This window comes from Eurosta solidaginis, chromosome 4 (genome assembly GCF_040869045.1).
Source record: "Eurosta solidaginis isolate ZX-2024a chromosome 4, ASM4086904v1, whole genome shotgun sequence".
In the NCBI taxonomy this organism is placed as follows: Eukaryota; Metazoa; Arthropoda; class Insecta; order Diptera; family Tephritidae; genus Eurosta; species Eurosta solidaginis.
In genome coordinates, this window is record NC_090322.1 from 122,115,947 (window position 1) to 122,260,125 (window position 144,179).

The 144,179-nt window shown below is 38.2% G+C and overlaps 1 protein-coding gene across 1 annotated transcript; it reads right to left on the reverse strand.

The window, feature by feature from the left end:
- Positions 1-23,821: 23,821 nt before the first annotated feature.
- Positions 23,822-96,261, reverse strand: Dop2R (dopamine D2-like receptor). The gene is made up of 8 exons (XM_067779569.1): positions 95,197-96,261; positions 58,764-58,876; positions 43,971-44,223; positions 43,493-43,803; positions 34,901-35,134; positions 27,048-27,182; positions 26,528-26,628; positions 23,822-24,033 (listed from the first exon to the last, which is right to left on the reverse strand). Exons 1-8 carry the CDS (start codon positions 96,259-96,261, stop codon positions 23,822-23,824), a joined length of 2,424 nt encoding a protein of 807 aa, XP_067635670.1.
- Positions 96,262-144,179: the final 47,918 nt, after the last annotated feature.

Sequence of the window (144,179 nt, forward strand, 5' to 3'; positions counted from 1 at the left end):
AGCTGTCAGAGTAGCCATTACGTTTATTATTGTCATTATTGAAAAATCATAAATCATCGTCGAGAATTTGTTTGCTTAAAATTTTCTTACCAAAATTTTTCTTTCGAGTGCAACTCATAAAAAAAAAAATCCTTCGCTACACAAACCCTACGATAATCGCGGTTTTCATACACCATAAATTTGTTTGTTACCCGCGTTTCAAACGAGTTGAAATCCCTCTATGAGAATCTCGCCAACTAAAGTGCCCTGGCCATACGAAATTTGTGATAATCGCGCATACTTGTTCCGAGCATTAAAGAGAGTGCAGCAATTCAGCCAGAACCTTAAAGTGTTTGGAAATTGAAGGCTGTCCAGGCGTTATCAATATCTTCAAACGATATTATTAATTAGCGGTTGAGTGGCAAGCTACGCTTTGTACTGAAGCTATAAAATCACCATCATAATTTTTGTTCCGGTTGGCTGTAAATTCTATTTAATAATTTATACAAATAGTTGTACGCACTAAACTCTGTGAACAGTGATTATTATTTTGCTAACATTAAAGCTTGAAGTATTTAAAGATTACGCACTGTGAAAAGTTATTCGTCTGACATAAACCGACTGCAGTGGAACTTACAGCAAAAGGCACCACCATCACCAATCGAGGCTTTCACCAAGCGGCGATCATTCAAGCCGCCAAAAATAAAGATATATATATATATATATATATGTAAATCAAAAGAGTTTGATTTGTGAATAAAAATGTTTATATAATGAAAATTATATGTATATTGTACAGTAAAGTAATTCAGTTCAATTTTAAGTAGAATAATATTTAAGACAAATTCAGAGTCAAATTATAGATTTAAGAAGTTTTGTAAAATACGGCTGATACTGCTGATGTTCGGCTGACCACTTATCTCTTATGACTGACTGTTTCGTTATTCGTTCTCTCTCCCTCTTCTCATGTTTTACGACGTAGGGTTGCCTTCTCACAGTGCATGCATTGGGATGCCAGATTACACTTGGCCATCCTGTTCGTCATCTGTCTCAGATGACTCCTCTACACCATCGTCATCATCGCTTTCATTAATACAACTCCAAAGCTTTATGTTGTCAGCGCTTGTTGATGTTTTGTTAGGACCAATAAATTCTGCTGCTTTTTGTACATCGTATCTGCCGTTTCGCTTTACTTTCGTTATCTCGTAAGGTCCGGCATACTTCCTACCCAACTTTTGCCCCGTCTTAAATTGCGTGACCTTAATGATTACTAAGTCATGCAATTGGTATCCGTGATGCCCTTTACGTTTCTTGTCGAATTGTTGCTTATATTTTTCTTGCGCCTTTTCGATTTGATATCTTGCTTCTTGCCTTATTTTGTTACGCTCATCTTGTAAACTCGATACCAGTTCATCTTTCAATATTTGCATCAGTTCGAGATCACATTCATTGCGCATTTTTACACCAAACATTACTTCGAAAGGACTGAGCTTTGTTGACGAATGAATGTGCAAATTTATAGCTTTCTGCACCTGCGATGTGTATTTATACCATTTCGAGGGTTCTGCGGCTGAAATTTTTGACAAAACCGATAGTATGACTCTATTCGTCCTTTCGATTTGCCCATTTCCCCTCGGCACTGCTGCTGTTGATTCTATGTGTTCGATTTTGTTCTTGGAACAAAAATCTTTAAATAAATTTGACGTAAAAGCTGTGCCTTTGTCACTGATAATGCGTAATGGATTACCAAATAAAGTGACCCAATCCTCCATGTGCTTGACAACTTCCTGCGCATCTGTTGACTTCGTTGGGTATATCCACGTATACTTGGAAAACCCATCCACTATAGCCAAAATATATTTATAGTTCTTTGCCGTTGGATCTAGTGTACCTAAGTGATCGATGTGAAGTGTGGAAAGTGGAGTATCGCCCTTGTCGATGCAGTGTAAAAAGTCTTCCTGCTTGCCCAACTTTCTGTTACGTGTAATACATTCAACACAATTTGCGATGTATTAATTCACTTTCTTCTCTAAGTGTGATATGTAATAATCCTGCCTTATCCGGTGCATCGTCTTTTGCGTACCCATGTGTCCGAAGCAGTGAGCTTTTGCAATAACCTCTTTCTCCATGAGTTTAGGCACCACCAACAAATGTTGTCCTTCAACTTGCTTGTATACTAAATTATTTCTTATTTGATAGTCTTTATACTGATGGTGTTTCAGAATTTCCGCAACTGCTGTTAAATGTTCATCTTTCTGCTGTGCTCGGCGTATTTGTGCGTGAATCTCTGACACTACCAGCATGACACGATGTTCTATTTTATAGTTGAAGTCTTGAAGATACATCAACCACTGTACAACCTCACGTGGAACATCTTTCTTCTTCGTGGTGTGTTTAAAAGCTGAACAATCAGTAACCAGATCAAATTCTATACCCATTAAGTAATGACGTAGTTTTTTCGTTGCTAGATAGGCTGCCTTTACTTCTAAAAGGTAACCATGCAATTTTTCCTCTTGCTGCGATGTCTTCTTGCTCCAGTAAAACACTGGGTGCCACCCATTTTCGTGTTGTTGTAGCAATGTGGCCCCAAAGCCATATTTTGATGCGTCAACGTGCAACTGTGTGTTTAAGTCTTGACGAAAAATTTTAAGTACTGGCTCTTCCAAGAGCTGATTTTAATTTCTCGAAAGCTTGTATCTGTTCATTCCCAATTTTAAACTCAGCCTCTTTTTTCAACAACGATGTCAACGGTCTAGCGATTACAGCATAGTTATGAACAAATTTACGAAAATAACCCGTCAATCCGAGAAATGCCTGAACACCTCTAATGTTTTTTGGCAAAGGAAATTTCTTCACAGCTTTTACTTTCTCTTGATTTGGCCAGACCCGCCCGTCTTCTATCTCGTGACCCAAAAGAGTTACTCTTTGTTTTAAAAATTGACATTTTGTCCAGTTGATTTCTAAACCAAACTGCTCAGCTTGCCGCAGAACGCGATCCATATTTTCTAAACACTGCTCTGCCGTGTTTCCAAACACTACGATATCATCTATGTAGATTTCCATGATGCCTTCGCTTATCAGTTGCTGAAAAATATGATTTACATAACGTACAAAGACTGCCGGGGAGTTACAAAAGCCGAACGGTGCTTTATTAAATTCAAAAAGACCCTCTTTCGTTGTAAACGCTATATATTTTCGGCTTTGTTCTTCAACCTCAACGTGGAAAAACCCGTTATTAAGGTCCATGACTGAAAAATATCTGGCACTCTGCATCTTTTCGATCACCTCCTCTACTACTGGTACTGGAAATCTATCTTTAAGGACAAGAGAATTCAGCTTGCGAAAGTCTACGCAAAGCCTGTAGCTACCGTCTTTCTTTTTGGCCAGTACAACTTTACTTGCAACATCAGAGCATGACTCCCTAACAATCTCCTGACGCAGCCATTCGTCTACTTGCTTTCTTATAAATTCTCGTTCACTCGCTGAAACCCGACTGGGGTTTTCACGAAAGCTGATTGTACTTTCATTGGGTATAATACATAGTTTTATAGGAGAACCTTTTGGATTACTCACCGGCTTATAATTTTTTATCAACTTCATAACAGCTGCATTGTATTTTTGATCTACATTTATTTCTACTTCATTACAAGCTACGTTAAAAATATTGTAACCAGCTTCGCGTTCCTCTGGTTTTTCGTCTAACCGTGAAAACTTGAAGTTGCCACCATTCATAGTGACCACAAACTTTTGTAAAAAATCATATCCAACTATCATATCAACGCTTAGTTTGTTATCTTCTACGACTAAAAATGTATGTGTGGTAATTAGCTCATCAACCTGAACCTGTGTTACTATTTCACCCAATGCTGACGTAGCAACGTTACCTAATCCAAATAGCTTTACAACGCACTTTTGTAGTTGCTGATTTTTAAAAATTTCCACGTATTTCCTCTTGCGCATAAGAGAGACATCCGCGCCAGTGTCTATCAGGCAAGGTACAGAAATACCATTAACTTTAATTGTTTTGGTACGTGTCTGATTTACCACCATATTGACAGTAGGCTTGGCATTTGTACACTGCTTCGCCATATGCCCTACGCCATTACATTTGAAACACTTTGTTTCTTCTTTGCACTCTGCCTTTTTATGTTGAGCAGACCCACAATTATAGCAGTGCGATTGTTTACGCTCCATCTTAATGTCTTTCTCCGATTGTTCGCGCATACTTATTTGTGTATTTTGTCGGTGTCTGTTTGGTGAACCATTTTTCATCATCGTTTGCACTATATAGAGGAAATTTCAAATCGTCTCGTACATCTATGCCATCAACTATGTAACTTATGACAGCCTCATCTTCTATTTCTCCAAGCGCCGGAATTTTTCGCATTTGCAAAACATAATCGTGAAATTTCTCAGAAGTACGTTTTTTTCGACAGCGCAGCTGCTTATGTATTTCAGAGCTACTCAACTTCTGCTCGAATTCTTCTCGTAATACTGCGCACAACGATTCGTAATCATAAACAGTGGTGGTTTCTAAGAACAATTTTGCCGTACCTACCATTTTATTACGAGCATTTACATATTTTTGTCTTGCGCTTAATTCGTATGCTTCTGCGTTATCATGGAAATTGCGTATCCATTGATTAACTGGCATCGAAATGCCATCGAAATCCGGTATAATTTTAGAAAAACTTTCCACGGTAACATAATTTTTGCTTTTGTTTTTATCGCCTTTTTCTAATTTTTCAGCGAGTACTTTGATTAGTTCTGCCAACTCACTAGAACGTACATATGTATTTTCTTCGTCTGATTCAAAGCTGTTGTTTCGTTTTTCTCGTTCGTTGTCCATTGCTGCATCACCTGCGCTGCTGCCTGCGCTGTTGCCTGCTCTGCTTGCTACGCACGGAGTAGATTCAAGTATGTTACTGTTGCCCTGCGCGTTCAACTGTTCGTCGTTTTCGTCTTTGTCACCTACTTTACGCCGTTGTATTTTGAAAGTGTCGTTCGCTTCGCTTTGGATACACACTTGTTCACTTTTTTTTGTGCTCGAACTTGGTTTCTTGTTCTTCCCACGCTGCTTTTTATTTGAACGTAACATGCTGCTTCACCAGAAATTTCTCTGCTTGGTTGAGCGGTTGAGCCCCATGTAAATCAAAAGAGTTTGATTTGTGAATAAAAATGTTTATATAATGAAAATTATATATTGTACAGTAAAGTAATTCAGTTCAATTTTAAGTAGAATAATATTTAAGACAAATTCAGAGTCAAATTAAAGATTTAAGAAGTTTTGTAAAATACGGCTGATACTGCTGATGTTCGGCTGACCACTTATCTCTTATGACTGACTGTTTCGTTATTCGTTCTCTCTCCCTCTTCTCATGTTTTACGACATAGGGTTGCCTTCTCACAGTGCATGCATTGGGATGCCAGATTACATATATATATATATATATATATATATATATATATATATATACATTATCACCCCCATATATACACATACGTAAAAGCGGTGCATTACAAACCGGCAAATCCCACTAATACTTTTACAAAGTTAACTTGTGTCCCTTGCGGTATAATATAAATACATATCCCTACATCATTATTACTCGGGATACCCAGCAGCAAATTCGGCCACATTTTTATAGTTTAAATTACCCAGCAGTAAAATCTGCCCAACTGGTTCCAGACTATTCCCAATTGAGTCTAACTGGTCCTAACCTACCCACTCTTGAACGATAGGAAAGCTTCTGCCTTTGGTATTCCCTCATAAATAAACACCAGGCAATCCCAAAAAATTCCCAAAATAGCCAAAGTGAAATTAAGCAAGTCCTTTTTTAGAATGGCTACCGTGGTCGAAAATAAATTTATATCCGAAACGGATCTCTTTTCGGATTACTGCGCTCGGTTCGGTACAACCGAGATCCAAGATAACACCGAGGCATCCCTAAAAATAAAAGATAAAAATATCGATGTGTTCTGGGAAAGGGTACAGAGCGCATATGACGCCGTCGTAGAGTCAGATGACAACGACCTTCCCGAAAACTTTAAGGCCTCAGCCTTCAATAAATACCGCGCCTGTCTTATAGCATATGAAGATACAAAGGCAAGAATAGGCGATCAGCTCCAGCTAAGGGTACTAAGCAATCCCGTCCCCACTACAACTACCACTCCCCAAGAAAGTTCCGGGATGCACCTCAAAGTACCCGCCTGCGACACTGAAGTATTTTACGGGAGTTATGATCAATGGCCGTCCTTCCGTAACATGTTCACGGCGGTCTATATCAACCACCCCAAACTCTCGAGCGCCCAAAAACTGTACCACCTCAGGTACAAAACCCAAGGAAAAACCGGCCAGATAGTAAAGCAATTCCCACTTAGCGATGACAACTTTGCTCTGGCTTGGGAAGCTCTGAAATCCCGATATGAAAATAAAAGAGTCCTGGTCGACAATCAAATAAAAGTCCTCATGAACCTCAAGCCCATTCCGACTGAAAACAGCGAAGACATCCAGCGATTGCAATCCTCCGTTAATAACTGTCTCCAGATACTAGCAACCCAACAAGTCTCGACAGACAGTTGGGACCCCATATTAATATATCTGGTAACCTCAAAACTGCCGGAAAATACAGTTGCGCTTTGGGAGCAATCTTTAAGCTCCAGAAGAGACCTACCGAACTGGTCCCAAATGGATCAGTTTCTGACTACTCGCTACGAGATAGTGGAAAGGGTGCATCAATGGCGACCAGCCAAATCCCGATATAATCCACCCTCCACTAATTTCTCAAAGCCTCCCTCAAGTCAAAACAATCCCCAGTTCAGGCAGGCTCAAACCCCTAACCAAAACCGCAACCCCCCGCAGAACAACAACTACTCTCAAAATCGCACAAATGCTCATGTGGCCGAGCATCAAAAAGTATACGCCTGCAGAAAGTGCAAGCAGAACTCCCACACGCTACAAAGCTGCTTGCATTACAAAAAGCTGGCAATCCCTGAACGGAAAAAATTCGTGAGAGAAGGCAATCTCTGCGAAAACTGCCTGTCCCAAACCCACCTCGTAAAAGATTGCACAAGCACAAGAACGTATCTCTACTGCCAAGGTCGCCACAACTCCACCCTCCACGATACCGGAATACCACACCAAACCAATGGCCCTCGAAGTGCGGCAGCCCAAGTAGCAACTAGTCAGGACGTTACCAACCCAGATCCCATCGAGGAACTTCCCACCACCTCAAACGCTGCCCGCATCCAATCTTTGCATACAGAAAACGATAGCAAGATTATTCTCCCCACAGCGATAGTGTCCATAGAACACCGAGGGGACTGCTTCAGGCTCAGAGCCTTAGTGGATCAAGGGTCAGAACGTAGCTTCATCTCGTCGAAAGCTCAAATGAAGCTAGGCCACCCATATACCCACTGAAATATCGGGAATGGGAGGCGGAGTAGTACAAACCTCCAAAAAGCTATGCCCACTGACCCTAGTCTCAAATGATCACAAAGTGAAAATAAAGGCCCAGGCAATAGTGCTACCTCGGCTCACTAGGCAACTCCCAACACTCAGGCTAAATAACGACCAACTGCGTAAATGGTCCCATCTCAAGCTAGCAGACCAGAACACTCAGAACCCCTCCCAAATTGATCTGGTATTAGGCAGTGATCTTATCCCACAAATAATGCTAAATGGCATAGAAAAGATCTCGCCCACACTGCTAGCACAAAACACGATATTTGGCTAGATAATAAGTGGCCAAACCCCCGAAAAGGTCGGACCACACTCCTCTCAAGCGTGGGAAGTGACGAATGTCCAGCTGAATGAACAGCTAAGGCAATTCTGGGAAATCGAAGGAATACCCAGAACGCGAGTGGAAACCCCAGAAGATAAAATGTGCGAAGACTTTTATCAAAGCACAACCACTCGCATGGATGACGGTCGATATATGGTTCGGCTCCCCTTTAAACCAACATTCCCGAACGATATCGACCTAAGTCAGTCCCGTACTGCAGCCCTACGACAGTTCCATGGCATGGAACGTACTCTCGCAAAAAAGGGCGATCTCAAGCAGCAATACGACCAGGTACTCGAGGAATATCTGTCCCTAGGCCACATGGAAGATTGCAGCCCCAATGAAATAAAATCCCTGGGTAAATACTGCTCATTCTATCTCCCTCACCATGCAGTCGTAAGGCCAGACAAAAAGACAACAAAAGTCAGAGTTGTGTTCAACGCCTCCAAAAAGTCGGGTTCCGGTCACTCCCTCAACGATGTTTTATGTACCGGATCAACCCTCCAACCCCATCTCCGACTTATGTTGCTGAAATGGCGAACATATAAATATGTGCGACGTCGAGAAAATGTACCGCCAAATTCTCTTGCATCCCGATGACCGAGACTACCAACGGATAATATTCCGAACCCCCGAACACAGTCCAATAAATGACTACAAGTTAAAAACGGTCACCTTCAGGGTTAACTGCGCGCCTTTCCTGGCTATTCGCACTCTACACGAGCTGGCGAAAGACATAACCGATTCCCATCCACGCGCAGCCCCAATACTAATATCCGAGACGTATGTTGACGATATTTTATCTGGCAGTCATGATCTTCAATCAGCCGAGCAATCCCTAACAGAGACTATAGACGCTCTCAATTCAGCCGGCTTTCCCCTAAAAAAGATCACGGCAAACCATCCCAACATCCTCCAAAAAATAGCGAAAACTGATTTGCTGGAAACAAACTTTCTCGAGTTCGAAAAGACTAGCACCGCCAAGACCCTGGGCATCCAGTGGAACACCCTAACGGATACATTCTCGTACACCGTCGACTCAAATCCGGCATCCACTGCAGCCACGAAGCGGCAAATCCTCTCCTCCATTGCGGAACTTTTCGATCCCGCAGGGTGGGTAACGCCAATTATGATCCAAGCAAAAGTCTTGATGCAAGAGCTATGGCTAGACGGGACTGACTGGGATGAGCCAGTGAAACCCCTCCGTCTCATCAAGTGGGCGCAGTTCGCCGACAATCTCCCAACGATCTCGGATATTCAAATACCACGCTGGATAAACTACCACCCCGATAAACCAGCTGAGCTCCCTGGCTTCTGCGACGCCTCGGAAAAGGCTTATTGTGCGACACTTTACGTAAGAACCACCGTAGGAACTCAAGTATTCTCTCACCTTTTAGTCTCTAAAGGGAAAGTGGCCCCCCTAAAAACCGTAAGTTTGCCACGACTAGAGTTATGCGGCGCGGTCTTATTAGCCAAGTTAGCGCAGTTGTCCAATCCCATCTCGGCCTCAATCAGCGAAAGTTAACCCTGTGGTCTGACTCCGAAACCGTTTTAGCCTGGCTTGAGAAACCACCTCATTCCTGGAAAACCTATGTCTCCAATCGAACTGCGCAGATCATCGACCTCATCGGCAATGCCACTTGGCGACATGTACGCAGCAAGGATAATCCCGCAGATATGCGTACCAGAGGATGCACCCCACTCGAGCTAGCTAGCTCATCGCTATGGTGGAATGGCCCAGAGTGGCTTTCCCGACCCCCCGAGGACTGGCCAACACCAACGGCCAGGAATATTGTACCCCCCGAACTTCGCCGAGTCGAATCACTGCATGCAGCGGAAGAGTCAGAAGATTTCTTGGAACGGTTCTCCTCCTATCCCCGCGCCCTACGCGTAACAGCGTACATGTTGAAATTTGTAACTCGGCTTAGAAATGCTGTAGGAGGCAATCGTACCCCTAGCGAACCCGCCCTCTCTTACGCCGACGTCATGCGCGCGAAAACCCGACTCAGTCTAGATTCTTCGCTTCCGAAAGAGCCTCTCTCGAAAATTCAAAACCAATCGGAAAGTGAAGTCCCCTACTGGCACTTGACCCCTTCGTGGATACAAACGGCATTCTCCGCGCCAACGGAAGATTAGTAAACGCCGACATGACCTACAATGAGTGTCATCCCATCATTCTCCCCGAAAAAGCTAGATTTAATACCCTTTATATAAGGTTCCTGCACGAGAGCTTCCTCCATGCGGAAGCCCGCCTCCTGCAACATTTCTAAGCCGAGTTACAAATTTCAACATGTACGCTGTTACGCGTAGGGCGCGGGGATAGGAGGAGAACCGTTCCAATAAGTCTTCTGACTCTTCCGCTGCATGCAGTGATTCGACTCGGCGAAGTTCGGGGGGTACAATATTCCTGGCCGTTGGTGTTGGCCAATTTGTCTGATCGGCACAAATAGACTTAGGTGGAGGGCAGTGTGACGAATATTAGTGACACTAAGTGATACTCACATCACTAATCTGAAACTAAGTAAATAAAGCCACAACAACAATAAAGCAAGCAGTCACTTGTATCTACAAAACGAATCAATCATTATGTCTACACATATGTACGTACACGCAGCGGAGAGAAACGCACAAAAACATGCATATATCTTATCTGAGATGCTCAAAAAATTAGGCAATCATTTGCGCAAGTATCTCTCACATATACACGCACATATAACGTGCATCTGTAGTTATAGCTGGTAACTAGTTAAATTCTATAAACGCCTAGAAGTATGCGAACGAGGAAATCACAGAGTATAAAAGGAGGTCAGGCTGAGAATCAGTATTCAGTTTGATTTAAGCACGCTATCTGCTGAGAAGTAGAAGTGTTATTGTGATGTACTTTAATAAAGACTATTTTGCATTATTGAATAGTGGAGTTATTTATTCAACAGTTTAGTGATTCGAACATTAGTAGAAGGTTGCAAATAAGCGGAATTCTCTAAAATCATTACAGTACTTTACACATTAATTTAATGTAGAGAACATTCCAACAAATATTTTCCTACAGAATGGACTATGAAGCGTCTGGAAGAAATGACTGCCCACGAAATGTGTCTGGCAGTATTAGTCGTCAGTGTCTAATGATATTATGTACCATATATGTATGTTATCGAAATTTTTTCGCACCTTCAGCGAACTTTACTGAAAAATTGGCCCGCGGGCCAAACTAGTGGATGTGCATACCTTCATCGTACATGATAACACTATATTTTCCAACATATTTTGTTCGTCACAAAATGAGTAACCCTGTTTCAACAGTGCTTCGCCCCATCCAATTGGCGCGACCGATAACAAATTGTCATCAATATCCTATACCGGTTGTCCAGGGAAACTTTCAGTTTCAACAGCGGTAGACCATAGTGAGAGGGGTGTCAGAGGCGTTGGTTCCACATTGCGATTGAAGAGATGGTTGGTGTCATGTGGGGACAAATTGCAAGCATGACAGATGTACATCTGGTATGTCGGGGTTGATTTTGGATAAATAAGAGTTTAACCTGTTACAATACCCAGATTAAAATTGAGCTATAGTGACGCGCGTCCCCCTAAGGAAGGTGCGTTCCTCTTCTGGGAGTTCTGGGTATTTTTCTTTAAGAACTGGATTCGCCGGGAAATTCCTGGCATAGAGGTGCGACGCCTCTTTGTGGATATCACTGACGACCTGTTTGTGTTTTTTTTGCTTCATGCGGTTGCGTTCTCAGGTGTCGTATTTCTTCATAATGCTTACGGAGATGACCCCTTAGGCCCTGGGAGGTGTGGCCTCTTAAATCAAATGTCTATTGGGATGCCCAGGTTTCTGGGTATTCAACAGAAACTGATTCTTCAGCATATAATTTCTCTCCCCAATGGGCGGTACTGTGACCTCGTTGTGTAGGTGGTGTACTGGGGACATAAGAAGACAGCCCGTAGTGGTTCTGAAAGCAGTATTTTGGCAGGCCTGTATTTTCTTCCAGTGAGTAACCTTTAGGTTGGCGACCATATCGGAGTCGCGTAGCATGTAATTGGCCGGCCAATTGCTTTGTAAGTGTTAATGAGCGTTTATTTGTTTTTACCCCAAGTGCTGCCGGCAAGAGATTTGAGTATTTCATTAGGGCTCTGGATTTTAGGTACAGTTGCGGTTGCATGCCCGCCAAAATTTAGATCCTTATCGAGCGTCATTGGACGATCTCTTATTGTACCTCATTGTAGATATTATTGATTTTTTAATAAAAAAATGTCAAGGAGTATTGACAGTCTTAAAAGGATGTAACTTTAGCTTTGATTTTCTATAAGTTGTATTATGCTAACTAAAAGTATTTTTTTATTAAATTTTAGTTTACTTATGGCGTTTTCTTTTCTGGAAAATATGTTACCCTCATGTTGCACTCTTCAATGCTATCTTTTAAACTAGGTCAGCTAGTGCTCTGCAATATGGTTGAATTTGTAGGTAATTGTGGCCATTTTCTCATTCAACGGAAAATATTTTGTGAAAGGAACACAGATACTTACGATACAGCAGAGAATAACGAACAGGGTTACATTATTTTGAGAAAAGTAAACGCCATTATATGCACACCTTTTGCACTTACATCTAAACATAAACTAATAGCTTTACTTAAATGCGTAAGAAAATTATAGGAAAGTACAAAAGTTTTGAATTATACCTACTCTTTACCTAAACTTTATTTTTTTTATTATTTTTTTTTAACATTTCTTAGTTTTACTAAATATTTTCCATAAATTTAGACTAGTATGTAGTTTAAATATTTGTTTAACTTTCTGTTTTTAAGGTATGTTAGAATATTTTTAGATTTTTTGTTTGGTTTCGGTTACAATTAATTATTTGTCGCATAGAAACAATTAAGAGGACGGTCATTAAAACTAAACAAATTTTTTTGTTGTTGTCTTGAATGTTGACAATGGAATTAACTAGATATAAATACTATTAATATATGCGTGTATGTTTGTAAATTTTCACTTAACTAGTGACTTAAATTAGTTTACATGTAACTAATCAAATTTACTATCTTATTGAGTACCCTGATTTTCATTTATAATTTTTGATTATTTATTTAGGCTAGCTGCTCTGTAACTATTCAACTATATTTGTATTAAATCACTGGTAATTAGCTTAGTATGTTATATTTTAGTTGCTCTTAAAATATATAGTAGACCATATAATTTAATTTTGGTTTGATACTTTTTTAGTCTTCCTAACAACGATATAATTTCGAATGAGATTGAGATCGGTCTCATTCGAGATTATATCTGTGCTACGCTACGATTCTCTAAGTAGCTATAGCTACGCCACCGTTATTTTATTGTATGTGGTAACACAACGGACCTTCGTGGTGTCCAAGTGAACTTCCCCTATCAGGGCAGCTACCACCTAACTTAACCTAGTTAGCCTCACAAAGACTTCGCTACAAACATTTCGCAGTGGGGCTCAATTATTATTTAAAATTTTCCATAAAAGTGGTAGATTTTCTGTGTGCTTTAGAAAATTATACATAACTTTTCTAAGAAAAAGTTAAAAAAATCCGCTGAATCTTGTAGTGGGAAGTCTTTGTTGGCATTCTTTGTTTACATTTTAAAGTATTTAGTATTCAAAAAAAAAAAAAAATAATAAAAATTTTTTTTCACCGAAAGAAATAAACCCAGTAAAATCAAAAAATCTGGTTTTTTGTTCTTGCATTAACAGATATTCAGTATAATTGATCGCGTTGTATTTAACTCAACCTATTTTTTTGTCAAGAAAACAAGTTTGTTTAGTTATTTCAACAAAAGAAAGACTGTTGATCTCAAGCTAACAATATTTAGTAAAAATGGCAGACTTTCAATCAATATAACTGATTTTTCTTTTAAAAGAACTGACTTCACTATGCAAATGCATCAGTTAATTTTAAAGAGAAACTTACCCTCACGGTGCTCACTACCTTGTCCTTAGGATTACCAAAACTAAATACAAGGCGCCACATACCTCGGAAGAAATTCAGGCCGGGCTCATTTCCAATTTGCGTCGTGCTCTTTTTTAATTTTTCCTACAAATTGGCAGGTCGGGACCTACAAGTTTTACGCCGACTCCGAACGGCATCTCGAAGGCAGATGAGAAGATTTTCATGGCAGAAATACATTTGGAGTTTTTGCCAAATCACTACCGAGGGGTGATCGCGCTTAGCAAAACTTTTTTCAAATTAAAAAAACTTGTTTCTAAGTTGTTGATGTAGCTTTCGATATTCGGTGTGCTAGGCGCTACCACCACACCACGGCGGCCGGGATCGCCATGCCATAGAAACCTGTCATATCAACAGCCACTGTTAATTTAATTTTGGAGTAGTCTGTTATCTTAACGGCTTTCATTAGCATTCTTAGGGTGACATTAATAATTGTAAGTTAACGGAGCAGAAGTATGTAGGTGGCCATTGTGCTGTGATGGTGGCGTACGTCTACCACACCGAAGATCGTGGGTTAAAGCAACATCAAAATCTTTAGAAAAAATATTTTTTATTTTTAAAGAGACCTGTTTTTTAACAGAGCTATGGCTTGTATGTGATGAACTTTTTTTCATTGTTTTGACCAGCGATGCACCTTAACGTTAAGCTAATCGTTTATCAAAAAATTTCCACCGTTTCTGTTGAAACACTTCGAAATATTATCGATAAAGAAATTATCAAAATAAATTGTTTCTCGTTTTTAACCGAAACGAAAAGCTTCCGTTAACGTTAAAAACGTTAACAAAAACGTGATATTTTATGTTTGAATTGTGCTGGCAATGCTATAGCCATGGTGAAGCCGTAAGGTGGTAACAGCGAGCGGACATACACACACAAACTACATGTAATTTGTTTGTGTAATTCGTTGGTGGTAATGTCAAAAATACTCTGAGAAATGTTAGTACTGTCAAAATTGATGAGAAAAGTTGCAATCAGCTTGGCTAATGCTTTCACCTTTAATGACTCCGCCATCAGTCAGCTTTGCCAGCATAGTTTGAAATTAATAATCAACATAAACGATTTGATTTCGTTTTGATAGGGCAGAAAACGAAACAAAATCATTTCGTTAATTTGACGTTCTTAACGTTAATAAACGAAACGAAATGACTTTGTTTCGTTTATTAACGTTAATTATCGTAACGAAATGATATCGGTTCGTTGGTTAAGCATGCCTGGTTTTGACTGTTGAAACACTCAATTCAATATTTGCAATGGATAAAAACTTACAGAAACTTCGCTTGAATTTACCCGTAATTCGGTTTGATTTTACCAGATTTTTTCTTACAGTGTTATTATATTAAAATCTATTTATTCGTAACTTACTTTAGTAACATATTAACCAAGAAATACTACTATATATACATATGTACATATATGTATGTATATACAGTGGCGCATACAACTTTGCCACCCACCATTATGTAGCTTATATACATATGTACAAGGAAACTAGAAAATACAGTAAACAGATTTCATTTATGGGCCTGTTTTTAAAATACTGTGAATTTTTTCTTGTGTTTTTTGAGATATGTGAGCCTATCGTTGGTTTGTATTCGAGATATAGACGAAAAATTCATTGTAAGTTGGGATTTGTGATATGTTTGGATTTTTCTATAAATTAACTAAAACATTTTGACGACAAACATATAAAAGTATAAAAAACATACAATAAGTAAGAAAATTTTACAAATGTTTGTTTTTATTATACATAGTTTTTGGTTTATTCTAAGTTCAATTTCATATAAATAAATATTTTATATTCTAGATTTTTTAGCTTACGAAATTTATTGACAAAATTGAGCTTTATTTGAGCGCTGCATTTAGATCTGTGGATACTAAGTTAGTTCTTAATTTAATTATATGGATGTTGTAAAATCTTTTTGGAAATGGTCTTAAAGTTTAAGACTTAAATGTTTCTTTAAAATAAATAAAAACAAATTGCTGCTTAGTTAGAGACCTTAGCAGTGTTGTCGGTATTTCGCAAATAAGAAATTTGTTTAAACAAACCATAAGTTCTTCGAAATTCCCGTTTACTTGACAAAGTACCTTGTGGCGCACTCAGCTGAACAAGCTCAGCAAATAAGTATAATAAAAATAGTACCTACATCGAAAATACAGCACTGCGATATGACATTGCTTTTATTCTTTTTCTTCGCACTTTCTCGTTATTCTTCTATTCGTTTTCGTCAGACCGAGAAGTGCGCGTTGAGACATCGAATTCATAAAATTTACATTTTCCCTATTGTTATCACAAAATAAATATAGTTTAATTTAGCATAAAACGTGTTAATTATTTGGTTCGAGTCTACATATTGGTGACCCCGACAATCAAAATGCCTACTGATGAATCAAAGGAGAGCACCGAACAGACGACATCCCAAAACTCTACACTCTCCCCGGCAACGGCACCCCCTGTAGCTAATGGAAACGAAATATCACGTGTTACTGTGAAAATTCCACCATTCTGGCATGCAAAGCCCGAGTTGTGGTTAGCACAGGTGGAATCACAATTTGTTGCAGCGGGAATCAGCAGCGATAGATCAAAATATCATACCGTGGTAGCCGCTATCGAGAGTAATGTACTCGCACAAATAAGCGATTTAATATTGCGCCCACCGGCTAATGATATGTACCAAACGTTAAAAACGCGTATTCTTGAGCAGTTTGCCGATTCGGAACAAAAACGAATCAAGAAATTATTACAAGATATTGAGCTGGGCGACATGAAACCGTCACATTTGCTACGTGAAATGCGCCATTTGGCAGGATCTGAAATGAATGACAGCATGTTGAGATCAATTTGGCTGAACAGGTTACCACAGAATGTGCGCTCTATCATTTCAATTAGCAGCGAGCCACTCGACAAAGTAGCTCTGTTAGCCGACAAAACATGCCCGCAAATACATGCAGTCGCTGAACACAACGATGATGGCCGCTCGGACATGACCCGCAAAATGGCAGCATTAACAAAAGAGGTTGCTGAATTGAAGGCGCAGATAAAGCAACGTGGCAGGCAAACACGACGGTCGGTCTCGCGGAAGCCCTCGAGTACCCCTCACAAAGGCGATACGATTTGCTGGTACCATAAAACATTCGGTGAAAAAGCAACCAAATGCCGAGCATCTTGTTCGCAGTCGTTAAACTGAAAACCCTGGCACAAACGGCGGTATGTGGCAGGACCCCTTCGAAAATCCGCCGCCTTTTAATTGTCGACCGAGAAAGTAAACTGCAATTTTTGGTAGACACCGGGGCAGAAGTTAGCGTAATACCTCCAACATCTTTGCAACGTAAATATCCGCACGATAAAACGTTTCTATACGCAGCCAACAATACGACAATAAAAACTTTTGGTGAACGTATTGTATGTTTAAATCTAGGGTTACGGAGGAAATTTCAGTGGAATTTTATTGTAGCTGACATTTCTCAGCCCATATTAGGAGCTGATTTTCTAGCACATTTTAAGCTTCTCGTCGACTTGCATCAGCGTAAACTTATCGACAGCACAACGAACGTGCTCAAAATATTAAACGGGTTCACAGGCCGGTTATCATTCATCAAAAGCGATATGCCTTTTCAAGACATATTGGCAGAATTTAAAGACTTTGCGCATGCAAGTAGAACGCCTATGAACATAAAACACGACGTCTCGCATCATATTGTAACTAAAGGACTCCCAGTGTTTTCCAAACCTCGACGTTTAGCACCAGATAAACTTAAGGCTGCTAAAGCTGAAATCCAATCGCTCATGGATGCTGGTATTTGCCGCCCATCAAGAAGCCCCTGGGCAAGTCCGCTCCATATGGTGCGAAAGAAGAATGGCGAGTGGAGGCCGTGTGGAGACTTTAGGCGGTTGAACAGTATAACGGAGCCTGATCGTTACCCGGTTCCGCATCTGCACGATTTCACGCACAACTTGCACGGTTGCACTATTTTTTCGACAATAGACTTACGCCGTGCATACCATCAACTGCCAGTGGAGCCAGCAGACATTCCCAAAACGGCGATCACGACACCTTTTGGGTTATTCGAATTTGTTTTCATGTGCTTTGGGCTTCGCAATGCGAGTCAAACGTTTTAACGGTTTATGGACCACATACTAAGAGACTTAGATTTTGCATGGGCTTACTTAGACGACATCTTAGTTGCATCAAAGGACGAAGAGCAGTATCGGCAACACCTTTGCACCGTACTTAAAAGATTGCGTGAGTATAATGTTATAATAAACCCATCTAAATGCATTTGGGGCAAGCCATAAATATTATTTTTGGGTTACGTTGTCAGCAAAGACGGGGTTACGCCACCAGCTGAGAGAGTGAAGGCTATCAATTAGTTTGAGTTGTCCAAACGAATCTGCGATCTTAGGCGATTTTTGGGTATGCTCAACTACTTTAGACGTTTTTTGTCAAAGGCAGCAGTAAGTCAAGGCGTACTTTCAGGGCTAATAAAAGGCAACAGAAAAATGACACTACGAAAATTATATGGAATAAAACCACAGTTAGTGCTTTTGAGCAGTGCAAAAAAGAGCTTTCTGAAGCAACTTCGTTAGTTTTTCCGAAGCCAGGTGCACCTCTATCACTTACAGTAGACGCCTCTAGCCACGCTGTCGGCGCCGTTTTACAACAAAAAAATGACAACGAATGGCAGCCACTCGGGTTCTATTCTGAACGCCTTACAGCGACGCAGCAACGCTACAGTACATATGACCGTGAATTATTAGGCGCGTACAAAGCAGTCAATTATTTTCGACACATGCTTGAAGGTCAAAGTTTTTGTTTATTCACGCATCATAAGCCGCTCCAGCTCGTATTCCAGCAAAAGCTGGAAAAAGCATCGCCAAGACAAATACGATATCTCGATTTTTTAAGCCAATTTACTGCAGATATTCGGCATCTATCAGGAAAAGACAACGTCGTCGCCGATGCCTTATCACGCATTGAAGCAGTACATGTCAATAGTCACATTGATTACCATAAATTGGCAGAAAGTCAACGTAAAGATAAAGAGCTACAGAAACTACTTCACCATAATACGTCAGGCTTAGTCCTTAAGCCATTTTGATCATTTGATGTAAATACCGAAATTTATTGTGACGTTAGCACAGGTAAGATTCGACCATTTCTAACCCAGCCATTTCGCAAAATAGGTTTTTTGTCAATGCACAACATATGTCATAGTGGAGCGGCAAAAACCATCAAACTCGTCGCGGAAAGGTTCATATGGCCTAACCTCAGAAAAGACTGCCGCCAGTGGACCAAAGCGTGCATCGCATTCCAAAAAGCAAAAGTATTTCGACATAATAAAGCCCCATTATCTACGTACACACTTGCAAATAAGCGTTTCGAACATGTGAACATAGACATAGTCGGACCTTTACCACCTTGCAGAGGATTCCGTTATTGCCTTACGTGCATCGATCGTTATACGAGATGGGTAGAAGCGTATCCTATATAAAATATTTCGGGTGAATCTATAGCCCATACATTTTATTCGAATTGGATCAGCAGATTTGGTGTTCCCCTCCGAGTCACTACGGATCAAGGGCGGCAATTCGAATCTTCCTTATTCCGTGAACTCAACAATATTTTGGGAATACAACATCTAAGAACCACGGCGTACCATCCGATAGCAAACGGCATAATAGAACGTTGGCACAGAACGCTAAAGGCAAGCATCAAATCTCACCAGACGGAAAAATGGGTCGATGTTTTGCCCATAATCCTACCAGGTTATCGATCGGCATACAAAGAAGATTTAAAATCTACACCGGCGGAGATGGTCTATGGAGACTCTCTTCGTCTACCAGGAGAATTTTTGCAACCATCTCAGGGAAGCAATGAGATGACTTCCGAAGAACATGAGTTTACAAACCACCTTCGTTGCAAAATGCGTCAGCTGAGGCCTTCGCAAACGACAAATCATACGCGATCATCTCCATTCATCGAGACTGATTTGACTACTACGTCAGCTGTTTTTATAAGAACAGATTCTGTTCGTCGACCACTTCAACCACCATATGAAGGCCCTTTTCCGGTAATAAAACGATACGAAAAGTATTTTAAAGTCAATGTTCATGGCAAACATGTGAACGTCAGCATCGATCGACTGAAAGCAGCATATGTTATCAATGAAAATGAGACACCGCCGTCACTACCGGCACCCGAAGAGTATCGGACACGATCCGGACGTAGAGTTAAATTTCGCTTTCCGTTAAGGGGGGAGTGATGTGGCGCACTCAGCTGAACAAGCTCAGCAAATAAGTATAATAAAAATAGTACCTACATCGAAAATACAGCACTGCGATATGACATTGCTTTTATTCTTTTTCTTCGCACTTTCTAGTTATTCTTCTATTCGTTTTCGTCAGACCGAGAAGTGCGCGTTGAGACATCGAATTCATAAAATTAACATTTTCCCTATTGTTATCACAAAATAAATATAGTTTAATTTAGCATAAAACGTGTTAATTATTTGGTGCGAGCCTACAACCTTAATGGGTAAGGTCCGAAAAATATATTAATTAGGTATGCTTTTTCTCTTCTGATCGGTAGGTATTCACACAGATATTAGGTTTTGTTAAAAAATCTGTTAAAATTTTGCGTTTTTTGGGACTTAATGGTAAAGCCAGGGAACTTAGGATTGCGATTACTTTTTGATTAATTATCATTACGATTACTTATATCGTGGTCCTAGATCGTAAACGTATACTTTTAAGATTGCAATTACAGTACGAAATTTAAGATTACAAATACGTTAATTATTAAAGATAAGAATAGAAATTGTAGGCCGGCCTTTAACTTCCATTTGTAATAAACACAAGGAAATTTGTGATTCCGATTTCCTTAATTGTAACCCTCAGGTAGGTATTTTTTTTACATTAAATAATAACTATAATTTCTATGATGGAAATGATTATGTGACTGTGTGGGCATTACAACAACAATAATAGAACTGTAATCGTGCTTCGAAGCTCCCCGGCTATTAACATTAATGCAATGAAACTTCATTGCCCCTATGTTGTTGTTGTAGCGATTAGTTACTCCCCGAAGGCTTTGGGGAGTGTTATCGATGTGATGGTCCTTTGTCGGATACAGATCCGATACGCTCCGGTAACACAGCACCATTAAGGTGCTGGCCCGACCATCTCGGGAACGATTTATATGGCCACATTAAACCTTCAGGCCATCCCTCCCTCCCCACCGCCAAGTTCCATGAGGAGCTTGGGGTCGCCAGAGCCTCGTCTGTTAGTGAAACGGGATTCGCCGCTCGAAGGTGAGGTTGACAATTGGGTTGGAGAAGCTCTATATTGCGCTACACGACCCCTTGAATCCCTCATTGCCCCTATATTTTGGTGTGGTATTCTGCAAATGCGTTAAAATAACAATGGTTCTATAGAACTTGCCGATGGGTCTCGCTATTTCGGCAAAAATAATATGAGATACAAGGGTATGATAAGCGCATTACAAAGCTATATAGCTCCTTTACTAAGGCATCGTATATCGAACCGGCTTTGGAGGTGAAAGAGTTAAGGAATAAAATAATTGCCAAAGATAGGTCTATGGATGGAAGCCCGTCACCCCTAGGAAAGAGATCTAGGAAGAACTCGGCGAATGCGAACAACATAGTCAAGCTTGACTATGTCCACTACCTCATCGAAGGATGTTACGCCGGGGTGCGAGGGAAGTCAAAAGCGTCGGCCGCCTACGTAGAAAAAGACGCAAAGCAAGGAACTCACGACAGCTCAAAAAACGGACAGTGGCTCCAAAGGAAATCGGACTCCTGTATACTGGTGGAACGACGAAATAGCGGAGGAGCGTAGAAAATGCCTCAAAGCACGGAGAAGGGTACAGAGGGTACGCTCATCACCGCAATATGATGAACTACACAGTACTTACAAGCCCAAAGAACAGCGTTAAAAAACGCTATAAAAAAGAGCAGGAAGGCGTGCTTGAAAGAACTAATGGAGAGTGCCGACATTGATCCTTGGGGATTGGCTTACAGAACGGTGATAGCTAAAATTAAAGGGCAGAAATCAGAGCAACTTACATGTTCAATACTTATGAGAAGAATCGTGGTAACTCTTTTTTCGACACAATATTACTGGTCCTACCAAAGCGAGGACGTCTATGGTGTGGAAATCCCACAAAGCACAGAGCAGGAGATACTGGATGCAACATATAAAGTTACAGATAATAAGTCCCCGGGACCCGATGGAGTGCCAAATATAGCCCCCAAATCCGTGATATGGTCCAGAACATCAGTACTGACGGACATCTTCAACGCCTGTATACAAGAAGGCGTCTTCCCCGCTCATGGAAATGCCAAAAACTGCTGCTGAAACCTGTTAAGATGACCGATCACCATCCTCATAAAGGTGACTTTGTGTGTTGGATTCTATAGGAGAGATTCTCTAGCGTATTATCAGTGAGCGTCTGCAGCAGACCCTGGAAAGCCCAGGTGGCTTGTCAAACAGTTTGGATTTCCAAAATCAAGATCCACGATAGATGCAATACAAACAGTTGGCAATATAGCCCGTGAAGGAATAACTGGAGGGTGTGCACTGATTATTTTGTATATTAGAAATGCTTTTAACAGCGCGAACTGGATGCAGATAATTACAGCGCTGGTACACCTGCTTACCTGCTCAGAATCATTGGTAGCAATGGTGCTGTAGCAAAAATAAAGGAATGGTTGACGAACATGGGACTGGAAATGGCCAGCAATAAGACAGAAGTGGTTTTGGTGAGCTAAAAGCGGACTGTGGTTGAGTTAGTGATAACCATAGGAGATTATCAGATTATGTCAAAGCTTTTCTTGAAATATTTAGGAGTTATCATTGACTCAAAACTAAGTTTTAAGGAGCACTTCAGGGTGGTGGGAGAAAAAGTTGCTGGATGGCCAGGCTCATTGACTCAAAACTAAGTTTTAAGGAGCACTTCAGGGTGGTGGGAGAAAAAGTTAGTGGAGGGCCAGGCGAGGCTACCCGTCAGCTGTTATCCAACGTAGCCAGTTCGATAATATTTTATGCAGCACCTATATGGCACGGATCTAAAATGACCAACCAAGAAGAGATACTAGCAGCCTACTATATCACTGCTATACGAATAGCATGTGCTTATCGGACGGTGTCCGACGATGCGATCCGTGTTTTATCTCGAAAAGTCCCCGTATATCTACTGTCAAGTGAAATGGCCAATCTGTATGGCATTGGAATCGTCCGACCAACTGAAGATACCAAGAAAAGAGCAAGGTCACGAACATTAGCTAGATGACAAGGAAGGTTGGAAGAATCGAGGAAAGGGTTCTGGAACTTCATGTTAGTGCGGGATGTATTCAAATGCAGTTCTCAGACATAAAAGGTTCGACGTGGTCATTTGGCATTGTACCGGCTATGGTTGGACTAGATATCCAGCCAATGACCATCATCGTCGATAATACCCCTCAACAACCTACGGGGAGCATCTTTATCCCTACAAGAAGGCGAAAAAGAAGACGACGCAATCTTTCTCATAACAATATATTATTAATACGCGGTTCTTCTGGAAAATTTTACTTGCGTCTTTCGGAATTTAGCTTCTGCAGCTCTAAACCAGTTTTCCGAAGCTACTGAGCGATATCTTGAATTGCACACCCTTCTCGACCTGGTTTCGGCTCTTTGCACCGGTAACGAGCTTCCGTGCATCACCAACAGCAGATAGCTTCAAAGTTAACTACACTTTTTAATGTACATATGTACAAGATTATCAGTTACTAAATTCTTATATAATCAATCATGTGTACCTACTTATTCACCAGTATTATAGATCTACTAAATACCTTAGAAGATTTTGTTCTTATTTAAACTTGATGTCTTTTATAAAATCGCGAAATTTTACTTTTTGTTATTCGCATGGTTATTGGAATATTTTTTGTGTTACTTACATCTAACATATCATTACTACTTATAACATAAGTTTTATCGTGTTAAACGATTACAGTAGGTGTAAATGTAACATTTTTTCCCTCTGCATTAATTTTTGTTTGTATATCTTTGATTTGCGCTGATTTTAATCACCCTAAATGCATGATTTTCTTGAATGCTTTACGAAATTCTGGATTGAAGATTGTATAAATAACTGGATTGATGAAACTGTTAATGTATCCCAGCCAAGTTGTGAATATGAAAACGGTCATGCCTGGCCGGCAATCCCATTTGAATATCGCACCGATTGCATCCATGACGTTGCAAGTGAAGAACGGTAGCCAACAAACAAGGAAAACACCTTGAAAGGGAAATTTAATGAAATTTGATATGTGTGAGAAATTATGGGAATGTACAGACAAGTGCACAATATGAATTTTCTGTGTTCCCTTCCTGCTGGATTTGAAGTATTTGAACTATTGTCTTATTGCCAAAAATAAAAAGGAAAAAAAAACTGCACTATTGCGAAAATGTTGCTCCTCTTTGTTTCAATACAAGGTATCCACGCCTGAAATGTAACCGTAGTATGAAATTATCTTTAGTTTTGCTTTTTAGATCTGGGGTGGGGTTATTGTTCTTTAAAGTTTGGTTTATTGTGTGTGTACTCCGTAGTCGATATATTTTTAATTCTACCAAACTATTAAAGGGTTTAACATTTTGCACCATCGTGATATGTAGATAGTGTGCTCGCTTTCCATACCGAAAATCTTAGGTTCAACTCCTGAGAAAAGTAATAGCAAAATATTTAAGAAAAAAAGTATTCCAAACTGGGTCGTTCGGAGTCAGCATAAATTCTCGTCCATTTGAATGAAAAAGCTCAAACAATCACTTTAATATTTAGGAAAAATTTAAATGCTAAAGATAGCTGGAAAAATTGAAGTTGAATCTAGGATCTTCGTTAAGCCAGGAAAGAACACTACACGCTTTAATTAGGTGGCCGCCTTACTTTGTATCATACATTAGTGTGATTCACAACAGTCTCGTTAATTAGTTAGTGGATTGTCTTCTTTTGTGTGATTATGTATGGCACCGTGAAAATTTGCGTCGAAGTCACTCCCACTCACATTCACCACCATACAAGGACAAAAATTTCACAAAGGCAATCCAGTTAACGGTCACTCACCGAAGTGAGTGAATGCTCTTATATCATACGAATCTTGCATCACACGAGAGAATAATTACTCGGTGCGTTGTACATAATTCACCCCTTAATAACAGAAACTTGTATCTGTAACTCTGCTTCAAACAAAATGTAAAGTCCATGCTGAAATTTCTCTATAAAAGCAACTGGAATTTGTTAGATTAACATCAGAGATACACCTGTCTAATGTGAGTTTAGATTTTGTTCTGTTACTATAAATGAAGGTGGTTTAATTCGATAAATACTCGACTCGCATGAAGAATGACTTGATTTCAAGCGGCGAAAATAAGCAAATTTAAAATTAACTTTTTTTCCAACATTGAGAATTTCAAAACTTGTATGATGTATTTGCTTGATAAATTTCAGATTAGTTCGATGTTAAAGAATAACTTATAGTTGTATACTATAATGTTGTTGACTGAAGGTAGGGGTTCCACAAAATCAGTTTGAAAAATTCACCCCAAACCGTCCACACACCAGTAGTAAAAAAATCGAAGAAAATAGCTAGGGAAGTTAAAGCTACATACAAAAATAATATGTTTAATTTTTGATGCTGTGTTTGATTTCACGAATATTTTTTAAGAAAACGGGTATCGAGGCATTAAATGGTACGTCACAATTATCTTTGTTTTTTTTTTGTGCAAATCTCCTGAGATGGCATGCAATAGCGTTTGTTTTTCTTTGACCAGCTACTTTTAATCTTAATGTTATTTGGACATATTTGGTTAAGCTAATACGATCCGAAAATCGCTAAAGTAAAAAAAAAATTACAACAAATTTTCTCCACTCATAGTCTAAAATATCCATCTACACCAGGGATGGGCCTATTTTCGGCTCCTAAATCAGTTTCAGTGCCAGCGAGTGCTAGGTGAGACGTTTGTGTGTTTTAAGGTGTTAGAGAGTAAAAAAATACATTGAAAATATCGTATGCTTCATTTCAAACGATATTCATCGCAAGAAGGCTGCGGAAACACTAACATGCCAACTTAATAAAACCGCACTGCGTTTTTTTAGCGCACGCAAACAACCGGCGTTTTTTGCCCTAACCCAAATAAGCATGCGTTGCGACAATGTAAAGCATGTGTGCAGACGTCAAATCTAAATGTCACGCAGAACAAAAATTGGAAATCGAGTTAGGTTTTCACGCAGCACATTCAATTTGGGTTGCTCTCATACAAGTTGTATGTGCATGAGACATTTTTGACAGAAAATGACTTGCGTGCGTTTATATTAGGTTGGCATGTAAAAAACTGAAATGAAAATATTCCCTCTCAACCTCGAAAACCAATTCCCAAACTGTGTTGCAATAGTACGAAAGCAAAAACATACATTTTTTGGCAAGAAATACGAAAAACGGAATAACCATAGACTGAAGTGGACTCTGTGTTAAGCAGCGCATTATTGACATTCATTTCGCCTTCACACACATTTAATTATATACAAGCCGATTCATTTTACAATATAAACATAAAAGTATTTAAAAAGTAGATTCTACACCTAAGTGCGATTTTCGCCTATTATAGAAACTTTTGTTTAAACAGTTATCCAACCGTACTCACGAAAATATTTAACTAAAAATCTGGTGTCCTAAAGTTTAACTAAAGAGTTCGTCAGTTCATTTTAGCGTCCATTCATCTTAGTTGTAAATACTTACCCAAAACGATGGCAAGTGTTTTGGTGGCTTTGCGTTCTTTCCTCGCGGATACTTTCTCACGCTTCTTTTTCGAAGCTTTGTGGACTTTATAAATCGTAAACCTGCCGCAAGCCAATTTGCATTTCAAAATGAAGTCAATGTACGTAGGTTGAGAAATGCAAGCAGGAACAGAGCAAATACACAGGATGCCAGTAGTGAAGTAACAACCGTCGAAATGATCATAGCCACGTAGGATAGAAAGAAGAAAAAAGTATGGAAATGAAAGCACTAAATTTAATAGTTTTGTGTTAAAAGGTTAAAGTCGTGGTAATGTGCATCTCTATAGGGATGAAGTGAGAGATGAAAATTAGAGCAAGCAGGTGTTATTATGTAAAACTTTAGTGCAAGCTATGTTTAAATTATAGCATAGCTGGTGAGTAGCCGATGGCCAATGTTGGTGAGTTGTAATGACATCGTCACTTGTTACCTATATACATACATAAGTATTTGTGTCCATTACACTGGACATACTTTTACTTACCTTGACGCTTGAGAGCCCTTCTTATCCTTACGCGAAGATGTCTTCGATGAAGCCGAAAGGGTGGAGTCGTTACGTACCAACGTCATCGCTTCTTGAACACCGTACCGGACGAAAGACAGCGGTTTCATTGCAACACTGCGAAAGTCAATACGTTTGCAGGGACGTAATATGCACATACACAAATAAAAAGCCATCGGAAAAGAAAGAAAAAAATATTATAGATAAGTTGAAAGTAAAATGGAAACTGAGGCGCTAATAAATTTTTAAAAGTGTCAACACAACTGGGACTAGAAACTTGCAATGTAAATGTTACATAGATACATACACGCATACATAGAAAATTGTTACCCAATGTGTGCGGAAATGAATGTGGGCGGGAATGCCACCACTAGCATGGCTACAAGCTAAATGTACGTACTCTGCCGATCATTTAAATAGGTACAGAATGGGCTTTCTTTAAATAATTTTTATCAAGGCGCATGTTCTGAACAAATTCTCTTTTTAAGTTGTAATTTAAAAAATGGCTTTTAATTACTACAAAACACGGTTTGCAGAAAAGGTAATTGGTCAATATTGAGAGGAAAAAAATCAAGCTGAAGAGGTAATGCCACCCATAACAAGTACACCAATCATAGTTAGGGTAAGTGCACTAAAATTAGATTCCATTACACTTTCATTAGCATTACACTATATTGGAAAAATTGTAGTGCGTACTATTTTTTTCCAGCTTAGTGATAGGGCTGCCTTTCTCCACTGCGATTAAAAAATATGATTGCAGTCATTTTATTTTTCACTACTACTACTACTCAACTGAAGAAATAATATTACTGGAAGTTTTCTAGCTCCACACAAATGAGTGAAGAACATTTTTTGGGCACTAAATAAATATTTTCGTTACCAAGGGCCGTATCGTCTTATACGATCACGTATCGAAACCAAACGACAAATTTGAATCTGTCAAGCTTTTCGTGAAAATGATAATATATTTTGAATATAATAAGTACTTGTAGCCACTACAAATAACACGTATTATCTCAATCCCAATCACAATTTCAGTGCTATTGTGATTTAAAAAATTTAATTCGATCACGGATCGTATAACACGATACGGGCCCAGCTTTTTAATTTAAGTTAAAAACAACAATTTTTTTTAACATGAATACAGAAGGAATTAAATAAAAATAAGTAAAAACTTGGCGCGATTTACCTCCAAGGAGATTTAGATCGAGCTTTACTTCAATTTGCGCCATGCTTTATTTAATTTTCCCTACAAAAATTGGCGGACAGAGCTAAGTGTTTTATGTCGACTCCGAACGGCATCGGCAAGGCAGACGAATTTTCACTAAAAAACTTCTCGTGGCAGAAATATACTCGGAGTATTTACCAAACCACTGCCGAGGGGCGACTCCGCTAACAATATTTTTGTCTTAATGAAATAATTGTTTTCTTAATGTTTGACGTTACTTTGCGCGGGACTGGAACCCATGGCGATTTCGATGAATTATTACAATCCATAAAAATTTTTCTATATCAATTCGAGTAGCATTGAACGAATGAACGGGTGGCTCGAAAAACGTTGTGAGCGACAAAGTACAAATTTTTCAAGAAGGAAAAACCACTTCTTCAACGTAAATAACACTGTGAGACACCAAAAAAATACCTGGGAAGGCATACCATTTTTAATAGATCTCGAAGATCTAAGAATGACTGCCTACACGATTTTTCACGGACACACCCATCACCAACAAATCAATTAATAAAAAAATATATTTGTTGGGTGAATCCGGTTCTATGTACCGGAGCGACTTGGAATTTTTCCCAACCAAGGACTGTCATTTCAGTCTAACCCCATTTAATTTGTTCCGTCCCTCCCACAAATTTTCATCCTCCCAGCAGCTCCTTGCAGCGGGACTGCTCCATATTCTCCTGCTCCGGGAAGGTATCGAACCCAATCAGGGCCCGTCTCCTGACCCCGGTCCTGAGAAATGGGTTTGCTGCGTCTGCAGAAAAGAATCTTTTTAGGACGGTCATACTCTTGTTAGTGTGTTTCGTGCAAGGGATGATCGTATCGGACAGGTTGTTTTGGGCTAGATCCCAAAACCCAATGTCCTCGTAACTTTTATAAATCCTTTGTGGCTCCTTGCTGTTCACGCCCAATGGCGTACCGTAGTTTGCGCCTTAGCGCCCCCACTACCTTCCAGCAGCCACGCTGCTCGCCCCCACGGCGCCACCAACTGATACGGCCGCTCCCACTCTTAACTACAATCTCCGTAGCAGAGTCGGTAGCAATGCCGAGCATCAGCTCCTGCCCCGTTTTCTCCCACCTCTTTTCCGGCAGCAATCGCGTAGGTTAGGGAAACAGGCTCTTAGTCCCTACTAACTTTTGCACCGTTTGCCAGCACATAATATATATGTTTGCGACATTCGCCCAAAGCAGCTCCTGCCTTGGACGGTGCCACTTTCCTAGATATTCTGGTCTGCGCGACAGCAACCCCCGACGGGTTCCCTGGGCCATGTTGCCAGGCCGCAAACCCAAATACACAGGCTACCCCAATGCTTTCCCAAGGACGTCCAGTCCCAGGGCCATAACAGCAGCTGCGTCCTAGCCTTTCACAACCCAGGCGTAGTCACCTATCACTCACTCCTAGAGTTACGACGTCTCCCCCGTTGCACTTCAGAATTATGCAGTTAAACTGTAATAGATTAACTGGGAAGATCAAGGAGATAGTCGATTTCATGAAGCGGCAAAACATCCGCATTGCTGCGATTCAAGAGACTAAACTCACAGCAAGTTCTACTCTGCAGACATATTCTGGGTATAATGTCCACAGAAAAGATCGCGAGAGCGGAAATGGAGCGGCCTCGCGTTTATCGTACACCACTCAGTGCAATATCATATATTTGATCTCAACATCGGCCGCAGGGACAGTGTCTTAGAACGTCAAGGCTTATCTGTCCGGTCAGGCGATGCAAACCTAGTAATCATCAACATCTCTCCTGCCACCTGTTGCCCCAGTGGATACCGCCCTAATATCAGCGCCTTACTCACTGGCAATAATCGCACTATCTTAGGCGATTTCAATGCCCATCACGATCTATGGCTTTCAAACTTGCAGATATATCAATTGTGAGCGCAGGACTAGTAAGCTGCGTCAACTTGCAGCCGATGGTAAATTGGCATCCGACCACCTGCCTATACTTATTTCGCTCAAGCGTACTGCTGCCTTCATCGTCACAACGCACTTTCATAAACTTTAGAAAAGGAAAGTAGGATGAATACAAATCCTTTACAGACAACCGCTTTGCTGCCCTCCCTATCCCGACTGATGCTCGCCAAGGGGAGCGTGCCATCCGCAAGGTCATTGAATCCGCCTCGGCTCGCTTTATTCCCGCCGGTAGAATTCCCGAAATCGGCCACACTTTCCGGCAGAGGCCGCAAATTTTGCGAGAGAATGTGACCTTATAAGACAGCTCGATTCCGGCGACCCCCAAATAAGGCATATAAATCAATATAAAAACATAAACATAAACATATATTTATATAACTATGCCGTGTGTTTGTGGGCAGAAAGTCGATCGTGCCCAATCTAAGGTGCAATGCTACAATTGTAAAAAACTTCTTCATTTGGAGTGCATTGATCCAGGGTCAGCTGATGTTATTAAGTTGTTTATATGCAAAGTATGCAGCGCTACAAATACTGGTTTGACCAGTTTGTCTGCTGAGAACGATAAAGATAATAACAACAACAGTAACATTAATAGCAATAATACTTAACCAGTGGCTCGTTTCTCTCTACTCAAAGAAATTGCCGAGCTTAAAGCTGAGAACGCGCACATTTTGTTGCTATTAACCTCTCTTGTTGTTTTTAAAGATCAAATAGAAGAAAAGTACAAACAACTAATTGCTGAAATTCGTTCGCTGAAATCTGCTGTGGCTGATAAACATGCCAATATTCTTGAGCTTACGTCTGAAATTGAAAAGCTTCGTTCTACGCCTACAGATAATGCAAATACTTTGCCGAGTCATAATACTGATGCTGCTAGTAAGAGTAAAAATAAAAACACTCTTCCTATTTCTTTGTCTACTAGTACCTTGCCTACGATGTCGTGTACAAACCCGGTTATGCATATCCAACACCAAACACCTCAATCGTATAGCGCTGTTGTGGCTGCACAAATCATACCAAGTGTTGCCTCTGATGCTCCAAAATCGATGAATGTTGCTAGTAATACAAGCAAGAAAGCTCTCGGAAATCATAAGCACTGTACGCCAACTTCTGCTGCGTCTACTGCTGCAACTAAGAGTACTACCGCTGATGCGTCTGTTAATGGTACTGCGTGTGAGACTTCCATCGATCCCAAGTGGAAAATTGGCTCTAAACACATACGAGTTCTCAAACCACCCTTAGTTATTGGATCAAACAACAACGAGCTTAGTGTTGTTGCAACACTAAAATTTAAATGGTTACATATATCATCGTTCTCATCGAGTGTGACGTACACTGATATTATATCATATGTTACAAAGCATGCAAAAATTGATTCATAGAGTTTGAGATGTTTTTCGTTAATTAAGCAAGGCGCCAATGCGGAACATCTATCGAAAGTTAGTTTCCAGGTCGGAGTAGCTGATGAATGCTATGAAAAGGTTTTAAATGCCAACATCTGGCCCACAAATGTTAAAGTACGTCCTTTTAATTTTTTTTCAAAAGGTAGTACCCGATCAAAAAACCCCGTAGTGGCACAAGTTTGTGGTAATTATGGCAGTCACCTTAATATATACTTTCAAAATGTATCTGGGTTAAGAACTAAATATAAATCTATATTTATTTCAAATACAAATTCTGATTATGACATCTTTGTCCTTGTTGAGACGTGGCTCAATGCAGATTTCAACGATACAGAATTCTTTGAATCAAATTCTTATAATGTATACCGCAAAGACAGGGATGTTATCAAGACTGGACTATCCAGAGTGGAAGGAGTACTAGTAGCGGTTCAAAACTGCTATCAGTCGTCCCTAGTTTCTCTGGATAATGAAGACTCCTTGCTAGATCAAGTATGCGTTGTTCTAGTGCAAGGCTCATCTAAACTTTTTATTTCCGTTTCTTATATTCCCCCTGCTAGTTGTGACATACTTTATAAAGCTCATGTTGATAATGTAATAGCTCTAGTTTCTAAGAATAATGGGTCTGATAACAATTTTTGTGTATTGGGTGATTTTAACCTCCCTTACGTAACCTGGTCCTTTCTAGATGATAGCCGATCTTTAATTCCCGGTTATATGTCCAGCTTTTGCGAAACTTATCTGGTAGATAAATTTTTAAGCATAGATCTAATTCAAATAAATAATTTTTGTAATAAATTAATGAGATGTTTGGATCTTATTTTTATAACTGGTAACACGAATTTCTCATTGGACGAGTGCTCTGAACCTTTGTCTTATGCCAGTCAACATCATGTTCCTCTTGTCTTGAAATTTGAGTTTTATGCCTTCCCACCACTCCAGGGAACAAAGAAGTTTACTGATTTTAATTTTAATACTCATAACTTAAAGCTTTTGAATAATGAACTATGCTCTGTTGACTGGGCTGTGCTCAGTCGGATTCGATGGGGACTTTACGGTGGACCAAAGCTTACCTACACCGGCAGAGAGGTTACACCCGCTTAGGTGCTCCTCCCATTTCGCCCGCTTGTGTTTATCCACAAGCAATCTGATGCGTTCGTTTATTTATTTATTTATTTTTTTATTTATTTAAATATAGTAATCTTTGAAATACATGTTTCTTACAGCTACATAAAGAATTAATTATATTTAAAAAATAATTGTTTAAGTTAAAAGTTCATTTAATTGTAATTTGAATTTTGATTTTCCAATTGAGAAATCTATATTCAAAGAATTCGGGAACAAATTAAACTCTCGTAAGGTTCTGATGAGAGGAGCATAATATGCATAGTTAGTCCTCACGCATTCAATAAAAAACAAATCATTACTTCTTAGGTTCCTCTGTGGAACCAAGAAGTTAATTCGTTGTAAAAGAGTCGGAGCGTCTACAATGCCTTGAATGATGTCAAACACAAAGCTAAGCGAAAGCAAGATTCTTCTGTTATCCAACTTCTTCAGGTTAATAAGGAGACATCTAGCATTATTAGACGGAATAGGCTCTTCAAAGTTTAATCTGCGCAGAGCAAATTTTGTGAAGGTCTTTTGTACCTATCTAGCCTCTTTATATGGCAATCGTAAAATGGTCTCCATATAAACACAGCGTATTCTAACGTGGAACGAACCATCGAGGTGAAGTTTTAGAGTGTATGGATCAGTAAAATCAGTACTGCAACGGCGTATAAAGGCAAGCATTGCGTATGATTTAGCAATTGCATGATTTATATGATCATGAAACATAAATTTGGAGTCAAAAATTACTCCTAGGGTCCAGTTTAGATCCATTAATATCATATGATGTAGGAATTAATGAACGGGATTTTGAAAAAGTTATGTGAAAACATTTAGTAATATTGAGTTGCAGGTGGTTTATTCTGCACCAACTGGCTACATTGTCCAGATCATTTTGAAGACCATGGGATTCAGAAATACACGAAATTTTTGAAAAGATTTTCAGATCATCCGCATACAAAAGGAATTCAGAGGATAAAAACAGGAAGATATATCATTAATACAAATAACAAAAGGGAGGGGGGCCTAGGATACTGCCCTGTGGAACGCCTGAGGAGGCAATGAAGGGATCGGACGCACAATCATCAACAACGACTACAAACTTGCGAAGAGAAAGATAGGATTTAATCCATGATAGGAAGGTCGAATGAAAACCGACATTGGCTAACTTATCTATTAAAATTGAATGACTAACCTTGTCAAAGGCTTTTGAGAAGTCTGTATAAACGAAATGACTTTGTAACGTTTATTAACGTTGATTATCGTAACGAAATGATATCGGTTCGTTGGTTAAGCATTTTTGGTATAAACAGTGTCCACTTGCTGCCGATCATTAAAAGCTGACACACTGTAATCAGAGAAAGTCGTCAGATTGGATACTGAGGATCTGCCAGACACGAAACCATGTGAGCTCTGCTCAGCTGAGTATAAAAATTTATTGTTATGAACTTGAGCTCGAATCGAACCTTGAATCATAATTCATAACTTTCAATACGCTTACTACTTACTTACTACATATGTACATCGCATTGTATTTCAGTAAAATTTAGAGGAGTCAACTGTGAAAACGATCATTGGATTTTTGCACTGTTAGTTGGATTTTAGAAATTGTCATTTAAATTTTGGAAAATAGCAAATCCATTTCAAAAATATGTTAAAAAAAATTTACAATTTCTAAAATCGAATTTGTTTTTTAAAACCAATAGCATGGCGGAACGATACAAGGTGGCCGCATCGAACAGCTGATTACAAACCTTTTTTATTTAATTTGATACATCAACTTCCGGCGCAGTACGATTTTGACATTTGTCCATCGAATTTACAAAAACAAAGTACATGGAATTCTTATTTATGTATGTAGGTATGTCACCATGCTGCCACCTTGTATCGTTCCGCCATGGCCAATAGAGAGGAAGCGGCAGTTGAATTTAAAAAAAATGTAAGTTATATTTGGAATGCATCAAAATGTTTTTTACGTTTTCTAACGTTAAATTGGCACTTTTCCTCATTCTTCAGAATTATTTTTTTATTCAAGTCAAGCCAATGGCCCTGGTAGCCCTTGTTTTAAACCATGATATAAACCTATTTAGATGAGCGTCAGTGTATATTTGTGTACATATACATATATGAGCATGTACATGAATGTGTGTCTCAGATGCTGTTACAGGTAGTATTTTACCTGAGTGCGGGTTCCCTTTTGGTGGGTGAATCGCCAGATGCAGTGTTACGCCGACTGCTGCTCACGCTTGATTGCTTCAACGTCCCACTCCGTTCGGGGCTATCCGGTGGCGACGAATCGGCGGCTGTGCCTGTAAGGACATCATCAACGTTTGAGGGTGCATAACCAGAATCATGATTACCATTTGGATCGGCCACCACAAGCTGCGGTGGGCTGCTGATCTGCGCTACGACACTATGTTGCAACAAAAGCAGACGGCGAAGAGAGCAGTGAAATGCAATTGTAGTTTTCGATTAAGTTTTTAATAATTTTTTTTTTGGGCGAGATTAAATTGATGTGAATGTTGTGGTCGCGGCAACGAACGATACGAGTTTGCGGTATTTACAGTTGAAGAATATTTGAGCAAATATGAAGAGAATAAAAAACGAAATAAACATATATATACAACGAGCGAATAAATTGTTATTTTCAATATTGTTATTAAAGCATCTTTCATGTGTGATATATATACATATATACACTTTTTACTATGAGTGTACGAAATTGGAAATCTGGCCCTATTATGTCACAGTAAAAATGAAATAGATTAAAATAGTTATCACTAAAGTAAAAGCTTTATTGTTTATGCGAAATAAAAATAATTTAAGTGTGCTCTTACTAATCCGCAAACCATACGATCGCGGAACGAAAACTATTTTTACTCAAGCGATAAAAATTAGGCTATTCAGATATTAAAAAAAGTAAAAACGGGACTGTCTTCGGCTGTGCCGAAGACTTCATACCTTTCATGAATGGGGCTGAACAATAATCTTATCCCGCTCGTAATCTCCGAATAATCGGATGTATAAGATAAGAAATATATAGTGAACAGATCTACATACCTTAACGATTTTTAAGATAAATATAAAATAAAAAACAGGTAGGTACTTTGTGTGAGGATGCAAAGTTTCAGGTTTTTTGTGGTCTGCGTGTAAAAACTATGACTTCGAATCACGTATTTCAACAATATATGACGTAAACGTAACTATTTGATGAAATTTGATGAATTTTGAAGCTTCTAGCCGTAAAATGGGGGCAAAAATTAGAGTTTATATGGGGTATATAATATATATACCACCGATTTCTATGATTTTTTCAGACAACAATATATGGTATATACGTAAGCATATAGTGAAATTTGAAGCATCTAGCTGTTAAAATGGGGCAGAAATTGCGCACAGTTTCTTATCTGAACAATCGGTTGTATGAGATATATACTATATATACCACCGATCCCAATGATTTTTTCAGACAACAATATATGCTATACACGTAAGCATTTGGTGAAATTTGAATCTTATAGCTATTAAAATGAGGCAGAAATCGCAAAAAAAATTATATATACTATATATATATATATACTATATATAACATCATATATATATTATATATATCACCGATCTCTATGATTTTTTGACACCACAATACATACTATATACGTAAGCAATCGGTGAAATTTGAAGCTTATAGCTGTTAAAATGGGGTAGAAGTTGCGAAAAGTTTCTTATCTGAACAATCGGTTGTATGAGATATATACTATATATACAACCGATCTCTATGATTTTTTCAGACAACAATGTATGCTATATACGTAAGCAATCGGTGAAATTTGAAGCTTATGCTGTTAAAATGGGGTAGAAATTGCGAAAAGTTTCTTATCTGAACAATCGGTTGTATGAGATATATACTACATATACGACCGATCTCTATGATTTTTTTAGACAACAATATATGCTATATACGTAAGCAATCGGTGAAATTTGAAGCTTATAGCTGTTAAAATGGGGTAGAAATTGAGAAAAGTTTCTTATCTGAACAATCGGTTGTATGAGATATATACTATATATACAACCGATCTCTATGATTTTTTCAGACAACAATATATGCTATATACGTAAGTATTCGGTGAAATTTGAAGCTTCTAGCTGTTAAAATGGGGCTAAAATTTGCAAAAAATATATATATATATATATACCACTATATATAAACTATATATACCACCGATCTTTCTGATTTTTTCAGACAACAATATATGCTATATACGTAAGCATTCGTTGAAATTTGAAGCCTCTAGCTCTTAAAATAGGGCAGTAATTACGAAAAGTTCCTTATCTGAACAATCGGTTGTATGGGATATATACTATATATACGACCGATCTCATCAATTTTTTCAGGCAACAATACGTGCAATATACGAAAGTATATGGTGAAGTTTGAAGCTTCAATCTGTTAAATTGGGTAAGATATTACAAAAATCCTCTTTTTCTGAAAAATCGGTTGTATGGAGGATATATGCTATAGTGGTCCGATCCGGTCGGTTCCGACAAATGTCTAATCGGACACCCAAATACACCCGCTCACCAAATTTTATCAAGATATCTCAAAAATTGAGGGACTAGTTTGCATACAAACAGACAGACGGACAGACGGACAGACGGACATGGCTAAATCAACTCAGCTCTTCAACCTGATTATTTCGGTATACTTAATGGTGGGTCTATCTATTTTCCTTTAAGGACTTACAATTTTCGGTTTCGTGACGAAATTAATATACCATTTCATTTTCATGAAAGGTATAAAAAGAAAACAATAATATATTATTATATCTAGTGAGTACGAATTGTTGCTAGTTCACATAGTTCATTAATCCGATACACCATTTCGGAGCTATTGTGATTTTGAAAACTGCATTCGATCACGGATCGTATGTTACGATTCGGCCCCAGCCTACCATACCAATTACCGAGGGGCCAGTCTTTCAATATGGCTTGTAAGGATTATTTATATTTTTTTGTAAGATTTGAAAGTCTCCGGTTTAACAACAAGAACCACGACTCACGCTTTTGAATGCTTTCAAAAGTATCGAGGGGACATATCAAAAAGGAGACACCTACCACTGAGCAAACAAAACAAAAAACGTAAAATCAATCAAATCACGGTTGAATTCAATCGATATTTCTGTCAATTTGTATCCATTGCAAATATCTTTTGAATCAACTTCGCACAAATTTTGAATTCTGAATTAACAGTTTTAACAGTCGGAACAAAAGTTCATAAAAAAAGCCACAGCTGTTTAAAAAAAAATAAATAAATACAAATAAAAAACTTTCTTCTAAGGATTGTTGCTTTTTAAAGGTTTGGATTCCATGAGTTGCGGTATGATAGGCATAATTTGCTGCCATCACACCATGGTGGCTACCTTCCTCCAGTGTGTTAACTAACCTTAAAAATACCAAGGAAAACTGAAATATCACAGATGCTGCTAATGTACATAGATTTCTGTGGAACGATAGTCATAAGCAAAGGTGACTTGATACGAAACATTTGTTTACGCTCTCACGAGGGATTTATCTCAAATTTGTGCTGGCAACAATCACAGATAAATCCCTCGCATGAGCTGAAGTGGGTGCCAGAACAAAAAATGTGCCAACTAAAACGAAAAACGGGCCTAAAATTTCGGTAAACTTTAGTTTGACCTACAAGTGCAGAAATGCTTTGAAAAATTATGTGCAAAAGATAAAAATACGTGTTTTAGTGTTTAACAATTTTTGTTTCTATATCGCCCTCCTAATTTGTAAGATCGCGGGTTCGAATTGAGCTCAGTGTCTAACAATAATTATTTTATCATATATTGTTATGATAAATATTTTCTTAAATGAAAAAAATTTTTAATATTTTAAATAGATCCATTTCGGGAACTGCTAAATTCCTACATCGGCAACGTTTAAGGCCCCGGCACAATGACATGTTTCATATAGAAGCGTTTAACACAAGCGTATGCATTCCAATAACATCGCCACAATTAACCAAGATGTTGCGTTTGTAAATATGAAGGAACTTCAGACTTGGTAATTGAAGTTTATTACGCCTTGCCCATTCACATTCAAAATTTCGCGAAGCACTGTTGTAAACATTCTCCCTATACAACAAAAATGCTTGCTAACATATTTTGTGTCGTATTCGGTTATTATATTGCAGTTTTTAATTGCGAAAAATGTTAGAAAATTAAAAAACCAGTGGGAAAAATAATTTCACTAGCAAAGTGTGCCAACACCTTTAGCCAAAGCAAATGTAAAATTCTTCTTCTTCTGATTTGCTTGGAACAAAATTGGGGAGTTGGCTACTTTTCAAATTCTCCATAAAAATACGTGCAATCTACTCATAAGGCACAAGCATGTGTTTAACTCATCTATATGAAAAACTGCTTATGTGTCGGATCTATTAGGCGCCGCTGCTATAACCATTCAGCTTTCACAGCGGTTGTTTGTTTGTCTTCATTATTTCTGCTTCTATCCTGTTTCTTGCCAATTGATATTCACAGCACTGCGACATCTGTTGCAGAATGGATGTGAACATTGGACTTGTTTCATGGCAATGATGCCATAGTGTCATATTTATTGACACTTTTTCCCCGTGCTCTGGGATGTTTTAAAAATTTTTGTTGTTACATCGGCCTACTGATTTTTATACTCAGCTGAGCAGAGCTCACAGAGTATATTAACTTTGTTCGCATAACGGCATAAACTAATCGAGATAGATATAGACTTCTTCTATATATCAAAATGAAATGGGCGAACAAAGAAATTTTTTTAGCCCTGTCCGTCCGTCCGTCCGTAAACACGATAACTTGAGTAAGTTTTGAGGTATCTTGATGAAATTTGGTATGTAGGTTCCTGGGTACTCATCTCAGATCGCTATTTAAAATGAACGAAATCGGACTATAATCACGCCCACTTTTTCGATATCGAAAATTTCGAAAAATCCAAAAAGTGCGATAATTCATTACCAAAGATGGATAAAGCGATGAAACTTGTTAGGCGGGTTGACCTTAGGACGTGGAATAGAAAATTGGTAAAGTTTTGGACAATGGGCGTGGTACCGCCCACTTTTGAAAGAAGGTAATTTGAAAGTTTGCAAGCCGTAATTTGGCAGTCGTTGAAGATAACATGATGAAGTTTGGCAGGAACGTTACTCCTATTACTGAATGTGTGCTAAATAAAAATTAGCGAAAACGGATACGAACACGCCCACTGTAAAAAAACAAATTTTTAAAAGCCAAATTTTAACAAAAAATTAATTATCTTTACAGTATATAAGTAAATTATGTCAACATTCAACTCCAGTAATTATATGGTACAATAAAATACAAAAATAAAAGAAAATTTCAAAATGGTCGTGGCTGCGCCCTTTTTCATTTAATTTGTCTAGAATACTATTAATGCCATAAGTCGAACAAAAATCAATCAATCCTTGTGAAATTTGCTAGGAGTATAGGTTCAATGACGATAATTGCTTCCTGTGAAAATGGGCGAAATCGGTTTGGAGCCACGCCCAGTTTTTATACACAGTCGACCGTCTGTCCTTCCGATCGGCCCTTAACACGATACCTTGAGCAAAAATCGATATATCTTTACTAAACTTAGTTCACGTACTTATCTGAACTCACTTTATCTTGGTATAAAAAATGGCCGAAATCCGACTATGGCCACGCCCATTTTTCGATATCGAAAATTACGAAAAATGAAAAAATGCCATAGTTCTATACCAAATATGAAAAAAGGGATGAAACATTGTAATTGGATTGGTTTATTGACGCAAAATATAACTTTAGAAAAAACTTTGTAAAATGGGTGTGACACCTCCCATATTAAGTAGAATAAAATGAAAAAGTTCTGCAGGGCGAAATCGAAAGCGCTTGGAATCTTGACAGGAATACTGTTCGTGGTATTACATATATAAATAAATTAGCGCTACCCAACAGATAATGTTCTGGGTCACCCTGGTCCACATTTTGGTCGATATCTCGAAAACGCCCTCACATGTATGTATGGCGATATCCCGAAATGGCGTCCACCTATAGAACTACGGCCTACTCCCTTTTAAAATACTCTTTAATACCTTCCATTTGATACCAATTTCATACAAACACATTCCAGGGTTACCTTAGGTCCATTTTGCTACATGGTGATTTTCCCTTATTTTGTCTCCAAAGCTCTCAGCTGAGTATGTAAATTTCGGTTACACCCGAACTTAGCCTTCCTTACTTGTTAAGAAAAAATGTATCATAACATTAATGATAAAGAATTATTGGTAGGCCTTGAGCTCAACTCATACCCGCGGTAAATAAATTTAGTTCGAAGAGGGAGGGTAAATACTATTTCCTATTCACAAGTTATCATAAAATATTTTTGTAAATATGCAGTCTCGACGCAACCAGTCGATTCTGGTCACAAAATATGGAACGTCAGAAATTTAAGACAAGCTTGATCCACTACATGATGTTAACTATAATACCCTGGGCCCGATTTGCTCACATTTCAAAGAAACTTTCGCTGTGAGTTAAATGCGTTACAAAATTTTACTGAGTAATTTAATTAAATGTAAATTTTTCGATTACTTTTATTCTACGTGAACTTGTAGTGTTATTGTAAAATAATTTTAAAGATATGAATATTTCTCGATCATCAGTTAATTAAATGATTAAAACTATCAAATCACAGAAATGTATGTTGAAACCCCCATATTCAGTTCTATTAATTTTTGTTTGGAGCGTCATTATTGACAAATGTTATAAAAATGTGCTTGCCAGCGCTCTCTCATCTTTGGTCATAAGAACCAAATAGTAAGCGCCGTGAGCGTAACTTTCCCGTTAAAGTTAGTTGATGCATTTGCATTGAGAGTTGATCGTTGTTGCAGTGACCAATGAAATTAGTTCTTTTAATAGAAAAATCAGATTGATTGAGAATCTATCTTTTTTACAGAATATGGTTAACTTGATAGCAACAGTTTTTCTTCTGTTGAAATAACGATTTTCTTTTGTTGACAAAAAACTCCGTTGAATCAACAGTGATGCGATCAATTTTACTGAATAAATGTTAACTCAAGAACAATGCATTTTTTGAAGTTACTTGCATCATTGCTTTCGGTAATAGTATCCAACTTCTCTAATATTTCAATCGATCTCACCCAAGAGGTCCACGTCAAACCAGAGTGTCACTTCATGATAAACGATTATTAAAAACTTTCTTTGCACTTTCGAAAGCAATATTCACACTTTATAAGTCCCTTATAACGGAGGATTTATGAACCCTTGAGCTTTGGCTGCGGCGGTTGAAAGATGTGAAGCAAGAGCTTCATGCAGACATTGACCTTGCTCTGACAATAGAAATTCAGCTACTATGCTCGTTAAGCCGTATTTTGAACATAATATCTTGTCCTCTGATTAGAGATGATGTGGAACGTCCAATTTACTTACTTAATTGCCGTCTTACCGTTTAAATTGTTATGGACTTCCAATATGTCGCAACGTCCAATTTGTTGCCTCTGCGCTGGGCTAATTGGCGCAAATTGTTCACAACAAGGGAATTGAATTCCTTTTCTAACTGCTCCCTCTAGCAGAGTGGGCACCACCATCTTCCGATAAAAATAACGTTTTCACCGGAGCATCACCTTTGGTTCGCATAACATAACATAGCCAGCATAGCCGCTGTGTTTTTTGAATTCGCTGGAATATGCTGATGTCTGCATGAAGCTCATACAGTTCGTCAATCACTCTGATACGATAAATGGCAGTGCAGTACGAAGAGGCCCGTTAATCTTTTGAAGAAGTTTTAACTCCAAAGCTCATAGAGCCGCCTTATTTGATGTTGTCATGGTCCATGCCTCTGCACCATATAGCATGACGCGTACGATAGATTTCTTGAAGATCATGTTTTCCCTTTGCCGAGAGAGGACTTTACTTTTTAATTTCCTACTTAGGCCAAATTAAACCAAAAGTTCGAAAGACTGATCCTGAAGTTGTTGTTTGTGTTAATTCTGTTGGGAAGCAGAAGTCTTTTACCACTTCGAACTTCTAATTGCCAACAGTGACATAGTCTCTTTGCTGGATGAAAGCAGAAACTTTTTGTATTCATTCACTTCCAAACTCATATTTTCCTCTTCTTTTTACAGTTTAGACCGTGTGTCGATGATATCAATGTCGTCAGTAATCGCCAGTTATTTTAACCGTTCTAGAATATTGTTCCAAAGCGTTTAAGTTCTGTGAAAAGTCAACACAGTTTTACAACGGCCAGGAGAACAAGTACTTGGTTTTTGATTGCCATTAGTTATTAAAAAAAAGGAACAGCGCTGTGTTTAATAAGGCCAATTTTGGCGCCTATCAAGATGGAAAGCAAGAGTCAACTAAAAGTGGTGGTGAGACAAAAAATATTTTCGCACATTTGCGTGCGGCATCCACATTTCCGTATCTTTATACGTATCAAGTTATTTGCAGACGATTTTCCCTATTTAACAACGTATTTGTGCCTTATCTTTTCTCATTAATTTAATGGTAATTATATTTGACCTTGCTTAATATTTCATTTGGACGACGCGCACTTCATTATTTTATACACACCTAATTACTTAGCCTTATTAAATCTCCTTTACATTATTTTTTCGTATTTGTTTTTTACTTCGTGTCTCATTTCACGTATTCCATTGTTTTTGCGCTTGTGTGTGTAATTAACTTTGTAGTGTTCATTGTTATATTGCTCTTATTTTATTATCACTTACTTGCCAGTCTCCTCCACCACAGTGGCCAACATAAATTCTGTGGATTTGTCATTGACGATGACATGGCAATCGTCGATACCCGGAGAAATGGCACCTCCAGCGGCATCTTCCTCCTCCTCGTTTGAGCCGGACGCCGTATTTGTCGCTGGCTCGTCAGGAATTATGCGGGCTGCGTGTCTACCACCGTCCAACGCCGTCTCAGCTAACCTGGTTGTTTGTGCTATATTTTCAATGACACTGCCACCCGTCAGTTCTGATAGGTGGGGTTTCCGGAGTGCGTGATGTTGTTTTCGCGCTCGGTCGCGCAATGCCTATTGTTCGATTAAGAGCCGTACAAATAAAAATAAGGGGAAGAAAGACAAAATGTAAAGTCATAAATGAGAATTCCAATTGCTATTAAGGCAAATTTTAAATATATGTAGATAAAACAGTAAAGTAGTACATGAATGGATTTATTTAAAATATTTAGCTAAAATACCTTAAAAATACTCGAATATAAATATCCCATTAAGAGGCAGGGTATGTAGAAACTGACCAGCGACGATACCAATATGTAGTATGTATTGTAGAAAGCGCACACGTTCGGAACTCGATCGGGTGTATCGTTGATTCCTACCATGATGGGAGCACCAATCGAAATTGATGACGCCCAAGCAGCAAGGATCGTAAGACACACTCTTCGCGTGTTTTTGTATTTCGCATATTTTATTGGTTGCGTCACAGCAATGTATCTGTAATGAAACAGAACAAAACATTATTAAATTTAAAAGTATATACATTTAAGACAAATTGTATGCCATGGCGACTGAGAAAGAAATACGATAAAATACATCATCCTCAGTTCCACTGAGAAACTAATGCTGGAAACTTTATTTAAACTCCATACTCCAACTCCCACTCCCAACCCCTCATATAGGAAATTTGTTAATGTTCTTTGGGGGCGCGCTTACTTCGTAAAAAAATACCGTGTGATCACGTAAAAATTTTGTAAATATCGGTTGTTGGATTGAACTGTATCGCAAAGCAGGAATGGCTGGCATGGCATTCTAAGAAATGATAAATGATGATAATATTTACTAAGCGTTATCTAGCGCATACCTGATTTTAATGCTAATGACGAAAGTAAATGTAGTTTTAGAGTGTATTTGGCTTCAAACCTTGCCCTTTACTTTCACTTATTCATAACTTTGTTTCACTTTTCTTTGGATTCAATTAAATTTTGATTGATTAACATTTTAACGTAGGACCTCTTTAACTGGAGCATACCATAAAGTGAACTATTCTGTTGTAGTTGCAAAGGATGCCGGTTTGACAGGCTTTTCCCGGAAAAATAACTGTTGCAGAGATGTCTGATGCTTAACAGTGCAACCTAGCATGCAGGTAAAACAGTAAGCAGATAACGAGCGGTGGAACTTGAATTAAGGGGCAAATTATGTACAGCGCAACAAGTAATTTTTTCTCGTGTGAACCAAAATTCGTGGGTGGTAGTTAACCTGAGTGCCTTTGTGAAAGGTTTGGTAATATGTAGTGGTGAATGTCAAAGTCAGTGACTGAGACGCAAAGTGTCAAGGCGTCATACATAACCTGGCCCTTAGAATTTGCACATCTTTGAACTGGTGATTACAGTGGCGCACTAATAAAAGTGGTTTGTACATTGAACTAGACCAATGTACCTGTATATATATTTACTGACTTTTTAGTCAGATTTGAAAATATACCTCAAAAATTTCGAGATATTTGCAAAAAAGACATAAGTACAAAAATTAAGTCTATGAAAACAAACGGAAACTATTCAAATTAAATTAAATGATATAATGTTTAGATGTTTTGAAAAGGATTTTTTTGGCGAGTTGGGATGGAAAATGCCGAATGCACCATAACTGCTGCCACCCCATTTGGAACCGTCGCCACCCCGGTCCCGCTTTCGCAGAACTTTCATATAAATCGTTTTTTAAAAGCTTTTTGTTCTTCCTTCGTCCAGTTCCCGCTCTTTTGCTCCGAGTATGGTCCCTACGAAGCTAGTTATCTGTTGCTGAAGTATTATCGGAAGTGATTTAGCCGACTCCTTCCTTGAGCAATTGTCGCTTCTGGTTTCCTAAGGAGCATTTTAAGAATGTTTGTTCAGTATCTTCCTCGCCTGCATCGCCGTAAACGCATTAAAAATCTTCGGCTTTTTTAAACGGTTTTATTTAGCTTGACTTGACAGGCTGGCTGGCTGGCTGGCCGGCACGAATTTTGTAATTGCAAATTGCCGATTTTTTTTTTTTTTTAAATTGCCGATAAGCTACCAGCTTGAAACTTGGAATATAGTTCAGAACCCGATGACTATGCAATAATAAGAAAAAAACTCCGATAGGTGACGCATGGATCGAAATATTTCAAAAAATCGTATTTGCGTCCGATTTGGTTCATATTTGGAACATATAATACATACGTGAATAGAAAGCGACCTATGAAAAAAATCGCTCGCTAGGTGGCGCAAGGATCGATATATTTAAAAAAAAATGGTATTTGTGGTCCCATTTGTCTCATGAATAGAAAGCGACCTATGAAAAAATCGCAACTAGGTGTCACAAGGATCGAGATATTAAAAAAATTCGTATTTGTGGTCCGATTTGGTCCATATTTGGAACACATAATACATACATGAATAGAAAGCGACTGATATCCGATTTGGCTTATATTTGGAACAAATATTACATACAGTCCGGTAGGAGTTCTAGGAGGGGCAAGCATACGTGGCGCAGAGTCGAGTAAAGTCTTTGGAAGGATTATGTATTAAGGACTTAGATTGTAACAAATTGTCAGGAAAGAGTCCTTGTAATAATGGGTCACTAAATGAACTAAATAGAATGAGAAATAATAGGCAAATAAATAAAGACTAAAAACTTGAAAATAAAATAATTAAAAAAATTTTAAGTCAAACGGTTTTATTGAAAACAATACTTACATGACGTAATAATAATACTAAAAGCTAGAAAATAATTAGGTAGGGCCTAGGTACTAGTAGTCATCACACTCTTTATCAACCTGGGGAGTTGATCAGACAATTAAATAAAAGCGTTGTACGCGTCAAATTTCTATTGATACTCATATACAAGACCAACTGAACCTAAATAAGGTTATGATACTCCTCACATTTTTAGAAATTTCACGCGCCCAACGCTTTTATTTAATTGTCTGATCAACGCCCTAGATTGATGGAGAGTGTGATGACTAGTACCTAGGACCTACCTAATTATTTTCTAGCTTTTAGTATTTTTATTACTTAATGTAAGTATTGTTTTCAATAAAACCGTTTTTTTAATTATTCTATATCCTGTGCAAATATTTTTTGAAATACCCGTGCCCGGATAGCATTTGCGTCACATAGTAATTCATCTCGCTAAAGCTTCTAGTACTCCATGCTTTAACATCTGTTTTAAGTTTCGCTATCCATCTGCCTCGTTGTTCATTTTCCCACCGATCTTGCCAAACTTAAACCTTTCTTCGCTGCTCGCCGCCTGCTATATGTTGTTTTAGGAGTATTTCAAAAAGTTGTCCGGCTGTGTCGAGCACGCATTCAGCCGATTTTCTGATGGCGAGTTCAGGTCCCATTTGCCTTTGCCAATTAATATAAGCTGCAGCTTTTTCCATCCGTCCTTTAGAGATGAATTATATATATCCAGCATAACCTCTGGGAGCATTATGTTAATGGATTCTGGTGGAATGCCATCTGCTCGGGGCCTTGTTATTTTTCAAGCTTATTTCTGCAAGTTGTAACTCAGCTGAGGAACAAGCGGAGTTTCTTTTAGTGTGCTTATGTGGTAATCACTATCATCTCTTTCTTACTATTTTATCAATTAAAGCTGTGCATGTTATGAATAGAAAGTTGAAATATGAACACGCTTTTCTACAAATAAGGATTTGATGAATCGCTTTCTTTTAAGCTCAGATCCTTTCATAATGCAACAGAAGAACTTAACATGTAAGCAGACATCAAATTTGTCAAAATCTGTTTTTGATTTACTTGATTAATTATGAAATCGATCACCATATAAAATTTTGTATTATGTATGATTGATTTCTTTTATTGTATAACCGATGTGTTATATTCCTATTTTATCTATTTATCTAATAATATCATTTTTCTTAAATTTAAAAAGACCATAGATATCGACCAAAGATATCTACTGGAAGTATTTTTGGCCACCAACTCCATTTAAGACCGACCAGTCTGCAGTGGGACGGATGAACATCCTAGTTCTAAAATCATAACTACTACAATCTTCGCTGCATTTATTTTTCTTCATATATAGCCTAATTTGTGTACATACTTTTTTTCGTTTGTTCAGTAAAATTGTTCTGTGCGAATCCACCTTTAAAACAAATTCCATTGCTACAAGTTGGAAAATTTCTGTTGTACAGTGTAATTAAATTTAAATAACTCTATCTCTGATGAAACCAAGCGCTCTATTATCCCAACTTTGCTGTAACATATGTTCATTTAGTCCCAATATATGCATAATTTACAATCACAAGTATCATTATCTTATGATTTATCTTAACAATTTTCTGACCTTAAACCAGCCTGAGTTTAAACAGTTTCTTATAGTTTTTGGTATTTGGGCAACGAAAGTTTGTCGAAAATGGCGTCGAAAAACCTTCAACAAACATTCACACAGAACTTAATGTTAATTTCGGTAAATACACGTAACTTATTAAATTTAAGGATGCGGCGTTTAATTTAAGGTTGCTTTACTGTAAGAGACTTGACTGCGAAGAGCTCTAGCTGTTGTTTCAAACTAAATCACAATTGAAGGAAACAAGGACAAACGCGTTATGCATTTGACGGTTACTGTTGGCTATTTGATTTTAGGAGTGCATAGATCTGCCTTCGAGGTCATCACTATTGTCAACATGTTATATGCCTCTTGCTTTAGAGGTTCATGAATTATATTCGAAATTTCGCATTTTATTCTATGCTCTGTTCTTATCAACGGCATTGTTATTCAGTATATACCTACATAATTGCTTGAGTAAGGCAAAAATAATTAAATACAAATTAAATTTTCGCATACACCATGAAAAACAAGCAAGGAAGGCTAAGTTCGGGTGTAACCGAACATTACATATTCAGTTGAGAGCTATGGAGACAAAATAAGGGAAAATCACCATGTAGGAATATGAACCTAGGGTAACCCTGGAATGTGGTTGTATGACATGTGTATCAAATGGAAGGTATTAAAGAGTATTTTAAGAGGGAGTAGGCCATAGTTCTATAGATGGACGCCATTTAAGGATATCGCCATAAAGGTGGACCAGGGCTGACTCTAGAATTTGTTTGTACGATATGGGTATCAAATGAAAGGTGTTAATGAGTATTTTAAAAGGGCGTGGGCCTTAGTTCTATAGGTGGAATCCTTTTAGAGATATCGCCATAAAGGTGATTTCGATATATTGTCCAAAATGTGGCCCAGGGTGACCCAGAACATCATCTGTCGGGTACCGTTAATTTATTTATATATGTAATACCACGAACAGTATTCGTGCCAAGATTCCAAAGGCTTTTGATTTCGCCCTGCAGAACTTTTTCATTTTTTCTACTTAATATGGTAGGTCTGACACCCATTTTACAAAGTTTATTTCTAAAGTTATATTTTGCGTCAAACAGCCAATCCAATCACCATGTTTCATCCCTCTTTTCGTATTTGGTATAGAATTATGGCATTTTTTTAATTTTTCTAAATTTTCGATATCGAAAAAGTGCGCGTGGTCACAGTCGGATTTCGGCCATTTTTTACACCAATACAAAGTGAGTTCAGATAAGTACGTGAACTGAGTTGAGTAAAGATATATCGATTTTTGCTCAAGTTATCTTGTTAAGGGCCGAGCGGAAGGACAGACAGTCGACTGTGTATAAAGCTGGGCGTGGCTTCAACTGATTTCGGCCTTTTTCACAGAAAACAGTTATCGTCCTAGAATACAAGCCCCTACCAAGTTTCACAAGGATTGGTAAATTTTTGTTCGACTTATGGCATTAAAAGTATCCTAGACAAATTAAATGAAAAAGGGCGGAGCCACGCCCATTTTGAAATTTTCTTTTATTTTTGTATTTTGTTGCACCATATCATTACTGGAGTCGAATGTTCACATAATTTACTTTTATACTGCAAAGATATAAAATTTTTTGTTAAAATTTGACTAAACAATTTTTTTTTTGAAGTGGGCGTGGTCGTTCTCGGTTCTAATTTTTATGAAGCATACATATAGTAATAGGAGTAACGTTCCTGCCAAATTTCATCATGATATCTTCAACGACTGCCAAATTACAGCTTGTAAAACTTTTTTCTGCGATATAAGTTCAACTCACCTACCAAGTTTCATCACTTTATCCGTCTTTGGTAATGAGTTATCGCACTTATTCGGTTCTTCGAAATTTTCGATATCGAAAAAGTGGGCGAGGTCCGATATCGTTCATTTTAAATAGCGATCTGAGATGAGTGCTCAGGAACCTACATACCAAGTTCCATCAAGATACCTCAAAATTTACTCAAGTTATCGTGTGAACGGACAGACGGACGGACGGATGGCTCAATCAAATTTTTTTTCGATACTGATGATTTTGATATATGGAAGTCTATATCTATCTCGATTCGTTTATACCTGTACAACCAACCGTTATCCAATCAAAGTTAATATACTCTGTGAGCTCTGCTCAACTGAGTATAAAAAGATGCGAAGGTCTCATGTCGTATTGTTCAAAGTGAATAATTGAAAACAAAACATGAAACATTTTTATTTTCCAGCACTGCCTTGATGGGGCTGTGTTGAAGGAGCAGTGTAGATTTCTCATTTAATCATTATACAAAGTTGACAATATTTTTGTTTTTCTTTGTTATCGTCTTTCATATACATATGTATGTATGCAAACAAAACATGCCGACACGGATGGAACGGCATTCAGGTGGCGTAAGTCAAGTTCCTTCAAAAAGTCGTACATAAAGTATGCAAAATTATTTATTGGTGCAAACGATCATTTCAGTAAAAATATTACTACCGGATTAAAGAATACTGTGTTCAAAAGGAGAGCAAAAAAAAAAAAAGGATTTGCGAAACGGTTTTTCTAAGGGTTTTTAGTGCAATAACCCGATTTTCGAGGCATATTTCACACCGGTTGGTAATTAGATCGCTATGGAAGGTATTGACGTCGATATGTTTCCGAAAATCATATTTTCCGAACTCATTCAGTATATGTGCGGTCGTCATGGACCGGCCAGTTCAACCTAACCTAACCTAAAAACAAGTACGGAAGGCTAAGTTCGGGTGTAACCGAACATTACATACTCAGTTGAGAGATATGGAGACAAAATAAGGGAAATCACCATGTAGGAAAATGAACCTAGGGTAACCCTGGAATGTGGTTGTATGACATGTGTATCAAATGGAAGGTATTAAAGAGTATTTTAAGAGAGAGTAGGCCATAGTTCTATGGATGGACGCCATTTAGGGATATCGCCATAAAGGTGGACCAGGGCTGACTCTAGAATTTGTTTGTATGATATGGGTATCAAATGAAAGGTGTTACTGAGCATTTTAAGAGGAGTGGGCCTTAGGTCTATCGGTGGACGCCTTTTCGAGATATCGCCATTGAGGTGGACCAGGGGTGACTCTAGAATGTGTTTGTACGATATGGGTATCAAATGAAAGGTGGTAATGAGTATTTTAAAAGGGAATGGGCTTTAGTTATATAGGTGAACACCTTTTCGAGAAATCGCCATAAAGGTGGACCAGGGGTGACTCTAGAATATGTTTGTACGATATGGGTATCAAATGAAAGCTGTTAATATTTTGAAAAGGAGTGATCCTTAGTTCCATAGGTGGACACCGTTTCGAGATATCGCCATAAAGGTGGACCAGGGGTGTCTCTAGAATGTTTGTACGATATGGGTATCAAACGAAAAGTGTTACTAAGCATTTTAAGAGGGAGTGGGCATTAGGTCTATAGGTGGACGCCTTTTCGAGATTTCGCCATTAGGGTGGGCCAGGGGTGACTCTAGAATGTTTGTACGATATGGGTATCAAATGAAAGGTGGTAATGAGTATTTTAAAAGGGAATGGGCTTTAGTTATATAGGTGAACGCCTTTTCGAGAAATCGCCATAAAGGTGGACCAGGGGTGACTCTAGAATATGTTTGTACGATATGGGTATCAAATGAAAGCTGTTAATATTTTGAAAAGGAGTGATCCTTAGTTCCATAGGTGGACGCCGTTTCGAGATATCGCCATAAAGGTGGGCCAGGGGTGACTCTAGAATGTTTGTACGATATGGGTATCAAACGAAAAGTGTTACTGAGCATTTTAAGAGGGAGTGGGCATTAGGTCTATAGGTGGACGCCTTTTCGAGATATCGCCATTAGGGTGGGCCAGGGGTGACTCTAGAATGTTTGTACGATATGGGTATCAAACGAAAAGTGTTACTGAGCATTTTAAGAGGGAGTGGGCATTAGGTCTATAGGTGGACGCCTTTTCGAAATGTCGCCATTAGGGTGGGCCAGGCGTGACTCTAGAATGTGTTTGTATGATATGGGTATCAAATGAAAGATGGTAATGAGTATTTTAAAAGGGAGTAATCCTTAGTTCTATAGGTGGACGCCTTTTCGAGATATCGCCATAAAGGTGGACCAAGGGTGACTCTAGAATGTTTGTACGATATGGGTATCAAACGAAAGGTGTTACTGAGCATTTTAAGAGGGAGTGGGCATGAGGTCTATAAGTGGACGCCTTTTCGAGATATCGTCATTAGGGTGGGCCAGGGGTGACTCTAGAATGTGTTTGTACGATATGGGTATCAAACGAAAGGTGTTACTGAGCATTTTAAGAGGGAGTGGGCATTAGGTCTATAGGTGGACGCCTTTTCGAGATATCGCCATTAGGGTGGGCCAGGGGTGACTCTAGAATGTTTGTACGATATGGGTATCAAACGAAAGGTGTTACTGAGCATTTTAAGAGGGAGTGCGCATTAGGTCTATAGGTGGATGCCTTTTCGAGATATCGCCATTAGGGTGGGCCAGGGGTGACTCTAGAATGTGTTTGTACGATATGGGTATCAAATGAAAGGTGGTAATGAGTATTTTAATAGGGAGTAATCCTTAGTTCTATAGGTGGACGCCTTTTCGAGATATCGCCATAAAGGTGGACCAAGGGTGACCCTAGAATGTTTGTACGATATGGGTATCAAACGAAAGGTGTTACTGAGTATTTTAAGAGGGAGTGGGCATTAGGTCTATAGGTGGACGCCTTTTCGAGATATCGCCATTAGGGTAGGCCAGGGTGACTCTAGAATGTGTTTGTACGATATGGGTATCAAATGAAAGGTGGTAATGAGCATTTTAAGAGGGAGTGGGCATTAGGTCTATAGGTGGACGCCTTTTCGAGATATCGCCATTAGGGTGGGCCAGGGGTGACTCTAGAATGTTTGTACGATATGGGTATCAAACGAAAGGTGTTACTGAGCATTTTAAGAGGGAGTGGGCATTAGGTCTATAGGTGGACGCCTTTTCGAGATATCGCCATTAGGGTGGGCCAGGGATGACTCTAGAATGTTTGTACGATATGGGTATCAAACGAAAGGTGTTACTGAGCATTTTAAGAGGGAGTGGACATTAGGTCTATAGGTGGACGCCTTTTCGAGATATCGCCATTAGGGTGGGCCAGGGGTGACTCTAGAATGTTTGTACGATATGGGTATCAAACGAAAGGTGTTACTGAGCATTTTAAGAGGGAGTGGGCATTAGGTCTATAGGTGTACGCCTTTTCGAGATATCGTCATTAGGGTGGGCCAGGGGTGACTCTAGAAGGTTTGTACGATATGGGTATCAAACGAAAGGTGTTACTGAGCATTTTAAGAGGGAGTGGACATTAGGTCTATAGGTGGACGCCTTTTCGAGACATCGCCATTAGGGTGGGCCAGGGGTGACTCTAGAATGTTTGTACGATATGGGTATCAAACGAAAGGTGTTACTGAGCATTTTAAGAGGGAGTGGGCATTAGGTCTATAGGTGGACGCCTTTTCGAGATATCGCCATTAGGGTGGGCCAGGGGTGACTCTAGAATGTGTTTTTGTACGATATGCATATCAAATTAAAGGTATTTTTAAAAGCGAGTGGCCCTTAGATGTGTACATATGTGACGGCGTTCTCGCGATATCGACCAAAATGTGGACCAGGTGATCCAGAAAATCATCTGTCGGGTACTGCTAATTTATTTATATATGCAATACCACTAACAGTATTCCTGCCAAGATTCCAAGGGCTGTTGATTTCGTCTTGTAGAACTTTTTCATTTTCTTCTAATTAATATGGTAGGTGTCACACCCATTTTACAAAGTTTTTTCCAAAGTTATATTTTGTGTCAATAAACCAATCCAGTTACCATGTTTCATACCTTTTATCGTATTTGGTATAGAATTATGGCATTTTTTCATTTTTCGTAATTTTCGATATCGATAAAGTGGGCGTGGTTATGGTCGGATATCGGCCATTTTTTATACCAAGATAAAGTGAGTTCAGATAAGTACGTGGGCTAAGTTTAGTAAAGATATATCGGTTTTTGCTCAATTTATTGTGTTAACGGCCGAGCGGAAGGACAGACGGTGGACTGTGTATAAAAACTGGGCGTGGCTTCCACCGATTTCGCCCATTTTCACAGAGAACAGTTACCGTCATAGAATCTATGCCCCTACCAAATTTGAAAAGGATTGATAAATTTTTGTTCGACTTATGGCATTAAAAGTATTCTAGACAAACTAAATGAAAATGGGCGAGCTACGCCCATTTTGAAATTTTCTTTTATTTTTGTATTTTGTTGCATCATATCATTACTGGAGTTGAATTTTGACTTAATTTACTTATATACAGTAAAGATATTAAATTTTTTGTTAAAATTTGAATTTAAAAAAATTTTTTTTTAAAAAGTGGGCGTGTTCTTCATCCAATTTTGCTAATTTTTATTTAGCACATATATACTAATAGTAGTAATGTTCCCGCCAAATTTCATCATGATATCTTTAACGACTGTCAAATTACAGCTTGAAAACTTTTAAATTACCTTCTTGTAAAAGTGGGCGGTGCCACGCCCATTGTCCAAAATCTTACTAGTTTTCTATTCTGCGTCATAACGCCAACCCATCTACCAAGTTTCATCGCTTTAACCGCCTTTGGCAATGAATTATCGCATTTTTTCGGTTTTTCGAAATTTTCGATATCGAAAAAGTGGGCGTGGTTATAGTCCGATATCGTTCATTTTAAATAGCTATCTGAGATGAGTGCCCAGGAATCTACGTACCAAATTTCATCAAGATACCTCAAAATTTACTCAAGTTATCGTGTTAACGGACAGACGGACGGACGGACGGACGGACGGACAGACATGGCTCAATCAAATTTTTTTTCGATACGGATGATTTTGATATATGGAAGTCTATATCTATCACGATTCCTTTACACCTGTACAACCAACCGTTATCCAATCAAAGTTAATATACTCTGTGAGCTCTGCTCAACTGAGTATAATTAAAACAAGTAAGGAAGGTTAAGTTCGGGTGTAACCGAACATTACATACTCAGTTGAGAGCTATGGTGACAGCATAAGGGAAAATAACCATGTAGGAAAATGAACCGAGGGAAACCCTGGAATGTGCTTGTATGACATGTGTATCAAATGAAAGGCATTAAAGAGTATTTTATGAGGGAGTGGGCCATAGTTCTATAGGTGGACGCCATTTAGGGATATAGCCATAAAGGTGGATCAGGGTTGACTCTAGAATGCGTTTGTACGATATGGGTATCAAATGAAAGGTGTTAATGAGTATTTTAAAAGGGAGTAATCCTTAGTTCCATAGGTGGACGCCGTTTCGAGATATCGCCACAAAGGTGGACCAGGGGCGACCCTAGAATTTGTTTGTACAATATGGGCATCAAACGAATGGTGTTAATAAGTATTTTAAAAGGGAGTGGGCCTTAGTTCTATAGGTGGATGCCATTTCGAAATATCGCCATAAAGGTGGACCAGGGGTGACTCTAGAATGTGTTTGTACGATATGGGTATCAAATTAAAGGTATTAATGAGGGTTTTAAAAGGGAGTGGTGGTTGTTGTATAGGTGGTCGCCTTTTCGAGATATCGCCATAAAGGTGGACCAGGGGTGACTCTAGAATGCGTTTGTACGATATGGGTATCAAATGAAAGGTGTTAATGAGTATTTTAAAAGGGAGTAATCCTCAGTTCCATAGGTGGACGCCGTTTCGAGATATTGCCATAAAGGTGGACCAGGGGTGACCCTAGAACTTGTTTGTACAATATGGATATCAAAAGAAAGGTGTTAATGAGCATTTTAAAAGGGAGTAATCCTTAGTTCTATAGGTGGACGCCATTTCGAGATATCGCCATAAAGGTGGACCAGGGGTGACCCTAGAATTTGTTTGCACAATATGGGCATCAAACGAAAGGTGTTAATGAGTATTTTAATACGGAGTGGGCCTTAGTTCTATAAGTGGACGCCGTTTCGAAATATAGCCATAAAGGTGGACCAGGGGTGACTCTAGAATGTGTTTGTACGATATGGGTATCAAATGAAAAGTGTTAATGAGTATTTTAAAAGGCAGTAATCCTTAGTTCCATAGGTGGACGCCGTTTCGAGATATCGCCATAAAGGTGGGCCAGGGGTAACTCTAGAATTCGGTTGTGCAATATGGGTATCAAACGAAGGGAGTTAATGAGTATTTTAAAAGGGAGTGGGCCTTAGTTATATAGGTGGACGCCTTTTCGAGGCATCGCAATAAAGGTGGACCAGGGGTGACTCTAGACTTTGTTTGCACGATATGGGTATCAAATGAAAGGTGTTAATGCGTATTTTTAAGAGGGAGTGGGCCTTAGTTCTATAGGTGGACGCCTTTTCGAGATATCGCCATAAAGGTGGACCAGGGGTGACTCTAGAATGAGTTTGTACGATATGGGTATCGAATTAAAGGTATTAATGAGAGTTTTAAAAGGGAGTGGTGGTAGTTGTATATGTGAAGGCGTTTTCCAGATATCGACCAAAATGTGGACCAGGGTGACCCAGAACATCATCTGCTGGATACCGCTAATTTATTTATATATGTAATACCTGCCAAGATTTTAAGTGTTTTTTATTTCGCCCTGCAGAACTTTTTCATTTTCTTCTACTTAATATGGTAGGTGTCACAACCATTTTATAAAGTTTTTTCTAAAGTTTTATTTCGCGTCAATAAAACAATCCAATTACCTTACCATGTTTCATCCCTTTTTTCGTATTTGGTATAGAATTATGGCATTTTTTTCATTTTTCGTAATTTTCGATATCGAAAAAGTGGGCATGGTCATAGTCGGATTTCGTTCATTTTTCATACCTAGATAAATTGAGTTCAAGTAAGCACGTGAACTAAGTTCATTAAAGATATGTCGATTTTTGCACAAGTTATCGTGTTAACGGCCATGCGGAAGGACAGACGGACGACTGTGTATAAAAACTGGGCGCGGCATCAACCGATTTCGCCCATTTTCACAGAAAACAGTTAACGTCATAAAATCTATGCCCCTACCAAATTTCAAAAGGATTGGTTAATTTTTGTTCGACTTATGGCGTTAAAAGTATCCTAGACAAATTAAATGAAAAAGGGCAGAGCCACGCCCATTTTCAAATTTTCTTTTATTTTTGTATTTTGTTGCACCATATCATTACTGGAGTTGAATGTTGACATAATTTACTTATATACTGTAAAGATATTAACTTTTTTTTATAATTTTGAATTTAAAAAATTTTTTTTTTAAAAATTGGGCGTGGTCGTTCTCCGATTTTGCTAATTTTTATTAAGCAGACATATAGTAATAAGAGTAACGTTCCTGCCAAATTTCATAATGATATCTTCAACGACTGCCAAATTACAGCTTGCAAAACTTCTAAATTACCTTCTTTTAAAAGTGGGCGGTGCCACGCCCATTGTCAAAAATTTTACTAATTTTCTATTCTGCGTCATAAGTTCAACTCACCTACCAAGTTTCATCGCTTTATCCGTATTTGGTAAGGAATTATCGCACTTTTTCGATTTTTCGAAATTTTCGATATCGAAAAAGTGGGCGTGGTTATTGTCCGATATCGTTCATTTTAAATAGCGATCTGAGATGAGTGTTCAGGAACCTACATACCAAATTTCATCAAGATATCTCAAAATTTACTCAAGTTATCGTGTTAACGGACGGACGGACGGACGGACGGACATGGCTCAATCAAATTTTTTTTCGATCCTGATTATTTTGATATATATCTATATCGATTCCTTTATATATGTACAACCAACCGTTATCCAATCAAACTTAATATACTCTGTGAGCTCTGCTCAACTGAGTATAAAAAGTGAGGTTGTCATTTTAGTGACTCGGTAGCGTTATAACTCACGAACTATATCCTTCGGTAATGCACTTAAATGTTCATTTGGAAAACAATCAGCGAATTTATTTGTGTTCTGAAAATTTAAGAGTAAGAGTAGAAAATCCTATTTGTACCAAAATTTTGGGTTATTTATATACCAGTGCTACATTTACAAACAGCAAAGAGAAGTATTTTACAAATGGAGAAATTCACTGGTTCTGGATCATAATAATTTTTGAAAGTATTACAAAAAATTGGTCTGGGTTTATAACTAGTTCTCCTACCTACCAAATAATCTTTAAAATATTATTGAAATTATTTCGTGGTATCACAATGAGCCTAATGCCACTGTCCTATGCTTTCCTTTGGGCAGCTTCTTCAACTTAACCTTGTTTTGCATTGACACAGTGTTCGAAGACAGAACTTTAGAACGACAAGCCAAGCTCTGATCGCTGATAAACAGTGTGCATACGGATTTTTGACCCAAATGCCGGTACACATTCGATTTTTGCGTCGATTTGATGCAACGTACTTCAGCTGGCTTTGATGACAGTGTTATCATTCCAAGTAAGGACAATGGCAAAGCAACAAGAAAGGCTTCCGAAAACTTGCATATTTTTTGCGCTGTCAATCAGTCTTTGTAATTTATTATAATTCATAAAAATTCTTGGATTTCATAAATCAATTCAGGTTAAGGCTAGCACACCGTTCTTAACCTAATAATTACAAATATTTTAACATCCGTGTGAAGCCAGTGAGCCCTTTTCATACATAGAAGTTTCTCTGGGTTATCTTCAGAAATTACAAATCACGCTCTATACTTGTTTGTGATTCTTCATTCTTACCTATCCCTCGATATCGCCACCAGGTTCATGATTGATGAAGTTGAGCACGATACATCCATACCAATGTAAAAATCACATAGTGATTCGGGCAAGTCCCAGCTGCCGTTATTTACCTACAAAGAAAATTAAAAATTTTGATATCAGTTTTAAATTAAAAAATGATTTGCAAATTTTCGCATTCCTAATTGACTAAAAGTTATTAAGCAAGATTTATTAGGATATACACATAATTCGATAACTAATTCGAAATCTTACTTTGAATACATCTTAAGCAATTTAAGAAATCTTAAAAAATTTATCAAACTGAGTTTATTTTACTCTGCGTAGAAATGGTAGGTCCAAAAACCCTAAGACTGCTATGCCCATAGCGTTGCCAAAAATTGTTTGACGACCAAACGGAAAACCCCAATAAGGTACCAGCGCGTATGTTACAAAATAACTCCGTCCTCTTGGCAAACACTGAATGTTTCCTACGGCCACGGCGTATAAGTTAAACATAAATGTATTTCAAGTGCCCTCATCTTAAGGTACTGATAAGGAACATGCTGTTTCACAATTTAGAAGTAATTTAAATTTCACACGCTTCCCAAGGCAGACGGTTCTATGTACCGGAATATTTGTAGTCCTCTCTGTTATATCGACGGCGAGTATCGAAAAATGCTTAATGATGAGCTGTATGAACTTTACGCAAATATGAAGACTATATAGTGACTAAAAACCCAAAAGCACCGCTGGTTAGGTCGTGTTATGCGAATGGTAGGAGGCGCTCCGGCAAAGAAATTATTTCAGTCAACACCGCAGTTTAGAAGGGGGAGACTACCACTGAGTTGGAGAGGCAGGTGAAGAAAGATTTGACATCCCTTGGTGCTCCGAAAAGGCGTCAGTTATCAAAAAACAGGGGTAGTTGGCTTGTTACGGAACTTCCAAATTTCTTAAGGTGGTTAAGCACCTTAATAATGCATCAAGTGTTTCTGAGATAGCCAGGGTTAAATCAGGTCGAAACAAACCCGCTTAAACCAGGTAGCTATGAAGCCAAAGGTCTTTAAACTGGATACGCTCAAGTGCAGAAAGCTTTAATTTTATCATCTTTATATCGCTATATAAAGTATTGAACACTTGCTCCACCTGGCCGACCGATTCTTTCTATGTATAAACCTTAACGAAACTATATGAAACTTGATATCGCTTTCATTTTTATACTTAGTTGAGCAGAGATCACAGAGTATATCAACTTTGATTGCATAACGGTTGGTTGTACAGGTATAAAGGAATCGAAATAGATATAGACTTCCATATATCAAAATCATCAGTATCGAAAAATATTTTATTGAGCCATGTCCGTCCGTCTGTCAGTCCGTCCGTCCGTCTGTCCGTTAACACGATAAATTGAGTAAATTTTGAGGTATCTTGATGAAATTTGGCATGTAGGTTCCTGGGCACTCATTTCAGATCACTATTTAAAATGAACCATATCGGACTATAACCACGCCCACTTTTTCGATATCGAAAATTCCGAAAAATCGAAAAAGTGCGATAATTCATTACCAAAGATGGATAAAGCGATGAAACTTGGTAGGTGAGTTGAACTTATGGCGCAGAATAGAAAACTAGTAAAGTTTTGGACAATGGGCGTGGCACCGCCCACTTTCAAAAGAAAGTAATTTAGAAGTTTTGCAAGCTGTAATTTGGCAGTCGTTGAAGATATCATGATGAAATTTTGGCAGGAACATTACTCCTGTTACTATATGTATGCACAATAAAAATTAGCAAAATAGGAGAATGACCACGCACACTTAAAAAAAAATGCTTAAGTAAAATTTAAAAAAAAGTTAATATCTTTACAGTATATAAGTAAATTAATCAATATTCAACTCCAGTAATGATGTGGTGCAACAAAATACAAAAATAAAAGAAAATTTCAAAATGGGCGTGGCTCCGCTCTTTTTCATTAAATTTGTCTAGGATAATTTTAATGCCATAAGTCGAACAAAAATGTACCAATCCTTGTGAAATTTGGTAGGGGCTTTGAATGCTTAAACCTTTAAAAATACGCAACAGATTTTGATGCGCTTTTTTTTAATAGATAAATAGTGATTGAAGAGGAAGTAACGGATGAACATATTTGGCTGAAAATTGGTGGAGGGGTAGCTTAGAACCAGGAGACAGGCATAGGCTAATTTTTATCCCGTTCTGGATAGGGTCTTTAGATCAAAACGTGGACCTGGGTAATCCTAGGATATGTTTGTACAATATGGGTATCGAATGTAAGCTGTTTATGAGTGCTTTAGTACAGAGTAATTTTTATACCGCTGGTTGACTAGGGTCTCAAGATATGGGCAAAACCTGGACCCGGATACCCCTAGAATGTGTGTGTAATATGGATATCAAATGAAAGTCGTTGATGAGAGCTTTAAAGTAATTTTCATTGTGATATTCGATTTAGTTGCATTAACCTGGCAAAACTGATAAATGTGCATGCGAAGCCGAAATAAAGACATGAATTAATAATACCTACATAACAATTTACATACGTCCTATTCGATTTGCCTTGCAATAAGAGATGAAGAAGAATGGGAAAAACTTTAGAGAAGAGAAAAGAGAGAAGGAGACTGAGAAAGAGATAGAGTGAGACGAAAATAGAGATAGATGAAGCGAAAATAGGGAGGGAAGAGTGAATAAAAGGATTAAGAAAAAGTGAGGAGGGGGAGGGGGGCAGAGTTAGACGGAAAAAGCTTATTAAAATGTATGGAGATAGACCAAATTTAGGGCAGAACAAAGTCTGACGGGTCTGCTAGTTACGTATATAAATAAATTAGCGGTACCCGACAGATGATGTTCTGGGTCACCCTGGTCCACATTTTGTTCGATATCTCGAAAACGCCTTCACATATACAACTACCACTACCCCTTTTAAAACCCTCATTAATACCTTTAATTTTATACCCATATCGTACAAACACATTCTAGAGTCACCCCTGGTCCACCTTTATGGCAATATCTCGAAAAGGCGTCCACCTATAGAACTAAGGATCACTTGCTTTTATAGTACTCATTACCATACTATGGCCCACTCCCTTTTAAAATACTCTTTAATACCTTCCATTTGATATACCCATGTCATACGAACACATTCCAGGGTTACCCTAGGTTCATTTTCCTACATGGTGATTTTCTCTTATTTTGTCTCCAAAGCTCTCAGCTGAGTATGTATTGTTCGGTTACACCCGAACTTAGCCTTCCTTACTTGTTATAAATAAAATATAGATAGATAACACTGGTTTACACCCAAAATTTATCAGAGACCATTATGAAATTCCTATATAAAATCACCCCCTGATTCCGAAAATCAAGGTTATTTTTAATTCTATGGTAACGTGTTTGAGATATTTACGAATTTCATATACAATTTGCTATAAACTGTGCATAAAACACTTTTTGCTAGGCCCTGCAGATTCAAAGATAATGAACAACATTACAGATTTTTTCAATTTTTTTTGTAAAAATATAAAAAAAATTATATTTTGCGAGGAAGGATTTCGAAAACTTTTTATTTTTTTGCAGATTTTTTTTCTCTCTAAGCTCTGTTTTATTACAAAAAAAGCTTAATAATAGTACATGCGCATTGTTCCTTCATAATATCTGCAAGGCTCGCCGGATACTGTTCAGTTTATAATTGCAGTTTATAACCCATCATTTACTTAAAAATATAATATGAATAAAAGCGCAAGAGTTTGAGTGTACAAATGATCCAGATATGTTCTGTTTCATCTGCGGTCAATTTATCGTTAAAAGGATGCGATGTGTGTTTTCAAATCCTTTGAAAGTTACATACTATAAGTATTTTGGAATTCAGCCTAGGTTAGGCTAGGTTGAACTGGCCGGTCCATGAGGACCTCACAAAGATTGATTGAGTTCGTAGTGTTACCAGAAGTTTGTTTTAACGACCAAACTGAAAAACCCTATCAAAAACCAGGACCTATGTTATAAAATAACTCCGTCCTCTTGGCAAATACTAGAAGCTTCCTAGGACTTAAGCCACTTGCTGCTTCTAGATCTGACAGCTGTATCACTCCTAATAGCTGGAGTCTTAGCCTGGCAAGTGCAGGGCACGAGCAGAAAACGTGCTCGATCGTTTCCTCCTCCAACCCGCACTTCCTGCATCTGCTATCACTGACCAAGCCTAATTTAAAGGCATATGACGCCAGAAGGCAGTGTCCAGTCAGAATACCCGTCATGAGTATACAGTCCTCTCTTTTTAATGATAGAAGCAACTGTGTTGGTCTAAGGTTGTAAGACCTACACATAATCTTTGACACTTTACAGCCCCGCGCTTGAACCCACGACTTTGCCGCTTGGTCGATCATGTGCACCTCTCGCCTTCGCTTAATCTCGCCCAGTCTAATTGGGACGTCTACGGAGCAAGCTTCAATGGATGCGCCCTTTTTAGCTAGTTCGTCCGCTTTTTCATTCCCATCTATTCCCATATGCCCTGGGACCCAATATAGATGTATGCTTCTCCCTGTCCCGATTCTCTCCAGAGACTGCTTACACTCTAAAACCTTTCCTCCCGATGAGAGCCACGGCTCCTGGATCAGCTCCACGTAAAACGAACCCTCCTCAAGGGTTGGCAGGAGTTCGCTCGACGCCACTTCACCCTGTTGGAGGTTTATCTGTAGCACTCGCAGCACCATTGGGCTGTTTGTCCCCCTCCAGCGCATCCCCTTCCAGCGACGTCGTCGTCCTCCCTTTGCCCTTTTGGTTTAGAGTATTCGAGGCCCCTTCAGACTCTCGTAACTGTTGTGCCGGGTGTTCCTCTATGCGAGTCAGAGCACCACTTGGCCGTTGGTCCTCTTCTAACACCTTCGTGGTGACGTCGGGGACCTCCGCCTGTCTTTTTTCCCTTAGGCTTTTGAGGTCCCTTTCGACTTCGCCCACCTCTAGCGTGTTAGGGTTTTTATCCCTGATACTTCTTTTCCTGAGTCGCATGAAAATTTTGCCAGTGCCAAAGGACATTTTGTCAAGCTGAGTGTACAAAATATTGAGCCTAAAAACAAAGAAACACCATGGACACCGAAAACTGTGTACACCACATGTCGAGCCGAATTGAACAAAAACAATCGGAACAAAAAGGTGCGTTGTAAAAATTAGGAATTTGATCCCTTTTAATGCATAGCTGACTAATTTCTGAAACTATCTATTTAGGCGACATATGAAATTTATTACACCAATGAAGTGGAGGGAACCAACTTGCCATTCAACGGACTGCTATATTTGTACTACAAAAGTACTTGGGCTTGGAAAGTCAAGAAAAGTGGCCTATGCGAGCGTATCTACAGTGTCATTACCAGAACTAAATTCAACGGAAGCTACATTGCCAGAATCAAATTTAACTTTAGCACAACTTAATGATTGTATAAGGGATTTGGAATTGTCAAAGGAAAAGGCCGAACTACATACCTCTCGTATGCAACAATTTAAATTTGTTTCATCCGATGTTAAGGTAACATATTATAGAACTCGTCACGAACAATTTTCCAAGTACTATACGAAGGAGGACAGTGTTTGTTACTGCAAAGACATTGCTGGTCTATTCAAACAGTTTGTGAACCATATGAATCAAAAGAGTGGCGATTGTTCATAGATGGCAATAAATTAAGTTTAAAGGCCGTATTATTGCATGCTAGCAACCAAAAGCCATCCATCCCGATCGCGCATGCAGTAAATACGAAGGAAACGTATGAGATATGCAAAAATTGCTAAAATTAATCAAATACGAAGAACATGATTGGAAAATATGTGCCGATCTTAAAGTCGTTGGAATGCTATGTGGTCTACAAAGTGGATACACAAAGTACTGTTGCTTTCTATGCAAATGAGATAGCCGAGCTCCTCAAGACCACTACGCCATAAAGGATTGGCCAGAACGAATCGAGTTTCAAGTTGGGGTGGATAACATAAAATACTCCCCACTTATAAAGAAGGAAAAAATAATTCTATAAAAAAAATAAAAAAAATAAAATAAACCTCCGCTCCACATCAAGCTCGACCTTATCAAAAATTTTGTCAAGGCTTTGGACAAAGAAGGCGAATCTTTTCATCATTTCCAATCTTTCCAGAGATTTCAGAAGCAAAAATAAAGGAAGGGATTTTCATGTGACCGGAAATAAGGAAAATGATCACCAGTAACCATTTCAAAGAACTATTGTCACCAGTGGAGGCAGCAGAGTGGGATTCTTTTGAAAAGGCCGTTACTTCTTTTTTAGGCAAATACAAAAGTCCTAACTACGAGATGATAGTGAACGACTTAATGAAAAACTATGCGGTAAATAAAAAACATATTTAAGACCGTTTTCTCAGTTAACTTTAAAACCTATCTGCCCGATAAACAAAAAATTTGTATGACAATTTTTAAATTTACATGAGAATATTGTTACGAATATTAGCGAAACTAAGGGGTGCTGCCACATCTAAGCCGATGCTAAGCAGCGCCTTGCATGCACAAATCAATCATTATGTATCTACATAAACGAATCAATCATTATGTCTACACATATGTAGGTACACGCAGCTGAGAGCAACGCACAAGCACATGCAGATATCTTATCTGAAATGCTCCTAAAGGTATGCAATTGTGATTGTGGAAGTGCCGCTCACACATACAAGCGTATGGGGTATGAGAGAAGCTATAAAAATTATACATCTGTAGTTGTAGCTGAGAAATTTATAACTTACTAGTAAGCTCTGCAATTAAAAAAAGCCTAGAAATATGCAAGGAGGAGGTCGGACAGTATAAAAGGACGACAACAGTGGAGGCGAAAATAAGTTTCATTTAAGCTATTAGTCAGTTTGGTTATTAAGCAAGCTAGTTACAAAGTATAAGTGTTATTGTGAAGTACTTTAATAAAGGCCATTTTTCCATTATTCAATATTGGAGTTATTTATTCAACAGTTTAGAGATACGACCGTTAGCAGAAGATTGCAAATAAGGGGAATTGCAGTAAATTCGTTACAATTGGTGTCAGAAGAGGAATTGTTGAATAAATTCTGAAGACTTCGTATACAACTTGGACATGCCAAAGTTAAGTGAATTGAAGATCCAGCAACTGAAGAAGGAGTTGGAGAGCCGTAGATTGAATACAACCGGCATTACACTAGAATTTCAGGAACGACTACGACAGGCAATGGAATTAGAAGGAATTGACGTGGAAGAGTAAGACTTTCATCTTGATGGTGAGGAGACAACCAAAATTGAAGAGAAAAATGAGACATCGCAGACAGTTACGGGCACAGACTTGAACATGATATTGGCTGCCATATCTGCACAAACATCGACAGTAACATCAATGTCGTCGCAAATGTCATCTCAACTGGAAGAACAGAAGACATATATGGCATCCCAATTGGAAGAGCAGAAGACATATATGGCATCCCAACTGGAATCACAGGAAACGCGTATTTCAGAAATGTCGACACAGATTACATCAAAGATGGAAGAACAAGCGAAAGAACAAAAGACACGCATAACAGTACAACTCGTAGCGCAAGAGGCGCGTATATCATCAAAACTACAAAGGCGCATGGACGAGAAAGTAACGCAGTTTGAGGAAAAAATCGAGGCCGAGGTGGATGCTTTGGGACGTCGTATACAGGAGTGGCAACTTAATCGCCCAGCTGTTTCAACGAGTAAACCAAAGGTAAAAACACCATCCTTTGATGGTTCTGTTCCTTTCCAGGTCTTCAAGCTACAGTTTGAGAACACCGCAAATGCGGAAGATAAAGTTGCTGCACTGTTCGTGGCATTGAAAGGGCCTGCAGCGGAAATCTTACAGACGATTTCAGAGTACGAACGGAACAGTTATGAAGCATTGATGGGTGCTGTGGAACGACGTTATGGAAGCGAGCATAGAAAACAGATATTCCAAATTGAGTTGCAAAACCGGTACCAAAAAGCAAATGAGACATTGCAGGAGTTTGCTTCAGAGATTGAAAGATTGGCTCATCTTGCAAATGCGGACGCACCCGTGGAATACACTGAAAGGGTAAAAATCCAGAGCTTCATAAATTGCATACGAGATGTGGAAACGAAGCGGGCTACATATGCGAATCCAAAACTAACATTTGCTGAAACGGTATCGCATGCACTGACTCAGGAAACAGCCTAACTTTTGAGTAAGCCAGCGTAAAAAGCTCATCGCGTGGAAGTAGAAAGGCCAGAGTGGGTAGACGCAATATTGGAGACGCTGAAAGGATTGCAAAAGCGGAGTGGAAGAGTTATCAAATGCTTCAAATGCGGGAAGCCCGGTCACATCGCACGTCATTGCGAGCTTGGTCCTAATAGTTCCAACAATGTGGGTGGCCGTAAACGCAAAGCTGGAGGAGATGAGCAAGAGCGTGTCAGATGTAAAGAACGAAAACTTGCTCCAGCTATTGAATGTCCTGTGATATCTGTGTCGCGAATTGGAAGAAAATCGAGCAGTCTTGCCATCGAAGGAAAACTGGATGACAAGGAGCGTGTACTGACTGTAGACACGGGTGCATCTCATTCCTTAATCCGATCTGACTTGGTCAACAGGAGAGTAAAACCGTTACCTGGAGCAAGGTTGCGTACGGTCACTGGCGAGTATAACCAAGTCCAAGGAGAAGTGGTATGTGAGGTATTAATTGGAAAGGTCATGGTTCTACACAAATTCATTGTGGCGGAGATTGTTGATGAAGTCATATTGGGAGTGGACTCCTTCGTTGACCACGACATCAGGATCGATATGCGGAGAAAGATTATGCGCTATAAGAACCAGGATATACCACTTAACTTTAGTTTGGAGAAAGGGTTCAGCAGTAATCGGGTACTGGTGGAGAAGATTCGACAGAGACCACGAAAGTCAAGGAAAGTAGATCGAGCAAGGGTTGATGGATGGAATGGACCAAATAAAGCGAAATCAAAAGTACCTGCGATAGAAACACTGGCATTCACAAAACCTAATGAACGCACTAAAACGACTGAAAGAATTTTCCAGAAAGAATGCAAGGGTGGTTTCAAGTCAGCGCGCACTTTTGTTGGGAAACGTCGGAACGATACTGAGTATGTGAAGCCAATCCGTTAAGAGCCAGCCCTACAAAGTAGTTCATTGGCCAAACAACTGAGTACGAGGGAACGATCAAGGATAATGAGTAGTACGATGAGAACAATAATTCGGAAGGTTTCTTGGAGGGAGGTTTGGTAATGTTATACAACCCTCACCGGCGGAAAGGTGTTCTATCCAAGATTCGGTGGAGTTGGGAAGGCCCGTACAAAGTTGTGAAGAAGATCAGTGATACCATCTACCGCATACAAACAACTGGGAAACCACGGAGTAGAAGAGTGGTACATTTGGAGATGCTAGCGGCGTTTAGACTGGGAGATTTGTCTGATCAGGACGATCAGACTTAGGTGAAGGGCAGTGTTACGAATATTAGCAAAACTAAGGGGTGCTGCAATATCTAAGCCGATGCTAAGCAGCGCCTTGTATGCACATCCATACATCAATCATTACCTATCTACATAAACGAATCAATCATTATGTCTACACATATGTAGGTACACGCAGCTGAGAGCAACGCACAAGCACATGCAGGTATCTTATCTGAAATGCTCTAAAAAGTTATGCAATTGTGATTGGGGAAGTGTCGCTCACACATACAAGCGCATGGGGTATGAGAGAAGCTATTAAAATTATACATCTGTAGTTGTAGCTGAGAAATTTGTAACAACTAGTAAGTTCTGGAATTAGAAAAGCTTAGAAATATGCAACGAGGAGGTCAGACAGTATAAAAGGGCGACAACATTGGAGACGAAAACCAGTTTCATTTAAGCTATCAGTCAGTTTGGTTATTAAGCAAGCTAATTACAAAGTATAAGTGTTATTGTGAAGTACTTTAATAAAGACCATTTTTCCATTATTCAATATTGGAGTTATTTATTCAACAGTTTAGCGATACGAACGTTAGCAGAAGATTGCAAATAAGGGGAATTGCAGTAAATTCGTTACAATATATAGGCCCAAATCTGAATTCATCTTCCAGTTCCGAACAAACAAGAACGAGAAAAATGTAAACAAAAAATTTGTTCTGAATTGAAAGATAAATCTTGCTTAAGAAAATGATATACTAATGTGTCACTTATGTATTTATCTAATATACTTTTTTATTTTCTTTCAGGAGTAAATTATGTCTTAAAAAATTCATTGCCTACACTCCCATTTAAAATAAAAAATAAAATAAATAAATGTAAGGCGCGATAACCTCCGAAGAGATCTAAGGCCGAGCTTCTCTTCCAATTTGCGTCGTGCTCCTCTTGATTTTTCCCTACAAATTGGCCGGACGGGACCTACATGTTTTATGCCGACTCCGAACGGCATCTGCAAGGCAGATGAGTTTTCACTGAGAGCTTTTCATGGCAGAAATACAATCCGAGCGCTTGCCAGACACTGCCGAGGGGCAACCCCGCTTAGAAAAATTTTCTTCTAATTGAAAAATCTTATTTCTAAAATTTTGATGTTGCTTTGCCCGGGAGTTGAACCCAGGGCATACGGTGTGATAGGCGGAGCACGCTACCATCACACCACGGTGGCCGCCAAAAAGTGCAAATATTTTTATATATTTCGAAAAAAATATTTTAAAAAATCCGTAATGATTGTTCGTTGTCTTTGAATCTGCAGGGCCTAGAAAAAAGTGTAGTATACACAGTTTATAGGAAATTTTATTATCTTTTAAGAGCTTGAAACCGTTTTGGAATTGCTCAAATCGTTCTTGAGATATATATGATTAAGTGGACCCAAGTTTTTTTTTGAAGAAACAGTAGTTCGTAAATATCTCAAGAACGTTACCATAGAATTAAAAGAAGAAAACCAAAAGAATTTCATAATGGTGTCTCTGGTGCAGAAAAAGTTGGAATTTGTGATCCAGTGTAATTGACCCGTTCTCCTGCAATATAACATTCCTCCCTGTGATGCTACTACTCTACCAGTACACAGAAATATTTGTCATGTTCTAGCTTCTGCAAAAAGATTTACTTCCTGCCTTTCCCCCTTCTCTCCATATTGCATCCCTGTATCTCCGCCGTATCTTCTCCCTTTTATATTCTCAACTTTTCTCCCCTCTATTCACAATTTATTTCCTATCCCTCAACCTTCCTCAATTCTTCTGCATCTCCTTCCTAGCATATGATTCCTCTCTTTTCCACAGTCACGGAAGTACCCCTATACCGAATTTCAAGCAAATCGCACCCTACACTATTTTATTTGGAATAGACCGGCCTTTGGTCCACTTCCCGGAATTAAAAGTTTTCAAATGTTAACTTTGTCAACGAGATACCCCTGCACCTAAGTCTAAGATAATCTCTCCACTTCCCGGAAAAAATGTTTCGCAAATATTGAGATAGTCTTGGAAGTACTCCTATAGCAAATTTCAACCAAATCGCACCATACCCTGTTTTATTTAGAAAAGGTTGGCCCCCGCAATAAAAAGTTACTCAAATATTATGTTTGTGGGAGAGGTACCCCTATACTGAGTTTCAAGCGAATCGCACTATAAATAAGATCATTTGGAATAGGTCCATTTCCCGCACCAAATTCAACAGAATTTCATCAAATTTGGTCCAGATGTTTAGGAGGAGCTCAGTGATAAGCACACGTACATGAAATATATATGACAAGTTCCATATCAAAACGTAAAAATGGACACACAATTTTTTCGGATTTTGTTATTATCATATTCTAATTTACAATAACTTCCAGACTGTTCATAAAATTATAGGAATTGAAAGCATTCGATTAAAGTGATTGAGTTTTGATTTGGAGCTCCTCATATATTGTTAGCTTAGTTCACAAAGGCCATAACCAACTAAGTTAAAATTTTACAGGAGAAGCGAAAAACCTTTGTTTTTTACATTCACTTGTTACTGGTTCTAAAATTGTAAAGTTTTTCCTGGGTATTCTACTATATCACTCCAAAACTATGTTGATTAGGGCTTTTGTGAATTAAGCTAACAAAACATAAGATAATTAGCGATACAAAAGAAAACAAAAAACATCATTTCATAAAACCAAAGTTACTTTGTACTTGGTGGTGTCTTATTGATTTTTTCGCACCACCCAAAATGGCGCAGAAATATTTAGCTTGAGCCTGCCTTGCAACACTGCAAGTATATTTCTGCCAGGCAAAATTTTCTCAGCGAAGTTTCATCTGCTTGCTTGGAAGAGAAGCTCGACCTAAATCTCCTCTGAAATATATCGCACCTTGTATTTTGTTTTTATGAACTGCACTGGCCTATTTTTTCTACGCAACAGTTCTGAAAATTTATTTTGGCCCTAAAAAAGAAGTAACTGTGGAAGCTTTTTCAAACTGGCTCAGCTCAACGAATCCTAACGATTAAAGGTATAATAAGTCTGGTTATTCCAACATTCTAATGTACCTTCATTCATATGTGCATATAATTAACAGAAAGGATATATGAAAATGCGAGCTTTTTACGTACATGAGTAAATAATATCAACATCCTTTAATTAACTGTACACTACGTTTTTACTTTCTTGAAAAAGCATGTAAGCATGTTTCTAAAGAACTCATTAGCATATCGCAGTGTGAGCTAAAATACTCAAAGTAATGCATGAAATGTTTTCTTTTTGTTATTATTTTTTTATACATTGTGCTCATAAATTATGGTACAAATCTTGTTATGTCGCGAGATGAACCGTGCCTTTTTCATTACACATCATGCTCTCATGAGTCTCATATTGACCACGGTTGCCACTTTTGAGCCATTTGGACCAAAAATGGTTCCTTTCAACCCCAGTTGGTCCGCTGGTTCCTTTTTTCAATTTTGGTCCTTTTAGGCAGTAGCCACGATGTTGGTACTTTTCTTCCTTTTTCACTGAGGTAGAAATTCACAAAACTGCCCACAACATTTGGCACACTTTCATTAACCCATATATAATTTTCAATTTACTTATGTATGTACACGCGCTTCCCCCGTCATGATATAAAAGTCGTGCTTGGCGACTTTAACGCCAGGGTGGGCAATGAAGGTGTTTTTGGCCCTACAGTCGGAAATTTCAGCCTACACAATGAAACTTCTCCTAACGGACTGAGGCTGATTGACTTTGCCGGTGCTCGAAACATAGTCATACCCACACGAGGTTCATGCATAAAAAGATACATCAAGCTACATGGCTGTCTCCTGATCGAAATACTCGCAATCAGATCGATCACGTTGTGATAGACGGACGGCATGCCTGCAGCGTTTTAGACGTGCGCATGATCCGAGGACCCAACATCGACTCGGACCATTATCTCGTTGCAGCCAAAATACACACCGGCCTCAACGCGACCAAAACCAAAGAACAAAAAACACAAAGGAATCAAGACGTCGAAAAGCTTCAATCACAACAGACTGCCAATGATTTCGCAGCTCGACTCTCACACCTGCTCTCTGAGAGCACAACTCATCCTGAAGGAATACAGGAGCAGTGGGAGCATATTTTCGAAGCACTTCGTACTGCCGCCGAGGAAAAAATTGGTTACCGGCAGCCACGAAAAAACAACTGGTACGATGAATAATGCCGCGTTGCAACCGAAAGAAAAGACGCTGCCTACAGGGCTACGTTAAAAGCGAGCGCGACAAGAGGAGTGTGTGAGTGAGTGCGAGGAGACGGAAGGTTTTAAGACCGGGGCAAACTCCTGTAGGAACGAAAACGGCGACCTTGTAACTGATGTCCAAAGAGTGCTTAGATTATGGAGGGAATACCTCTATGCTCTCCTAAATGGAGGCAGCAATTCACTGCGCAGAGATGAAGAACCCAATCCCGCAATCGATGATGATGGAATATATGTCCCCCACCCGATTATGACGAAGTTAGAATAGCAATAACCAGATTGATAAACAACAAGGCCGTGGGCGCTGATGGATTGCCTGCGGAGCTATTCAAGTACGGCGGCGAGGAGTTGGTAAGGCGCATGCAGCAGCTTCTTAGCAAAATATGTGCGGACGAGTGCATGCCCGACGGTTGGAATCTAAGTGTTCTTTGCCAAGTCCACAAGAAGGAGGATACTGCAAAATGCACGAACTATCGTGGAATCAGCCTTCTCAATATCGCATATAAAATCCTTTCAAGTGTATTGTGCGAAAGATTGAAGCCCACCGTGAACCGGCTGATTGGACCTTATCAGTGCGGCTTCAGACCTAGTAAATCTACCATCGACCAGATTCTCACAACGCTCCAAATCTTGGAAAAAACCCGTGAAAAGAGAATCGAAACACATCACCTCTTCGTCGACTTTAAAGCCGCCTTGGACAGCACGAAAAGGAGCCGCCTATATGCCGGCGGCCACCGTGGTGTGATGGTAGCGTGCACCTCTCCGAGCCCTTCGAAACCAGACGAGGTTTCAGACAGTGTGACCCCCTATCATGCGATTTCTTTTATTTGATGCTGGAGAAAATTATACTAGCTGCAGAACTTAACCGCACTGGAACAATATACTATAAAAGCGTACAATTACTGGCATATGCTGATGACATTGATATCATCGGCCTAAACACCCGCGCTGTTAGTTCTGCTTACTCCAAACTGGAAAAAGAAGAGGTAAAAATGGGTTCGATGGTGAATGAGGACAAAACGAAGTACCTGCTGTCATCCAGCAAAGAGTCAACGCATACGCGCCTTGGCAACCACGCTATTGTTGGCAGCCATAATTTCGAAATAGTAAAAGACTTCGTTTATTTGGGAACCAGCATCAACACTAGCAACAACATCAGCACTGAAATCCAGCGAAGATCAATATTGCCAATAAATGCTACTTTGGACTAGGTAGGCAACTGAAAAGTAAAGTCCTCTCTCGGCGAACGAAAATCATACTCTACAAGTCAGTTATCGTACCCGTCCTGCTATATGGGGCAGAAGCATGGACCATGACAACAGCAGATGAACCGCCTTTGGGAGTGTTCGAGAGAAAAGTTCTTCGAAAGATTTATGGACCTCTACGCGTTGGCGATTGGGAAAAATCAGGGGAAAAAGTAAGCATCATTTATGATTTACTGAGTTTGCTTATAGTTCGGCTATGCCAAAGCGCAAATGTTTGAGCCTTTTCTTACAAACACCTAACTGCGTGAGCAAAACTACATTCAAAACGTATAGTTAGTGCAGGCATAGACTTATTCTAGAAATTTGAAAATATAATATCTAAAAGTAGTGTTTTTGTGTGTGCAGTTTGAATTAAGTCTCCTGTTCGCTAAGTTTATTTAAATTTTGTATAGGAAACCATGGAAACATCCTGAAATTTTATATTTACCAACGACTACGACACTTTTGTGAATTGCTTGTATCACAATGAAATAAACCAAAATTTGGTCCTTTTTTCTGAGATTTGGTCCTTTTTTTCGATGAATTTTGGTCCAAAATGAAAACATGGTGTGGCAACCGTGATCCTGACATACAGATATTGTGTTTGGAAATATTCTGTTTTCATTTTTGTCTTCAATCGTTTTATCTATTGTACATCCACAGAATTGCCTTAATATTATCTTTCACAAAAAGCCCGTTTCCGCTTTAAAAGTGTTCATTTATTTACAACAAACCAGTTTAACGCCGAGCTTCTTCCAGGAGCTAAATGAAATAGAAATAAAACAAGTAAGGAAGGCTAAGTTCGGGTGTAACCGAACATTACATACTCAGTTGAGAGCTATGGAGACAAAATAAGGAAAATCACCATGTAGGAAAATGATCCTAGGGTAACCCTGGAATGTGGTTGTATCACATGTGTATCAAATGGAAGGTATTAAAGAGTATTTTAAGAGAGAGTAGGCCATAGTTCTATGGATGGACGCCCTTTAGGGATATCGCCATAAAGGTGGACCAGGGCTGACTCTAGAATTGGTTTGTACGATATGGGTATCAAATGAAAGGTGTTACTGAGCATTTTAAGAGGGAGTGGGCCTTAGGTCTATCGGTGGACGCCTTTTCGAGATATCGCCATTGAGGTGGACCAGGGGTGACTCTAGAATGTGTTTGTACGATATGGGTATCAAATGAAAAGTGGTAATGAGTATTTTAAAAGGGAATGGGCTTTAGTTCTATAGGTGAACGCCTTTTCGAGAAATCGCCTTAAAGGTGGACCAGGGGTGACTCTAGAATATGTTTGTACGATATGGGTATCAAATGAAAGCTGTTAATGAGTATTTTGAAAAGGAGTGATCCTTAGTTCCATAGGTGGACGCCGTTTCGAGATATCGCCATAAAGGTGGACCAGGGGTGTCTCTACAATGTGTTTGTACGATATGGGAATCAAATAAAAGGTGTTACTGAGCATTTTAAGAGGGAGTGGGCATTAGGTCTATAGGTGGACGGACGCCTTTTCGAGATATCGCCATTAGGGTGGGCCTGGGGTGACTCTAGAATGTTTGTACGATATGGGTATCAAACGAAAAGTGTTACTGAGCATTTTAAGAGGGAGTGGGCATTAGGTCTATAGGTGGACGCCTTTTCGAAATGTCGCCATTAGGGTGGGCCAGGGGTGACTCTAGAATGTGTTTGCATGATATGGGTATCAAATGAAAGATGGTAATGAGTATTTTAAAAGGGAGTAATCCTTAGTTCTATAGGTGGACGCCTTTTCGAGATATCGCCATAAAGGTGGACCAAGGGTGACTCTAGAATGTTTGTACGATATGGGTATCAAACGAAAGGTGTTACTGAGCATTTTAAGAGGGAGTGGGCATGAGGTCTATAGGTGGACGCCTTTTCCAGATATCGTCATTAGGGTGGGCCAGGGGTGACTCTAGAATGTGTTTGTACGATATGGGTATCAAAAGAAAGGTGTTACTGGGCATTAGGTCTATAGGTGGACGCCTTTTCGAGATATCGCCATTAGGGTGGGCCAGGGGTGACTCTAGAATGTTTGTACGATATGGGTATCAAACGAAAGGTGTTACTGAGCATTTTAAGAGGGAGTGGGCATTAGGTCTATAGGTGGACGGCTTTTCGAGATATCGCCATTAGGGTGGGCCAGGGGTGACTCTAGAATGTGTTTGTACGATATGGGTATCAAATGAAAGGTGGTAATGAGCATTTTAATAGGGAGTAATCCTTAGTTCTATAGGTGGACGCCTTTTCGAGATATCGCCATAAAGGCGGACCAAGGGTGACTCTAGAATGTTTGTACGATATGGGTATCAAACGAAAGGTGTTACTGAGCATTATAAGAGGGAGTGGGCATTAGGTCTATAGGTGGACGCCTTTTCGAGATATCGCCATTAGGGTGGGCCAGGGGTGACTCTAGAATGTGTTTGTACGATATGGGTATCAAATGAAAGGTGGTAATGAGTATTTTAATAGGGAGTAATCCTTAGTTCTATAGGTGGACGCCTTTTCGAGATATCGCCATAAAGGTGGACCAAGGGTGACTCTAGAATGTGTTTGTATGATATGGGTATCAAATGAAAGGTGGTAATGAGTATTTTAAAAGGGAGTGGCCCTTAGATGTATATGTGAGGGCGTTCTCGCGATATCGACCAAAATGTGGACCAGGTGATCCAGAAAATCATCTGTCGGGTACTGCTAATTTATTTATATATGCAATACCACTAACAGTATTCCTGCCAAGATTCCAAGGGCTGTTGATTTCGCCTTGTAGAACTTTTTCTTTTTCTTCTACTTAATATGGTAGGTGTCACACCCATTTTACAAAGTTTTTTCTTAAGTTACATTCTGCGTCAATAAACCAATCCAGTTACCATGTTTCATCCCTTTTTTCGTATTTGGTATAGAATTATGGCATTTTTTCATTTTTCGTAATTTTCGATATCGATAAAGTGGGCGTGGTTATGGTCGGATTTCGGCCATTTTTTATACCAAGATAAAGTGAGTTCAGATAAGTACGTGGGCTAAGTTTAGTGAAGATATATCGATTTTTGCTCAAGTTATTGTGTTAACGGCCGAGCGGAAGGACAGACGGTGGACTGTGTATAAAAACTGGGCGTGGGTTGCACCGATTTCGCCCATTTTCACAGAGAACAGTTACCGTCATAGAATCTATGCCCCTACCAAATTTGAAAAGGATTGGTAAATTTTTGTTCGACTTATGGCATTAAAAGTATTCTAGACAAACTAAATGAAAATGGGCGGAGCCACGCCCATTTTGAAATTTTCTTTTATTTTTGTATTTTGTTGCATCATATCATTACTGGAGTTGAATTTTGACTTAATTTACTTATATGCAGTAAAGATATTAAATTTTTTGTTAAAATTTGAATTAAAAAAAAAATTTTTTTAAAAAGTGGGCGTGTTCTTCATCCAATTTTGCTAATTTTTATTTAGCACATATATAGTAATAGTAGTAACGTTCCTGCCAAATTTCATCATGATATCTTTAACGACTGTCAAATTACAGCTTGCAAAACTTTTAAATTACCTTCTTGTAAAAGTGGGCGGTGCCACGCCCATTATCCAAAATCTTACTAATTTTCTATTCTGCGTCATAACGCCAACCCATCTACCAAGTTTCAACGCTTTAACCACCTTTGGCAATGAATTATCGCATTTTTTCGGTTTTTCGAAATTTGCGATATCGAAAAAGTGGGCGTGGTTATAGTCCGATATCGTTCATTTTAAAAAGCGATCTGAGATGAGTGCCCAGGAATCTACATACCAAATTTCATCAAGATACCTCAAAATTTACTCAAGTTATCGTGTTAACGGACAGACGGACGGACGGACGGACATGGCTCAATCAAATTTTTTTTCGATACTGATGATTTTGATATATGGAGGTCTATATCTATCTCGATTCCTTTATACCTGTACAACCAACCGTTATCCAATCAAAGTTAATATACTCTGTGAGCTCTGCTCAACTGAGTATAAGAATGTTTAACGCTATCTTTAGACGAATAAAACAGCCATGTATTTTAATTTTTAAGTGTTAACTATAGTTTTTATAAACATTTTTATAGAAGTCTATCCCGATTTCCAAATATCGCGATCCTTCCCATACAAAAGAAATGTGCACCCTCAATATTACATCTTGATAGGGCTCTAAGCCTTGTTCAAAGTTTCAGGTCTCAATATCATGGAGAAATTAAGGAAACGACAGCGAACCGGACTAAATTTTTAAATATCGCGATTTGTGCATCACATAGCGAACGTTGTTTTCACCGTGTTGCTTTAGTGGTTTTGTTTTTGGAAGCCAGCTTGAAAAATACGCTCCAAATTGCCTAACAGTTTCATCGTGGCGGAACTGTACAGATGGTGGAAAGGAATCAGCTAAGTGGTACTTTTTTACATTTATACCTTTGGCGCAGTGCCTGTTTGACACTATACCGGGGAATTCTAAAACCAATATACACGAGTTGCGTGTGTTGTTTGTATGCTTTGGACTCTGTCGCCTCTTGGTTATTATCGTATAGCTGCATATTCGTATGTGCATTTAATTTGCCCCTTTACAATAATGTCCTTTTTAACACGCTTATATTAGCTTCACTTGTATGTGTGCTTGTTTCTAACTCTCTAGGCTAGGCGCGCAAGGGACAGTTAGACCCATCTAGCGGCAATTATTGAAGTGGTTAAATACAAAACGAGTTGTACTTAATATTGGAGACACGAACCTCTATGTTACGGTGTTCAACGGTCAACATCAAATATCTAGGCGGATTGTAGATACGAAAGCAGAACCATATTTGCGGGTTTTTTTAAGTTTTTTAAAGTTTTTTTCAAACTATATTCATATTATTTTAGTCCAATGTTGCTTGAACACATAAGATTTTAGATGCGGCATCGTGCGTTTACAGCTGAGTAAATCGCATATGTTTGTATGGCGAGCGAAAAATCGCTTATATTATGTCAGGTGCGATATACTTCGTAGAGCTCCTTTTAATTTTTCCTACAAATTGGCGCGATGGAACCTATATGTTTTATGCCGACTACATCGACGGAATCTGCAAGGCAGAACAGTTTTCGCTAAGAAGCCCCCCCTTAGAAAAACTTTCTGCTAATTGAATAAACTTGTTTCTAAAATTTTGATGTAGCTCTGCTAGGGGCGTGAACCCAGGATCTTCGCTGTAGTAGGCGGAGCAAGCAACAGCCAGCCACGGCGGCGTTCGGGCCGTTCCTGTGTTTTCTACTCTTTTAAGACTGTCTACGCCATTTATTGTTCATCTCGAAAATTGGTCCGATATGATCGAAAGCGGAATCAAGGGAAGCGCATTAAAACGGATTTCGCATCACCGAATTCACCAAGTTATTAAAACAAAACAGTTAAAGAAAAGTTATATACCTAATAGAGTTAAATGCTCACTCAAATGCACTTTAAATAAAATGTCCAAAATAGCGAACATATTTTCAAATTGTCCTCAAGTTGTTAAAAAAGTAATTTACCCGAAAAAGGTTCCGAATTTTATATCCCGATTGGCTGAAAGAATAAGCTAAATCAGTGATGCAAAATCAGTTAGTAGGCTCCAGTGGTTTAATTCTCCTCTGAATTATTCTCAGCTCACACTTAAGTTGCATATGTCTTCAAGACGTATGAGAAGGGTTTGAAAAATCACTTTATTTGCTTAACTACAAAAAGAAAAAATAACGTCTGAAATTTTAATATTGATTTTCACACTTCATCATTCAAGACCCAAGTCTTCCGGTTTGATATTTCCTAAAGTTAACGGCTCTATCCCTAACTAGTTCTTTGGAGTGAATCACATTGGATTTAGCCTATCAACCAAGTGTAAATATCTCCTACACGATACGGCTCCTTTTAAAAATGTGAATACGTAGGCACATAGTTATATTTACCAGGCCTTGTCCTTCGCAAGAACACAAAAATGGTGAAGCAAAAGCTTTCTCAAGGCAGTCGAACAAATGACTGGGTATTCTAACACCCTAGCGTAGGGAGTCGAGCTAGTCTGAAAACTGAAGGCGGTCATCCATAATGAGCTCTTATATCATAAGGCTGGAAACGAAGGCTATTGAAGTCAATATATCGAACAAAAACGTCTGCAAATTTTGGTCTATATTTTAAAACTTTTATCCACGGTCCTTGTAAGTTTAAATTATGTAGATGCGCCAGGATTATACGATTTTCACCGAGGAGTTACGCAATGATATCCACTTAGTCTGCTTATGATGTCGAGGGCGGCATCGTTGGGCAAACAGTTACTTCCTAATTTTTCAAGGTGTTTTTTTGGTGTAGCTCGGAAGCATAGCGCGACATAAACATCCGTCACAAAGTCTTCGGAGCTACACCTAGAGCTTCTAAGGAAGTGACGTCGACGAAAGTATGAGTTCGAAGTCCCAGTCCTATAGCTTCTGTGCCGGCATATGGTATAAGGGCCAGAATGCGTGGTAGTGACTGGAGGTCGGGATTGCTACTGTTCGCACGCCGGGAATTGTAGCTCTTAAAAACAGCCGAAAAAGCTGAAGGCGCCCTTTGGCGCGATCACCAATAAGCCAGCATTGATGCTAATCGTTAAAACTGTGCCACTAGAGTCATGCCTATTTATACATAATTAATAGCAACCGTAAGTCGCCTCTGTGCGTGGCACATGTAGCCACAAATGATGATTGACCGGCGTAAACCAGAAAAATGGTAGAGCGCATTAAAAGAACAATGTTAATGTGATGAAATTGGGAGAGCGAACTAACTTTGTAACGCTTACTAGAAATTTTGTAAAATTTTGGAAAATAGGCACTGCCCACACAAACGTCATTGTAGATGTGAAGTTGCATTTTATTTTGCTGTGTTTATTTTACGAGTTTTAAATTATAATATCTAAATTGTAATACTAGTTTGTGACAAAAATAAGTGCGAAAACCTAGAGTGCATTTTAATACAATTGGTTTTCTTTGAATAGTTAAGATTTTGTGAATTTTTAAAGTTTTTAATCAATTTCTTATTATTCATTTTGTGTTTCCAGATTCGTTGTGCATTTGTGTTTTTGTCGCAATTTTGATTGGCACCTTTTCACCTTACAATTGTTTTTGTGCGCACACTTTTTGTTTTTCTCGCAATTTACTGTCTTCGCAGCTGTTTGCGTCGCTTTTTAAGTGTCAAATGACAGTGACTCTTAAACTGCTAGCTACCGCTAAGCTCCGAAACTTTCAGAGTTGCTTTATATATAACCTTTCTCACTCTCGGTGCTATTTCAACTGTTTTTTCTTTGTAATTTACAAACATATCTTTACCATTTCTATATTCTTATACTAGTCTATTTTCAGGTCAGGTAAAAAGCGAATCCGAACGTTTTGTCTTTGCTGGCTTTGGGATGGGTTCGCCCATGGAAAGTGCGCGGGACTGACGGCTAGAGTTGTTGACACTGTCAATGATGGGGAGAAGGGAGTACGTTGGTCATGCATTAAATGCAGATCAACTGAGGTTGACCTATTTAAACTGTTTAGACAAACACGAAATGCGTTTTCTGAAATTGCTAAAGAGTTTTCCATAATCACGGAAAAGTTCAATCAATACGATAGCTTGTTGAAATCCTTCAAGTGTTTGGATGAGCTACCGCATTGTTTAAATAGAAATAAAGACAACCGCGATAATAAACAAAAACACTCTGAAGACTCACCTAACGCTTTGAATCTTAATCCTGCTCAGAACATTAATCTTCCGCTAGTGGAGCTCATAGACTTGGCTTCCCCTAATCCGAAAGCTGTGGTTCCATCCACTTCTAAGGCCGCGGAAAAAACCTTAGGGTCTCAAACTGTAACTTCTGAAACTGTAACTTCTCAATCTGTTACTTCTTATTCAGAAGCACCGGCTAAGAAGCTGGTTGTAGTCCCGCAAAAAAAATCGATTTTTGTATCTCACTTTGACAAAGACACTTCCGTTGAGGATATCAAGTCTTATGTCACTTCGAAAATTAAGGCTAACGGCATGACTTTAAGAAAATTTAAATTTAATTACGAAAGAAACATTTCTTCATTTAGAATTGATGTCTACTCAAAAGATTTTGATAAACTTTTGGACCGCACATTTTGGCCGCCAGGGGATTTTGTTCGCGAATTTGTGCATAAGACTATTGAGATTACTCAAAATGTAGCAAAAATTCCTCCTCAAAGTTCCGATCCAAAAAACTTAATTTAACATCTTGCTTAAGCATTTACTATCAAAACGTTAGAGGCTTAAATACTAAATTAACTGACTTATACTCAAAATTATTATAGGCTTGTATGGTCAGATATTGGAACAGTGCAAGATTAAACTTCACTTATAAACCCGACGTTTCGCCAAGCTCCGTGGCATCCTCAGGGGCTGGACATCTTTATTTAAAAACAATAACAAAGACAAATTTGTAAAACCAAGTTGGAACATAAACATTGTAAAATCATGACACAAACATTAAATGCGGAAAAAGAAACTCACATAAAATAATAATTAAAGTAAAATATAACAAAACTTATTGGAGTATATAATACCATGTATGTTTGGTATATTTGTCAAAACTAAGTTCAAATCATAAGCATAATAGATATGCTGCCGCAATTTGATCAGTATCTTCTCGTCCATTTACTGTTTTCTCTCTATTTTTTAGTATGTGAAAACTCTCTAGTGTGTACCGCTTTTTCTCTTTCCTCTCTGTGTCTATTATTTTTGTATTTTGTAAATCAGCGGTGTGTCCATGTGTTAGAATATTTTGAGCAAGTGCCGTGCCGCTTTTCTTTTTGTTTATGCCCGCTTAGCTAGTCGAACTCCCAATTTTCTTTTCTTTGTCCCTATGTATATTTTGTCGCATTGTGTATTTTCTCCACCTTTGCGTTGTACTTGGTATATTACATTGTTTTGTTGGTGTGGTTCTTCTGGGCTTTTTGGCTTGGTAAATATAGTGGAGAGAGTGCAGTTGGATTTGTATGCTAGAGAAATATTTCGTTTTTGTTCTCTTATGTTTGCGTGAACTTTTTCTGTGAACTTTGGTATGTAGGTGATGCTGTGGTATTGTTTTGTTTCGGTAGGTGTTTGTGTGGTTGTTGTATGATGTTGCTTTTTGTTAGTCTCTTTTAATTTCTGTTCTATTAGGGTCTTCACTAATTGGCTCGGGTAGTTGTTGTCAGTAAGGAATTTGTAAATTTTTTCCTTGTTGGAATTTAAAAACTGATTGTGACTCAATGTGAATATTTTGTTTATTATGTTTTTTGCCGCGTTTATTTTGTATTTTTTAGGTTGGGAAGTTTATGATTCTTCCTGATGTTACTGATTTAGAGTACCAGTTGAGTAAAATCCTATTGTCAGTTCTGTGAATGAGCACATTTAAGAAAGGGATTTTTGAGTTTACCTCTTTTTCTGTTGTAAACTGTAGCCGATTGTGATACTGATTTAGAGTTCTCAGTATGATGTCTCGTTTTACAATAGCAAATATATCATCCACGTACTTAACTATGAACTTGATATTTATTTTATGTAGTTTTTTCAATTCCAAAATAGTGTTGTCTAGTAAGTCATCCATGATGATATCTGCTATTGTCGGTGAAAGAGGGTTACCCATGGGCATACCAAAACTTTGGGTGTAAATTTTCTCATCATACATAAAATAATTATTATCTTTCAGGCAAAAATTCAGTAATTTTAAAAATTTATTTTTTGGTATGTTACATTGTAGTTGTTTGAATTTGTCCATTATTATCTTTATTGCTAAGTATATGGGGATGTTGGTGAATAGGGAGACTACATCGAAGGATACTAATATGTCGTCGCTACATATTTCAATGTTTTCCAATTTATCTTTGAGTCTAAACGAGTTTTTTACATTGTATTCTTCTGATAATAAATTGTTTAGTATTTTAACAACGAACCTTGAAAGACCATAACATGGAACGTTCATTGATGAAGCAGGGTAAATTCGGTTTATGAATTTTTGGTAAACCGTATAATCGTGGTGCATTTGCTGCCGTACATGTGAGGTGATGTTTGTCTTTAAGACTAATCAGTTTATCTTTGTAAAGTTCGTTGATAAGGTTGTTGTTTTGTTTCTGTAGCGTGTTTGTTGGGTCATTTCTAGCCGTTCTGGCTTAGAATTGTCTGATTATATGTGACAGAGTAGAAATCACTTACATTAAGGTTGTGTTGTAGTTGTCGCTCAGCACAAATTATTTGATCTCTAGTTGAGTTTATGTTGATGTTTGTTTGTGTGATTTCTAAATTTAGCATTTTTTTGTGTAATAGTCTTTTTGCCTTCTCTACTTGTTGAATTATGTGTTGTGATGTTGTTTGTATGGATATCTTCTTGGTTGAATCAGTCAGGTGTTGGGGTATTATTTCGTATTTCCTACATTCCAATAGGAATTTCAGTTGCGCTGTTTGTTTTGTTAGTTTTTGTTTCTATTTACTGTGTTGTTTAAGGGTTTCGTGTTGGATTATTTCGCTCTTTGTTTGTGTTGGTAGAAAGTAAATAAAGGTGTGAAAATTGTTTGTCGGCAGGCCTTCCGATAAGATTTTAATGTGTGATCGATTTTTGCTGACCAATTTGATTTTATTAAATTCAAAATTATTATAGGCTTGTATGGTCAGATATTTGAACAGTGCAAGATTAAACTTCACGTATAAACCCGACGTTTCGCCAAGCTCCTTGGCATCCTTATATCTGAAAACCATTCACTGTAACTATAATATTATTGCTTTTACCGAAACATGGCTGAAACCCAATGTTTTAAATTCCGAAATTGTTTGCGGTGAGTATCAGACCTATAGAAATGATCGCTTAAATAGGACCGGAGGTGGTGTCTTGCTAGATATACATTCTTCAATTCCATCTGAAGATGTTAATTTAGCCGAAGTTGATTCCATCGAGTTTAAATGCATCCGAATCTTACTAGGCTGGGGTCATATTTACTTAGCCGTTTGCTATATTCCACCGTCTTCTGATCTATCAGTGTATATGCACCATATTTCACTGTTACAATCAGTCAATTCGGTAATAAAGCACACGGACTCAATGATTGTTTTAGGTGACTTTAACCTGCCACATATATCTTGGAATACCGTTGATCACAATATTGTCCCCGTATCATCCAAGATGCATAACAATGACCTTTTGGATGGAATTACTGATTACATTTTAATAAAACATGAAAAACATGTGCCCAAACGCACATGCTCGTACATTGAACCAGTGCAAGCCTGGTTTACTAAAGATTTAAAAGCTTTACAAAATAAGAAATCACGTTTATTCAAATTATATAAGAGAACCGGTTTACATTCATTATGCACAGTACGCTATTTTCAGTCATAAGTATTTTGAACTTAATATAAAGTGTTATAAAGCTTACATATGTAAAATTAAAAGAAACATTATTTGCCACCCAAAGTCTTTTTATGATTTCGTAAATTCTAAACGCAGAACTAACGGGTTTCCTTCTGCCAAGAAGTTTAGAAATAGCATTTCCAACGACGATCAGGAGATTGCAAACTTCTTCGCTTAATTCTTTCACTCTAATTACTCTGATGTGGTTGATTCATCACGTACAAATTATCCATATGAGCTCCATTCTAGTAACTCAATATCTGCCCCACATTTGCTACCTGAAGATGTTCTACTACATCTAAAGACCCTAAAAGAATTCTTCAAATACGGTCCCGATTTGATCCCAACATATTTTCTTAAAAAATGTGTGGAATAAATTTACCAGCCCCTTACTGATCTGTTAAACCTCTCTTTAAAAAATGGCATTTTTCCGACGGCTTGGAAGGAATCTTTTCTTATCCCACTCCATAAAAAAGGAAGCAAGTCGTCTATTGAAAACTATCGTGGAATATCAAAGCTCTCTGCTATCCCTAAGATTTCGAAGCAATCGTTACTGATCAGCTTACATTTTCGATTTCTACATTGATAGATAGCTCTCAGCATGGCTTTTGTAGAGCCAAATCAACCACAACCAATTTGCTTGAATTTACAACTCACGTCTTTAATGGGTGTAGAAACAAACATCATACCGACGTTATATACACTGATTTCAGCAAAGCATTCGACAAAGTACGCCACTCATTACTTGTTTATAAACTCGAATTGCTTGGTTTTCAACCTGGTCTAACTCGCTGGATCTCCTCCTATCTTTGCGGTAGAACTCAAATAGTCATTTTTAAAAACATTTGTTCGAATGTCATCGATGTTCCCTCCGGTGTGCTTCACGGCAGCCATCTCGGTCCTATTCTGTTTTTGATCTTTATAAACGATGTTTCCACAACTATAAAATATTCAAAAATTTTAATGTATGCCGACGACGTAAAACTTTTTAAGTCATACGCGTCGATTGAAGAACGTTCTGTACTCCAGGCGGATTTAAATCGTTTAGTTACATGGTGTAATGCGAATTTTATGCATCTCAACATAGAAAAATGTAAATCGATGTGTTTTTCACGTAGGAACATACAGCCAGCTTCCTACACAATTAATGGCCAAACTCTGGAAAGCGTTGATGTTTTTGTCGACTTGGGAGTTACAATGAATTGCAATCTTAGTTTCAACCCTCATATTAATGCCACAGTCAATAAAGCGAGAGGAGCTTTAGCATTTGTGAAAAGATGGGCAAAGGAGTTTAGTGATCCTTACGTTACAAAAACCCTTTTTACATCATTGGTGAGGCCGATATTATAATATGGATCGATAATTTGGAATCCGCGTTATCAAGTTCATGTGGATAGACTAGAATCAATTCAAAAACAGTTTTTACTTTTCGCCTTGAGAAATCTTCAATGGGACTCTCCGTATAATCTTCCTCCTTAGGCTAATCGATTAAAACTAATAAATCTTCCTACCCTTGCAAGTCGTAGAGAAATGCTAGGTGTACTATTTATGGCTAGACTTTTAAATGGATCGATTTCAAGCCCATTTCTTTTGAACGAAGTAAACTTGAATGTTCCATGCCGAGTTTCAAGGCATTATAAACCTATAATTCTTAAACAATGCAGAAACAATTTCCAACTACACGAACCTTTTCTATGTTTGTGTGAAGATTATAACTCTCACTCGAGAATAATTGATGTTTCGGACTCGCTCTTTGCCATAAAAAAGACGGTTCTATCTTCTCTTAATAATTAAAAAATTATATTTATACTTTTAGTCTATTGTATTTTGTGAATCTATATTTCTGAGCTGATGAGTTTCTCTGTAGCTGAGCGGTTTTAGATCTCGGCGCTTAAGAAGCCACTGCCTCTCAAAGACTCGGTAACGAAAAAATTATAAATAACACATAAATAAGAATTAGGATACAAAAAAAAAAAAAAAAAAAATGTATGTATGCACTGCCACAACGTCCGAGAAAAAAAAAGAACATGTAAAAGCTATTCGAGATGTAAGCTATGACCCCTTATTAAAACTTTGAAATTTTACAGCGCTTTGGTTCTTAGTACTCGAAATCAATCAAAGGATATTCTTGAGCGGCCATGCCAAATTTTTTAGGTTTTAACCATAAATAAAATGTACAGTATCTTAATATATACATATATTTTTCTGTGCATGTGTTTGTGACTCAACTTCTGCTAAATGATTGTAGAGATTTTGATCAAAGTTTCTGCATCTGTTTGAAGGGATTTTAGGTTGCTTATATTCGCAATTCATTGAACCAGCGGCCAATCTATTTAAAAATATTTTAAAGTGCGATTTCCTTGAAGTTGGGTAAAGGAATACCTCCTGGCTTATTATTTGAGAAACTTTTCTCTTGGGGAAGTGGATCATGAACCGACCTATTCCAAAAAAAATTTATTTATGGTGCAATTTGCTTGAGATTTGGTCCAGGGCTAACTCTTTGTGAAGGTTAATAACTGAAAAATGGTCTTTGGGTAAACCTGTGACCAACCTATTCGAAAAAACCTATTAATCATGGAATTTGCTTGAAATTTAGAAAAGGCTTAATATTTGGGACCTTTTCTTTCCAGAAAGTTGACCAGGATGGTGGAATTTGTTTGAAATTTATTATTTAGGCGATCCGTTGGTAACTTTATTACTCAAGATCGGATGAAATTATTTTGAGAATCATAGCTGTGTTTATTTTGTAAAGTTTCGTAGTTTGTGGTGTGTAAGTGGTTTTTAGCTCCATTTGTCGACCAGACTATTCCCAGTATGTTTTGTCACAATAAGTGTATTAAGAAGAACGCATTAGTAAGGGTTTTAACAAGGGTCGGTGGTTAAGAGGAAGACAGGGAAAGAGAGAGTTTTACAAAAAGCTATGGGCTGAAAAAGAAAAAAAGACAAACAAAAGATAGGAGTTGAAATCGGAAATGGATGGAAAGAAAGACTGAGAGGAAGAAAAGAAGGGATAGGGCAATGAAGATGAAAGAAAGTGGGGGTAAAAATGCCTACTTTTTCAAGGGAAGGTAGGAATGAAAGGGGTTGAAGAAAAATAGAGGGAGATTGTGAGAGAGGAATAAATAAGGAGTAGCAGAGACAAAAATTGATAACGGCGGAGAGACAGAAATGAAACATGGAGAGAAGTAGGGAGAGGCGTAAAGACTAATCATTTTTTTCTACAGAAGTTAAGTTATGACAAATGCCCCTGTTTACTGAGAATGTTGATACAGGTATGATTTTTAACGTGGGTTTTATCAAAGTATGGTGGGAGGGTCGGTGATTGGCCTTCCCTCCGAGCGTGAATCAGCTTTAACATCATCTATAGAGGGTACAGAGGAAATATTATTCTGCATCTGATGTCGGGTTGCCCATCACCGCAGAGATAACAGCTTTAGTCTTATTTGTAAATGTGTATATTTCCGAATCGAACTAGGCCTTCACTAAGACGGGTACTTTGGAGGGGAACCTTGTTCAAAATATTATTCTAGACAGCTCAATCCAACCCAAGTACCGAATAGGAAAGAAAGGGCAAGTGGACATGCTTAGTTTTATTCATACATATATTTTGAGCTCAAGATCCCTTGAATTAGAGCAACATGCGCTTGTATATAAACGTAGTAATAGATAAGTCAGTATAGCCAAAAAAGAGTGAGTTTAGCAATCGAAAAGTCAGAGCTGAAAAATGTGCTGCTACATTTATACCCAGCTGTACTTGTACACAGGGTATCTATTATAACTTTGTTGGATAACGGTTTGTTGAACAGGTATTAAGGAATCGATATAGATATAGACTTCCATATATCAAAATCATCAGTATCGAAAAAAAATGTGTTTGAGCCATGTCCGCCCGTCCGTCCGTCCGTCTGCCCGTTAACACCATAACTTGAGTAAATATTGAGATATCTTCACCAAATTTGGTTCACAAGCTTATCTGGACCCAGAATAGATTGGTGTTGAAAATCAGCGAAATCGGATGATAACCACGCCCACTTTTTATATATATAACATTTTGGAAAACACAAAAAACCTGACTGTTTAGTAAATAATACACCTAGAATGTTGAAATTTTACTTGTGGACTGATATTGAGACTCGTAGACGAAAAAAATAAGCTACACCTTAGCGAAAAAGAGCTTTGTATTAACAGAATTTTACTTTCTAAATTGAATTATAAAATTAAATTGGAAAACACTAAAATTTTTGAAAAAGGGTGTGGCACCGTCCCTTTTTGTCTAAGCAATTTTCAATGTTTCGGGAGCCATAACTCGACGAAACATTTGGTGCACATGTACATATGCCTTTTAAAGTAAAAATGGACTAAATCGGTTAAACCGCCTTCTTTTATATAAAAGATTTTGTAAAATAACGTAGATGCAGGTAATAAGCTATTTCCAGTAAAAGTTCGAATATTTCGTTAATAACCCTGCCCTTTTTATACTTTTTTTTGCATATACTTACTTGTAAACAGTAGGGAAATCCCAATATCTGAAGGAAACTGCATTATTACCCGCTAAATGTCATTGGTGTTAGCCTCTGTATCCCTTTTGCTTCTTTTAACCGAAAATTAGTTCAGAATAGAACCATATGTATTATTGCGCAGCCTTTTAACACTATTAAGTACACAAAACAAACAACAAAAGCATTTCAAGTGTACAGCTGGGTATGTAATGTTCGGTTCCACCCGAACTTAAACTTCCTTACTTGTTTTATTCAGAATTGCACTGGTGTGAAGTTTTCGCGGCGACATCTTTAATATATGTTTTATATTTACTATGCGCCTCTGCGTTATGTGGGTATATTTGAGTAGCAGCAAAAGCGTGGCTTCTGTCAAAGAACTCTTCAAGCAATCCAATATTTCGAAAAGGGACAAGGTCACTTTTGAATATTCTTAGAGGTACTTACATATAAACATACATAAGAAAAGCCCTTTAGTAAGAATTATACACATACATAAATGCAGTAAAATTGCCATACGCGGGAGTTCGATTTGTATTGCTGTTTTAACAACCCTCTTACCACATTGGTCATCCCGTCACTCACACACTAATTCACTTATTCACTCACGACATACATATCATCGTTAATGATACGTAAAAAGCTTTCGAGTACAGTTGGCGAGGAGTTTACGATGAACATTTCACAAGAATAACATTAAAATCAACAATAACAACAGTATCTATAATAAGATAATACCCTGTAGAAAAATGCGTTTGAACAGAAATATTTTAAACTACAAGCAAGAAAGAAAAAGTTTTCTGTCCCTTGTACTTCAAGCAGTAAAATCGCATTCGTAAATTTTTTACTCAAATATTTTCCATCAGTCTCCTTATACACACATACTACTAAAAAATTTTGCGGTTGTATTCGATGCTCTGCTGGCTTTGTGCATCACTTATGTAATCCAGTGGTTACCAAAATTAAAATCGTATGCGTGTTAGTGAAAGGAAAATCATCGTTGTGGTAGTGGCTTAGTTGTTGATTAACGAACAACACGCAAGCATGTTTGCTAACACTCAAAAAATAGTTCGCCAACAAAATTGAATCTAAAAAACAATTAAAATTAAATATATTGCTAAAGTTTAAAACATTCTTCCCATGAGCGTTTGTTTGCAAAATGTGTTTTCTGAGATGCGCTAGTAAACATCAAGGCTATTGCCGCTCTTCTTGTTCAGCGACTACCATAGATGAATACACTCTAAAGTGAAAATCGTAAATTTACTACCAAATCGTAGGCAACAGTTTAACCCCTATAAATGTGTAATATTACACATCTTTATTTTTACAAATCTCTTGTTGAATTTTACGAAAAAATGTATAATACCTTAGACACTATATGTCCAAAATGGAATGCACCAGTTGCTTATATTTACACCGTAAGAGCGCGATTTTAAACACTAAGGGCCTAATTTTTTCATGTATGCTTGTAGCGAAAAAGTCGCAAGAAGCCATTGAACAATTGAATTTGTGGTACACAGTGGTGACACCTTCAACAACGGCGTCTTTACACACAAACATTTCAAATATATTTATAAAGCTTATTCACTTATTTATATTTACATATATTTTATAGCTTATTTACTTTTTTCCACCACGGGACGACAAATGTGACGTTTTCACAGAAAATGAAAATTTACAGTTACCTGAAGCAAAATACAATAATAACGCCCCGACTCTGAGCGTTACCGGTAAAATAGTACCCAGAACATCATGTAACCGAAAATCGTTACCAGTTCCTTTATCCGCGATTCTGGCCCAAGTGGTAACGCTGTCATCACCGAAAAGCTCACCAGTGTCTGTGGAGAAATTTGCAAGGTAGTTTTCTTGGCCTTCACGGTTGCCACTTTAGTCCATTTCGACCAAAAATGGTCCCCTCCAACCCCATTTGGTTCGCTCATTGCTTTTCTTCAATTTTGGTCCTTCTTAGGCAGTAGCCACGATTGGTACTTTTCTTTTCTTTTCACTCACATACAATTCACAATACTGCCCAAAAATTCGGAACCCTTATGCAGCCCCCATATAATTTTGAATTTACTTCAATGGAACTCTTACCATAAAAATTGCTCAGTCAATAAAATATACCAGAACAATAACATTTCACCTAGGATATAATTTATGCCGGGCATTAAAAAGAAAAATGTTGGCAAACACATTGTCGTTAATTGTTGATGAAATATTACCTAATCAAAAACTCTTGTTTTATAATAAAATTAATATCGGCTAGATATTTCGATCGGTTATACAACACTATGGAAAATATATGAAAATAAAAATTCCTTCTCGCCTAGCATAGCTTATAGCGAACACTGCCGTGATCTAACACTTTCAAAACTTATACAAAGAAATTCTATGCATTACTTTTCGTTTGGCACGTTGATATTTAAATCTTTCTCACCCAGCTCAATGAGTTCAAGGAATTCCAGGACTACTGTGTTGTTAAGCCACGCAAGGTAATTGAAAACTAAGTATCTTGGCACAAGAAATATTTTAACTCGAAGACAGAAGGAAGCAAACGCAAGAGAGATTTGATTTGGGAAGAAATGTTATGTATAAAATTATTCCGGTAGGTGGTAGCAGAACCCCTGAGGCCTGGGAGCAAAACTCACACTTTCTGAATCTAGGCTCTGATATGAAATTTAAACGTTAAGGGAAAAAGTAAGCATCTATAAAAATAGCACTATCAAAATTGCCTAGTTTCATTTATGATTTATTTAGTTTTCCACATACATAGTTCGGCAACATCAGAACGCAAATTTTGAACCGTTTCTTACTAAAACATAACTGCACTATACATTTTATTTCATTGCAATCAACAACAACTAGAACCAAGAGCTTTGTGACCAAAACTAGGTTCACAACGTTTGGTTGGTTGGTTTACAATTTTATATGGAAACAATCTAAAATTTTGTATTTTAGATTAATAAAATAAAACAAAAATTTGGTCCTTTTTTCGATGAATTTTGGTCGGAAATGAAAACATGTTGTAGCAACCGTGTTCGTTTACCGAAAATGTCCCACTTGTAGATACGAGGTTAACGAATAAAAGGGAGATGTTGTGACTAAACAACTTTTGGCTAAATTTACGAGGCTTTCGAAAGTATAAAGAACAGGCTTTACTGAGTTTTAGATAGTTCGCTTTTATTATTTGTAACGTGTGAATATTGTATAGTTTAAAATGAATAGTTAAATGCAATATATGGCGCACTTTTGCGCTTTACTAATAGTTATAGAGAAATTGTTTAAATTAGTTAAATTGGTAAATCGTTTAAACGCAGCTCAGCGTAGCGGCGGTTTTGTTTGGTTTCGTTTGTTTTTATATCTTTTCGTGCCTCGTACGCGTCTGAATTCTCGTAGCAAACTGATTCCTCGAAGGAACGTTTCGGTTAATTCAAACGCGCTTACATTTTTGGCACGGTTGCATTTTTGAGTATCAATACAGATAAGTTGTAATTTTTTGTATAAATAATAAGATAATTCAAATTCAGTTTCGAAGTGATTGACAAGCAGTTTCATTTAAATAAGATTTAAAATACTGTAACGTTCTTAAGGAATATTTCCGAGCATTCTATGGTTTAAACAGTAACATCCTGCCCCCCGTGATTCATGTCACTGGTAAGAGAATCACCAACGTCAAGTATTGCATTTTGGATGATGGCCTTCGTATGACTCCGGTTGATGTCTTAACTAAAACGGATCTGACTTGACCATCTGGAGCTGGCTTTGCCTCTGTGACGATGCCCCTTTTCCAGTGCCCTCGGCTTTCGTTGTCGTCGCAGATTATAACAACGTCACCTACCGCTATCGGCTTTACTCTCTTATACCATTTAGTACGTCGTGTCAAAGTGGGAAGATACTCAAGTATCCACCTCTTCCAGAAGGTTTGCTTCAGTTGCTGCGCTATATGCCATTGTTTGCGCAGACATTTTTCGTATGAGAGTGCAGGAGTTTGTATTTCATTTGCGCACCCTAGCAAAAAATGATTTGGTGTTAGAGGTTCGGCGTCTTTGTTTTCTAGTGGAACATGTGTTAGTGGACGCGAATTTATCAAATTTTCTGCTTCAATCAGTAGACTCTGTAACGTTTCCAACTGTGGCGCTCGTTCTTTAATTGTGAATATTAAAACGCGTTTTACGCTTCTCACCATTCTCTCCCATGCGCCTCCTGCAGATGGATTGGCAGGTGTGTTCAAAACCCACTCAACTCCTCTACGATCGCATGCCAACCTGCACACTTACCTAGTCTTCCTTGCTAGCGCCGACAAAATTTGTTCCCATATCGCTCCTAAGTCGCACCGGGACACATCTTCGGTTTACAAAATTACGACAGACAATTATGGCGGAATCTGTCGACAGGTCCTTAGCTAGTTCTAAATGGATGGCTCTGATAGTTAAACAAGTAAAAAGCGCGACCCAACGTTTTTCTCGACGCCGGCCTATGGATACCATTATGGGACCGAAATAGTCGACCCCTGAATACGTGAACGGGCGAACAAAGGGCGTAGTTCGATCGCTGGGTACTTGGCCCATGATTGGTGGTTCAGGTACAGCTGATAAGTTTTTGCATATTTGACAATTAGCTTTAATTGACCTTAATACTCGGCGTGCGCTTGGAATCCAAAACTTCCGACGTATTGCGCATAGTGCTGCATCAAAATTATGGTGATGGAAAACTTCATGATAGTGTTTGGCTATAAGGCGGGATATAGGGTGGTCTTTTGGCAGAATTATTGGTCGCCTAGTTAACAGTGGTAGACATTCTGCGTAATCAATCCTCCCGGCCAATCGTAATGTGCCTTTCTCGTCTAATATTGGGCTGAGCTTAAAGAGATAACTACATTTCGGAATTTGAGCACCCTTACGTAACAACTCTATCTCGTCAGCAAACACATTGTGCTGTACTAGTACGCAAATCAGTAACTCAGTTCGCTTAATTTCGTTTGCATTAACAAACTTTGACGTATATTCGTAGCCTCTACCCTTGCGAAATTTTATTATAGCATATCGTACCCATGTCATTACTCTTAAAAACTTATAATAATTTGAATACTTGTTGAATGGGCTTACCACGTCTGGTAAAGCTATCGTATATATTTGCTTAGAGCGTCTCTCCTCTTGGCATTCGTTTCGATTAATATCGCTTGGCATTACTGGCCATTCAGTATCAGGTAATCTCAAAAAGTTAGGTCCATTTAACCACTTACCATTTCCAGAAAATGTTTTGATGCGCGTTGCATCATCGGCTGGGTTGTCTATACCTGGGACCCACCTCCACTGACTGGGTTCGGATGTTTGCAATACCTCAGCTATACGGTGTGCTACGAACTGCTTGTAGCATCTGGCATCGGACCTTATCCACTGCAGAACTATTTTTGAGTCTGACCAAAATATCACTTTATTGGCTGCACGTCATGGCTATTGATGACCGCTTCTTTCAACCTTATACCCAGGACAGCTGCTTACAACTCAAGCCGTGGAATGGACAGGGGCTTGAGCGGGCTACATCGGGATTGACCAGCTACAAACATAACTTCTGTGTTGTTTGTGTATTGAATGCGCCAGAAAGCGACGGCAGCAAATGCGATCTCGCTCGCATCGACAAAAACATGCAGTTGTATGTTAGTATTCGGGTTCAAAAAACTTACGCTGTAGCATCTGGGCATCTTGAAATCTTCGATGGTGTTCAGTGTTTTGTACCACTGCAACCATATCTTACAAATGTCCTCAGGGATTGGCTCATGCCAGTCAACGCTTCTGTGCCACAGGCTTTGCATTAGCACCTTTGCTCGTAAAACCATTCCACAAACAAAACCAAATGGGTCGAATATCGACATAGTAACGCTTAACATTTCACCTTTCGTCGGTCGTCTACTATAGTCCAAAACAGCTTTTGGCACTTTTGAAAATGTTAGCTTGAATAAAAAATAATCTTCGTTTGGGTTCCAGTGCATACCCAGTACCTTTTCGGTAGCACCTTCACCTCGGAATATATAGTTATTTTGTTGCGTACACGATTGCGCATTGTTCGATACGGCTCGCATAAGCTCTTCTGAATTTGATACAAACCCTCTTATCTCAAAGCCAGCGCTGCTGTGGATGTCAATTACATCTTTGGTTACTTTAATACTTTCTTTGACGGTGTTAAATCTGTCCATGTAATCATCTACATAGTGCCTGTCGACGATGGCATCTACGGCTCTTGCGTTCATATTTCGATATTTTTCAGCATGCATATTTTTTATAAATTGCGCCGAGCAAGGGGAACTTATTGATCCAAATATCATTGCGCACATAACATATACTTCGGGCGCTTTTGTTTGGTCGCCCTCTCTCCAAAGAAAGCCTTGCGCTCTTTGATCTTCTTTACGAATCAAGATCCGATGAAACATCTCGCGGATGTCACCACAAACTGCTACTTTACTCTGCCTAAACTTGCATAATATTGCTAAAAGCGATTTGGGTTGGTATTTTTCCGGCCCTTTCATTAAGGCACAGTTCAACGACATATTATTGATTTTTGATGCAGCGTCGAAAACAAGTCTGCGTTTGTTGTCCTTATTTATGTTACATGTAGCAAAATGTGGTAAATACCACGTACGATCGGCACTTACACTTAATTCATCGGGGGAAAGCCGCTTCGCGTATCCCTTGTCTACATACTCGGCAATTTTTTCCTTGTACCACTTTCCATACTCTCGATCTCGTGCCATTTTTGCTTCAATTTGCTCTAAACGTTTTACTGTAACTCTGCGGAAAATTTATATTATCTTTATTCCACAGTAAACCGTTTACATAATTTGTTGTCTGTTGCAATAAATTTTCGGCTCTTATATCTACTTCTGATTTTACAATTGGCGATTTTACAACTTCAAACTTTTCTGCAGCAAAATATTCTGACATCTGTTTGTTTATTTAATGCAGTTGTGTGTAATCAATATCTACGTGACCAACTGTGACGTCATTAGAGCGATATTCGTTCGATCCAAATAGTGTCCAACCTACCATTGTTTTGTGGACTGCAAAACCATCATCTAAACTGACATGTTTACTTGTTCTTATTAAATCTGCATGCGAAAGTCCAATTAGAATTTGTGGTGTTACATTGTTATAATCTGTGATTGGTATATTTCTCAGCTGTTCGTGACGTTGCATGAATTCGCTCAAGTTCAACGATTGCTGTGGTAGATACAACTTCTTTGTTGTACGAACTCCCCTCATTTGATAACTCGGTGCTGCTTCATTTATGCCGCCGATCTCAAACGATACTTGCCGCGACTGTTCGCTCATACTTTTATTTCCAATCCACTTCAGCCGAAGTAAATCGGTTTTGCCTTTGAGGCCAATGGCGTCTGCTGCCTTTTCTTCTAACAGCGATATTTTTGCGCCTTCTTCTATAAAAGCATTGATTTCTCCTTTTGGACCTTTTATTTTTACGGGCAAATATTTTAGGAGTGTTTGTTTACGTTGTGGTGAATTCGACATTTGGTCAAATGGTTGCTTTGGATTCAAATACATTGTAGCGACAGCTGTTTCAACTGATGAAATATTTGTTTTGTTATTATTACTATGATTGTGAAGCAAACGATTATGATATTTATTACATGACGATATACCACATACACGTTGCTTTCGGCAGTTTTGCACACTATGAAGTGTTTCTTTTTGATCAAATCCCAGCGTTTGGAATCATTTTCATTTTAAATTTTGGGCATTGATTTAAGCTATGGTTTTGATCACATAATGAGCATGATTTTTCCTCTTTTGTGACAGTCATTATGGGTTTGAGTGGGCCTTTCGGCTTGTGGTGTGAAAGATCGTTGGACATATTTCGTGTCGGCATAACATCTATCGCCATTGACACGTACATGGCGGTGTTTTGCAACCAGTTTGAAAACTGACGCACATTTGGATGTGGATTCTGCATTTCGAGGATGTGGAGTGTCCGCTCTTCTCTCTTGTTGAGCGGCAATTTGCTCACTAACTCATCTATTAATATTGGGTTATTCAGATGTGGCGTAGCACCCGAAGTTTCTAAAAATGCTACTAAATTCGACACCATCGAACTAAAATTTAGTATATCGCCGATTCGTCCGGCAGTGACAGGTGGAAAGGTTCGAGCCTTGGCAATTTGGCTCCTAATCAGAAGCTCTGGGCGCCCATAGTGAATTTCTAGTGTTTTCATGGCGCAACAAATTCTCCAACTGGGAGTACGAGTGCATTTCAGTGGTTTCCTTAAAGGCCACGGAAAACATAGGCCACTCTTCAGGGGAACCATGTAACTCTGGTAAATCTAAAATCTTACGTGTAGCTGAATATCGTATCGGACTCCAGGATGGGTGTTCCTGAGGGGTGGTTTGTGGGTTATACACTGAAGTTGTCGTGGGCGGAAAATTTCTTCCTGGTGGAAAATTACCTCGATAGAAGTTGTTTGTGTAGCAGTGTGGCTGCATTATTGGTGGCCGGCATGTTGGCGACCACATGAAAGCGCCACTGGTTGCATCGAATTTGACCTTGGCTGTATTAACGTCGGCAGAGTTTAACATTGAGGCGTTGGCGGGGTTAACGCTGACTGAAGCTGGGTCGAAAAGGTTTGGAGTGGTATATAGGCCACTGTTATAATGACTGCAAGTACCCGTAGTGCTGGCAAAATTAGCGCTTGTGGTTATATAGTTTGTAGGTATGGTGCTGGTACAATTAGCACCTGAAGATATAAAATTGGCATGTATGGTGCTGGCAGAATTAGCACCTGGAAATATAAAATTGGGATGAATGGTGCTGGCAGAATTAGCACCGGCAATATAGGCACTAGCTGAAGTAGTGCTGACTTTAGTGAGGTTTTCATGACTTATTGTGCTTGCGATCGAAGGATGGGGTGTCTCAGATACAAATACACGATTACCTGAGTTAACAAAGATGACTTCAGCGGGCTTGAAGCCGGCAGGCTTGGCTTCGTTGCTAGGTACGTCGGCGGCGGTGACGTTGTTAGCTGTTTGACGATGTAGGGCATCCTTGTATTCTGCCTTTTCCTTCTCCGATGATACAAGTGACACTTGCAAGGTTTTTATTTGCTGGCGTAAGTCTTCAATGAGTTGATCATGTGCCACCATTGTGGTGTTGGCTTCGTCCTCACTGCTGAGACTCTTATTCGTACTATTGTTGTCGGCCATTTTCTTGTCTCGAATATTCGATGAACGCTTTCTCATACGAAGATTATAGCGTGAATTTACTGGTGCAGATTTTACGCGAGTACTTTTTGCGTATTTCATTAACAATATTTACGATTTGCGATTATATAAGCGCGGTTAGCGTAGCAATTTGTACGTAAATTGCGAAAAGATATAAAAAGATGTTGAGACTAAACAACTTTTGGCTAAATTTACGAGGCTTTCGAAAGTATAAAGAACAGGCTTTACTGAGTTTTAGATAGTTCGCTTTTATTATTTGTAACGTGTGAATATTGTATAGTTTAAAATGAATAGTTAAATGCAATATATGGCGCACTTTTGCGCTTTACTAATAGTTATAGAGAAATTGTTTATATTAGTTAAATTGGTAAATCGTTTAAATGCAGCTCAGCGTAGGGGCGGTTTTGTTTGTTTTCGTTTGTTTTTATATCTTTTCGTGTCTCGTACGCGTCTAAATTCTCGTAGCAAACTGATTCCTCGAAGGAACGTTTCGGTTAATTCAAACGCGCTTACATTTTTGGCACGGTTGCATTTTTGAGTATCAATACAGATAAGTTGTAATTTTTTGTATAAATAATAAGATAATTCAAATTCAGTTTCGAAGTGATTGACAAGCAGTTTCATTTAAATAAGATTTAAAATACTGTAACGTTCTTAAGGAATATTTCCGAGCATTCTATGGTTTAAACAGTAACAGGAGATGAGTATAAGCATATTATGCAAGATAAGTTTGTACATAGGTATATTGTAATTTATTCTGTGAAAGTACATAATGTAAACAAATATGTATAGCAAGACGAAACACTTTTTTACTGTTATCTTTACTTATTTGCGCTTACAATTCTTTATTTTTCAGTTTTTTCTTTTTCTAAACAACAGCTGTTGTGTGGTTATTTTGATGTAACCATCTACTTTTGTAGGTAAAAAATTATCCACCCCTACAAAAGGGTGTAAAAGTTGCCACATGATTTCGTTACCGTGGTGAAGGATGTTGGTACCAAACTAGAATCGGGGCGTAAGTGACCGAAATTTACCCATTGTTGTGTGAAATTACGTACTTTTCGGGTGTAAATCAAAATATTACACGATTTTTATAGAAATATCATCCATTTTTTTACTTTCAACATGAATACGTAAAAAATGGGCATTTTTACACCAAAAAATGATTTCAACAGGAATTTAACCCATTTTAATCTTAATTTCATACAAAAGTTTTAGAGTGTAGATATGAACCACTAATTCTCTCTCAAGTCGTTTCCATGCATGGGCCGGAAAATTCATTGTCTACACTAGTGATGGCTCGATATTTCGCTATTGGTGATTGCATCGCCGCTATTGACAAATCGCTAATAGCTATAGCTATTGCAATCCAAATATATCAGTGATTGGCTATTTTCCTTCACCTCTGGCAGAATATCGCCAATAGCGATTATAGCGATTGGCGATTTTCCTTCAGCATGGAATTCTAATACTAATAGCAGCGATGCAATCATCGATAGTGAGATATCGTTCATCATTGCTCATCTGTGTGCTTTACTTTCCGAAACAGCGAACGGAACAAAGCAAACTTGTGCAACAACTAGAACGACGACATTGTGAATTCGGCTAGAAAAGCAGCCACGTGGTTTGGGTAATTTTTACAAACAAGCGAAAGATCGAACTCAAAAATAATCAACGCAAAGATCAAAGAGACCGCAAGGCACAACTCATTCAAGAGCAATTATCGAAGTGCAGAGGTATATAGAAGAAACTGTAATTGCAAAGCTGATCCTTTTTTATGGTGGCAGAAAAAACAATTACAAGTATCCCAATCTATCTCCTATAGCTCGCGAAAAGTTGGGGCGTTTAGGAACATCGGTTCCCTGTGAAAGACTTTTTTCTCAAGCCGGCCTTATTTTAAGCGAGAGAAGAATGCGCTTAGATTATGAAAAGGCTAAAATGCTTATCTTTTTAAACGCCAATCATAAAATATAAAATTCCTTATATTTTGATTTTATATTTAAGTATTTATAATAAAATAATTAATATTTCTCAAAATATTAAACAAGCAATATAAGTTAATTTTAAAACTATAATTTCATGAAATGTATAAAAGAAATATATATCACTCGTCTTATTGTAAACAGATTAACTTAAAATTTAAGGTTTTTGGGAGAATGCAATTCAAGATTTGTCATATGGTTTATATATGGTTGAATTCTCCGGCTAATTTCTAGGGCACTGCAGTGGGTGGCTAATTTTCTGCTAAAGAATATTTTTGTAATAGTTTGAAGAATTTGCTATATTTTTCCTCTGTATTTTTCATTAAAAATTGATTCACTTTACTGTACAAATTTATGCAGCCAAATACAACTTTCAGAATAAATTCATACGGAGTATTTCTAAATACATCGGTGTAGTATAATATAGTAAATAAATCATGTTCATGTCATTTTCAATTAACAAAATTTATAAAACAAAGATGCATATACATTTATTTCAGCTAGTTTCATCTCATTGAGTGTAATACGAGTCTGAACATATTGTCGTCAGCCAGTTAATAATATATATCATAACATCTCAGAAAATTAGAATTTCACATTACATTAGTTTACAATTAAAGGTACATACTTTTTTCTTTTTATTCCAATTTTGGTTCATATATTCTAATAAAATTTAATTTAGTATAAATTAATGTATAACATTCAATCTACTCTGGTAAAAAGACTTAAACATTCATTTCTTATATACAAGTATACAAATAATTGTAGATTCGCTTATTAAAGATAAATTAAAGCGATCGCCATAGCTGTAAAAAATAGCCATAGCTGTAAAAAATAGCCATACCTATATTCACTGATAGCTCAAAATCGCTCTTCTGTATGGAATCGCTTGTTGAAATAAAGCGATCGCTATAGCTATAAAAAATAGCCGATATTCAAAAATAGCCATATCTATTTTCACTGATAGCTCAAAATCGCCATATCGTCCATCACTAGTCTACACATACATTCCATTGTAAAAGCTGGGTCATTCGTTTCCAAGAATGGGGTTTATATATCGATTGGTTATTAGAGCTACATGAAATCAGCCAAAAAAGTAATATGAATGATGATGAGGATGATGTCACCAATGGGCAATTTTATTAAAAATTTAACTTTTCCATCCATTCATCAGTGGCGACTACTGACGACATCACATTTCATTCGAGTTAATCGGGCTAGCGTCTCAAGGCGCCAGCTTCGGAGTGTACCAAATCCAGCAAGGGAGTATATGAAATTGGGCGTGTTCCTCAACTGATTTCTTCAATGTATTCCAGGCACATTTCTTATGACAAGGAAAATTCGTTTTTGTTTTATGACCAATACATTGGCAAAATTTAATTTATTAGCAGTGAGTGCTACCACGTCGATTTTGTTTTATTTCCAAGCGACCCTTTTTCGCACATGAAACTTGCTTATTGCATCTGCATTATTTACTTAATAATCACGTTTTTGGTGTTTTCCAAAATTGTATATATATGAAAAGTGGGCGGGGTTATCATGTGATTTCCAAAAGCGATGGGAGAAGATTGCCAAGGAATCTATGTACATACCAAATTTCAATAGAATATCACAAAATTATCGTTTTCATAGGCGGACGAACATGGCTTAACCATTCCTCTCGTCGTAATGACCTTTCTCAGTAAAGTCTATATATCTCGATTCTTTATGCCTTTACAAGGCACCGTTAGTCCAATAAAGTATAATAAGTCATATAAGAAATATTCCATTCAACTGATAATCCTTATAGGTTTAAGGTCTCATTCTACAAAGCTTTTGAAGAAATAAAATAAGCCTTATATAAAAAAACTCGAGTTTTTTAGTGGGTATACTTAACTTCAATACCACAAACAAGATGGTTGCGCAATTACTCTGCGATAAGAGGACTGAATTTATTCGTTGTATATTTTCTATTAAAATGGCATACAGTTTGCTAGCGAACAATAAATGGCGGACATTAACAATAAAAATGCTGTTTGACAAACGGGCACACAATAGCACGTTTTTTTTTAAGACGAATTAATTCCACTAGAGCATTCATTAATTTCTCAAATGAATGAAGCATCGAATGCATAATGAAAATAATATAATTAAATTTTACCAGTTTCAGTGCGCGATCATTGAATCGTTGCATGTACTTAAAAAAGAAAACATATTTATTTAGTGCACCATCTATCATCGTCTTGTTGTAAAGATATGCTTTGTGGCATAGTACAAAAGTGATTTCATTTAAACTCGGTTGAGAGTTCATTTCATAGCTTGCGCCATGGTTTACGTTCAAAAAATTTTACCATAGATATGCGATGTCCTCAATTATTCCTTTCTTTTTCATTCTGTTGTTTTGCTTTTAACTTAACGTGAACAGCCTCAATGTATGACGAATGAACGAAACAGCACACACAATAACCCCAATTCGTTAGCCAAACTAATGAACGGCAGTTGATTTACGTCTCACACATTCACACTTCTTGCCGCTACAGCATTGAATTTGCCTTCGTTCGTAGCAATGCTGTGCGTAGTTGAAAAATTGTTAAAACAAAATTTTTGAATGTTTTAGGAATAGAAATGTATAAAAAACTATTTTTCTTCAGCTAAATTTAAGATTTTTATAATGAAAGTTGCCGCATAGTATATTCAGTAGTGTAAAATACGACTTCTTTCCCAAGTTTAAGGCTTTGATTTATAATATGTAAAGACATAAAAGTATTAAGTGCGCATGGCCCAACAAAAATAGAAATAATTTTATATGTTAAAACGTCAAAATAAGCATGCGTTTGTGCGGGAAGCCAACTTGGTACTAGGTTACTGTAAGTTAGGTGAAATTTCAGCGATACTGATAGCAGTTAAAAAAAAAACAAAGAACTACGAAGGTAGTACTTGTAAGATAACAAAACAGTTATAATGCAAAAATTAAATTTTCTGTGGGGTATATACTTACACTCAGTAGCTTAAAAAATATGGGCACTGCTTCTTTGGACAATGGGTGTGGCATGCTGTTGTATCTGGTTTTCATTTCAAAGCTACCTTTGATTTACTCGCTTCCTGGATATTCTTATTTCCTGTACTAGGAAACTATGTACAAGTGAGCAAAGTACATTCGAACATCTCTAAGTAAATCAATACTAGGGGATGTGGCTAGTGTTAGAATGTGGTAGAAGCATAAACATACACTGTACCATGATGCTATAACCACATTTTAAGTAGAGTTGGATATAAAAATGTTAGACTGGCATACAAAAAAATAAATTGTAAAAGGTCGCACCCCTAAATATTACGCGTGTATTGAGATAATTTTACTTCTATTTTGAAATTATTGAAAGTTCAATAGAAATTATTTTTTATTTAATGATATGGGAAAATTTAAACAACGTGACATCAGAACGGTCAAGGCGACAGCTGTTTCGGTTATACCTGATGATGTCACATTGTTTAAAATTTTCCCAAATTATTAAATAAATTATAAATTAAAAACTACTTCAAATAAATGTTTTCATATATTTAGAAGCAATAATTCATACGAAATTATTTTTGTTGTTATATACATATGTATATGTTATTCGAATTTATATTGTCGCTCCCAACGTAAACTAGCCCGAATTCCCAATGAAGTCTAGCACGCTTCGTTATTCGGGTTAAAATTACCACAGTTCTATTTGCGTGGAAGATTAACTCATGTCTTCTACCGACCTTTTAAGCTCTGCAGTCTTTTTCAATGTTTACTTCATACTTTAGGGGGCTAAAGATCTTTCAGTAATCAACAGAGTTGACATGTCTAGAGCTCTTCAAGAAAAATCTGATTCCAATCTTACTTACTTTGCGGGTCACCGTTTAAACGGTTGCGATCATCCAACAAGTCACGCCAGACCCTTCTTAATTGGTCTAACTGGCGCCAATTAGAAAGAACATGGGAAACTAAAGTGTTCACCGCTCTCTCCTCTGCTTCAACAGGCGTACTCCGATAAGAATAACTTTTTGGCTCATTAATAAATTTTTTTCCGTCGCCAACGCGTAAGGGCTTGAACATCTTTCGAAGCAATTTACTTTCGAACACTCCCAGAATTTGCCTCATCTGTTGTTGTCAGGGTAAACGTTTCTACAGCATTTAGCAAGACGGGTACAATAAGTGGTTTCTTGAGCATGATTTTATTATTCTCTTTTGAAATAAACTAGTAAATAGCGCGTGTGTTAAGGTGGATCATATCAATATCGTCAGTATACATCAGGAACTGCAGGCTCGTATAGAACATATACATATACATATTTGCATGGATTGAAAAAAATTCCAAGAAACTAGAAACAATTTTTACGGCCCAGTCTAATGTATTACCCTTAAATATTTTTTACATATCGAAGGTCGATGATAAAAATCCGTAATCAATGTGTGTATATATATTGGAATAATATTTTGTACTCCAAGCACGTGAATAGCAGGCAATAACAATTTATCCTCACGATGTTGCAAAAAAAATTACTTAGAAATATGTGCACATTGATGGTCAATGTTGCCATTGTGGTGATATTTTTTTTTTAACCCTAGCACTCTAACTCCCTTTCACTGCATATTTTCATGTGTATGTCCCTTTAAAACTTTAAAAATTTTTCGCAGTGGGAGGCTCAGAATGACAGGGTCGATACATAAAAGGAATTTGCAGCAATGCTACCATCGAGTATATTTTCGTTTAAAACTTAGTTTTATAGTACCAGTGATATACATTTTTATACTCAGCTGAGCAGAGCTCACAGAGTATATTAACATTGTTCGCATAACGGTAATCCGTAACGGCAGAAAATAATCGAGATAGATATAGACTTCTATATATAAAAATGATCTGGGCGAAAAAAAAATTTCATTTAGCCATGCCCGTCCGTCCGTCCGTCTGTCCGTCCGTCCGTAAACACGATAACTTGAGTAAATTTTGAGGTATCTTCATGAAATTTGGTACGTAGGTTCCTGGGCGCTCATCTCACTTCGCTGTTTAAAATGAACGAAATCGGACTACAACCACGCCCACTTTTTCGATATCGAAAATTTCGAAAAACCGAAAAAGTGCGATAATTCATTACCAAAGACGGATAAAGCCATGACTCTTGGTAGGTGCGTTAACCTTATGACGCAAAATAGAAAATTAGTAAAATTTTGGACAATGGGCGTGGCACCGACCACTTTTAAAAGAAGGTTATTTAAAAGTTGTGCAAGCTGTAATTTGGCAGTCGTTGAAGATATCATGATGAAATTTGGCAGGAACGTTACCTTTGTTACTGTTTGTGTGCTAAATAAAAATTAGCAAAATCGGGTGATGAACTCGCTCACTTTTCAAAAAAAAAATTTTTAAAGTCAAATTTTAACAAAAAATTGAATATCTTTACAGTATATAAGTAAAATATGTCAACATTCAACTCCAGTAATGATATAGTACAACAAAATACAAAAATAAAAGAAAATTTCAAAATGGGCGTGGCTCCGCCCTTTTTCATTTAATTTGTCTAGAATACTTTTGATGCCATAAGTCGAACAAAAATTTACCAATCTTTATGAAATTTGGTAGGGGCATAGATTCTATGACGATAACTGTTTTCTGTGAAAATGGGCGAAATTGGTTTGAAGCCACGCCCAGTTTTTATACACAGTCGACCGTCTGTCCTTCCGCTCGGCCGTTAACACGATAACTTACGCAAAAATCGATATATCTTTTCAGTTCACATAATTATCTGAACTCCCTTTTTATTGGTATAAAAAATGGCCGAAATCCGACTATGACCACGCCCACTTTTTCGATATCGAAAATTACGAAAAATTTAAAAAATGCCATAATTCTATACCAAATACGAAAAAAGGGATGAAACATGGTAATTAGATTGGTTTATTGACGCAAAATATAACTTTAGAAAAAAACTTTGTTAAATGGGTGTAACTCCTACCATATTAAGTAGAAGAAAATGAAAAGTTGTGCAGGGCGAAATCAAAATCCTTTGGAATCATGGCAGGAATACTGTTAGTGGTATTACATATATATATGAATTAGCGGTACCTGACAGATGATATTCTGGATCACCCTGGTCCACATTTTGGTCGATATCTCTAAAACGGCTTCGCCTATACAACTCAGGGCTACTCCCTTTTAAAACCCTCATTAATACCTTTAATACCCATATCGTACAAACATATTCTAGAGTCACCCCTGATAATGCTTCTTTTAACAGAGTAGATTCCATCACCTGGCGCATAATTAACAAGTAAGGAAGGCTAAGTTCGGGTGTAACCCAACATTACATACTCAGCTGAGAGCTTTGGAGACAAAATTGTTTTTTTCATGGATACATAATAATTATAGCTGCGTTGGTTTCCTAGGGCTTCGTAGATGTTTTATAAGTGGTTTTTAATTCCATATCACATACGTTTGGGGAAGATCGAATTGTAGACCAAGGGTGACGTTTTTTGGAACAATTTTCCTTCATCCTTTGCCAAATAAGGGAAAATCTCCAAGTAGGAAAATGAACCTAGGGTAAACCTAGAATGTATTTGTTTGACATGGGTATCAAATGAAAGGTATTAAAGAGTATTTTAAAAGGGAGGGAGTCTTAGTTCTATAGGTGGACGCCTTTTCCAGATATCGCCATAAAGGTGGACCAGGGGAGACTCTATAATATGTTTGCACGATATATGTAGGTATCAAATTAAAGGTATTAAAATTAAAGGTATTAAAGGTTTTAAAAGGGAGTGACCCTTAGTTGTATATGTGGAGGCGTTTTCGAGATATTGACCAAAATGTGGACCAAGGTGACCCAGAACATCATCTGTAATACTACTAACAGTATTCCTGCCATGATTCCAAGTGCTTTTGATTTCGCCCTGCATAACTTTTCATTTTGTTCTACTTAATATGGTAGGAGTTACACCCATTTTAAAAAGTTTTTTCTAGAGTTATATTTTGCGTCAATAAACCAATCCAATTACCATGTTTCATCCCTTTTTTCGTATTTGGTATAGAATTATGGCATTTTTTTCATTATTCACAATTTTCGATATCGAAAAATTTGGCGTGGTCATAGTCGGATTTCACCCATTTTTAATACAAAGATAAAGTGAGTTCGCATAATTACGTGAACTAAGGTTAGTAAAGATATATCGATTTCTGGTCAAATTAGCGTGTTAACGGCAGAGCGGAAGGACAGACGGACGACTGTGTATGAAAACTGGGAGTAGCTTCAACTGATTTCGCTCTTTTTCACAGAAAAAAGTTATCGTCATAGAAGCTATGCCCTTACCAAATTTCATAATGTTCGACTTATGGCATTAAAAGTATTCTAGACAAATTAAATGAAAAAGGGCGGAGCCACGCCCATTTTGAAATTTTCTTTTATTTTTGTATTTTGTTGCACGATATTATTACTGGAGTTTAATGTTAACATTATTTACTTATATACTGCAAAGATATTAAAATTTTTGTTAAAATTTGACTTTTTAATTTTTTATACTCAGGTGAGCAGAGCTTGCAAAGTATATTAATTTTGATCGCATAACGGTACCCCGTAACGGCATAAACTAATCGATCGAGCGTTGATCTTATGACACAGAATAGAAAATTAGTAAAATTTTGGACAATAGGCGTGGCACCGCCCACTTTTAAAAGAAGGAAATTTAAAAGTTTTGCAAGCTGTAATTTGGCAGTCGTTGAAGATATCATGAGGAAATTTTGGCAGGAACGTTACTCCTGTTACTATATGTGTGTTAAAAAAAAATTAGCAAAATCAGATGATGAAATCCCGAAGTTCCTTAAAACTCGAAATTTCTTAATTCAGACGGTTTTTTTAATTTTCACGATCCCTGTGCCACTTAGCGAACATTCTTTTCCCTCATGCTGCATTGTCATCGAGCTAATACGCTCCAAATTTCAAGCATCTATCTCCACGGAAAGGTACTGAAAAATCGATCGCAGGATTCCAAATGTTGAAAAGGATTTTTTCATATCTCTAGAAAATGTTTTCTATTTTAAATATTACAACTTGATAGGGCGCTAAAATCAAAATTGTTTTCTCTCATGTTGCATCGTCATCGGGTTAAAATATTGTTCATAAATTCAAGAAACTAGCTCTACGGGAAGTCATTCAACAACCGGTCGCAAGATTTCACATAGTCTAAATGGATTTTCTAAGGGCTTCATTCTCTATTACGAAACGCACTTTCGATTCGCCTCAGTGGCAAATCGCTAGTGCGTTTACACTATGTCAAACGATGGTAACGTATGATTTGACAATTGCTTTCGCCTTCCTGTTTGACATAAAGAAAGAAACGTAGAGGCCGAACGAAAATGATAGAGAGTACCATTGCTAGACGAACGAAGCACTAAATATCACTAAATATCTCGTTCACTGTCCCATCTAGTAAACTTTTTTTATTCTTAATAGTATAACCTAATAGAATCCGAACTTTTGCACAAAGTTTCAAGTCTCTGGATTATCGAAAAGCTGCTTAAAACTCGAAATCCAAATTTTCGAGCTCGGACATTTTTTTAATTTTCACGATCCCCTGTTACCTGGCAACATTTTTTCCCTACAGTTGCATTGTTGCCGGGTTCTGATATGTGTTCCAAATTGCAAGACTTCGGCTACAAAATGAATTGTGAGATTCCACAATTGGTGGCTGATATTCGCGGCAAAACATGAAACGAATATAAAGGAAGTGATAATAAACAAGTGAGGTTTTCTAAGTGCGGGTGTAACCGAACATTATATACTCAGCGTAAGCTTCAATTGTACAGTTCATTTCAGATAAATAACTTTTCTACACCGCGATTTCGCTCATTTTCAATATTAATATATTCTAGGCCCAGATAAGCCCGTCTACCGAATTTGGTGAGGATATCTCAATATTTGCCCATTATCGTGTTAACGGACGGACATGGCTCAATCAAATTTTTGTTCGATACTGGTGATTTTGATATATGGAAGTCTATATCTATCTCAATTCTTTATACCTGTACATCCAACCGTTATGTTACCAAAGTTAATATACTCTGTGTGCAAAACACGCTGAGTATAACAAGGTCGAGGGAGCTTCGGAGTGTGAGTGCACCGTAGAACTGAAGATGTCATTATAGTAAGCGGGCAAGAGGGAAGAGAGAAAGATTAAAAAAAAAAATCTGAAAAAGGTTTTCAAGATAGGACAAAATCGGGCGAATCTGTTAGCAGTTGTTATTTTTAGGATAGCCAACATCATAACACAATTTTTGGCTTGCCCTTAATTTCAAATTTAAAAACATTATAGTTCTTTTTGCAAGAATATGTAAATTGCACCTGATATAGTTTTTTCTTTGACAAATTCTTGGTTTTACTTTTTTTGGTAGCTCCTAGTAACATGTGTTGCAAAATGTTGTCGAATACCAATTGAAATGAAAGGATATAAATCAAAGATTATGAGCTATCCACTCTCACGTTGTGAGTATTGCACGATATGAGACGGACGGGAGAGACTTAAAATATGCAAGACTATTTGTAAGCAAATAAAAGTGGTTGCATATTTTTCTATTCTCTCGGCAAACCTGCAAACAAATCAACTTCCACTAGACTACAAATCAACCAGTTTGAATGGGAGGCCAACTAACTCATAACGTTGATTTTATCAATGCGGTTGAAAAAATGCTAATACTGTTATTTCATCTAGCATGATTTTCTCGTTGTGACTTAATATTAAGTCATGCTGGCGAGTACTTTCAGCTTTCAAGGATTCAGGTTTATCTCAGGCTCTTTCGCTCTCTAGGTATTCGGTGCTGTGCCTAGGACCCCTACAATGCGAGAACCGCAGTGGCGGACAACCCGAAATCGAATGCTTGGCATGTACATCCGGTATATACATACATATATATTTATATGTGACCCGGTCTATGAAAAGGTGGCTTATGACTCAAAAAAAGAAATTGCGAGAAACAGCTGCTAACAGCTGTTTTTTTTTTGAGTCATAAGCCACGTTTTCATAGACCGGGTCACATATGGTTAACAGGAAACCGTGTTAAGTTATTGCTTTCCATATGCAAAACCGCGATTTTAAAAAGGAGCAGCATATAAAATTTCGTTTATAAGTACATTATAGTCAATATTAGAACTTTTTGCATAAATGGAATGATCATATCCAAATTAGTCCTAAATGGTTAATTTTAATTGGAAGAACCGCATAGGATGGAAACCAGAGGTACAGAAACGCGTTATGTTCAATATCTCAATTTCAGTTAGATTCCAGATACTCACCATTTATGTTAGGATGGCAGAATAGTGTAGTAATAAGAAAATCACAACTCTGGTTTAAAAGGAGCTGGTTTGACTCTGTGCATCGCAAACCACTTCATCGACTAGAGTTTTGACGTTGCTGATTTCGGTTTATTGGCAGGGTGTTGGAAGTGATTTATGTTCACATACTTTTTTACATACACACAATGTATAGAAATTGTAGAAGTGCGAATTCATTCGACACTTCCATATGCAAACAGTTACAAAACATACATGTTATTATTTTTATGAATAGACATGCACATTTGTATATATATGTACATATATCGTGCTGTAAAGGCTGAAAGCCCAACAAACGGTTTCGTTCAATTCCCATTTGAGATACGTTTGAAAACTGTTCTCAAGTCTCAGTAGCTTTCAAATAATCGTTAATGGCGTTCCCAAACTAAAAGGTATATTTTATATGTGGGACTTTCTAGGAGAGACAAAACCGAATGTCCGCAGCAGAATGGAATCGAAATGGCCTTCTAAAATGCTTTTCAAATTGTATATAAATGTAATACAAATATAAATATAAACTTGTAATTCTGTGTTTGCAACGAGTTGAAAGAATTTTTAGTTCCAAATGGCCATCGATGCTGCAAATTAAATTCCGAATTACTTAATATCTTCTCCAAACCTAAAGAGTTTTATTTCTGCTGTTTATTGGTATAAGAATTATTTTGATGTAAAACTTACACTTGTAAAAGTTATGCTATTTACGATAAAGAACTTTAATGTCCATATATTGACCATATGATGTCAAGTAAGTATTTGTATTTATGTGGAATAAGTAATATCTTTCTAGGTATGTACATGTGTATATTAGCAGATTTGTAGCCATGTTATGAATGAAATATTGATTTGATGATATGAAGTTGCATGATAAGTGGCTTACTCAGCCTAAACTGTCATCAGGTAATAAATACAGAGTAGATAAGTGCAATGTCGAATGTCAGGATTTTTGATAGAATATCACAACCATTTTGTTTAAGTGTTGTTCGAGTCTGAAGCACGCATACATAAATATTGAGTAAATGACGAAGACAAACATTTTTTAAAATGAAGCGATGTAAAAACGGGGTTAAGTGCATATTATCTAATATATATACAACAATACTTAAAAAATATTGGACGAATTTCGTACACGCATCTGTTGACCGTACACTAAAAAAAAAAAAAGTATCACTATCATTTTAATACACGATGTGCAAAAATTAAACTATAAACGGTATAATTTTCGTGGTATCAATGCAACGATAAATATTATAAAAAGTATAATTAAAAGTATCAATTTTGTATCTTGACTATTGATTTGCCCATGGAAAATATTTGTTTCGCCCTTAAAATGTATCAAAATGATAACTGTATAAATTTCCTAGTTTCATTATGATAACATTTAATACTAGATTGATTATAAAACGCATTACATTTGTATGTAGTCTATTAACTTGACAAATACAAGTATCAAACTAATATTTCGAAAATGTCAATAACATAAGATCATTGATGACGAAAAAAAGATAAGCAAAAATTGCGCATTGATGCCTAGGTGGCATCGCCTTGATGATAACTTTTTTTTGAGTGTACTTCATTAGAGATTGGGCGATGTTTCTAAAATAAAAAAAGTGTTCCCCAATAGAAGAAAACAGCAAATGTATTTAACTGAGTTCAACACTTTTTGTCTATAAAAAGATAAACACATTATAGTGAACCATAGTATTGTTTCGAGAACATATTGTAACGAATTTACTGCAATTCCTCTTATTTGTAGCCATCTGCTAATGTTGGAATCACTAAACTGTTGAATAAATAATTCCACTTTTCAATAATGCAAAATGAACTCTGTTAAAGTTCTCCACAATAACACTACTATTGTTCGCCAGATAGCGTCTTAAATCTGATTGTCGCGTCTCTACTGTTGCTGCCTTTTATACTGTCTGGTTTCCTCGTTGCATAGTTCTAGGCTTTTCTATTATAGACTTTACTATTTAGTTATCTGCTATAAAATTACTACGCTTATAGCTTCTCATATGCACGTGTATTTGTGAGTGACGCTTCCACAATTATAATTGCCTACTTTTGGGAGCATCTCAGATAAGATATCTTCATGTGTTTGTATGCGTTAGCGATTATTGTTATTAAGGGCCACTCGCTTTTAAAACCCTCATTAATACCTTTAATTTGATATCCATATCGTACAAACACATTCTAGAGTCACCCCTGGCCCACCCTAATGGCGATATCTCGAAAAGGCGTCCACCTATAGGCCTAATGTCCACTTCCTCTTAAAATGCTCTGTAACACCTTTCGTTTGATACCCATAACGTACAAACATTCTAGAGTCACCCCTGGCCCACCCTAATGGCGATATCTCGAAAAGGCGTCCACCTATAGACCTAATGTCCACTCCCTCTTAAAATGCTCAGTAACACCTTTCGTTTGATACCCATATCGTACAAACATTCTAGAGTCACCCCTGGCCCACCCTAATGGCGATATCTCGAAAAGGCGTCCACCTATAGACCTAATGCCCACTCCCTGTTAAAATGCTCAGTAACACCTTTCGTTTGATACCCATATCGTACAAACATTCTAGAGTCACCCTTGGTCCACCTTTATGGCGATATCTCTAAAAGGCGTCCACCTATAGAACTAAGGATTACTCCCTTTTAAAATACTCATTACCACCTTTCATTTGATACCCATATCGTACAAACACATTCTAGAGTCACCCTGGCCCACCCTAATGGCGATATCTCGAAAAGGCGTCCACCTATAGATCTAATGCCCACTCCCTCTTAAAATGCTCAGTAACACCTTTCGTTTGATACCCATATCGTACAAACATTCTAGAGTCACCCTTGGTCCACCTTTATGGCGATATCTCGAAAAGGCGTCCACCTATAGAACTAAGGATTACTCCCTATTAAAATACTCATTACCACCTTTCATTTGATACCCATATCGTACAAACACATTCTAGAGTCACCCCTGGCCCACCCTAATGGCGATATCTCGAAAAGGCGTCCACCTATAGACCTAATGCCCACTCCCTCTTAAAATGCTCAGTAACACCTTTCGTTTGATACCCATATCGTACAAACATTCTAGAGTCACCCCTGACCCACCCTAATGGCGATATCTCGAAAAGGCGTCCACCTATAGACCTAATGCCCACTCCCTCTTAAAATGCTCAGTAACACCTTTCGTTTGATACCCATATCGTACAAACACATTCTAGAGTCACCCCTGAACAGGCGACCCCCAAATAAGGGATATAAACCAACGCATCAGATTGCTTGTGGACGAACACAAGCGGGCGAAATGGGAAGAGCACCTAAGAGGTTGTAACCTCTCTACCGGTGTAGGTAAACTTTGGTCCACCGTAAAGTCCCTATCGTATCCGACTAAGCACAAAGACAAAGTTTCCATCGCCTTTGGCGATAAGGTGCTGTCGGATGCGAAAAAATGCGCGAGCGCTTTCTGCCGACAATATATAATGCATCCTACGGTCGACAAAGATAGACGGAGAGCCAATAGACACGCACATAAACACAAATTCAGCGCGTCACCAATCACCATCACCGCTAGAGAGGTTGAGGACGCCATTGGTCGCGCTAAACCATCCAAAGCAGTGGGCCCAGACGGCATAGCCATGCCGATGCTTAAAAACCTAGGGAAAGAGGGATTCAAATATTTAGCGCATGTCTTCAACCTGTCCCTTTCCACCCTTGTCATACCCGAGAAATGGAAAATGGCCAAGGTGGTCCCGCTACTAAAGCCTGGGAAACCAGCTAACGTAGGTGAGTCATATCGTCCGATATCTCTCCTATCGCCAGTGGCAAAGACGCTTGAAGCCATTTTGCTCCCTTATTTCCAAGCACATTTGCAGCTAGCCCCTCATCAGCATGGCTTCAGAAAACTCCATAGCACTACCTCCGCGCTAAATGTCATTAGCACCCAGATAAATTGCGGTTTGAATCAATACCCCCACCATAGGACAGTACTCGTAGCGCTAGACCTATCAAAAGCTTTTGATACGGTCAACCATGGCTCGTTACTGCAAGACCTGGAAGGGTCTACACTTCCCCCATGTCTTAAAAGGTGGACCGCAAATTATCTGGGTGTTCGGCAGGCATCGGTGCAATTCAGAAACGAAACATCAAAACAAAGGAGAATTAAACAAGGGGTGCCACAGGGTGGTGTCCTGTCCCCACTTTTGTTTAATTTCTACATATCTAAGCTACCTTCACCACCGGAAGGAGTCACAATCGTTTCCTACGCCGATGACTGCACAATAATGGCCACAGGCCCAGGCCCAGAGATCGATGAGCTATGCAATAAAATAAAGGGCTATCTCCCTGATCTCTCCAGTTTTTTCGCCTCGCGAAACCTGGCATTGTCACCGGCTAAATCTTCCGCGACCTTATTTACAACATGGACGCCCCAAATGTCGACCATATTGAACATCCACGTCGATGGCACTACGCTACCGTCTGTCCTACACCCCAAAATCTTGGGTGTGACGTTTGATCAGGATCTACATTTTGGTGCGCACGCAACCGCAATTGTTCCGAGAATACAGAGCCGTAATGAAATCCTCAAATCCCTTGCTGGCAGTACCTGGGGAAAAGAATAAAGAAACGCTCTTGACCACATACAAAGCAATTAGCCAGCCGATTACGTGCTACGCGTCACCCATATGGTCGCCAAGCCTAAAGACCACCCACTGGAAGAAACTACAGGCCTGCCAAAATACTGCTCTCAGACTCGCCACGGGCTGTCTTCTTATGTCCCCAGAACACCATCTGCATAATGAGGCGAGAATACTCCCCATCAGGGAGAGAAATGAGATGCTGACCAAACAGTTTCTGTTGAATACCCAGAAACCTGGGCATCCCAACAGACATCTGATTGACGAACCAGCACCGCCTAGGGGCCTAAGGAGTAATCTCCGTAAGCATTTTGAGGAAATACGGCACCTGAGAACCCAGCCGTATGAAGCGAAAAAACACAAGCACGTCCTTGGTGAACTCCATAGACAGGCGTCGGACCTTTATGTCGGGAATTGCCCGGTGAATCCAGTACTTGAAGAAAAATATCCAGAACTCGCGGAAGAGGAACGCATACTCCCCAGGGAAACGCGTGTCACTCTTGCTCAACTTCGTTCTGGATACTGTAACAGGTTAAACACTTACCTATCCAGAATCAACCCCGACATACAAAATTAATGCCCCGCTTGCAATGTGTCCCCACATGACACAAACCATCTCTTTAACTGTAATGTGGAACCACCGCCTCTAACACCCCTTTCCTTATGGTCCACCCCTGTTGAAACGGCAAGTTTCCTTGGACTCCCGTTAGAGGATATTGATGACAATTTGTGATCGGTCGCGGCTATTAGGTGAGGCGAGCATTGCTACAACAACAACAACAACAGAGTCACCCCTGGCCCACCCTAATGACGATATCTCGAAAAGGCGTCCACCTATAGACCTCATGCCCACTCCCTCTTAAAATGCTCAGTAACACCTTTCGTTTGATACCCATATCGTACAAACATTCTAGAGTCACCCTTGGTCCACCTTTATGGCGATATCTCGAAAAGGCGTCCACCTATAGTTCTCTAAGGATTACTCCCTTTTAAAATACTCATTACCATCTTTCATTTGATACCCATATCATACAAACACATTCTAGAGTCACCCCTGGCCCACCCTAATGGCGATATCTCTAAAAGGCGTCCACCTATAGACCTAATGCCCACTCCCTCTTAAAATGCTCAGTAACACCTTTTATTTGATTCCCATATCGTACAAACACATTCTAGAGACACCCCTGGTCCACCTTTATGGCGATATCTCGAAACGGCGTCCACCTATGGAACTAAGGATCACTCCTTTTCAAAATACTCATTAACAGCTTTCATTTGATACCCATATCGTACAAACACATTCTAGAGTCACCCCTGGTCCACCTCAATGGCGATATCTCGAAAAGGCGTCCACCGATAGACCTAAGGCCCACTCCCTTTTAAAATGCTCAGTAACACCTTTCATTTGATATCCATATCGTACAAACAAATTCTAGAGTCAGCCCTGGCCCACCTTTATGGCGATATACCTAAATGGCGTCCATCCATAGAACTATGGCCTACTCTCTCTTAAAATACTCTTTAATACCTTCCATTTGATACACATGTCATACAACCACATTCCAGGGTTACCCTAGGTTCATTTTCCTACATGGAAATTTTCCTTGTTTTGTCTCCATATCTCTCAACTGAGTATGTAATGTTCGGTTACACCCGAACTTAGCCTTCCTTACTTGTTTTTGCTTTTGTTGTTTTTTATTGTTGTTGCTGTTTCTTTGTAGTATTTACTGTGTCACTGCTGTGACTTGGTGATTGCGTTGCAATTTGTGCAAATTGTTGCAGTTGTCACGTGCAAAAATTCGCGTTTTTGTTCGAGTCTATATTTGTTCTTGTGTAGATTTTTAGTTTTGTGCAAGCTTTTGTGATTTTTAGTTACGCAAAACCAGTTATCTTCACCAACCATGGGTGTGTTGACTGTTGGTGGTGTCGGGGTGGCATGCAATAATTTCCTATTAGCGGAAGTGCACCAGGGAAACGACAACGGAAATGCTCTCCGACGTGTCGCTGGTTTGTGACCGTTGCTCCAGTTGTCATCGGGATAAATATCTGAATTTTCCACGCGAACCTATACCCATTGAATTGTTACTTGACTGTAATATATATATGTACATTAGACTGGGCCAATTTTTTAACCGATATCGCGTCATTGATTTTTCGATAGGAATTGGGCTCAGGAAAAAAAGTTCCACTACGCATACCCAAAAAAATAATTTTCGAGTCTGGGAAATTTAATTTGTTTTTTTACTTTTTTCGACTTTGATTTTTAAGGTTTTTTTCATGACCTACTAAAAAAATTCTCATTTGATTGTAAAATCTCTTTTATTTTTATTTTTTCAAAAAACTTTTATCGCCAACGTTTTTAGCGGACATTTTTGGGTCGGACAGGGTACACATATGAAAATTTTTTAGTAGGTCATGAAAAAAACCTTAAAAATGAAAGTCGAAAAAAGTGAAGAAAATGAAATTTCGCTGGCTCGAAAATTATTTTTTTGGGTATGCGTAGTGGAATATTTTTTTCCTGAGTCCAAATCCTATCGAAAAATCGGTGGCACGATATCGGTTAAATTTCGCCCATACAAATATTTACATATGTACACACTTATGAATGCTTAAATGTATAAACAAATTGACTAACGACCTCTAAGTAATAATATAATGCTATCAACGACATTTGTTTAAAATAAATTACTATTTTGATTCTGAATTTAAGTTCCTTTTTTATATTTTATAAGCTTTTATTTACTTTCACTTGGCTGTTGTCTGCAATCAAATCTTGCAAGTTAAATTTGATACACTTCCCGGTGTCCGATTGAGCTGAAATTTTGCACACATCTATAACTCCGATGACAATGCAATATTAATTTGCGAGAATTCGATAAATTAATCGATAACAGAGTAATCGGTAAAGATTTGTATTCACAAGGGAATAAAAGCTTAAGTCCTCAAGAACGCAGTCACTTCTCTTTATTTGTGTATGCAACAAATGTAGAAGTTAGGCTGTTGTCGCTAAATGTTGCATACTTTTCTGCGCACTTAATTTTTTTATACAGATTTTTGGCGATGGAACAGAGCAGAGATCTGCAATGAGTAGTTGTAAACTGAACGCGACATAGGCAAAGTCACAATAAAATATGATTTTAAGTTAGTTAACACTCACATAGAAGAACTTGACTGTTTAAAGTTGACTTCGAAGAAATCTTGTAATGTTGATGCATTAAAAGAAATGGGCAGGATGAGAAACGTTACAAATAACTAACTAAAGATTACATAACTAATTTGAACTATATTTTACCCTACTAAAAATTTAAAAAAATTCATATTTAAATTAAATTTAAGAAAAAAGCTTTTCTAAGAACAAGCTTCTATTACTTGTTAATAAAACGAACTAAATAATAAAAAATAAAATTAAAAAAAAAACTTTTTTAAAAATAAGCTCTTATTATTGTTTAATAAAATACACTAAAAAGTAAAAAATAAAAAGACTGTAAAAAATTATAACACTTTATAAGTTCATTGTAACTTTTAACGATAATTAGGCTTTTTCGTCTGCGACAAAAAAATTCCATATTGAGCATAATTATATATTTTTAACATTAAAACTTTACACCTAAATTATTAAATCTTACAGTTTATATCACAGTCCTAATTGTTCTAATAAAAGCGCGTACATAAGTATTAAATGGGAATATTTACTTGAATGCTTATAACTTTTGTATTAGTCCATCGATTTTGTTGAATGCAAGCTTGTTTTTTTGTAATAAAACAGAGCTTAGAGAGAAAACAAAAAGTCTGCAAAAAAATAAAAAGTTTTCGAGATCCTTCTTCGCAAATTACAAATTTTTTATATTTTTACAAAAAAAATTGAAAAAATTCGTAATGATTTTTCGTTATCTTTGAATCTGCAGTGCCTAGCAAAAAGTGTTGTGCATTTATAGCAAATTTTATTAACTTTTAAAACCTTCAAACTGTTTTGAAGTTGCTCAATTAGTTCTTGAGATATACATGATTAAGTGGACTAATTTTTTATTTTTTTGAAATAACGGTAATTCGTAAATATCTCGAAAACGTTATTATAGAATTAAAAATAACCTTGATTTTCAGAATCAGGGAGTGATTTTACATAGGAATTTCATAATAGCGCCTCTGGTGCATTTTGGCTGTAAACCAGTGTTATTAAGAGAGTTGAGAACAGTCTGTTTTTATAGAAAAAAGGGAGTCCGAGCTATCAAATGTGTTTTAGTGAGAACTTTGCTTTTATTGACTGTAGCATTCTAAGACTCTCTAACTTGAGAAATAAAAATTGTGAGGCTTTTAAGAAGTTCAAGAAAAATAATTCTGAAGTCAATCCTCTTAACTTCATTCATTTAAGAAGGATTATGATCATCTTCATAACTTCTTATTTAGGGACTATATGTACACCGTTGAAACGAATTTAAAGTCCAATCCGAGTGGATCTTGGAAATTTATAGATACCAGCTTTTCCAGGATTGTATCAATAAGGGTACTTTTCTCGAACAGTGGAAGTTATGTCACATTGTTCCGGCCTTTAAGGCTGGTGATCGTATTGATGTTTGTAATTATAGGCCTATCGTTATACAGGGGACGCTGGCCAAATTGTTCGATTATATAATCCAGTCAAAGTTATTTGACCATGTTCGGGATTTGATCTCTAAATATCAACATAGCTTCTTTCCTGGAAGATCAACCTGTTCGAACTTGACCCTATTAAAGAATGGTATAGTGGGTGCGTTCGGAAAGCAGGCACAACTTGATGTGATTTACACAGACTTTTCCAAAGCCTTCGATAAGGTCTGTCATACCATACTTTTGCAAAAGTTCCGAAGTTACGGAGTTAGTGGCATTCTCATTAATTTCTTTGCTAGTTTTATGTCAAACAGGAGACTATTTATTAAGTTAGGGAATACAACCTCAAGACTAGTTATCGACGCGTGGTCAGGTATACCTCAGGGTACTCACTGCGGACCACTGCTATTTCTTTTATTTATTAACGACCTACCGAATTGCTTTAAATTCGCAAAGTGCCTAATGTTCGCGGATGACGTCAAACTTTTTTGTACCGTTCGTGATGAAAGTTACAGTCATAAGTTACAAGTTGATCTCAATTCACTTAATCAGTGGTGCACTTTGAATTGTCTCAAAGGAACATCAATAAATGCTGCGTTGTCACCTTCTCTAGGAAGTCTAACAACATAATATTTAGTTGCAATATAGATAATTTTGCTCTAACTAGAAATACCGAAATGAAAGGTTTGGGTGTCATTTTCGACTCAAAGCTGACATTTCCTCAACACATTGACTTCATCGTATCAAAAGCTTTTTCTATGATATGGTCCATAAGAAGAAATTCAATGGATTTCAGAGACCCTTGCACTCTAAAAGCTCTTTACATATCTCTGGTTCGACGCAGACTAGAGTATTGTTCTCTAATATGGTGCCGATACTATGAAACCCACTCAAACAAAATCGAAAGAGCTCAAAAAGTTTTCGCGAAATTTGCTCTAGGAAAGTTACCGTGGCAAGGTAATCTTCCTTCTTACATTAGTAGACGGAAACTAATGGGCTTACCGTCCCTATATGATAGAAGAATATACTTCTCAATACTTGTTATTTATAATGTCATTAATAATAACATACACTATGAGGACTTATCTAATTTGGTTAATTTATATGACCTGCCTCGTAACTTAAGAAGTAATCGCTTATTGGTAGACACATTCCACTCTAGTAATTACGCCATGAACGCGCCGATTGCTAGGAGCGTTGGATTATGCAATACCTTTGCTAGCGTTATTGAGTTTAATGATAGTATAAGTATATTTAAATTAAAATTGTACACTATTTTTAATTGATTAACTGCGTACTATATCTAGCCTGTAAGAATTAAATTCTGTAGGCTGAACTTAAATAAATAAATAAATAAATATGAAGGTTGAAACTAAGTTTAGAATCCATCATGACTTCCAAATCAACAACATCATCTTCAATACACTATAATTGTTAATTTCATATGAGGCTGGTGGCGAAATTCTCCGAGAAAAGCACACGACTTTACATTGTTTAAGACAGGGATGCACCTTAACGTTAAGCTAATCGTTTATCAAAAAATTTCCACCGTTTCCGTTGAAACACTTCGAAATATTATCTATAAAGAAATTATCAAGATAAATTGTATCTCGTTTTTAACCGAAACGAAAAGCTTTCGTTAACGTTAAAAACGTTAACGAAAACGTGATACTTTATGTTTGAATTGTGCTGGCAATGCTATAGCCATGGTGAAGCCGTAAGGTGGCAACAACGAGCGCACATACACACGCAAACTCTATGTAATTTGTTTGTGTAATTCGTTGGTGGTAATGTCAAAAATACTCTGAGAAATGTTCGTACTGTCAAAATTCATGAGAAAAGTTGCAATCAGCTTGGATAATGCTTTCACCTTTAATGACTCCGCCATCAATCAGCTTTGCCAGCATAGTTTGAAATTAATAATCAACATAAACGATTTGATTTCGTTTTGATATGGCAGAAAACGAAACGAAATCATTTCGTTAATTTGACGATCTTAACGTTAATAAACGAAACGAAATGACTTCGTTTCGTTTATTAACGTTGATTATCGTAACGAAATGATATCGTTTCGTTGGTTAAGCATGCCTGGTTTAAGATTGAGCAGCATATAATTTACATTACACCAGGTAACCAAGTTATTTAAGTCCATTTGAAGCAAGGAATGTTCGTCAACAGACGCGTATGATTTGATCGTAACAACAAGAACAGAATCGGACCAAGATGGCTGCCCTGATTTACACCAGAAGAAACATTGATGACCCAAGAAAGTGTATTTTTTAAGGATTACTTTTTGCGTACGATTAACGAGATACGAAGAAATCTAACATATAAGACGGAGTCGAAAACCAAGTTGACCGTGCTTATAAATAAGTAATGGGTGTGATATTTTGTCGAAAGCTTTACTGAAATAAATTGTAAATTGCATCGGTGTGAAGGCTTTTCTTAATCCATTAGAAACGTGAGTGGTAAATTCCAGTTAATTTGTGATAGTTGATTTGCCCTTCCAGAACCCATGTTGTGAGCTTGCAATTATGGGGAAAATAGAGAACGTTAGGTGGTGGGTAACAATAGATTCAAGTAACTTTGGGATAGCGGATAACTGTGCTATGCCGCGATAGTTTTCTATTGAAAACCTGCTTCTATTTTTATGAAGCGGGATAAGAAAATGTTCCTTCCACATTGTTGAGAAAACACCATATATTAAAGGTAAATTAAATAAATCTGTTAGCGTCTGATAGATGTTTGCAGCACATTTTTTAAGAAAGTGTGTCGGGATCCTATCAGGGCCGTATGCATATGATACTTTTAAAGTTTTTATATTAGATAATACATCTTCTGAAGATATAAATGGAGCTTTGATTGAATTACATGTATCAAGGTTGTATGGGTATTCATTAAGCCAAACGTTGGTCTCAATAGAGTAATTTGATTTGAAAAATTCCGAAAAGATGTCAAAAATCTGTTGATCTCAGCTGAGTATGTAATGTTCGGTTACACCCGAACTTAGCCTTCCTTACTTGTTTTAGTTTTGTCGAGTCTTTGATGAACAGCGGGTTATCAAGCATCAAGATCTGAGACTGCTCAGCTACAGAAAATATATCATCAGCTAAGCGTAATACCAGAAGCAAAAGTGTTATACATTATTTATTAAGAGAGGTAAGAGCAGTCTTTTTTATAGAAAAAGGGAGTCCGAGCTATCAAATGTGTTTGGGTGAGAGATATAATCTTGGCACCGAAAAGGTTCATTTAGTTCGAAATTCGTACTACATTGTTTCAGCAGAAGAGGTTTGAAGTGTATCGAAGTCCGAGAGGGAACACAAAAGCACACTTCGTTCAGAAGAGAGGGGCTTGGAATTGATACATTTAAAAGTTTTGTCATAAGTATTACACCAAGCATTTCCCTTCGACTAGCGATAGTTGGAAGATTGATAAGCTTTAATCGTTTATTATAAGGTGGACGTTTATATAAATAGTCCTACTGAAATTTTTTAAGGCAAATAGTAAAAATAGTTTTTGTATTGATTCGAGACTGTCGGCATGGACTTGATAACGTGGATTCCAGATTAGTGAGCCATATTCTAATATTGGCCTAACTAAAGTTGTAAAAATTGCTTTAGTTACGTAAGAGTCGTTCAATCCGTTTAGTTACTGTTTAAAAAATGGAAAAACATCTTTGCGTTTATTGGCTGTAGCATTAATATGAAGGGTGAAACCAAATTTAAAATCCATCATGACTCCCAAATCAACAACATCATTTTCAATTTCTAGACTATAGTTGTTAATTGTATATGAAGCTGGTGGCGATATTCTCCGAGAGAAACACATGAATTTACTATTTGTGAGATTGAGAGGCACATAATTTACATCGCACCAGATAACCAAGTGACTTAAATCCGTTTGAAGCAAGGAATGTTCCTCAACAGACGCGCATGATTTGATTTTTGAGTATTTTATTGTAGGGGATATATCGTTTCTGAACAACAAGAACAGAATCGGATCAAGATGGCTGCCCTGATTTACACCAGAAGAAACACTGATAACCCCAGAAAGTGTATTTTTAAAGATACATTTTTGCATACGATTACCAAGTTACGAAGAAATCGAAAATATAAGACGGGGTTGAAAACCAAGTTGACCAAACATATAAATAAATAATGGGTGTGATACTTTGTCGAAAGCTTTACTGAAATCGGTGTAAATTGCATCGGTGTGAAGGCTTTTCTTAATCCATTAGAAACGTGAGTGGTAAATTCCAGTAAATTAGTGATAGTTGATTTGCCCTTCCAGTGCCCATGTTGCGAGCTTGCAATTATAGGGAAAATAGAGAACGTTAGGTGGTGGGTAACAATAGCTTCAAATAACTTTGGGATAGTGGATATCTTTGTTATGCCCCCGTAGTTTTCTATTGAAGACTTGTTTCCATTTTTCATTGTTGCGAAAAGACCATATATTAAAGATAAATTAAATAAATCTCTTAGTGGCTGATAGATGTATGCAGCATATTTTTTAAGAAAGTGTTTCGGGATCCTGTCAGTGCCGTATGTATATGATACTATTAAAGTTTTTAAATAAGATAATCTTCCGAAGATATAAATGGAGCTTTGATTGAATTACATGTATTAAGTTGGTATTGGTATTCATTAAGCGAAACGTTGGTCTCAATAGAGTAATTTGGTTTGAAAAATTCCGAAAAATGCCAAAAATCCGTTGATCATCACTGGAAATTTTATCTTGGAATTTCATGTATGATGAAAAGCCAACAGAAGCAGCTTAAAGGGCTTTCCAAATAACGGTGGAAAACATACCAGCTGCATAAGGACCGAATGAAACCTCTTAGCCATTCAAAAGCTAACCAGGCTTGAACTCCTGCGATTTCTCTAATTTCATCTTACAGAATATAATAACAATAATAGCTGGCGTAGAGGCATAAAAGTGGCGAAAGAAATTCAGATTTTTTCGGTAGCCACTATCGACTTTATCGGTGGTAGTGCCTAGCGATTTGATTCATATCCTACTAAAGTCAACAGAAAAATCGGTAATCTCAACCGAAAAAAAAAATTGCTAATATTGCTCAGCCATTCATCGGTCTATTCGTCAGGCTATTTTTCCGTGGGTTTATAATTTAAAACAATGTAATGAATTTTATATGAGCACCTTCTTAAGTTGACTTAAAAACTATATTTAACTCTCTTGAAAACAAGCGCGTGGCCTGCTAAGGTCGCTCGAATCTTTGCAACGACGTCAAACACAGTTGAAGATGTTGTGATTTTGTTTTTAATCATCTTTATATAAAGCCGGTTAGTTACCGCGCCCACTTGCCATATAAAAATGAAAAATACAAATTCGAGATCTGTATTATGATTGGCGACGAGAAAAAGTAAATATTTATATTGCTCATAAAAATAAATTTACACAGCAATTTAAGCTTCATCGCAGTGGAAGAACTGTTCTTTGGCTTAAAACCAGACTGTAGTGTGGATAATCGTACCCGTCCTGCTATATGGGGCAGAAGCATGGACAATGACAACAGCAGATGAAGCGGCTTTGGGAGTGTTCGAGAGAAAAGTTTTTCGAAAGATTTATGGACCTCTACGCGTTGGCGATGGCGAGTACCGAAGAAGATTTAATGATGAGCTGTACGAGCTATACGCAGACATCAACATAGTCCAGCGAATTAAAACGCAGCGGCTGCGCTGGTTAGGCCATGTTATGCGAATGAAAGATGATGCTCCGGCCAAGAAAGTGTTTCTATCGGAATCCGCCTATGGAAGCAGAGGTAGAGGGCGGCCCCCACTCCGTTGGAAGGACCAGGTGGAAAACGATTTAAACTCCCTTGGTGTGACCAATTGGCGCCTGTTGGCGTAGCGAAGGAGCGACTGGCGCGCCTTGTTGGACGGCCATAACCGTTTAGACGGTTAAGCGCCAATTAAGTAAGTAAGTAAGTGGGGATAATAAATTTTGGCGCTCAGTATGTGATGAAATTTGTGCTGCCATCAACGATTCGCATACTTTTGCCGGCGCTGGTAATATACTAATCGGCCTATGGTCTCCAGGAGTACTGGGCGTACTTTTCTTGGCCACTGGAAGTATTACACTCAGAGAAAAAGTCGTTCTAAAACGAAAGAAACAAGTTGAAAATAGGGAACATTCGTTGACAATAGTCTGTTAAGTACGTTTTTTCTTAACCCGTGACCGATGGGCTTGTATAATGACTTTCGACCATATACAGAGGTGATTTATTCGGCATGACATGACAGCTAATATGTAATTCTATGGCAAACGCTACATGACTTTACATCTAGCTGTTGACCTTTTTACAATGGGCTAAAAGTGAGTTATTTTCCTGAATCTCATAATATAGACAACAATTATTTAGTTTTTTTTAGAAACAGATAGCTTTTTCTCTAGGGGTGTAAATCGCCAACTCATGATGATGGCTATGATATTATCGACAGTGAGATTATTTATTTATTTATTATTATTATTTATAGAAACTTGAACTTTGTACAATTGGGGCACAGTGATATCACCGAAAGTCGGTTTGTCCTGAAAATCCGAATTCAAATGCATATTTCCAATAAGTGATCCTTTCGACTATTCACTAATTGAAAAGTTAAGTACGTTATTGAGGAAGTAATACTTAGCTTCATACTTCTTTTGCCGACCTAGTACGACCAATGTTATATGAGACGACGTGATAGATAACGGTACTTCTTGTCGACACCCGCTTTGCTGATATATATACATATATAATTAATTAATTTCAGTCATTGTAAAGAATAAAGAACTGAGTTGCTTTGTTGGTATCGTTCAAAACGATTCAGAGCTCTAATCGGCAATTTAATGAAAATTTCCCATAACATGATTTCATATGCCACAATGAATGTTTATAAAGAATGAATATCTGCAGCTTATTCTCAGTTTAATACAATCTTATATAAATTGATTCCAGTTAAAGGCTTGTTTGTCTTATGTGTTAAAGATGTAGAGCCATACACTTAATTAATTGCTTTTGGTGTGCTGTAATTAAATATAATTACAAGCATTGCCATTCATTTATGCAATTACATTAGTTCAGTTGTTACACGTTATACATACAAACATACATACTTATATAGTACTCATGTTACTTCATAACACTGGCCAACAGCTTCTTTGGAGGCGGAATTATTCAAACTTTGGATTATTAAATAGGTTCTCATAGGAAACTCGTTCTCGAGTGAAACATTTTTGCTTTAGACCCTTGGATCCGGTTACTTTTTGTTGGCATATTTTAAGAATAATTCAAAAAAGTTGTTACGACTTCTATCAGACAGAAAAATGTTGATGGGGTGCTTATAACAAATATCAAGAAAAATATTTTTAAGATCGCGGGTTCGAATCGAGCTCAAGTCCTAACAATAATTATTTTATCATTATTATTCTTATGATACATATTTTCTTAATTGAAAAAAATTTAAATTAGAATAGAAGAAAGAAAAAATGTAGACAACTGGTAAAGCTCCATTGCGGGAACTGCTAAATTCCTTCATCGGCATCGTTTAGGCGCCGCTGGTATAACCATTCAGCTATCACAGCTTTTGTTTGTTTGTCTTCATTATTTCTACTTCTATCCTGTTTCTTGCCAATTGATATTCACAGCACTGACACATCTGTTGCAGAATGGATGTGAAATTTGGTCTTGCTTCAACGAGTTTTGGCAGTTGTCTAATTTTATTCTTTCTTCTATTCTTATTTAAAATTTTTTCAATTAGGAAAAAATGTATTTTAAGAATAATAATGATAAAATAATTATTGTTAGGCCTTGATCTCGTTTCGAAGCCGCGATTTTACAACTCAGTAGGCCGATATAACAACAAAAATTGATAAATAGTTTTATGCAAAATTTCAATGATTTGTATTATATCACAATAGCGATAAACTCGAGATCTGTTTCGTCTCTCCATATTTCTATATGTTTCTACGTCAATGACTCCGAAATGAACTCACGAATGTGTCTGTCATGATGCAGTGCACGGTTGCCACTTCGATTCAATTGGTTCTCTCCGACCTCGTTGAATTCGCTGGTCCCTTTTTGTAAATTTTCGTCGTAAAAACCCCAAAAATTTGCCTGATTGAGCCTCTTGTTATTCGCATCTTACTTTTTTTTTATCAACTCAAAATAATAACGATCCAATATTTACAATTTTCGCTAGCGGTTAATGTCGCAACAGGCTGGTCTGAAAGAAAGGTCTTTGATGGTTTGATGTCTCGATCGGTTATCGAAGAGTGTTTTCGTAATAGATTTTTGTTACGAGCCGAGTCAAAGAATAGTGATGCCGATCCTATAATTCACTGAAGATAGAATTTATTTCAAAAGTACCTGTTCCTCTTGGTTATTTTATGGGGCAAACTATTGATAGAGCCAATACGATGGCCGGTGCAATATTAATTGAAAACAAAATATATATATATTTAGTATACCTGCAACTCTCACAATTTAGTTATGTTCAAGCTATGCCAGATTAATGGATATATTTAAAATTTTTTAAGGAATATATCGACGAGCCATGCGAAAAGTAAAATTTTTAGAATTTTTTACATACGATCACTTTTTAACAAAATTTGCAAATCTTACATATTTGTTATATCATGATATATAGTTTTTTTTCACAAAGACCAAAGTAAATCACCTAGTTCAAAGACTTTTTGGACGATTGTGATGTTAAGCCATACTAATGATTGGCATTTCTGTCACTCGTTGGCCTACGAATTGAGAACCTTGGGAGACGATTCAACTAGATTTTCTCTCCTCGTACCTGCAAGTAACGGCGTTATTTATAGGACAAAGCGGTTTCGGTGTTGCGTTATCTGCAGTGTGATTATGATTCTGAAGATGGAGAAACCGGTTCGTATCCAAACCGAATTTGACAAGGGATGACGGAAAATTGTTCCAATATACATCAATTATCCACTCTGACGGATATCAACGAAACAAAATAAATCAGATAAACAATTTCAATAAAAGTTTTGGCTGCCCTTCTTAATCTTTTTGGAAAAAGCAAGCTGCTAGAAAAAGAATGACTAAATAAGTCCGCTACATAGTTCGGTGTCAGCGTAACCCAAACTGCCACTTAAATTTTAGTTTATCTCAATAAACAAAAAAAAAAACAAAAAAATAAAAAATACTTGGGTTGTTTGCCAAGTCACTACTGAGGGAGATCACTCTTAGAAAAACTTTTTCTAATTGAAAAAATGTGTTTCTTAACTTTTGATTTTGTTTTGCCCGCCCGAGATTTGAAACCAGGACTTGCAGTGTGGTAGGCTGAGGACGCTAACACCACCGCAAAAAAAGGTCCTCGATGTTTGGCCGGTGTGCCAACCGTGGTGCATTGTATTTCAGATAACCTTTGCAAGCCTGTAAACCACTCGAGAACCGGCGAGGTAAATCTATATTCTAACAGATATGCAGTAATATAAGCGCTAGTTGCTTCAAATAAATGAAAACGGGTAATGCGAAGGCTGGCAGTGGACTGCACTGGTCATTGGACTCAAGACTGCGCTGGGTTCACTACTTACGTCCTCTAAGACTGTCGATAACTTTAAGAAGGCGCTACGAAATGCAGCGAACTTAGCGACCATTACTTTCACATAAGTACTGGGTCACAGGAATATAGACGGCAATGAAAAAGCGGATGAACTGGCCGGTACCTAATTAGATATCACTGAGGCAGTCGCGGTACATTGACCGCTTACATCCATAAAAAGTGATATTCTGCTATTATTAAAAATCTGTGCTCTACGGACTCATGTAGGATCACCAAAAGAGTTTGGTCGGAATACAACTATAAAAGGAACTGAGGATTTACTAACATTTTCTAGGAAAGATATATTTAGGATGATAGCCACAATCGCAAGACACTGGCCATTTGGCCCACACAGAAGGAATGGGATAAACCTTCAACGAAATGTCCAGGAGGTGCAGCGAAAAAGGTTGTAAGGAAACGGCCATCCATTTTCTCTGTGATTGTCCAGCTCAGGCTAAAATAAGGTACCGAACTCTGGGCGGTTTCGAGCTGTCCAAAGTAAGAGAGGTATCAAAATGCTCCATAAAAGGCATTAACAGGTTTGTGGAACTAACAAAATGGTTCGAGTAAAAATAAGCTCGCTGAATAATAGATTAATATTCATGATAAATAATTGATTCTGGGAGAAATAGCATCAAAATGGCGCCTATAACGCTACTTGAGCCGGGCGCACCGGTCGGGCAGCACCGCAACAAACCAACCAGCCAACTGTATAGAGGTATACTCTAGCTACTTAGGACACATCTTAAGTCCTTTGCGACTCCATTTCCCAAAAATATCGGATATTTTTCTCAAATAGAGATCCCAAATTTTGTTAACTTCCCCATAAGTATTACGTTTTGGATGCTTCAGTGAGTTTATACCAGTTTTTTGACATCAAAGTCTTTACAGCTACTTGGGAGACCTGGGTCATTAATCCCCCTTTAACTATTTCTGTATAAAAGCTAAAGCGAATACGATATTTTGAGTTTTGCGAAAAGGGGACTTTTTGGACTCTTCTTTGTTACACGAAGCACCTTAACAATGATTCCTGATATGAGGGCTAATTATTTCATCGACCTACATATATCTAATTTATCAAATTTCAATCGGTTAGATAACAAGAAATCTAAATTGAAAAGGGAGATTGAAAAAATTTGAGTTTTGGTTTGCATTCAGAGTTACGACTATTCCTACGTTAGATAATGATCCTTAAACTGTTGCACAGTGTATTCAGTTCAAGCGAAGACACGGTCATATAGTCGAGAGCTCCACTACGGAATAAAGTTTATCGATGAGCCTCACTGAGTGCATATATAGCATATAAGTTCTTGTATATATACATATATATATATATATATATATGTACATACGTTTATCTTCTAAAAATAACGTTTGAAACTGTTTAAAATGCAATCAATAGTTGCTACTGTGCGTTTACTTTTGAAAATGTGCCAACAAGGATCAGCACTTAAGGTGTGCCAAGCATCGCGCTTATGTTCGATAAGTTTTCATTCTTAAATACCCTTCGATTTTACCTATCTATATATCTTAAAAGCATGTGTCATATTTACTAGCTAAGTGTGTTCAAATACCAGAAAATATTCGAAAAGGAAAGGAGGAAAAAAAGTGTCTTTTGCAAATCTATAAAGATTTAGAGATTTCGCAAGAAACTTGAAGTCCGAAAAAGGACGAATTTTTAATATTTTAAGTGTTCATATTCCTTTATCTTAGAATGTTTACTCCTTTGCAAGGCAATTTTTATGTCTTTAATTCCTTGAATTTTGAAAATGACTATAATCTTAAGAATCGGTCCATTTATAATAGTGCCACACACTAAAATATCAGCCCAATTCTAAATATTCCCTCGGAATTTTGTTCTCGCGGTTTTTTGTTCCCGCAGAAAAATTCCTCCAATTCTTTTCTCCTAGGGAGAACAATAATTGGGGAATAGGAATTTCGAATTTTCGAAGTCAGCTGTTTTGTGAATTGAAATTTCGTTGCCCATTTCTCATTTTGTTTAAAAAATTTAAAAGTTTAATTATTGTTGCGAATTTGTTTGAAATTAAGAAATAAAATATAAACAATGCAAGGTATTACATTTCATATGGTATTCACTGAAATGAGTTATAAATTGGGGCCACAGCAACATCAACAGAGGAGCATAAGAAGAAGAAGACGGCGGGATAACACAAATCCGCCGAAGTTGCCTCCTTGCTTTCAGCAAAGCAATTTTCTGGCGGCCAAATCGAGTTGAATTCGTCTTTGGTCATATGCCAAAATCTATTTAAGGCAGAGCCGGCCAAAAGTTGCACATTGTGCAATTTGAGTTCGTATTTTCACACAGACGCTAACGATGTGCGGTCACGATCGTTTGCTTTCGCTTGTCACTCACTAAAATCAACAGTGAATGGAAAAGGAAAAGTCCATGCTACTTTTTGGGCATATAATAAAAACAATATGCTGCAATGTTAACGTGACTTTTATTACGTTCTAGTTAGTATTATTAAATTCCTTTGAACATACATATTAATATTGACAATTTAAATATTAATATTATTAATTAATATATTAATACGAAGCTGATATACAAAATAAAAAAACCACCACTGCCTTAGCGCAGAATATCACAACAATTGGACACTAAGCTGATCTGGCAAACACAAAAATAATAGATAGGAACAAACACGGGAGAGCCATATATACATTGCAAAGTATGAGAATATTGGAAAAAAGGGCAAACACGATAAACAAGAAAGAGGACACACAAATTTTAGCAGCTGTTTACCTTTAATGTTTATAGTTAAGAATCAGTATGACAATGATACCGGTGTTAAATGGTACTAATGCTTTTAGTTTTAATAGTTAAATAACAAATATATTACGTAAGTGTTGTCTATGTTTGTACGTATGCAAATCAATGTTAGTGTTGTTTTTGTTACATATATAAAGTAAATTTATATATATAAATTAATGTAATCTTTATACCACAAATTAATGTAATATATTTATCTTTATTGTTGTTAATAAATTAGATCACCTATGAAGATGCTAGGAAGTCTAGCGAAACGTTAGGTGGAAAAATTGAAATAAATATCTTTATTTGCAATTAAAAAACGATTGGTCAAGAAAGCCTATTACCAACAAAAATTTTAAATATTAATAATTAATAATAATTAATTAATTATTAATAGATATTGACAATTTAATATAACTTTTTATACGTTCTACTTAGTTTTATTAATTTTTATACATTTTTTTTATTGAATAACTTTATGTTTTGAAAATATATATTTCTATCTTTACATATACTTTGTTTTATAGTTCTTCCTTAGTGAAAAGGTGATTTTTTTTTAGTAAATACCTTATATACCTTCTTTTATAAAAAAGTTGTATCTGGCTAGCTCGACCTCCGCGTTCTTAGTTATATGAATATAAGTAAATATTGTTAGGATTAGCTTAAAATCAAATAACCAGAGTCCTTTTTAATTTCGAACTTCACAGTCCACATTTTCTTTTAGCACACTGTGGGGAGTTGTCACTCAATTTTTACACACACTTATGCAATTGTTTTAGGATTTGTGTGGTCGGCTCTGATTTAAGGCTTCTTAAAAAATTCTTGCGCAATTTCTGGATGGCTGTATTAAATGTACCAAGAGCAATTCCGTTGCTTGTGATATGCTTTTCGACTTAAAATAAAGAATATTGTGGTAGAATGTACGCATTTTAGCATAAATTTGTACAAATAAGTGTTCTTTCTTAAAAACCAAAGAACCAATTTCCTTTAATTATTTTGATGCATTCCCCTTAATTTAACAAGTGAAAAACTCCTAAGAAATTGTAGAGAAATCTCCCTCTCACTCCCATTGATAATACCAACTTTTCTCGAAAAAACTCACAAGAAATTTTTATTTACAATACGAGGAATGAGAGAAGGGTAAAAACTCACACGGAATTTTTGTTTAGAATTGGGTTGTATATAAATGAAAACAGGTTTTCTTCACTCAGTGTAAGGAAGAAAATTACCAACAACCTTAACGAAAAACATTCTCAAAATTAAACTGTGTGGCCTAAAATTTTGCGCATACAAATTATAAGGATATTCCAATATTTCAGGGGAGGTGAGATCGAGAATCGAAAAACTGGAAAATAATGGCCAACCTAATGTTTATAAATACTTATGATTTAAAAATATGTTTACAAAAACATATGTATGTATGTATGTAGATATGTACCCATATCTATACATCGCAAATGGTCTGTAAACAGTTACACACATGTACATATGTATGCGTCTGACTCAAAAATATTCACTTTTATCTTAATGTTGCCTCTAAAAGTTCGGATATAAATTTTTTTGTATTGCTGCATACTTGTGGGCGTTGTTGTTTTTTTTTAGAAGCGAGTTAATCCCTTTCCATCGTTTTCTTATTTTGAGTCGAGTTTGCACTTTATAAAATTGAAAAACAAAGAGGAAAGCAATTTCTTTGTTTACACTTCGTATATGGAAAGTGAAGAATATTGTAAATAATAAAGTAATAATGGCACTATATTATTTATGAGCGCTTGTGGCTGCAATGAAAAATGTAAAAAATATATGCAGTCACGTATTTTACTCACAGTAAGCGCATTTGATATTAAGCTAATTTTTTAAAGCTTTTATGTTGTGCTAAATAAATCATAAATGTATTCGTTTTATATAAAAATTACTAAAAAAATATGTATTTATAAAGTTGTTTTATGAGTAAAACATCATATGCATACATACTCTCATAATTGTAGCAGCTAACCTGCTCTCTACTCCTCCAAAGCAGCCGTTGGTTGTACACCACGCTCGTTAGACCCTTCTTATTCGATGCCATCACGGTTTGGTGGGCGGCACTCAAAAGAAACAGCACTGGGAATCGAGCACACTACCCTCCACGCACACAAAGTCCCTAGAGGTTATGCTCAACTCCCTCCCAATAGACATGTATAGAAAGCTCAAGACGAGAGTTAGTGCAGTAACATTGAATGCAGTTCTTCGTTGGAGCAACATTCGATTTGGCCATCCCACCATTTTTGGAGCCATCCCAGAAAAATTTCTTCAACTTGATTATATATATGTATATAAAAATATATACAGACATCAAATTTTCTATTAGAATCCCAAAGCGACTCGAATGACGTGATACCTCTAATCTGTAACAGAATCCAGAGAATATTTCGCGGATAGCTCGAAATTGAATGAAAATGAGAGCAGTGGTTTCTACTCAAACGATATTTCGCTCTTATTAGGTATAGCCAAGCAGCGTCTCTCATGCAGATGTAAAAGCTCTAAAAGAGGCTTCCCATTCCTATTTAAAAGTCGCACGTCCGTTGCAATTTAATCTAAATGTCAAGCATCGATTCAAGGTAGGAGCACTTCCACATAGAACGCAGATAGCCGATAAACGAAATAGCCTCTCGGTGCACCATAATGGGTTGTGGGTCCCGTAAAGCGCATCGCTCTTTCTATTGACATGCCTAAGTATACCGGAAAAGCCAATGTCAGAAGGGAACTAGAACCCACCTGTGGGGCGTTTCGAAAAACTTGCCCTCGCGTCAATGAGAATTGAAATAAGTTCTTTATCAATCTGAATCGTCTTTCCATAGGTCCATTGATCGGGATATTAACGGGACATTGTTTGAACATGAAATGTTTGTACAAGCACTTTATTGAATGTTTAGTGGAGCTTAGTTCCGCTGAAACTGAAGACACATTAGACATACAAATTAGTTCAACTCTTTATATATGTAAAGAATTAAAGGCATTAGCGCAATCTGCGCTTTAAGGATGCTCTAGCTAGCTGGCCTAAGTGTACCCCAAGGCCTAACTGGGCGGTAGGCACTATAGCCTATCCTTACCTACCAAACTCTGTACCTCTTAAGTTTCAGATTCGGTTTTGGTTCTAGTTTAAGATACGTCGCAGGTTAAGTTGAAGATCTGGTTCCGGTTCCGGTTCCGGATTATCTTTCTGCACTCGGCTCTAGTTGCCAGTTCAGTTTAACACTTATATTTGACTTATTTTGTTTTGTTGATTTTCCGACAGGGTGGATAAATGATGTATATTGGAACGATTTTCCGTCATCCCTTGTGAATTTTGGTTTCAGTTTGGTTTCGCATTCGGTTCTAATTTTAGATTGGTATTCCGGTTTTGAATACAGCGAAAGTAATTTTATGTTGCCTAAGATATTAGTGAATCGACACTATTTTGGTTTGTTGGCTATATGAGTATATTAGTTCAGTTATTAAGAAATATATATTTATGCCGTTATTTTGATGATATTGCTAATTACTATGTTTTGAATGCAAATTATGACGGTATTTAGTTGAATGTGACAAAATTTCAAATTAATGTGGGTAGCAGAAATACACAATACTAGAGTGTTAGCTCAATGGAATTTTCAAAAATTGGATTTAGAGTTACTCAAATAACTTCAGCTGGGAAAATCCCGTTTTTGATTTTTTGTGCACGAAAATTCGTTCATTTACGTTTTGCTTTCGATATATAGGCTATCGGTAAAAAATTTTCCGCAATCTCCACACGAATATTTCGTTTATTTATGAGACTGTCACATAAACTGTTAATTATTTTATCCTCTATTCATTGTACCTAAGGATTTCAGGCCAATCAGTCTCTCGTCGTTTCTTCTTAAGACGTTTGAACGGTTGATTGACCTGTACCTACGGGAAAGGATACCTCGGGGGTTACTGTCGGCTTCACAGCATGCGCACTGCAAGGGAAGATCGGCGGAAACGGCTCTCCATTCGATTGTAAAGCAAATAGAGGGGTCCATAGAACACAAAGAGCATGCTCTGGGTGCCTTTCTAGACATCGAGGGGGCTTTTAATAATGTCTTACCGGGGGCAATCGAAAGAGATCTGATGGGTTTAGGAGTCGAGGCGGCTCTGGTTGAATTTATTAGCAAAGTTCTATGCGGCAGAATTGTCGCAGCGGAGTGGGGAGGGGCCATAATTAAGAGGAAGGTGTGCAGGGGTATGCCACAGGGGGGTGTCCTATCTCCTCTCTTCTGGATTGTGGTAGTCAACGAGCTTCTTGTGGAGCTGGAAGCTAATGGTTGTCGGGTGGTTGCCTATGCAGATGACCTCACTATCCTAGTCAGAGGCAAATTTCTGGGCATCGTGCGCGATGTTATGCAGGGCTACCTGGTTACTGTGGCTAGGTGGGCTGAATCATGTGGATTGGCGATCAACCCGGGAAAAACGGAATTGGTTCTTTTTACAAGGAGATATAAGGTGCCCGATTTCAGAACTCCCTCGATTGGAGGGGTACCGTTGGTACTATCTGATAAGGTTAAATATTTGGGGATTGTTTTGGACAAGAAACTGTCCTGGAGACCCAATGTGGAAGATTCGGCCAGGAAGGCCGTCATTGCCTTGTACTGCTGCAGAAGGGCTATCAGAAAGAGATGGGGACTCTCGCCAGGAGTAGTACACTGGCTTTATGAGATGGTGGTCAAACCGATTCTGCTATATGGGGTGCTGGTCTGGTGGAAAGCACTGGACACAGCGAGAACCTCCAAAATGTTAGTGTCAGTGCAACGGACGGCGCTCATCGATATCAGTGGCGCTCTCAGAACAACACCTACCTTGGCATTGAACGTCATGCAGAACATATACCAAGTAGATATTGCGGGAAAGGCGGCCGCGGCAAGGTCGTTGGTCACGCTTCGTGATATGGGATATGGACTTTCTGACCGCGGACAATCTAGCCTTCTTACCAGTTTCGACTTCATCCCGGACAGAACGGACTACTGTATGCCGATAACTTGTTCACGGATGGGTCGAATCTGGATGGAAAGGTTGGTGGGGGCGGGGGAGGGTCTTTTGTCAAGAGCTAAATTTAAGCCGCAAGTTTTTAAGTTGGCTGATCACTGCAGTGTATTCCAAGCGGAAATTGCTGCGATTAAGGATGCGCTGGATTGAATGCTATCCAGTGCTACTACGGTTAGGGAATTTAACATCTACTCTGATAGCCAAGCGACTATCAAGGCCTTGAGCTCAACTACAGTGCGATCGAGGGCAGTCTGGGAGTGCCTGACTTCGCTTGCGATTGCATCGAATTATTTTACAATTAAGATTATCTGGGTCCCGGGCCATAGTGATATCCCGGGTAACTGTCAAGCGGATCTCTTAGCCCGCATCGGTACAACTGAACCGGATGAAGATGGCTGTAGGGATTTCGGGATCCCGCTGGCCACATGTGGATTGCTCCTCCATAGCTGGGCCTCGAATCAGCTCAGCAAACGTTGGGCGGATACCACGTCTTGCAGGGTAGCAAGATCTTTCTGGTCAAAAGTGGATGGCAGGAGGTCTGCTGAAATAATTGGGTTCACTAAGGCTCACCTATCAATGGTCATTGGGGTTTTGACAGGTCACTGTCCATGGGTATCCATGCGGTACGTCTCAATATACTGGAAACTCCATCCTGCTGCAGCTGTATGGAGGATGATGAGGTGGAATCACCAAATCATTTTATGCTTGATTGTCCAGCTTTTGCCAGAACTAGGCGAAAGTACTTCGGTCGCGACTCACTTGGATCTCCCGAGGATATATCCAAAGTTGAGATCGGTATCATTCGGAGCTTTATCGTTGCTACCCAACTAAGTAGCTAGATCCAAGTCACTGTGATTTTTGGTGTATGTGCAAGTGATCTTTTTTTTTTTTTTTTTTTTTTGCGGGGAGGCTGAAAAATGCCTAATGCACCATACTTGCAAATTAAAAAACAGCCCCGTTCTGGAACCGTCGCCCACCGCGGCACCACTTTCGCATTACTTCAGGGTGGCGTTCCATATTTCTCATTTTTTAAGAGCCTACTGTTGTCCCTGGGTTCAGGTTCCCGCTATTTGCTCTGAGTGCCCATTTAATCGCCACTGCTTCGCATGCGCATTTCTCTGCGCTCCCTCTCAGCATCCATCAGGCGTGTTATTAGTATAAATGCCATTTTGCTCACTGCAGTCCAGCATTCTTTCCTGTTGCACATATGTGATACTAAATTTCTCGTGGTAGGTTCCTCCCCAAAGACTCCATGCAAGGTGAGTCTTTCTTCGTGGAAACGGGGGCAGTGGAACATGACGTGTTCTGCGTTTTCTAACTCCGTGGTACACATTGGGCATTGGGGATCTTCCTCTATCCTACGCTTCCATAAATACTCTTTGAAACCGCCATGTCCACTCATTATCTGCGTGAGATGGTAGTTCAGTTCCCCGTGCTTCCGCTCATTCCATTGAGCTACGTTCCAAACTAGTGTGAAATTCCAAGGCCCTTTACTCGAGGCCTCCCACCGTTCTTGCCACTTAGCTATTGTTTGTGTCCTTGCTCTTTTCTTGTCTTCTTCAGATGGTCGCTCGATATTAGTGTTATACAGATCGGTCATTTCGCTTGCCAGTAAGTCCACTGGGATTTTCCGAGTTAGAACCAAGATCGCGTCGTCGGACACCGTCCGATAAGCACTTGCTATTCTTAAAGAAGCAAGTCTGTACGCTGCTAATTTATATTTTTGATGGGTCTGTTTAGATCCATACCACACTGGTGCTGGGTATAGTATTATTGAGCTGGTTACTGTGGACAATAGCTGACGTGTAGCTTCGCTCGGACCACCAATGTTAGGCATTATTCGCATAAGTGATCCATTAACTTTGGTAATTTTCTCCCCCACCGCTCTGAAGTGCTCTTTGAAAGTTAACTTAGAGTCAATATGCACTCCTAAGTATTTTAAGGAATCATTTGAGGTGATTTGATGATCCCCGACAGTTAAGACTAACTCGTTCGCCGACCGTTTGGAGCTTATTAATACCACTTCCGTCTTTTGGCTAGCCAACTCCAGTCCCGTATTGGTCAGCCATTCCTTTATTCTTGCTACGGCGTCATTACATAATGCTTGAAGCAGGTCCAGTTTCTTTGCCACTACTACCACTGCAATATCATCAGCATATCCCACATTTTTTCGTGTTTTCTGGTAGATCAATCTTTAGCACCCCGTCATACATTACATTCCAAAGCGTTGGACCGAGAACAGATCCCTGTGGGACGCCTCCTGTGATTTTGTACTCTTTTGCTCCTTGATCCGTGCCAAAAAGAAGTACTCTGTCTTTAAGATAGCTACCTCCAGAGATAGCTTCTCTAGCTATATTGGCGACTGTTTGTATTGCATCTACGGTGGATCTTGATTTGCGAAATCCATATTGACTATTCGATAAGCCACCTGGTCTTTCTAGAGTCAGCTGTAGGCGCTCACTAATTATACGCTCGAAAATCTTCCCTAGGGAATCCAGCATACAAAGTGGCCTATATGAGGATGGTTGGTCCGGCTGTTTACCACGTTTCAGCAATAGGACAAGTCTTTGTCGTTTCCGCGGGCGAGGGAACACGCCTTCTTGCATACAGGCATTAAAAAGATCAGTAAATAATGTAGCCCTAGTTGTGATCGCGGCTTTAAGGGCTATGTTTGGAACTTCGTCGGGTCCTGGGGATTTGTTTTCAGCAACTCTTTTTGCAGCGTCCAGCACCTCTTGCTCTGTAATTTGCGGAATTTCCGTACTTTCTAGATCCTCGCTTGGATAAGTCCAGCGATCATGCGCCGGGAAAAGTGTTTCAACAATAATATTCATCAGTATCGGGCATGTAGGTTGCTGTGATATCGGTCCTTTAACTTTGGCCATCACAGTTCTGTAGGCTGATCCCCAAGGATCTAGGTCGACATTATCCAGCAGTTCCCTAAAGCATAACTTCTTGCTCTTTTTTATGGCATTTTTAAGTGCCTTTCTTTATGCGACATAGGTGCTTTGTAGCTCCGCATATCGTGGTGATGAGCGTGCCCTCTGCGCTATTTTTCGTGCTTTGTGAGATTTTCTACGCTCTTCCGCAATTTCCTCATTCCACCAATATACCGGAGTGCGCTGTGCTTTTCCGCGACTTCTGGGCATGGCAGCATCACATGCCATACATAGCAACTTAGTGATTTGAACCGACTGGTCTTCCGCATGCGATTATCGTACTATGGCGTCCTTCCAGATAATGTCAAATATTTTTGGGTCGAAAAGGTGCTGTTTCATTTTCTTTTTTTTGTCGATGTCTTCCTGCTACCGTTCGTGGAGTTTCGAGCAGCTCTACGCTAATAGTTTTATGGTCGCTGTTTGTGTAGACGTTGCTTATGGACCATTTTGCTCGTCTTGCTATTTCGCTGCTAGCCAAGGTGAGATCTATAATGGATCGTCTGGTACCTGTATCGAAGGTATATATCCCTGTTTTATTTGGGAGTTCTAGCCTCAAAGAAGTAAGGCTTTCGAGGAGAACTCTCCCTCTTTCGTTGGTTCGTCTACTTCCCCACACAGACGACCATGCATTGAAGTCTCCACACACTAAAAACGGGTGTTTACCTCGTGCTTCAATGGTGATCACGTATATCATGTCTTCGAACTCGGCGATGGTCATGCTCGGAGGGGCATAGCAACTGAAGACGTATATACCGTTGATTTTTGCCCACGTGAATCCTGCTACCGTTGGCGTCATAATTTCCGGTGGGAGAAATTTCCCTGGTGCCCAAATTGAGGCTTTCCCTGCTGAATCTGAGAGCCAACCCTGCTCCTGGCGATTTTTGTATTGTTCAGAGAGTACCACTATGTCATATCCTCCTTCATAGACTGTTTGGGATAATAGCTCTTGGGCTGCCTCGCAATGGTTTAAATTGAGCTGCAATACCCTCATGAGACAGTCATTTTGCTGTCCACTCGTTGTGGGCATTTAAAACTGCCTGCTGAATGTTGTCCCCCACATAGCGCGTATTTCGGCGCGTTTTCGCAACTTGCAGCCGTATGACCTTCCTGGCCGCATTTCCTGCATAGGCTAGACCTATCTACAGTCTCCTTACATTTCTGAGCTATATGCCCGTAGCCCCAGCACCTATAACAGCGTTTCTCTTGCTTGAGCTCTCTAATTCGGCAGGAACCCCAACCTACCCGGATTCTTTGCGTATTAAGAACCGCCTTGGCATCATCCGCTGTAAGGATTATAAGTGCCGACTTCGTGCCACTGTACCCTGTGCGTATGATTTTTATGGCAGCCACATCTGGAAGTTTGATGTTGCATTGCTGGTGGAGGGCGTTGCAAATCTCCTCGGGCGTAGTAATCTCATCGAGATCTCTGCACTGTAGCGTGACCATTTGGGACTTTGTTATAACTTTAGCCGAGTCCTTTAGTACCGCTTCAATTTCTGCTTGGTACGCGCTTGTTTTCCCATCTTGCGATTTTTTCAGCTCTAGTAACAGCTCTCCTTTCGCCCTTCTTCTAATCGTTTTGACGTCATCACCCAGGGATTTTAATTCGTCGCATCTTCTCACTTTACGCAATATGTCGGCGTACGTCGCATCCCCCGCCTTGGAAATGATGATTGCGTCCGGCCTAGCCTTAAGTGCTTTTTTCTTGCTCTTCTTTTTAGCTAACTATCACTCTCCCGTCTTTTGGGCTGCAGTTTCCTCTTTCCACTCCGTCTTCTCTTGCGTTTCTTGCCGTCGTGTGTGACCACCCACGTGCCCTGGCAAGACGTCTTTTAGTGTAGTAATGGGTTTTACCACGTTGTTCTCCTTGGTCGAGTACGAATTATTCCTCGGTCGCTTTCCTGGGGTGATGGACTTCTATCCTTGGCACATTCGCTTGCACGCAATTTATGTTCTAAATTCTTTACCTCTAGGGCCGACTCGATGTACAGCACTTTTATTACGGAGGCCAAGCGCTTGATTTCCGCGTGTATATTATTACGCCCTATGAAGAACTGCATCAAGTCCTCAATCGCCTTGCCTAGCTTGGTCATCTTTTTTTCTCCAGGGGGGTTTTGCTGATTTAACGCAGCTGACGCCTGCTTAATTAGCTCACTTAATAATGGTGTGCCCCTTTGAGCCTTGCTGTTGGAGTTCTTTTGCAAAGCTTCGGTGTAGCACCCGGCGACAACGCTTCTTGCTTGCTTTCGGCCTCCGCTCCTTTGGGTTCCGTTACCACTTGCGACGAATTGTTAAGGCCCCCAGCCGATGGGCCACGCCCTTCTGGAGAGCGAGCTAGCTTCCTTCCTACAAATGGATTGAACGCCATTTCATTCTCCTGTGTTTTGTTTTTTATTTTAGTATTGTTGTTGCTCATCATTTATTTAATTGGGTCCCCATTTGACGTCGCTATCTTGGTCCGAGTGTGCAGTTACCTATATAGATCCCGTGGTTGTCTATGCGAAGGCAGGGAGGCCACGTGAAGGTTGACGCAGTCCCTCATGAAGACTGTGTTCAGAGCCAGATCAGTATTAATCGGGAGGATCTCAACCGAACCTGCACCACCAACTTAATGATGACGGACTTTGAACGTGCCCCAAGACCTGCCAAGGTTTTAACGGGACGGAGACGAATGGGACATTAACCGGAAAGTCATTTCGACGGTGTGTCAAGCCGTGTACTGAGATTTCCGAATGCCACATTCGCCAGCCCTTAACAAACATATCCGAGTCGTTGATTCCAGTATTCCTTAATTAAGACCTTACTGGGTTCAGTCTTAATGTGACAATCACCTTAAATTTACAAATAATTTACCTCTTTACCTTTCTGAGTGTATCCCACGTCGTATAGTTGCCTCCCTATCTTGGGTAGGTATTCCCTCGAAGCAACCCCGTACTAGGCTGTGGATGCTTAATTCAGGGCGGCATCTACTCGCCCTGCCACTGGAGGTTCTCAGGGTGCTTTAAGCATTTTAAGCCAAACCCACCTCACCAGCCGCTCTTGGTCGAGGGCTGCTTATTTGATATTCGCAGCTAACCTAATTAATAGGCCGTTCACTGCCCGCCAGCAGTGACCCCCTTGGCCTGAGCTCAGTCCAAGTGAGCTATCCTTATCAGGGTAGCTACCACCTAACCTATCCTATCCTATCCTATCCTATTCATTGTACAGGGTTTGTCACTCGATTTTTTCCATGCCCACGAGCGTAACAAATCGAATCCTTTTTCTGACACCAGTTTTTAGTAAAAGAGAAGTTCGTTTTAATTATAATCCATTTATTTTAAATATTATTAATATAAAAGAAAGCCGTGTTAGTTACACTACGCATAACTCAAGAACGGATGAACCGATTTGGCTGAAAATTGGTGGAGAGGTAGCTTAGAACCAGGGAACGTACATAGGATAATTTTTATCCTGTTCTGGCTAGGGTCTTGAGATCAAAATGTGGACCTGGGTAATCCTGGGATGTGTTTGTATAATATGGGTATCAAATGGAAGTTGTTTATGAGTACTTTGATACTGGGTATTTTTCGTACCCCTGGGTGACTAGGGTCTCGAGATATAGGCCTAAACGTCGAC

Coding starts and splice junctions, on each gene's coding strand:
- Dop2R (XM_067779569.1), bottom strand. CDS start 96,261: ATGGCACGAGATCGAGAGTATGGAAAGTGGTACAAGGAAAAAATTGCC. Junction 58,877..95,196: donor AGATGCCCAGATGCTACAGC/GTAAGTTTTTTG, acceptor TTTTCTTTGTAG/GTAAATAACGGCAGCTGGGA. Junction 27,183..34,900: donor AAAAGGGAACCCGCACTCAG/GTAAAATACTAC, acceptor TGACTTTCGCAG/TGTTGCAATGAAACCGCTGT.